The 144,179-nt window shown below is 39.9% G+C and overlaps 2 protein-coding genes and 3 long non-coding RNA genes across 10 annotated transcripts in view; 2 read left to right on the top strand and 3 right to left on the bottom strand.

The window, feature by feature from the left end:
- The window catches only part of LOC140736065 (uncharacterized), an 82,990-nt gene extending 39,658 nt beyond the window's left edge, over window positions 1–43,332 (bottom strand). Inside the window, exons 1-4 of one of the 3 annotated variants that reach the window (XR_012100878.1) lie at window positions 43,000–43,332; window positions 27,769–28,017; window positions 27,474–27,617; window positions 18,093–18,206 (exon numbers count right to left, since the gene is read on the bottom strand). This is a non-coding gene — a long non-coding RNA (uncharacterized lncRNA). The remainder of the gene's footprint in view (window positions 1–18,092; window positions 18,207–27,473; window positions 27,618–27,768; window positions 28,018–42,999) is intronic. The other 2 variants (XR_012100879.1, XR_012100880.1) reach the window with 2 other exon arrangements.
- Window positions 43,333–57,416: 14,084 nt separating this feature from the next.
- Window positions 57,417–59,660, bottom strand: rh50 (Rh50-like protein). The gene has a single exon (XM_073061785.1). The coding sequence runs from the start codon at window positions 59,521–59,523 to the stop codon at window positions 58,093–58,095; it is 1,431 nt and encodes a 476-aa protein (XP_072917886.1). The 5' UTR covers window positions 59,524–59,660; the 3' UTR covers window positions 57,417–58,092.
- Window positions 59,661–59,781: 121 nt separating this feature from the next.
- LOC140736064 (uncharacterized) lies at window positions 59,782–66,796 on the top strand. Its single transcript, XR_012100877.1, has 2 exons — window positions 59,782–60,077; window positions 65,351–66,796. It is a non-coding gene; the product is annotated as an uncharacterized lncRNA (long non-coding RNA).
- Window positions 63,834–78,680, bottom strand: LOC140736066 (uncharacterized). Its single transcript, XR_012100881.1, has 2 exons — window positions 78,544–78,680; window positions 63,834–64,151 (listed from the first exon to the last, which is right to left on the bottom strand). It is a non-coding gene; the product is annotated as an uncharacterized lncRNA (long non-coding RNA).
- arfgap1 (ADP-ribosylation factor GTPase activating protein 1) lies at window positions 78,579–141,138 on the top strand. 4 transcript variants are annotated; one of them, XM_073061786.1, is made up of 14 exons: window positions 78,579–78,712; window positions 115,228–115,292; window positions 117,466–117,575; window positions 118,832–119,000; window positions 120,634–120,734; window positions 128,233–128,313; window positions 128,416–128,527; window positions 133,363–133,419; window positions 133,759–133,791; window positions 134,135–134,164; window positions 135,685–135,741; window positions 138,319–138,378; window positions 139,197–139,270; window positions 139,475–141,138. In XM_073061786.1, exons 2-14 carry the CDS (start codon window positions 115,233–115,235, stop codon window positions 139,764–139,766), a joined length of 1,236 nt encoding a protein of 411 aa, XP_072917887.1. In that variant the 5' UTR covers window positions 78,579–78,712; window positions 115,228–115,232; the 3' UTR covers window positions 139,767–141,138. The 4 variants fall into 4 exon arrangements, with proteins under 4 accessions (XP_072917887.1, XP_072917889.1, XP_072917890.1 ...); XM_073061788.1 differs by lacking the exon at window positions 134,135–134,164; XM_073061789.1 differs by lacking the exon at window positions 138,319–138,378 and having other exon boundaries at window positions 139,203–139,270.
- The last annotated feature ends 3,041 nt before the right edge of the window (window positions 141,139–144,179 follow it).

The following is a 144,179-nucleotide window of genomic DNA, read 5'->3' as shown; positions in this document are numbered from 1 at the left end:
ATATGAATTTTTGTCATAAAACAAATTTCCAAATAACGTCTTGGTATTTCAATATATCAAAAGGTCAAAAAGTAGTCTTCTTTGTTGAACTAGCCCTATTTTCTACTCTATTCAGAAGATCAGAGCCAATGAATCTGAACGATGTAACATGGGCTTTACAGCAGGGAGCCATTGAATACATTTCATTTGATTCCATCAGAAGTGAATGGGGTTTGCAGCTTTTCATTACTGAACGGAGACCAAGGCTGTTTTAATGGATGGGGACACCTTATCGCCAAGGGACCGACTGGGGACTACGCTGTGGTCAGCGAGCATGTTTGTAAAAGGATGATTGTGTCAGTGTTGTGGTTAGTGGGGGTGAGGGGGAGAATTATTTTGGCAGCATAGTGAGACAGTAGTTAGTGCTGGTTCTCCACAACAGGACCTGGGTCTGATCCTGTCTTCAGAAGCGACCTACATGGAGTGTACATGTTTGCATGGGCATTCACTGAATGCTCCCAAAGAGAGGTTTAGCATTGACTAGGGGGAAATGACTTCATCTGTGTTGTAGCAGGTAAATAGTGCTCCAAAAGATGTCTTAGAACACTGCTATATTTCCATAAGGTGAAAAAAAATGTCCAATAGGTGTTTTAAAATTGTTTTCATTCACAAATGCCACCAGAGTTAATTCCTGAGATGCTGATATCAGTTATATAATTGCTAGTGTTTTGATCAATTCACACTTAACCTGGTGCTTGAGTTTTCACCTGTTGCTATCTTTGTTGGCAGTCTGCTAACACCTGGAAACAGAAGTGCAGCACAAAATATTTGTCTGTGATGGGAGGTAATTCCTATCCACAATCATGAATTTATAGTGTTGTGTAAACAGTGACCAGGTTGTTATTTTAACTTCCAAAACTGAATTCATCTAGGTCAGGTGCAAAGTAAAACTACTGGAAATTTCAAAAACAGTTAACATTTGAGGTGGAAAATCAATTCTGGAGAACAGCCTTTCACCTGAACTGTTAACTCTGTTTCTCCCTCCACAGATGCTGCCTGACCTGCTGAGTTTTCCAGTATTTTCCGCTTTTACATAGGTCAACCATAGAGATTGGCTGTAAGCACCAACTTGAAACAACAAAACTCAAAAGGGAGGCTAAAGAATTTAGAGAGGGTTGGTCCTGAACAAGTCTTGCATAGCTGAAGGTATGGCTCTCAACGGTGAAGCCTTATTGGAGAATGTCTCACTTTTTTATTTGTGTAAAAGACCAGAGATTTGTAGGACTAGAACAAAAGGCTTTAGGAGTAAAATGAGTCAAGAGCATGTGGGGATTGGAATACCAAGGATTAGAAAATCATATCAGGAATTTTTTTTAGTGCAGTTGAAATGAACTTGATGCAAAGTTAATTCAGTCTGCTAATTTTTTCTGGCTGTGAGCCTACTGTCATTCATATTCTCAGGTGGGGTCCCATCCAAATAGAGAACAAACTTGTTTCATTACAATTTTACGGACATTGGGAAAAAAAAACCTTAGATCCATTAGCTCTCTCTCGCGTTGCTGCTGGACCACAATCCAATGCAAGGCTTTGCACCAGCATTTTCATCATAGAAACTGTACTGGAGCCAAAATATACATTAAATGATCGTATCAGATCTCAAAAGGAATATAAGCGAGTGAGACAACTTTACTCACTTTGTTGATTCTTCTAGAAAAATCCATGGCCTTTCACAATAATTATCACTTGTATGAGAGCAGGTAACTGACAGCTATAATCCTATTGATTACTATTCCTTTGTAGAAATACTTCATCATGTCAAATTTGAGCTTTAATTGAATTTGCACCTGTCTTTGCTTGTCTTCCTCCTATGATTTTACACCATTATATTTTCCCAATCCAATAAGTTTTAAGTGCTAGATAGCTTCCTTCTCACTCTTCTTTAAAATGGGAATTTTTTAAAACTCTATTTCAAAGTTTAAGTTGAAACCCTGATCTTGTCCTTAAAGGTCCACCACTATGTGAAAAGTTCGAATGTTCTACGAAGTTCTATTCCATTTCTATCTACATGGAATAAGTAATATTCAGCAACTTTTTATGACATTAGTTTGCCATGTCAACATGTACCTCAGTTAACTGGACTCAGACCAGTTGTTGGTCATGCAAGATACTCCTGCTCTCACAGGATGAGTCCATTTCCATCCCCATCAGCTGGGAAATCTGGTGATGGGGCCCATTTACCAGCCATACAATATTGGGAGGCTGCTGACATTGAGTGGCTCTGAGAAAGCAGATGAAGATTCTCCCAAAGATTTTTGCGAGAGGTCTGATTGTTCTGGAAAAGGTCATAGGCTTTGGACAACGTGGCTACTGGGACCAGCAGGGCACTTGGTAACAGGGAGTGAACCTGCAAGGACCAAATGGTGGCAGCTGTTGGGCCACTCACTTCCGGATAAAGCTGAAAATTAGGGAGAGGCTGGATTGGGAAGTTGAGAGGAAAGGTGCAAGGAACCAACGAAGAGAGAGGAAACGGACTGGGAAGGGATCCGAGGGAAATGGTGACTAAGGTAGGCAACTCAGAAAAGAAGGATAAAGGTAGGAATGCAGGTGAGTGGGCAGTTCAAGGGTTGGGTGCTGAGGAAAAGGCCATGGGGTGGGGGGGGGGGTGGTGTGTGTGTGTGTGTGTGTGTGTGTGTGTGTGTGTGTGTGTGTGTGTGTGTGTGTGTGTGTGTGTGTGTGTGTGTGTGTGTGTGTGTGTGTGTGTGTGTGTGTGTGTGTGTATATATATATATATATATATATATATATATATGCTGGAATTGAGTTGGAAATTCTTGTTCTTTGGCTCAAGCCTGCACTCTATCAAAGCCACATAATAGTTGGTGTACACAGCAACACCATATTAAAATAAGTTAGACTCAGGCATCTTCCTTTTCACAAACCTGGAATGCAAGCAAGTCATGCCCAACCCAAGGGGACTGCCTATTGACAAGTACACAAGGGCATTTTCAAATAGGGGCATTTTAACTATTCTGAAGGCTTTCTTACCTAAATGGTTAAAAGAGTAAACTAATCCTTCTCCTTCGTCTGAGTAATTTCCTTTATCACTATGATTAGATGGTTGAAGAATGCTTAGATAAATGTTCAATAGTTAGAAACTAATAACATCAGGAAGTCAACAAGGTTAATGAGAAAGGCCAGTCAGCAATGCAGTACACAATCCCAAAAACAAACTAGGAAAGAAGTTAAAAAAAAGTAGATCGAAATAAAGATTTTAAGAACAATGTGCAACTGATTAGATGGTGAATGAACCAAAACAAGATAAGCATAAATGATGCTTTATTCTTTTTCCCTTCTTTCATACTGCCTTTTCATTTCTCCTCATCTCCTCTCTTTCTCTGTTTCCCCACCTCTCCTCTCCCCCACATTTTATATTTCCTTTAATACCTATCTATTTTCCTTTAGGTAACCATTTTCCCTTTCCTTCCTTTCCTTACCATCTGCCTGAGTTTGACTTTTCCCTACCTTCTAATTGTGCTTGGCCATAAAGTTTTGAATCATTGAGGGCATCTTCAGTTTGACCAAAAAAACCCAAAATGATTGTTAATAAATCAAATGCCCATTCAACACCTCTCTTAATTCTAATTGTCACTTGACTAAAAGTCAAAATTAAGAAGGATGCACAATCCAATGGTGGATTTTGCACCACTATGTCGGATGGTGGTGTAGTGGCATCAACTGGACCTCAGGGCAAGAGGTCCTGTGTTTGAATCCAGCCGGCTCCCTTGCACGCTCTCCATCCATGGTTGTGTGTCGAGCTGGCAACTCGACCTTGTTAAAAAAAACCTAGAGAGGGACGGGCTCCACCAGGTTTCAGATGCCCAAGATGAACAATCACCAAAAAGATCGGTGCAGAAAGCTTGTCATGACGGTGCCCCGATGACTCCACCAGGAGTTAAGGACTCACACTCACTCACACTCTAATAGACTATTAGCAAAGGTTAAAGTTATTCATGCTCTCTTTTAAGAAGTGCCATGGAATATTGTTGAAGAATTTCAGGAACACTATTATTCCTAAGTTCCAAGACATGTCAAACACTTAATAGTTCTTAATGCAATTGAGCTAGTTTGGCGCAACAGTCAGTTAAGAAATCTGGAGAAATCCTCAGAGAACAACAATCCTCAGAGAAAGAGGTGTTTACATCAGGGAGAAAGTGACAAAGCAAAATCAATGAACCTGGAAATTCTGGGTGCTGGATATAGATATAGTCTCATGGAAATGATTATAGTGATGGGTCTCTGTAGATAAGGTTGATGATGGCAGACTGGCCATTCATGGGTTAGTAGAAATTGCAATGGAAAGAAAGTTCAATATGGGATCCAGAGGAGGAATTCCTTAGCTTCATTGCTGGTAATCTGTAGCATTGTACCCTGACTGCATCACAGAAAGGGTACTTCAGAGTCAACAAATGTTTGAATTATGACATTAGGCCCAAGCATCTAAACAACTGGCAGATATTTACTGCCGTGATTGTTTGTACTAATCTCTTCTTCAGTTGGAAGTTGGGTGATTGGTGAAATAACGAAGCAAGTATTCAATTGTCAACCTTCCCGACTCTGCTCACTGGCAAAGCCATTGCCTTGTCAGGTCCCTCACCACACTACCAGGATCTTAATTTTGTAGCTATTGCTTCAATGGACTATTTCCATTTCCTTTGATCTAATCTTTATGTGAGATTACTCAAAGCACCTGAGCTACTGATTGGCGGTGGGCCTTAGCCCTGGAGTGGATCTGGCCTCTAGGTCAGTCTCAGATTTTCTATTGGGAGAAGAATTGCCCTTAAATTTGAAACAGAACATTTACTTAACAAGTACTATGGATTCCGATTAATTGGTCCATCAGTTAATCAGGGCAGCCGCTTATTTGGAAAAACTCTTAAAGAACAAAAGCTAATTGAGAAAATAGCTAGGACTCCCTTTGTTTATTTGGGACACCATGCACTTAGTTGGCAAAGGAGTTTCTAACTAGTGTCAGTTGCGTGCTCTTGTGTGGCTGTTAGACACTAAACCATGGTTAGAGTGAATAAATTGCATCAGTTGTGTGGTAATCTGTTCAAAAATTAGTGATTTTTGTCACTGATAGTCGGCAAGAGACAAGCAATAAAACAATTCAGAACTGTTTTGCTCGCTGTGATTTCAAGCATTCAGCCTTGGAGAGGCCAGAAACTGCTGGGGTTGAAAATGAAATGGTTTCACTCCTTCAGCAAGTTAGGAAATATACAAAGAATTTGAAAGTATCAACAATCATCTTGAATGTAACAATGAAAATAAAGATTTGGAGGATGAAGCCATTAAAACCATTGTATATAGACAGTCCATTATCTACACTAGGTGTCTGCATCGATTTTGTTAATTTACAGTCAATCAAAAGAACACGGCAGAGTACATTGGATGAATTCCAATTTCAATAACTATTATGAACCAATACATGGTTCTATGGTGTCAAAATGGCTGTTGTGACACATCTAGTGAGGTAGTGTAGAGGGTAATGCTTGTCACTCTCACTTTCAGCTTCCACTGCTAGCTAGCAGTCTTGCGGAAAGGAGAGCTGAATGTATAAGTCTCTCCCTGCCAGTACATAGCCTCTCCAAAAACAAGCCTCATGTAATATTTTGTTGTTGGTGACACATGGAAACTGAACTCTTTTCAGACGCGGGCTGAAATACAGGATTGAGGCCTTGCCCCTGCACATGTAGTACGCGGGCCCACCGCGTGGACATGCCCTGGTGCTCGTGAACCAGATCCTCAGCTATGGGTAAGTAGCCCCTCTGCCTTGTGGGCAGCCTCGGGACAGTTGAAGGCTATGGGAGTAAACCCAGATGGCAAATCCTAAGGTTGCTGGACGTCACTGAACATCCTTCCGGCAGTTCCTGCAGCCAAGCTGGTGCCAAACGTATTGCTTCATAAGCTTTCCTTTGGACTACACTGGTGAGGGCGAGGGGGGATCTTGATGACAGGGCATCTCAGGATCTCCATACTTTCCACCCAGGCTTGTGATGATGATGATCATCATCGATTGTCCTTCGGGACAGACAATTGCCAACCACCACATGGTCCTATCGCACTGCAGTAATACCGGTAGAGTTCTAGTTCGTTCTATATTTCATTTAACTACATAATTTGTTACTCGTTTGTCTTTTTTTAATAGCTTTTTAACTGTTTCTATGAAACCAGCTAATTGGAGTAGATGCTTAATTGGACCAAAATATATTGGGTCCCAATATATCTCAATTAACCACTGTATTCATTGTTCTGTAAAAGAAATAAATAAATGTCATATGTCAACTAAATCCTTAAAATGCTTTCATTGGGCAGAGCAGATAATTTCACATCCATAAACTTGTGGATTTGAGGAGAATTTTTATATGTGCAGATCTATATAATAAACAGTTTAAGCAATTATTTAATTTCAGCTGAAACAGTGGGGATGGAACATGTTGTGCTTCCTTTAAGGTTGTCATAGCTGGTGGATGTAGTGGCGAAAAGCTCACACTATCTATTAAACACTCTAATTGGCGTGCAGCTCAAATAGTTTCTGACAATCAAGTCCAACTCCTGGCCTTCACGTGTGGCTTAGCTACTAAGCCTGGCGGAACCATTTCTACTAATAGGAGAGGGGGCAAAGGAGGGGTACTGGTGCCTTAAAACCAGTTGCTTCGGGCAGATGGAGATCATCAGCTGTGGTTGGCAGCTCATCTAGATGGAAAAATCTGATCTCAAGCTTCTGTGACCTTGTGGTCATACCCACTCATGAAGTAGGATTCGAGATTAAACCCCAAGGAAAAATCCAGAGCTGGAGTCCTTAAGGCATATATGTCAAACTCAAGGCCCGCGGGCCAAATCCGGCCCGCGGTGGAATTATCTTTGGCCCGCGAGATAATATCTAATTACTATTAAAGCTGGCCCCAGTAATCGAAGCGCCTATGGCGTATGATATGGCTAATGCTGAGTTTATTCAGGTACCAGGTTTTCAGGGTTTTTAGTGTTTATTCGGCAGTCTTGCTCGGCAGTCTTCTTCATAAGAAACAGAATTTGTAAAGTGAAACACTTTGTAGTTATAGCAGAGACTGAGACACATGAGAGCAGGCTGAAAAAACGGAGGCAACGAAAGCTGCGTTCGCACGCGTCCGACTGATCCGGCCCGCATGAAGCTGCATTTTGCTCAATCCGGCCCATGACCTAAAATGAGTTTGACACCCCTGCCTTAAGGCATTCCTACATTGAGTTCCACACTGACTGGCAACTCCTGCGACAACACAGGTGCCAAACTGTATCAGTCTCTGCTGTTCTTTTGAATTCATGCATGGAGAGGCAAAGCCTGCTACATAGGCAACAGCTTGCTCGCAACATCAAACTGTCCTGGCTTGCGTATCACATAGAGAGCTGGGGTACAATATTAATGGTTGGCCCTGCCTTTTAAGCTCCTCCTTTTTAAAAGTCAGCAACTTGCTGTTAGCTTATAAGTTTCATAAAAATACGCAGCAAATAAAAAGTAGAGGATTTACATGCATAGACAAATGCACACAAAGAATAACAATGGTTTCTAACAATGGAAATCTAAATCAAATAGATCCATGCTTATTTAAAATCTGTCGAAATAAATGTCAAATTAAGTTACGCGAGTCTCTATATTTGAATCTGGTGGCAGACTTGTTCAGGTGTTCCTGTGCTATGATGTTAAGTGTAGCAACAGAACCCTTAGGGATATTTTTCAGTGTTGAAAATAAGGGGAATTCCCAGATAAAGTCTAACAACGCCATTATCTTGAGGAAGTGAAAAAGGTCAAGGATCACCTGTGGGATAGACAGAAGTTTTTACTCCAAGCCAGATGTATGCCTACATTTCTTACATGGAGTATAAGAGTGCAGTCAACCATTCCAATCCATTTTAAGTTTTCTGTCTGTTCATTTTTTTATGATCTGATAAATAAGAACAAAGGAGAGTAACATTTTTTCACATTGTTGTGCAGGGATGCAAATCCTCCAATAGCTTCTGATTTCTTCCCTCAACATCTTCCCTGACCTATGTGTGTACACAGACTACACTAGACTGTTCTCCTGATATCTGGGCTGGTAGAATAAATCAGTTAGATCAACATGTAAGTACATGGGGTGCCACAGTAGTGTAGTGGTTAGCACAACACTATGACAGCTTGGAATGTCGGGGTCTGAAGTTCAATTCTGGCATCCTCTGTAAGCATTTTTGTACATCTTTCCCGTGGGCGTGTGAGTTTCCGCCAGATGCTCTCTTTTTTTCCCACAGTCCAAAGATGTACTAGTTAGAAGGTTAACTGGTCATTGTAAATGGTCCTGAGATTAGTCTAGGGCAGGGGTGGCCAACCTTTTACATTCCATGCGTCAATTTTTTCACTCATGAGTTCAGATGCGCCATACAACTCTTGTACCCCCATTCAATTCTTGTAAAAATATGTTAATATAGACATATTTAGTATTTTTACATGATATATTGATTTAATATAAAAACAAGATAAACATTACTTACCTTAATGAGACTTTTAACAAATATATTTTATCTTCTTTTGATTTCTTCCTTTTTCTTAATCACATATTCTTTCCGTAACTCAGACCCAAGCACTAACTTCAGTTTTCCTTCTATTTCAGTCTGATGTTGTGTTTTATAGTGTCTATTAAGATCATGTCTTCTATTATGTGAGGAAGTGTTTTCACAAACAATGCACAAATGTTTTCCTCACGGACCTGCTATAAATAAGAACTCATTTTCCCACTGTTCATTGAATTCACGCTTACTATCACTTTCTGCTTTTATTTTGCTCATTTTCTTTTGCATTGCGATGGGTAACTGAATGTAAAAACAAGGCTTCATTTTCGAAAAAGTACAAAACTGCAAATGTTCACAAAGGACGAACAAAGCACAACTCCATAGCGCATGAGTGTCAATTGTAAACTGACTGGCAAGAACGTGCGACGCAACGCTGGTGCAGACGCCTGGCATTGAACAGTTATGGAACGACTGCAGAACAAAAGTCCTTCTTTCCTAGTCTGACTCATTGAACATTTTTAAAATTGAAAACAGATTAATGTGAAAGAAGATAACATTTGCCAAAAGATGTGACCGAAATAATAAAATTGCTAAAAATAATTGCTAAGTTTTAGATTCATTCTCAGTAAAACCCATTTCTAGCTCTAAGCTACTTGAATTCCTGTTATAGATTTTTTTTACAGATTGGTTTTTGGTTAATATTTTTTGCATGAGTAGGCTTACTTTTTAATTATTATCACTGGGGTGCAATGCGCCACTTCTAATCATCCAAAGCGCCACAGGTTGACCATCCCTGGACTAGGGTGACATTGGTAGGTTGCTGGGCAATGCAATTCATTAGTCTGGGAAGGCCTGTTCTGTGTTGTATCTCTAAATAAATAAATACACTTGGTGTCCAAGGGTGGTCCAGGAAACAATTCTCTCTCCCAAAACTTTTATTTTTTTTATTTCGGATGATGGACAGTTTGTGAAGCTCCTCTTATTAGAATACTTGAGGGTGGCTTCTGTTGTGTGCAGAGACACAGACAATGTCGAACTGGCAAACTTAGTTATGTGTTCAGCTCACCAGCGATAGTTGAGCAGTATGTTACTGATAAAAATTGGATAAGAGCTCCAGCTGGTCAAAGATATGGTTTGTCTTATGAACAATTCTTCATTTGTGGATAATGGACAGCATCTAGCTCTCCTTATCATTGCTGTGGGTAGTATGCTCCCAGCTCAAAGTGTGCACTGCATTTTGCCTAACACCTTATGGGATGATTTAATATTCACAAAATAGGAGAAACCCAGCCCAAAATCTTGACCAACTCCATATATTAGTTCACTGAATCAACAGAGAGGGTTTAACAGTAATAACAATTGAATAGCACACACAGGAGCTAAGACTGACATACCAGAAAGCTTAGGCAAGGAAATATTGCAAAAGATTCACAAAGGACATATTGGCAAAGAGAAAGGCACAAATATGAGGTCAGTAATTGGCCTGAATACAGGACACTGCTCATGTAGTAATAAAGTGCACACTCCACAAAAAGTTTTAAACCAAATCAACAAGAAGAATCACTAAAAAAACACATAGTGACGGCATCAAAGTCAGTACTGCATTTGTTCACACAGCAGGAGGACTGTAGCACAGTGCTGGCCATTACAAAAGACTCAGAGCTTATATGCTGTACTAAGCATAGTGAAAAAATGGACAAACACGTACTTTATGAATATAAGAGCTTGAAGACGTAACAGTTGTTATGAAATCGCTTCTCCTTCATTGAACCACCATTAAAATGCAGTATAATGGGTCACTGCTTGCAAGGGGTTTAGTTCAAACAGTTTGCCAAGGAATAGGATTTCAATCACACAAAATCAAGTTTGAACTGCTGAGTGGATTCGTGGAGAAGGCAGAACACATTTTATAGAATTTCTTGTGGAAACTAGGGAACAGCAGATATCAGAGCTAGAAATGCTATCACATAGCACAATTATTTTATGCCTACATCTTGGTAATCTCCCCATCCCAATTTCTTCCCTGTCACTCTCCTTCTTGCTCCCTGCCTTCATCCTCCAACCAATCTTCCCATCCCACCTCTCCCTTCACTACATCAATCCTCCAGCAACAGAAACATAGAACATTACATTGCAGGAATAGACATTTTAGCCCATAATGCTGTGCCAAACTAACGCTACCTAATCCCTTCTGCTTGCACGTGGTCCATGTCCCTTCATGCTCTGTATATTCATGTGCCTGTCCAAGAGTCACGTTCAACATGCGTTAAACCACCCTACCACTCATCTTCGCTGGATCCATTTCTCCCAATCAAACCCCTAGCCTCCTCCCCTCGTAATCTTCTTTCATCTCACTTATATACTCCCTATGTCCCCATTCCCCTCACTCCAAAGCTCCGCCGTTGCGTTTCACCATGGTGGAAAACTACTAATGTAAAGCCTGCCATGTTGTTTGTGACTATATGAATGTCTAAGACCAGGAATCTAATTTATATGCACAACCCCCGGGGTTCAGTATATGTTCATCTTATGAAAATCCACATTAAAGAACTTCCAAACCTGGACTCTAAGTTTCTGTGTTAACTCTGTCAACTGTACTTTTACTTGAGTCAGGGTGAATAAGGACCAGCCAATGGCAAATTCAAACCAGAGTTGATGCTTTTTGTGATGGCAGTCAGGGTGTCAGGACAACGAGGGCTTTCATGAAGGTATGGCTAATATCCACTGGAGGTTTTTGGGATGGGCAGTTTGTGAAATATTTTGATGGTAGCCAACAGCTCTATTAACTTTGCTCAAGTGATTACACTTTTACTGGAAGGAAGATCCTTCCAACAATAATGTTTAAACTCATCACATACAATGCATTGGTTGGTTGATGGATTTCTTTCAGTTTTGCCCTTATACTGAATTCTATATGGAGAGGTGGGACACATACTAATTCACTCCCAGACATGGGTGAATTAAATTATTTCCTTTGGGATACAGAACGTCTTGGAGTATAAGCAGAGTTCATGCTTATAATACTCTATATTTTGGAACTGGGGTGTGTGGGGTGTCCAGGGAGGGATAGCATCTCTAGTGATGGGGCTTGTCATGTCCATTCTGGGGCAGCTTACTCACCTTTGGTCCCCACAGGACACTTGGTTCCAAGTAGCTGTTTGCATGCAACACCAGTACACTGTTTCAATGGCCTCATACCACAGTGAGTTAGTCACACGCCTGTCCCAGCATATAAAGTCATCTCCGACAGACTGGGTGGATGAGATCCAACAGCTAGGAAGGTGGTACTCCATCACACTCTGGAGAGCGAGGGGTATGGCAAGGCACAAAAGATGTCACGGCTATCTGCTGTAACCAAGGAAGACCCCTGTTTGTCACACCTGTTTGTACCACTGGACTTGGACTTCTGAAGTCAAGAGAGTGAAACTGCCCCACAAAGGTTTCTTGTCATTGTCAAACATGACAGATAACTGCCATATTGGAACCAAATTTGTCATTGAAACCGAACTTTAGAAACTGGGTGACTAGGACAGTCACCACCCTTTAACATAGAATGAAAACATTGCCATAAACACTCAGCAAGTCAGCCTGAGACAAAAACACTCAATACTTCAAGTGAATGAACATTCACTTGAACTGCTTCAGCATCTACAGTTTACCTTCTGGTTTCAATTGTATAATGTATTTAATACTATAGACCAGGACTGAATTTCTAGGCATTTAAAGATATATTACAGACAGAAAAGAATAACAAAAACCCAAAAAGAACAAATATTTTTATATAAATACATGATATTTCAGGCCCCAGGAGTGCAGGGGCTGCACCCCTTGACTGGAAACCAAATGACATTTTCATCATAAGTTGGACCAAAAAAATCCAGTGAACAGCAATGTGGAGATCAAAAGTGGGTCTCTTTGCTCGTACTCTTGTATAAAGAATGTTTCTACAACACCTTAAGACCTAATAAATACAGTAATAAATGTTACAAAGAAATGGATGTATTTCTTGAAGTTATCCTGTAACATTAAAACACTGCAACATACAGACTGTAACCAATATTGGTTGGAAGGCCTGGAAGCTTCAGTGCATTGGGAATAGGTGGGCATTGCAACAAGCCTTTTTGATCAGTGCCCCTTGCTGCAAGTTTCAGTTGGATAACAAAACCAAAGGCTGAGACTAGGTTCAGAGAGATGGAGATGGCCAAGGCCATGGGCCCAATTGAAGTGCCATTAGAATATTATAGTTGAAGGCCATGGGCAAAAGTACATTTTCAGGAAAACTGGGATAGATATGAGGAAGTGAAGATTTGCTGATGGAGTCAATTGAAGAAGGGATGGAGAAGAAAATGAAAAGCTTTGATCTGTTCAGTCCCCGCAATGACCTGGTGCACAGCTCTGAGAAAGGGAATGGGATGCTCAGTTTTAACCTTCTCCCCGTGCCGATGGTTTCTCAGCGGCTTCCAATTTATTGCATCCCTGCCGCTTATACTCTATCTTCTCTTTCCCCATTTTCCGTTGTATGTGCCACTCCAATAGCGATTTACCACCAGCTTGTGGCTGGCATGGAAACTGGCCTACATCCTGGACATTCTTTTCCAACCATTCTTTCAGTCCATGGGAGCCTCTCCTCTTTCCTAGCTCTTGGTTGTTTTCCTTCCTCATTTGCAATCCTGCTGCAGCCGTGACCTCCCTTTCTGACCCCTGTTTTGTTTCTATGATCAGGGCACAGCCGAGACTGAATTTTGTAATCACAGTCTGCGTGAGCACTTCCATGGTGCAAGCTGAACGTGTGTCCTGGTGATAACTGAAATGTGTAGAATATAGACAAGCACAAAATGACTAATTAGGAGAATGGAATCCCTGATCATAGGGGAACTGGTAATGTTGGAAGAAGCACAGTATTCAAATTGTCTCAGTCAAAATATGAAATTGTGATCTGAGAGCAGGGAAAATAGCAAAGAGCAGAGGGATAGCAATGACCAGGAAAGCTGCAGTGTGTAAGATAAGACAAAGTAAACAGCCGCATTCCTGCACAGTTTTGATACAACGAAGAACTGTTAAACCATTGGAGCTGTGACTCCTGTGTTTAGTCTGAGTGCCATTCAGTGTTAGCTCACTTTCCTGCACCATAGTCCCAGACGTTCTGATCTTTGCTGCTTCCTCTAGACTCATGGAGATATCTGGCTTCCTGTAATTCCAGTTACAGGTCATACAGTAGATTCTAATGAGACCATCAATTCTGTTGCTAAGGGACAAAACTGGAGTTCTCAGCCCAAGCCACTCTTCCTCATTGCTTCTCTCCCCACCTTCAGGAACTTTGATTGAAACCAGTCATTGGCCAGCGGTGCTCACCTTCCTTTCTCTGGGGCTGGCGTCAGTTTTGTCTGGCTGCTCCATTGTGAAGCCCCTTTGGATGTTTGAAGTTCCTTCTGCATTTGCCCCCCTCCCCCTTCACATCCTGTCCCCTAACTGGGCTGAATCATTCACCGCAAGCTATTGGACAGCAGCTCCATTGCTGTGTGTTTGTAATAAACTCACCATTCCCAGATGCTGTAGGAGATATAATTTCAGGCTGATGGGACACATCAGACTGCATCCAGGTCAGTCCTGAGTCAGCTGATAATTCACAAACTACTATGAATTTGTCTCCATGTCTTCCCAATAATTAAATGTGTTACTATCTCATCTTTACAGCTGCTTTCCAATCTTTCCCATGATGCCAATCTATGTGAAAAATGGATCCTAAAACCTTCTGAACTTCAGTAATGTCTAACTATTTGACCAAGTGGTTCGATTGGTTCTATATTGTAGAAGCAACCATTTACCCCAAAATCATCAGCCCAAAGGTTCATCATTAAATCTGTCCTTTCTTTTCTTCCTTCTTCTTGGGCTTTTTTTTATTTAACCTTCCATGCTGTGAAGCTCAATTAGTCCTCATGACAACCATACTCACATTCCAAGCACCCTCTGCTTAGTAAAGTTCCTCCTGAATTTTTATCTTTCATTTCTGTGCTCAGGTACTGCATTTATTCATATTGGTTAGAGGTTCATATTCACAATTGTGCACAAGTCTTTCTACCTGTGTTTATACTAACAATAGAAACAGTGTAATGACGTTCGACAGATTGCCAATGAGCCAAATGCCCTAATTCTACTCCTGTATTATATTGTCTTTTGGTCTTACAGAGATGATAGGTTGGAAGCAAGAGGAGAAAGTATGGAGTAAGAGTATTGGTTCTATACTGTCTTCTGATTCAGAAAAAAAAAACCCCCAGCACAGCAAATAGTCCATACTCCAAACTCAGTGCAGTAGCTTCTGGGAATAATTAATTGACCACAGAATTCAACTGCTCAGAAAGAGAATTGACCTGATCATCTGTATAATGGTATTGTTTGAAGAATCATTATTATCTAGAACTTTCTTCCACTATCATGCCCTGGATCTTTTATTTAAACTTGAAAGGGCAGAAAGGATCTTGAATTCAAAAGAAGGCAATTTTAACAAAACAGCAATATCGTAATATTTGCTCCCAACTGTGCAGCACTTCCTCGGTACATCCTCACCCACTATTTGAGTGCTCCCTCAGATTTAGCTCTACTAACAATACAGCTCTAGCTCAATAAGTTCCTTTGAAACACAATATTTGCTTAATAAGTACAATCTGAGGGCAATCCAGCTCTCTCTGGGTAATGACAGTAATGGCGATTATCCAGGCAGAGCTGAGCCGACCCAGGAGAGGTTCTGGGAGCAGTGTGCTGTTTGAATGTGCCCTTCTGAGTACTTCCAACAGCTCCTTTTATTTCAGATTTCTAGCACCCACTGTGTCCTGCATTTCTCTTTTCCAACATTGATTTCTTTTCTCCCTACTACCCTCATCCATCTCCCTCCATTTATATATCTCCAGAGAGATCATTTACCATTAGCAAGTATCCATAAACATCTCTCAGGTGGTGCAACGTCATTGTGTAATCTGGACAATATTCATCTCCACTCAATCACAGATATTTCTTTTGTTCTCCCCAGAGCTACCCCACTCTACAGCTTAAAAAACTACATTTTCTCCAGTTCTGATAAAAAGTCATCAATCTGAAATGTTAGCCCTGATTCTTCCTCCACAGATGCTGCCTGTTCTAAATATTTCCAATACTTATACGCATAATCCTCATTTTGTAGTCTCCATAATTTAGTTTTGGGATTCATTTTATGCAGCAAGGGCCAATATATCCTTCCAAAATTACATTTCAAAATAGCTCATGAAATTCACAGCACGGGAAACTGTCTGATATGAGTTACTCTTCATTAGGGTCACAGAGTAATACCCAATTGGTCCATGCTCAACCAGTCCATGCCAACCACAGCATGCTCCCTGCTAGTCATAGTTGGCCACATTCAGCCCAGAACTCTCCAGGCCCTTTGCTCCATGTACCTATCCAAATATCTCTCCATTGTTGCAATTGTACCCCCTCTGGCAGCTCATTCCAGGTACTTCCTACCCTCTGTGTAAAGACGTTATCTGTCAGGACTCTTCTAAATCTCTCCCCTGTTATTTTGTACCTGTATCTTCAAGCTTTGGACTCCCCAATCCTGAAGAAAAGACAATGACCATCCTCCTTATCCATACCCCTCATAATTTTGTAAACTTCTATGAGGTCACCCCTCATTCTCCTGTGCTCATGGTGTATTTGTTAAGTTATAATTTACTAGAGAGTAAATGATTGCTTGCTGCCTCTAACTCATACTCCATGGTTTTGTCAATGTAGTACAACACCTTACTCAATTTAGAACATAAGACCATAAGACATAAGAGTGGAATTATGCCATCTGGCCCATCAAGTCTGCTCCACCAGTCAATCATGGCTGATACTTTTTTTCTCTCCTCCTCATCCCCAGTTCCATGCCTTCTCCCCGTAACCTTTGATGCAATGTTTAGTCAAGAACCTATCAATCTTTGTCTTAAATACACTCAATGACCTGGCTTCCACAGCTGCATGTGGCAACAAATTCCACAAATTCACCACCGTATCTCTGTTTTGAGGCTGTGCCCTCTTATCCTAGATTCTCCCACCATGGGAAACATCCTTTCCACATCTGCACTGTCTAGGCCTTTCAACATTCGAAAGGTTTCAAAGAGTTCCCCCCTCATCTTTCTGAATTCCAGCATCTATTGACCCAGAGCCATCTTTTCTAAGATGAGGGGCCCAAAACGCTCTTGTATTCCAGACCTCTTGAAATGAATGCTAACATGGCATTTGCCTTCATCACCACTGACTCAACCTGCAAGTTAACCTTCAGGGTGCACTGCACTAGTGTTCCCAAGTCCCTTTGCATCTTAGATTCCTGGATTTTCTCCCCTTTTAGAAAATAGTCCGCACATTTATTTCTACTACCAGAGTGCATGACCATGTATTTTCCAGCAAGGTATTGTATTTGCCACTTTCTTGCTTCTAATCTGTCTAAGTCCTTCTGCATCCTACCTGTTTCCTCAACACTACCTGCCCCTCCACTAATCTTCGTATCATCTGCAAACTTGGCAACAAACCCATCTATTCCATTGTCTAAATCATTGATATACAGCATTGAAAAGAAGTGGTCCCAATGCCGATCCCTGCAGAATGCCACTAGTCACTGGCAGCCAACCAGAAAAAGATCCTTTTATTCCCACTCACTGCCTCCTACCAATCAGCCAATGCTCTAACCAGGTTAATAACTTTCCTGTAATACCATGGGCTCTTAACTTGGTAAATGGCCTCATGTGTGGCATCTTGCCAAAGGCCTTCTGAAAGTCCAAATATACAACATCCACTGCATCCCCTTTATCTATCCTACTTGTAATCTCTTCAAAGAATTCCAACAGGTTCGTCAGGAAGGATTTTCCCTGAAGGAAACCATGCTGACTTTGTACTATCTAGTCCTGTGTCATGAAGTACTCCATCACTTCATCCTTAACAATTGACTCTAATATCTTCCCAGCCACTGAGATCAGGCTAACTGCTTTTCTGCTGCCTTCCTCCTCTCAATTTGTTGGTTACTGGTCTGCAGTTAACTTTCATGACAGGGTACTGAGCAATCTATTTGGAGATATTCTTAAGAATCCTAAAATGGGTTTCAATTTCAGGCTGGGTATGCCAGTAGAAACTACACACACTCTGTTTGCTATCTCAATTGTGATCTGGTGAAGTCTGGTTAGTGGATGTCAAATAATTTTTAAAACTCAGAATGATATCCAGATGCTTTCCTCTGGGAATCTACTCCCATCCCCATGAGCTAATGCCCACAATAATATGAGAGATTGCAGAGATTGGATCTTCATGAATTAGATGTGGAATTAGCATTTAAAACTTGCACTTGAAATTAAGGACACTGATCTACCATAAGATGCATCCAACCATAACTCCTTCTGCCTTTTATTCTGCTCAACATTTAATTGCCACTCTGTAGTCATACAAGATAGTCCACTTTTCATCTGCTCTTACTATTTTGTTCAGCCAGAAATGCATAAATGTTATATTGTTCCATTGCTACTGAAAACACTTACCACAGATTCAGCCTCTTTCCAATGAGAAGGTTCTGTAGATGTCAGCAGTGCTTAGCATCCAATGACGAATCATAGAAAAATCTTCAAACCAGGTCCTCTTCTTTTTTTAATTCCCTATTGCAAGAAAGTAGATGGAGAATATTTTAACCAGCACATTGTTAGAAAGTACAATTTAGATTTATAATTGAATGATTAAAATTGCAGAATGTTCTCAGATATATCCACAGGCCAAGATGTCAGTTGAATCCCATCCAATTCTTATTTAAATGAATATCACTTCCAGTTTTCTGGATATCAAAAAATTGCCTGGAATAGCTACTGAAAAGATGAAAACTGCAAAAAGATCAAGAGGCTTGCATCAAATCAAGGGAAACAGAAGGTTTATCAGTCAGTGAGTGGGATGAGCCAATGGAATGGAGCCAGAACTCCCATCTGCTTATTTAACATTTTAAAATTAGTGTTAATCTCTTATATGATGTTTGATAAAAGACTGGTTAAGGATATTGAAATCTATGGGATAATAATGACCGACAGCAATGCATTTTAGTTAAGCAGTTTGTTCAGACTATCAATTCAAAACTCTAATTTAGCAGTGACATGATATTAAAACATACATTACTCTTCGGAATGCCTCAAGGCATATTATTCTGTATCCTTGTTTCTAAAGGACAATCAGTTTATGAATGCAAACCATTCATCTACTTGGTACCCCTCACCTAAGGTAGAGTTCAGCATCAGGATAGGGTGGATGGTGTGACACTGTTGGTAATGAAGTAGAGCTGCTAGCCTCAGTCAATTCCTCAGATGGACCAAGAGATGCCCAGAAAAATGCTGGGCAGACTGCACCTACTGAACAAGGGACCTGGTTAATATTGCAGGCTGAGGAAGGACGCTGGGTATTTTCAGAAGTTTCTGTATTTGCTTTATCCAGTATCTGTAGCTTTCTAATTCTTGCAGAGAATGCTCTGGGTTTATCTAAGTGGAAGGCAAATCTGGAGAGAGGAATCTAGAAGGATAATAGAAAAGACAAAGGGGAAACCAAAGCAATGAGAGGTTAATCAAAATATGTCCTTTATTAGAAGTACAGAAAATGAAACCACACATCCATGGCCATAGGATAAGGAAAGGGAGAAATAAAAATATAACATATTAGAAATACTCAACAGGTCAAGTTGAGAGTGGAGAGGGTTTTAGTTAACATTTCAATTTGAAGACCTTTCTTCAGTTAACAAGCTGAAACAGTAAATTTGACTTTCTTTCTCCATAGATGCAGTCCACCTGCTAAATACTTCCAATATCTTCTCTTTATATTTCAAATATCCAGCATCTACTATTTTTTTTTCTTGGTTATGAACTGGAAAATACATGTTGTGCAGACTTCCAGAAACTGTATTGCTACACTTCCATGGGAATGAGCAATCAAGCAAAGCTGAAAATTGGACGATGCTCATAAAAAGATAAGAAGTTTGGACATTACTGTTTAGACATTGCTGTGATATCCAGAAACAACAGGAAAATAGACCACACTTCAGAAAAGTTAATTTCAAGCCAATAAACACAATGAAGCAAATTAAAACTGCAAAAGAATGATAGTACAGCGTATCGTAAACTCGGTAGCTAAGAATGCAGCATGATCAGCTGATTGTCTGATTTAAGCATGGTTGAGAGATGGCACAGTCAGATTAAATTTGAACTGTAGAAGGGTTAAATTGCACCCATCCTCGGAGCCTGAAGAATTTAAACAGCAGTTCTGATGAAACTCCATCATCCTGAATCCTTAACCCTGTTTCTCTTTCAACAGACACAGCATAGCCTAATACATAGTTTCAGCATCTTTGTTTTTATTTTGCAACTTAGTGGAATCCGTGGAAGAGAGAAGACTGAGGAGAAAAGAGCAAAGAATGGCTTCAGATGGACAGAACTTAAATCCTGAGAAAAATAACTTACTATCCCATAACAGTAAAAATTGTAATTTGAGTCTAAACAATATTAATGTTAAAGCACACGTAAAATGAAATACTACTCACATAGAGATGTCTACGGTTCTTCACATGTTGTTTCTTTGGTTTTGTTTAGTAGAGTCATCGGGGATAGAAAATTGTCTATAGTTGCATTCACTATTGAAAACAGTGGATCAAAAGGGGTCTCCTTTCAATATTGAACATATCTACAATTGTATTATTTTGCATGCTAAGTATTCTTCATTGTAGCTCCTGCCTGTTTCACCTGCTTCTGAAATTGTATGACACTGAAGGCATTTTGGAAAGGGTTCAACATGTATACACGACTACATTGTGCTTGAGGTGCTTGCAACCAAGGACAATTTTTACTTTGGGAACCTGGTTCAGCCTGAGACACAAAGGATTTAAAAAGCCATCAAATGAGCAGCTGCTGAGTGAGAATGGAACTGCTTCTATTGTGCCAAGAAGAGATTGGTGACCTGTCTCAGTGACTACCATCCAGTAGGACTTACATCAACTGCAATGAAGTGCTTTGAGAGGTTGCTTATGGCATGAATCAACTCCTGCCACAGAGATAACCTAGATGAGCCTAGATTGCCTGTGGCCACAACAGGTCCACAGCAGATTTGATTTTTCTCTCCGCTCTGGACCATCTAGTCATCAGAAACACATCAGACTGTGATATAGCTTTGTGTTCAACACAATCACCCCATCCAACTCATTATCAAACTTCAAGACCGGGGCCTCCATACCTCCTTCTGCAACTGGGTTCTTGACTTCGTCATCAGCAGACCTTAATCAGTGATGATTGGTAAGCACACCTTCTCCTTGCTGATCATTAATATAAGTGCACCTCAAGACTCCATGCTAAACACCCTGCTCTACTCCCTATAAACACATACTGTATCTGTGTGGCTAAGTAAAGAGAATAACAAGCCTCAGTTGATAAAGAGAATATGGACTGTTGAAAGTATTCTGACTGGTTGCATACACGAGGAAATCTGCAGATGCTGGAAATTCAAACAACACACACAAAATGCTGGTGGAACACAGCAGGCCAGGCAGCATTTATAAGGAGAAGCACTGTCGACGTTTCGGGCCGAGTCCTGTTGACAGGACAGGAATTATTAAGGTTCAAAGTACAAAGATAATTCTATTATCAAACTACATACATGCCACTATATACAACCCTGAGATTGATTGTCTTGTGCAATACTCAATAAATCTATAGAATAATAACCATAATAGAATTAATGAAAGACCTCCCAACTAGGGTGTTCAACATGAGTGCAGAAGACAACAAATTGTGCAAATACAAATAGAAGAATTGCAATAAATATTGAGATGAAGAGTCGTTGAAAGTGAGTCTATTGGCTAAGGAAACATTTCAATGATAGGACAAATACAGCTGAGTGAAGTTATCCCCTTTGGTTCAGAAACCTGATGGTTGACTGGTAATAACTGTTCCCAAACCTGATAGTGTGAGTCCTGAAGTTCCTGTACCTTCTTCCTGATGGCAGCAGTGAGAAGAGAGCATGTCCTGGGTAGTGGGGGTCCCTGATGATGGATGCTGATTTTCTGCGACAGCGTTTCACATAGATGCGCTCTGTGGTTGGGAGGGCTTTACCCATGATAGACTGGGCTGTATCCATTACTTTTTGTAGGATTTTCTGTTCAAGGGCATTGATGTTTCCATACCAAGCTATGATGCAGCCAGTCAATACACTCTCCACCACACATGTATAGAAGTTTGTCAAATTCTTAGGTATCATGCCGAATCACTGCAAACTCCTAGAGAAGAAGAGGCACTGCCATGCTATCTTCATAATTGCACTTATGTGCTGGGCCCAGGACAGGTCCTCCAAAATAAAGGAAGATCACTTCATTGCCATTGTGTTTATCCACACTGTACTTTCCCTCCATGTTTTTTGTCAAATGTTTCCTAAATTTCTGTAACCTGTTTGTAGTTGTTTTATTTTCAGATATTTTATTGCTGATTTATAGTACAGTTCCTCCATACCATCCATCAAAGCCCAGAAAAGCATAGCTGTGCACTGATGTGTTGAATAACTTCAGTGTATTAATAATAATGGTGGACTTTAGGAGATCTAGGCCTCATATGGAGCCAGTGATCATTAATGGAGAATGTGTGGAGCAGGTTAAGACCTACAAGTATCTGGGAGTAGTTAGACGAGAAGCTAGACTGGACTGCCAACACAGATGCCTTGTGCAGGAAGGCACAGAGTCGACTGTACTTCCTTAGAAGGTTGGCGTCATTCAATGTCTGTAGTGAGATGCTGAAGATGTTCTATAGGTCAGTTGTGGAGAGTGCCCTCTTCTTTGTGGTGGCATGTTGGGGAGGAAGCATTAAGAAGAGGGACGCCTCACGTCTTAATAAGCTGGTAAGGAAGGCGGGCTCTGTCGTGGGCAAAGTACTGGAGAGTTTAACATCGGTAGCTGAGCGAAGGGCGCTGAGTAGGCTACGGTCAATTATGGAAAACTCTGAACATCCTCTACATAGCACCATCCAGAGACAGAGAAGCAGTTTCAGCGACAGATTACTATCGATGCAATGCTCCTCAGACAGGATGAAGAGGTCAATACTCCCCAATGCCATTAGGCTTTACAATTCTACTGCCAGGACTTAAGAACTTTTTTAAAAGCTATTATTAATGCTTTTTGAGATAGTGATTTAGATGCATATCATATTTTTTTACTGAGTTAAGTATTGTATGTAATTAGTTTTGCTACAACAAGTGTATGGGACATTGGAAAAAAGTTGAATTTCCCCATGGGGATGAATAAAGTATCTATCTATCTATCTATCCATCTATCTATCTATCTATCTATCTGTCTCTCGGGGTGCAAGGAAGACTACATTCTGCAGGGTGGCAGTGTTTTTTACGAGGCCGAGTTGCGAGCTTGACATCAGTTGGGGGTGGATCGAACTCAGGAACCTCAATGTTGCACAATGTTCACAGTGCGTGAAGGATATTGAAGTGGAAAAAGCTTGCACAGCCTCAGAAGTCAGGATCCAGTGGCACGAAAAATCGTTACGTCTGGCAACTTCCTTGGCTGCATTGGATGGCCGCGTCTTCTTAAGTGCTCTGCCGCGCCCTGTGCACTCCACAATGCGCTGCTGTAACACCTCCTCAGTGGGGTTTCCTCCGCCTGGTCCACCGAAGCAGTCTTCGCATGCTGGGATGAGCAAATTCCTATCTCACCGAGGGTTTCAGACCCGCTGGCTACCCTCGCCTGGTTTAACCGGCCTGTCGAAGCCATTGCCCGGGTTGTGGCCGCTGTCGCATGCAAACAGCCACGAGGAGCCACAGGTGAGAGCTGGGTGTTGGTGGGGACCAATAGATGACGAGCCACTCCAAGGAATGTGCCAGGCCCCCGCCATCTAGAGGTGCTACCCCTCCAATGCACCCCATGCACCCCCTAATATGGTGTTAAAGTGTGCTGTGTCTCAGGTTACAAGCTTTAATCACTAATGTTGCCTGGAAGCTTTACTGCATTTATATGCATTCCATTTTCAATACTTTGGCAATGTTTTTTGTTACCAATTATTGGTATGATGCTTATGCTCTAGAACAGAAGTTGAGACTTAAGGGTGGTTAAATAATATAAAGCTTTATCAAAGCATGTAAATGTTAACTCCATTTTCACATCAATGTGCATATGCTTCAAGTTCCTTGCAGTAGTGACTATTGGTCTTTTGGTTTGGTATGCAGCTGAATCAGTCAGCTAAAATTATGCCTTTAAACTGTAAAAAAGAATCAATCAAAATCGACCAGTGAATTAAAAGAAAAGGACAAATAAGTGAGAGTTGTTTAGAACCAGATTCCTGGGTTTTAGGTTCTGTACATCAGAGCCTATAGAGTTGGAGTGGTGCAGACTGAAAACAAAAGTGCTGAGATCTGTGGCACAATATTCCTTGCCCTTTAACAACTGCTGGGTTTCTGTACTGGGTAACATAATGAGTACTGAAACATACTGCAGAAGTTGTACTTTAACTATGTGCTAGTTTTATGTGCAAACCAACAAAGTGAAGCTGACATTCTAGATTTTTTCTTTCTGTTTTACACATTGTAAACAACTTTTATATGTGTACTAAATCAATGCTGCAGAAATCAAAACTAGAAAATGCTTACAGACTTGGAAAAGCATGATTATACCAGACTGAGAAGCATTTTACTTTCTGTTCTCATTATGTCCTAATGGTAGTTTTTTAAAAAAAATTGGAACTCTGTTTGACCTTTACTGAGAAAATAAATTAAATCCTTTTGAAAAGAAAGGCTTTGTTGACAAGTGGCCATAAGAGTCCCACACAGGATCTTATTAAGTAACTTATAACCACTTCCTAAATAGTAAAAAATAGCTGAAAATCAAATATAGAAATCCATTCCAACATAAACTGTTAAGTAATTAATGAATGGAATGGGTAGCAAATAGTACACCCATGTGGACATAGAACGGCCTGCACACAATCTTAGAGCTTTTGAATTAAATGAGCATTAAGGATCCAGAATATGTCAACTTAGAGGGTGACTTTGAATTGACACATGAAAATAGTCACAGATGGAAAGTAAGTACTCATATCAAAGAATATTTCAATGAAAATAGTTGGAACTGGCATTGTATCACCTCCACTGTTGCTACTATCATGCATTCCCTTCTAGAGCCTTTCAATCCCTCTCCAAGAACTAACCGAAGACTTGCTGCTAATGAGCAGGTGCCCCAATATGGGCATTTTCCTTCTGGCAGGCTCTCTGCAAAGGTGCAATCACAACTCGAAACCTGGCTCAGTTATTCAGGTAAGGAATAAGGGCACAATTTCCACTGAACCTCAGGTAGCAACACCAGCACCAGCTGAACTAACACTGCACTGCGGCTTTTCTACTGAGCTTTAAATTTGAATCAAACAATCACATGGATAGATTTAAAGATGGAAATGTCTTCCAGATGCAATAGAGAGGGTAAATTGCTAGGAACTATAGTTTAAACCCCATTCTGTGGTTTAGAAGACTTGCGAGTGTTTACCAACACCAGACATGAATTCTTCAGTGGTAACAGCCCCATTTCAATAAGCACAAAATTATTACCAAATAAATCACTGGTATTTTGGTATTATAGGATTTATATGGACAGAAATCAAGGATTCTGTATGAATTGAAAGTAAAAGCTACATTTGGCACTGACAATAAATTTTATCAAAGTAAAAGGTTGTAAAAGCACCTTGAAAAAATTTAATTGATAAAAGATTTCCTGTCTGAATTTGCTTAAATCTAGGATTTTTTTTTACCCATCTTTGGTATGTGCACACTGGGGTGTAGAAGAGGCAGCCCTGAACTTTGTTCTCTCTTGTAATGCACTCTAGACACAGGACTATTTAGTTATTTTTTTTATCTTTATTCTGAGATAGGAGAAAATAAACAAAAAAGATTACTAATGACATGCTTTGAGTCGTCACCTATGCATGCAGAAATTTTCCACACTATTACTTTAAGTGTTAGAAATTTCCATTATTAATTCTTGCTTTTTGTTGTGATGAGGAACCATTCTTTTCCATTTCCTCATATTAATATTTTGAAATGTATGTACTATTATCCTGGTTACCAACCAAAGGATTTTTATCCAGTACAAAAGATCCAATAATAATAACGTTCTTTCTTGCCCTCTCTTTATCTCTCTCTCTCTCTCTCTCTCTCTCTCTCTCTCTCCCTCACTTCATGATATATGTTACTTAACTGTAGGATACTTTCTAGTTTGCTCACCTAAAGCCTATTTATTCCATTATTAGTAACTTGCTAAATTCGAACAAAAGAACATTAAGAAAATAAGCAGAGCAGGCAGCCAGCAATAAGCATGTTGTTTATTGGCCTAACACCCAAGGGGGAGCACTGCTCAAAGCTAACCTATATGATGTTAAGCCAGGCTGCACTGCAAGGCAATGACCACAACTGATTCTACACGGGAAGAAGTATTGGAGAAACAGGATTGACAAGAGGGAAGAATGGGCTCCCTGATTATAAGTGATGCAATGCAGATTTTGGAAAAGAGGAGAGATGTCCTCTTTCCACAAGGAACCTAATGGTTCTTTAAAAACACACACTGATATTAATGGGTGGAGCAACAGGAAGGCAGTTTAGCAAGGGGAATGTTACAAGAGGCAGGATCAAACCTCAAGTATTGGAATACATTATCATGAAACAGTCAATATCTTCAAATGCCACATGCATCAACTACATACAAGTACTGCTGAACCCACCATCACTCATGTGTACCCACACCTTATAGCTAATGTAAAAGGTCAGCTATTTTACATTGATTGGATCGTGAACTGAACACTGCACAATATTAGCTGAAGTGCTTCCGTTTCTCTTTCAGGATAAGTTGCAGAATCAGAGCTAATCAGTGGGAGCCACACATAACCTTCCACACTGGAGGTAGTGGCCAGCAAATGTATAGACCCAATCATACTCCAGCATTTGATGGCTGGCATTTCTGATGTAAGAAAAATTGAACGTTATGTACTGTATAGGAGGGTCAGTCTGATCGTTGAGCGGGTTTGATTGAAGAGACCACACTGTGCTATACTGTTATATGTCCTACGTTCTATTTCATCGCAAAGTTACTCTATGTCTGGTTCATGGTGTGGAAGGTCCATCTGCTCCTGTCCAAGTTAGATTGCAAATTAAGATTGTTGTCTCACGGCTATGGATCTATTTGTGCCCCCACCATTTTGTCAAGGTTTTTATTAATGCTAGTTAGTCAGTCAGGCTAAGACAGTGCAGTCAGAAGCCAGGTGCCCTAGCTCTGAACTGCTTGAGGTCATTCAGGATTATCTGTAGCCTTGTCCATTAAACATCAGAAACCTTCCCTGCCATGCTGAAAAAACTACAATTGTACAAATTCTTCTTCTTAGGCACTCCCTTGGTATGAAAATAACTCAATTCAACCATGGTTGTGTGGGTTTTGACTGCCTGTTACATGTTGCCTGGGTCCTTAAAGTATATGGAGCACAGCGTTTAATCATTGCTTGGTGGAAAGTAAACTTGTGCCAGGTCTGAGGGGTTGATGTAGTAAGAGCATTGGGATATCCAAACATGTAGACACCGCTGGTGTCTACTTCCACACCAGATCGGACGGGAGGCTATTCAGTCTGTCATGACTGAGGGTGGAAACCACGGTTCGTGAAGTACTCATCAGGGACATGTTGTTTGCAGACGACGCGGCACTGGCAACACACTCTGAAAAGCAACTGCAACACCTCATGGACAGCTTCTCAAGAGCCTGCCAGGACTTCAGCTTGATCATCAGCCTGAAGAAGATCAACATGTTGGGCCAAGGCATTGAGCACCCCCCTGCCATTACCATCAACAACTACGAGCTGGGGGTAGCCCACGAGTTTACATACCTTGGCTCCACCATCACGGACAATCTCTCCCTAGACCCCGAGATCAATAGATGGATCGGACGAGCAGCCAGAAGACCTGCTGTACGAGGAACTGGCCTCCGGCAAGAGAGCACAAGGGCGGCCCCATCTTCGTTTCAAAGATGTCTGCAAGAGAGACATGAGGTCACTGAACATGAACGTCGAGAGGTGGGAGGTCATTGCAAGCGATCGCTCTCGCTGGAGGCTGGAACTACGCAGAGGTCTAAAAGGAGGAGAAGAGAAGCTGAGGCTTGCTGCTGAAGAAAAGCGCACTCACCAAGAAAACAGCACCAAGACAACACTGGAGGGCAGGGTCTTCAAGTGCAGTTGCTGCAGCCGAGACTGTCACTCCCATGTGGGCCTCTACAGCCACAACAGACGCTGCTCCACCAACACAGACTGAAGCAAGACTTTCCAGGCACAGATCCATGGTCTCGCGAGACTAACAGATGCCACCACCACTTTCCAAACACATCTTCTGACATTTGTTTAACTTCAGGTCATAAAAGGAAGCCAATCTTCTGTTCTTAAAATGTAGATGGAAAGCAGTAATCAGTTTGAAGTTAAAACTAATACTGTCTATAGAATGGCTTTGAAGATGTTCTGTCTCAAGATAAAGTGCTAGGCAATGGGTTGTGTGGTTTGGCTTGTTTCAAATAGACAAGCTGACTTTAAGTTGCTTAGTTTAAGGAAGCCTGAAGAACAGATGGTTAATATAATTTAGACTATCGCTACTGATATGTTTAAAGTTAGAAGGTTTATGTGCCCGAAGTTAACAGTAATTGTGAACTGTGAACATTAAGCTGAGGTCCATGTCTTCAATCTGCTTTAAGACCATTTGTGATTTTAAAAAAAGATATCTGAGGAAATATCACATGCTTGTGAAGGTTCCCACCTGGGAGAAAAAGGGTATATAAATGTAAAGAGCAGTTCCAGCTTATTAAGAATGGGCTAAAGAACATTAAGAAACATGGGGTGAATCCACTGCTCCAGCTTCTGTTTCTGTTTAGATAGCCTGTTTGTCTGCAACTTATTGGTATACTTCTTTAGTTTATTGGAATTGTACCTCTGTTTTGTAAATCCTTTGAATTTAAGAAATACTTGGTGTTTGAGAAATGCTTTCTGCTTTATATTTAGAGATGTTTTATGATTTGGAAATACTTACGAGGGGTGATTGATAAGTTCGTGGTCTAAGCTAGAAGGAGTCAATTTTAGAAAACCTGGCACATTTATTTTTCAACATAGCCCCCTCCTACATGTACACACTTAGTCCAGCGGTCATGGAGCATACGGATCCCTTCTTTGTAGAAGTGATCCACAGCAGGTGTGATTGACAAGTTCATGGCCTAAGGTAGAAGGAAATGAGTTATATGGATCTCGTTACATGCACGTGCAGTTCAACTCTTTGAGTGAAAATGCAGAAAGTTTGAAGTTAATAACTCATCTTCTTCTACATAGGCCACAAACTTATCAATCACCCCTGCTGTGGACCACTTCTGGAGGTCCAAGATGCCGACTTCTACAAAGAAGGGATCCGTATGCTCCATGACCACTGGACTGATTGTGTAAATGTAGGAAAAATAAATGTGCTAGGTTTTCTAAAATCGACTCCTACTTTAGGCCACAAACTTATCAATCACCCCTCGTAAGATAGAAATCCTCTGAGGGTTTTAAATGTGTTTTAAGAATGTGTGAATTTAAAAGTGTATCACTATAGATAAATGAACTATGTTTTAAACTACTTTTACAGTTGGAAGTATTTTCTCCTTGGTCAGGAGAAGGAATACACCACTCAAATAGTGGGTATTGGCAGCTAAACTCACCATAGAGAATAAACAGGGAAGTGAACTGGTCTTTGAAGATTGGGTAGGTACAGTATAATCTCCATTTAGTAAGAGTGGTTATTTATATCTGATTGGGCTTAAAGTCTTTGTTTGAATTTAGAACCTTGGTGGTCAGTATACCCAATACCATCATAGTTGGCGCCTGAACTGGTCACTTTATACCAAAAGTATTATTTTAAAAATAATAATTATTTAGCAATTGTCCAATCTTGACAGATGCTTTGACACCCAAACTACTACTATAAACTGGTTGACATCAGGTTCTTAGCAGTTTGAACAGGCAAATGCTGGTCAACATTATGAATGTGTTAGTAGTTAATACCCCGACTGCTCCTCAGATTGATGAAGGGATTGAACATAGAGTAGGGTGCAGATTAGACAGACCAAACCCTCTGTTCAATCTGCTGGACTCAGCTCATCACAACTTGTACCAGATTCCAACAATGTAGCAATAATTCATGGCTTGAGACAACAAATTAGCCCTTTTTTAGATGGAAACCAAGCATCACATTGGAACCACATGATAGAACCCGGTGACCCATATATTAACCCTGATGCATAGAGAAATTATGTACTCCTTAAAGGCACACATGAGGCAACACCCACAACAGTAAACTGTGGAGATACCAATGAAGTCCAGAGAACAGATGCTTGGGAATATGCACTAGTAGTGCTAAAAATATTGACTATAACCAGTAAAAGAGAATACAGGGACAAACTTCCTAGTACAAACTTCCCATCAAGTTTTTGGACCTTTGACTATTCAGAGTTTGTAGGCAGAATGTTCAGTGCCTCCATCTGATGCTGAAGGAATTCTGAAATGGCTACTTCAGAATGCTGGGCGTTTACAGGCCTTCTGGGCCATTCATACTCCCCAACATATTCTTCTAGTCATATTAATGTTATTTCCCATAGTCTTGGGATCACATCCGCACGAGTGTGGAAATCCATATCAGGTATAAGTATGGATTTATAAACAAGTAAATGGTAGAGATGAACACGGTGGACTTAGTACTGTATTGAGTAAAATAGCCAAGGCTTAGTAACAGTTTAGAAGTTCAGAGAACAGCTGGCAAGGACAGAGTGGAACCTATTTCAATCTATAATGTGTTCTGACACCTCTTTCTTTGAGTGGAAACCTCTGCAGCATGTGCAGAGTTGCTCTTAATCAACATCTGATACATGAATGATTTCAAGATGTTGAAGGGGTCCTATGCATCCCATGTGGTGTTAGCAGGATTACTGCTCATTTCCACAAAAGGGCAATGAGCACAGGATCCTCTCCTTTTCCCTCTAAAGGGAATGTATGGTTCATAACAAAGTCAGCAGAAGAACCTTATTCCTTGGGTTGATTACATTCACAGCATTCTCCTACACCAGCCCCTCAGGAGAGAAGATGTAGTCAATAGGCAAACAAGTTCCCTGGAGATCATCTACCTTAGGAAGAGATATTCACCCACAACCTGGATGGCTAGACACTCAGGATAGACCATGATCTAGAGCTCCACTCCTTTCTTTGTGGAAGAAAGTAATAGACAAAGATACTCCTTGCACGACAGATGGAATATTCTGAGGCCAGATTGATACAATGGAGAACAGCATGAAACTGAGCACATGACACGAGGCCCACCTCATCCTTTACCCTCTAAATATACAAAGAGACAGGGCCCATCCCAAACCTCTCCTCCCTGCACTGTATTCAGGAAAAACAAAATGTAAGGAAAGGAGAGACCAACATTAATGTAATAAAATCTACACAGGAGAATTTCAGCAAAAACTCTAATCAAAATGTTCCACCTGACAAATACGATACAGGCATACCTAGTCTCACCTTTCCATCTAACAAAGCCCAGATATTTGACAAAATTTGACCCTGCCATTTTGAATGAGCAACAGTCATTGCAATAAATGCTGCTAGGATTGACTCGTAAAACTATAAATCTTTCATAGATCTAGCTAATGGTTTCTGGTCACACGCACTTCTTGAAAGTGACAGACCAGAGGTTACGTAAGCAACACACGCAGTGCTGGAGGAGCTCAGCAGGTCAGGCACTACCCCTGGAAATGAATAAACAGTTGACGTTTCAATCTGGGACCCTTCTTCAGGAGAAGGAAAGGGGAAGCCGCCAGAATAAAAAGGTGGAAGGAGGGAAAGGAGCTTAGCTGGAATGTGATAGATGAAGACAGGTGGGTGGGAAAGGTCAAGGGTTGGAGAAGAAGGAATCTGATAGGAGAGGAGAGTGGACCATAGGAGAAAGGGAAGCAGGAGGAGACCAAGGGAGAAGTGATAGCTAGGTGAGAAGAGGTGAAAGGTCAGAGTGGGGAATAGAGGAAGGTGGGCAGGTTTTTTTTACTGGAAGGAGAAATCGCTACTCATGCCATCGGGTTGGATGCTACCCAAATGGAATATGAACTCTGAGTGTGACTTTATCTTGGCACACGGGACCCCATGGCTGATGTAGTTTAAGTTTGCCTATACATTCAGTTTTATTTGTAGGAAGTTTTGCTTAATTCACTGACTTTAGTTTTTAATTCCCTTGGCCTTGGCCCTATGTACCTTGGTTAATATCAACTGTAAGCAATGTTCCTACAAATGGTGCTTCCACTGGAGAAATTATTTGCCACATTTTCTAAAATACCATGATATTAAATTCTCAAACCTTGGTTCACTGGCTGTTAGTGATGTTCTAACGTAGGCTTTGCTCTTGAGGGCCTCTTTTGTTGGTCTTTTTGCCTTTTGATTATTTCTTTTTAATTTGTGAAGTGTTTTAGATATCTTATAAAGTAAAACACATGCTTATGTGGTTCTATAGTAATAATTCCTTTTATGATAGCCTGAAACAACCTAAAGCTATCATCTCTTTGCTTGATTGCTGCTTGGCATCATATTGGAGGCATTAAAAATTTGTGAACCCCAGTCCATCAGATTGTTAGACAACATGTGTGACAATAGAACTAGAAGTTTTCAAAATACATTTACACATTGGGCAGCATTGGTTCTTATGGCTAAGATTTTGAATGCAGTGGATCATGAAAAAGCATTTAACGCCTTTTGTCAACAGTTTTGATCCAAATCCATGTTTTACTGTAGTGGCAAAAGGCAATGCTAAAGAAGTGATTATGTTCCCAAAATCTAAAGCTTTAAACTCTGTTTTGACTTCTGCATTGATTTTGATGCTACAGTAATTGTCTCAGGCTTGAAATCAGGTAAAGTCCTGTTCTGTACTGACAGTAGTGCTGATCTCAAGGAAACTGTTTAGCTGTATCTTCATTTCACTGATTCCAGACAGTGATGTGTCACCCTAAAGATCTTGTAAAAGGTGTTTTCACTCTGGTGTACTTACAATCTTTTGCCCTTTAATTTGTCAGTTTGTTAGAAGATTACTGAACAGATTCAAAGCACAATTTCAATCAGTAATATCAAATCTGCTTTTATGTTCTGCTTTAATAATTACCCTAGCGCAACTGGTTGAGTATTGGTAGAGGCATATCTACATTTCCTGAAAATAGAGTATGTAATTTCTTGATAAAAATGCTAATACAAGGATCAGAGGGAAAAAAACAACTTCTTTCAATTGTAGACCCGATTGATATTTTCACAGGAAAGACATTCCTATTGTTTCATTTCTCTGAGTCAGGAATGGTGTAACATCATCAATTCCAGGAATATAATTTGGTATCCAATGACGCATTGGTTATGCTCAGGGATTGAAGCTACGTTTAGGACTGTGATAGAAGATGCACTTAAGAAGGTTGAATGAAATATATCTCGGATAGCTAAGAGAAATAAAAGGTAGTAAAAGTCGAAGAATTGTTCACAATATTTCAGTCCACACTGGTCAGTCGAGCAGGAATAGATATACCGGTACTTTATTGATCCCAAAGGAAATTACTGTGTCACAGTAACATTACAAGTGCAAAGATATACAAATGTACAAATATTAGAAGAGAAGTAAGAAAGAGTAAAAAATAGGTTATCTCAAATAGTCTAACAGGAGGGAGTCATCACTTCCCTAGCTATAGGTTGACCCATAATGGAGCCTAATAGCTGAGGGTAAGAATGACCTCATATAGTGCTCTTTGGTCTTAGTCTATTACTGAAAGTGCCCCTCTGTTCAGGCAAGATGGCATGCAGAGGGTGAGAAACATTGTCCAGAATTTCCAGGAGGGTCCTTTGTTATATGGTTATAAGTTAATGGAATTGTTTTATTAATATCCGACATGCAGTTCATTTTCCCAATATTTACTACTACATGTTATTTTTGGAGGGTCCAATGCCTTGTACTAATTGTACAAGGCATTGGTAAGGCCGAATTTGGAGTATTGTGTACAGTTCTGCTCACCGAATTATAGGAAAGATATCAACAAAATAGAGAGAGTACAGAAAAGATTTTCTAGAATGTTACCTGGGTTTCAGCACCTAAGTTACAGGGAAAGGTTGAACGAGTTAGGTCTTTATTCTTTGGAACGTAGAAGATTGAGGGGGAACTTGATAGAGGTATTTAAAATAATGAAGGGGATAGATCAAGTTGATGTGGAGAGGCTTTTTCCATTGAGAGTAGGGGAGATTCAAACAAGAGGACATGATTTGAGAGTTAGGGGACAAAAGTTTAAGGGTAACACGAGGGGGAATTTCTTTACTCAGAGAGTGGTAGCTGTGTGGAACGAGCTTCCAGTAGAAGTGGTAGAGGCAGGTTCGGTATTGTAATTTAAAGTAAAATTGGATCGGTATATGGATAGGAAAGGAATGGAAGGTTATGGGCTGAGTGCAGGCCAGTGGGACTAGGTGAGTGTAAGTGTCGGCATGGACTAGAAGGGCCGAGATGGCCTGTTTCCGTGCTGTAATTGTTATATGGTTATACCACAGCCTCCAATGTGTCCAATTTGACTCCTATAACAGAGCTAGCCTTTCTCAGCAGTTTATTGAACCCTGGTTGATGCCATTCTCCCAGCACACCACACATAAAAGATTGTACTGGTGACAACGGACTGGTAGAACATGTTAAGGAGAGGCCTGCATACTCCAAAGGACCTCAGACTCCAGAGGCGTCTCTGGCCCTTCTTGTACATAGCCTCTGTGTTAGTGCTCTACTCAAGTCTATCATCCTGTAACACCCCAGGTACTTGCAGGTCCACACCCTCAATAGTAACAGGGAGCAGTGCAGACTCAGTTTTCCTCAAGTCCATCACCATCTCCCTTGTCTTACTAATGTGAAGACAAAGGAGTTGATTCAGCCTGCACCATTTGACAAAGTCCTCCACCAGGGCTCTGTATTCATCCTCACATCCTCCCTTAATACACCCAACTATTGCTGAGTCATCAGAGAATTTCTACAGATGACTTGACTCAGTGTTGTATCTAATGTCGCAGGTATACAGGGTAAACAGGAAGGGAGCTATACAGCCTCCTGTGGGGCCCCAGTGCTGCTCATAGCCATGTCTGAGACACAACTCTGAAGCCACACAGACTGTGGTCTGCCAGTCAGGTAGTCCATTATCCAGTATACAACGAAAGTTCCAAACTGCATTAAACGGAGTTTTTCCCCCAGTAATGAGGGCTGAATGGAATTGAAGGCACTCGAGAAATCAAAAACCATGATCCTCACAGTGCTGCCCGGCTTATCCAAATGGGAATAGGCTCTGTTCAATATTATCTACTCCAATGTGCTCCTAGTAGGCAAACAGCAGGGGACTGAGGGGTGATCTGTCCAGGGTTCGGAGGTGAGCCAAGACCAGCCTCTCTAGGGTCTTCATGATGGTAGTCATTCAAGACTTTTGGTTGGCCCTTCTTGAGTATTGGAACCACATATGATATTAATCACACGGTCGGGACCATTTCCAGGCTGAGGCTCAGAATGAAAATGCACTGGAGAACTCCACACAGCTGCTCAGCACACTCCTTCAGACCTTGGGGTCACACCATTTGGTCCCAAAGCTTTGACATGTCTGAGTTTCCCCAGAGACCTTCTCACCTGTTTAGTAGTGAAGGTGAGTCCATGATAACTGGGGAGCTGGTGGAAGGTAGAGGCTGGAGGAGGTGAAGATCGGGTTAATTGTAGTTGGTATTGGAGGTGTGGGTGGTAGGTGCAAGGCAAGGAGAGGATGTAGACAGTGGTAGCCTGTGTTTCTCATCCACACGTTGAACTGAAGGTGGCAGGAGGGAGCACTGTGTGCCTTGGTATCCAGTCTGGTGTGTGGAGGGGGTTGTTTTAACTCATTAGCCCATTCATGGCTGCTCTCTGAGGCTCTATAGCTAGGCTAATTGAAGCCAGTGATATTCTACATGCCTCTCCACACCTCCCATGTGCAACTCTGCCCAAGCTTGTTCTCCAGTTCTCTCCTGTAAATACTGAGTGTTTCTAATGTTAGATAACTGTTCAAGAAAGGCAAAGAGGGATGCACAGGAAAATATAAATTAGGCTGCCTAATATTAGTGGTGAAATAGTTTTAAAAACTGTTATTAGAAACAAAATGAACTTCTATTGAGTAAGTTAAGTTGAGGAGAATCAGCAGGAATTTGTTAAGACTATCTTGAATGAATTCATGAGTACAGTAGCAGATCAAATATAGTGTAGCAAATACACTTATGGATCTTCAGGAGGCATGGCACAACGTGCAAACAGAGGTTTATGAAGAAGATCAATGCCCTTGAAACTGCAGACAAAATTATATTTTACATTACAAGTAAAACTGCCTGTAAGTCACACTGTGACAGTGCTCACTCTCATAATAGTACTGATGTCATCCTTGAGTTCAGTCGGACGGTGGAAATTTCTGGTGACTAAAATTGTTCATACATACTGCTATTAGAGGATCACCCACTTTTTAACATTTATATAGGAAATGACTCGGAGTAATTTGATGATTTAATCTATGTTGCGTATCTCAAGACCAAAATGCAAATCCAGTTTTAAGGAATGATTAATGATTGATGAAACAAAGAATGTTCTAGAAGGACTTGATATTCATCAACAATGGCTGGAAGAATCTCAGTCAAATTAAAAGAATATTTCTTTATACATTGCAAGAGTAATAGAACTGACATAATCAGACGAGCAAGATATCTCCTGTCACAAATTTCCTTTACAGATTCATACTAAACCCCTGACAGGCTTAACTCTCTTGCTGAAACAATAGCTAAGAATTTTCTAGCTGTTGCACATTTAACTTCCACACCAGTCAATAATGTTTCTGGGTGGATTGGGACGATTTTAAATTGGGTTACCGTTTTTTTTTTGCAGTTTTCCAATAGACAATTCTATCAGCTGTTGGAGTTATTGTTTTTGTAGTACTCTTTCCATTGAAATGTTGAAATCTGCGAGGATGGAAGTCTGACTTCTGCTTTTTGTATAATGGCTTCACACCTAAGGCTTTGTTGACTCCTATCCCAAACCAGCACCACTATGGGTTATCGTTCATTTATCTGCTTTGCTATTCTTTGCCTCGAATTTGCCTTTTTACCTATTTTTCTGTTTCATCCTTAACCCTGGAATAGTGAAGGGCTGGGACTGGCGTGATTATGTTATTCTTGCTTCTCTCCTTTTCCTAGTCCTGATCTCTAACATTGCCTGAGGTATGCATTTCCCTGGCCTCATCTCGAGGGGAAATTTGGATGTATCAGTCATGAATAACTGGTTTAATAATAGCACAGTAAGATAAGTAGACAAACATTATTTTTCACTTACCTATTTAGATGTTGCATATTTGCTTTTTGTACTTTGTAAATGTGTTGTTCATTGCTAATGATGCCATTATACTATCGTGGTTTACACTTTTGTCTTTTAAAACCATCTATCTCACTATCTTTTGTGTGATATGTTATACAACAGTAAAAGACCATTGGAGAAAGACAGCTACCCTGAGGAATGCTGTACTCCTGGTTACCTTTTTACCTATTCTATTGTGATTTCTTCAGAAATGGAGATGTAATTCTAAGGTCTACAAAGCATCATATTGTCAAAGAACTAATTGAATGTGTTTTACTTACTATTTGGGAATAAGCATATATGGTACTCCTACAATGCAACAATTAGGACCACTAGGCCTATTAATCTTGCTATTAGTGTTATACTTAATGTTACAAGAATAATTTGTATATTTGGTTGATAAAATCCCATGGTTTGACAGAACAAATTGGGTAACCTTTGCTCAGTAAAGGTTTTCTGGGAAAACACAAAAGTTGGGAAGATGTGTCAATTCTTCCCAGTCAGATACAATCCTTAATAAAGCAAAGGGGGATGTCTTGAACAAGTATACTCTGAGTTCAGAATCACCAAAATGGAAAGAACATTATGCAGAATGGTATCAAAATGTTAAGTTACAGCACACCAATGTGTGTTCACTCCTATGAGAGGGACATAACTAATCCTTATGTTTTGACATTTTTTTCTTGGAGATTAGAACTAAAGGTATAGACAGAATTATCAACAGGAGAACAATACTCTTGTAAGGAAGATTTGCTTGAAAATGTTTCAATTTACTGTATGCTACTACTTGTGAAATTATGTAACTGGTGGATATAATGTTCTATAATTAAAATGTGAAATTATTCATCTTTAAGAAAAGGATAACAGCATACAGGATCAGTAACTTGTTTTCAGGAAACCTGAGTAACGTTGTGAACTGCAATGCAAACATCTCTGTGAAAGGCTTGAACTATTTTCAGCTTATTGAGGGTCATTGCCAGCTGACCTGATGAACTGACAGTGACAGAGATGGTGATTTGAGGAAGAAAATGGCAGGAACTGTTTGTTGGTAAGTGTTACATTTGTTCTTAATAAAGACAAACAGCTGGGTAAAAATGATAGTACATCTTTAGTTATTCACAGGACATTCCAGTAATTGCTTCTGCCCGACACGAGCGCAAGTGGCCAGTTCACCAATGTCATTTTTGGTTTCAGGTGACCAGCCCGCATTGCACACTGAGAACTGAAATTCTTTATTAAGTACGCATATAATAACACACTCCCCTCCCTTTTAAAGAAAAAAACAAATACAATACAATGTCCTCGTAAACCTGCAAGAAACAATAATGCTTTCCAACAAAGATATTTACATTAACTTCAATTGTAATGAGCAATTACAGTCCCTCATTCATTCATCAACTCTCAATCAGTCTCTGAGGTGTTTTGATGATCCTTTCTGGTCTGCTGTTTGTCTCCACAGATGTATTGCTTTCACTTGCTGTGTTAATATTGGTGTCTTTCTAAGAATTCTGATAGACAATTTTTTTTTTCAGATCTGCTGGTCTCTTTGGTGTACTAACAGGTGATGTGTCACACCTATGTGTTGGAGCTTGTGGTCGTAGATTCACATAGTTCCTTCTCAGAGGTCTTCCACGCTCCATCTGGATCCGGTAGGAATGTGGAGCCTTGCATGGACCATGTGCCAGAATCATGATCTCAGATTTGCACTTGATCTCCAGGCTTCAGGACTGGTAGGCTTTTTGCTGGCTTGTGATACTGTTTCTGTTTTTCTTTCCCTTTCTCTACAGCCAATTTGATCTTGTGTGTTCGTTTAGGTGTCAACAGGTATTTGTACACTGGGAGTTTAGTGCATATAAATGACCCATCAGCATTTGGGCTGGTGAAAGGCCATTCTGCAGTGGCGCACTTCAGTAAATCATCAGACTTTTGTGGAAGTTTATCTTGCACCTTCTTCATGGGGGCCTTCACTACCTTGACTGAACTATATGCTAGAAGTTGTATACCGAAACTGCCAATCATTTGCAATGGAATTGAATTCACAACGTGAAAATTGTGGGCCATTCTCTGATACTACCTTTCAAACACAGAAGACAATGACCGCTTTGCTGGATGTTGAATGCAGTGTTGCATCTTCTGCATAATTTGAAAAGTAGTCTGTTAGAACAATACAACTCTTCCCATTACATTCAAACAAATCCACTCCAAATTTGAAATACAGCCTGTCTGAAACAGGGTGTGGTGTAAGGAGTTCTGCTTGCTGCTTTCGTCTGTAGGTAAAACATATTTCATCTGAAGCAATGATCTGGTTGATGCCTTGGTTCATCACTTCACGAGTCACTGACACTAGAGTCACAAGCATGTTTCCTTTGAAGACCATGACAGTTCTGCTTTGTATGCTCAATAATCCCAAATACACATTGGGCAGTCATTCTTAGTTGCTGGCCATCCTTCTGCATTGTCTCTTTGAGTACTTTCATTGTTTCATCTGTCACTGATGCTGTCGTAATCTTCTCTGTTCTATTGGGAGATACTGGAATGAAGGCAACAATAATGTTACTATAGGCCTGTATATCAGCATTAATCTCTTGGTCACTCTTTTCTTTCTTGTTGACTGCTTGAGACAAAACATCAGCAGCAAACATATATTTTCCCGGTGTGTAGATAATCTTCACGTCGTACTTCTGCAGTCTTATCAACATGTGTTGTATCCTCATGAGACAGTCATTCGGTGGTTTAGACATAATTGAGACCAGTGGTTTATGGTCTGTCTCCACTTCAAAAGCTTGTCTATAGATTAACTGATGGAACCTTTCATGTGTATACGTGCTGGCAAGAAGCTCTTTCTCTATCTGTGCATAGTTGACTTCCGGACTTGTTAAAGCCCTTGATGCAAAGACCACGGGTTGCCATGTGCCATCATGCTGCTGTAGTAGTACTGCTCCAAGGCCGTACTGGGATGCATCAGCTGAGATCCTAATACACCGTTTCGGATCATAACACTTCAGCATGGGCTCTTCACTGAGCATTCTCTTCAGCCTCTTAAAATACTCTTCTTGCTCGTGAGACCAAATCCACTCATTTTGCTGCTCAAGGAGTGACCTAAGTGGTGACCCAGCAGATAGTCGTGGGATGAACTTGACCAGGTAAACGTTTCACATCTCCTTGTTTTGGAGCCTTGTCATGTTCTCATTGCCTGACATCTTTCTTGGGTCAGGCTTCGCTCCCTCTTCTGATATGACATCTGCTATGAAAGCCAGTGTCTCAGCACCAAGCTCACATTTCTAGTATTCAAATTGATATTCTGTGCCATATCAAGCACCTGTCTCAGTTGTGCATCATGCCTATCCTTGGTAGATCCCCAAACAATGATGTCATCAATCATGGTCTCAACACCAGGTATGCCCTCAAAGATAACCTGGATGGTTTTATGTAGACTTCTAGCATGGGCAGAATCCCATACAGTAACTGAAGAAAGTGATATATTCCCTCTGGTGTGTTAAAAATACGTAGCCTCGAACTTGCCTCATCAAGCTCCCTCTGTCAAAACGCAGATGATGCATTGAATTTGCTAATCCACTTGGCACCTGCAAACCGGGACATAATCTCTTCCATTGTTGGCAATTTAAAATGCTCTGTCTTGGTGGCTTTATTGAGCTGTCTTGGTACTAGACATATCTGCAATGCTCCATTTTTCTTTTGCACATTGACCAATGAGCTCACCCATTTTGCTGGTTCTTCAATATTCTGTATGACTTTTATCTGTTCCACTAATGCTAATTCTTGTTTGAGTTTGTCTCAAAGTGCATACAGAACTTCCCTGCATTCATAGACAATAGGATCCACTGTCTCATCTATATGGATTTTGTGGACGCCAGGTAAGAATCCAAGCCCCTCAAAGGTGTCTGCGTACTCTTCCGGAAGTGAAGTGTGGTCATCTTTGGACTGTGAAGCCACCACCAAAACTCTTTTCACATGCACTCACACCTAATATTGGCTGTGCCCTCTTTTCTGCAATCAGTAGCTGTGCCTTTAGGTGCTGCCCCTTGTTCTTGAAGGTCACTACACAGCCCTCTTTTACTGGAATGCTCTCTCCAGTATAGCCCGTCACTTCTAACTTAACTGGGTAAATGTGATTCTTTACATTGAGCGTTTGTAATCATCCATGGATAACAGATTCACTTGGGCTCTGGTGTCGAGCTTGAACGGAATTATTGTCTCATTCAGTCAATGGAACAATCCATTCCGTTTTACCAGCACCAACAGCCTGTAGAGAATCAACAAAGACTTCCAACGTTTCTTCAGCAACAGTGTGCATTTTTCTTCTTCCCACAATTATTACAGGACTTTCCATAAGCAGGACGTGTCTTTGGGATGTACCTGTCTTGACATTTGCTGCATTTACTGTCTGAGCCTATCTCTTTGCTTTGCTGTTGCTTTGGAAATGGCTTGTACTCTGCCCCTTCCCACTGTTGTTTCTGTCCTGTGCAGCTCCTTAGTTGGCAGTCATGTAGTCTCTGCTGTCCTACATATATCCATAGTCTTTTCCGATGTTAAAACTTTTTCATGGAGCAATCTTTCTCTAAGCCCATTATTTGAAGTTCCACAAACTATTTTGTCACTAATTAGTGAGTCTTTCAAATCTCCAAACTCACAGGACTTACTCTGGGTGTGAAGCTCAACTATGTATTGGTCAAAACCATCACCTTGTTTCTAGTCAAAGGAAAATAACTTGTATCTTTCATAGGTGATGTTTATACTTGGGGCAAAATACTCCTCAAATTTTGTCATCAATGTAAAAGCTGTCTCGTCAATTTGAAAGTTGTTGTAGGCGTCCAAATCATCTTTGCCAATTATGTGTAGAAAGATAGACCTTCAATTTTTCATCCACACATCTGTCTCTACTCGCTGCTAAATGTATATTGAATCAATGTTTGAAGTGTTTCCAGTTATCAGTTAGATTGCCAGTAAACCGCATGGGTGTGGGAGGACCTAGCTTATCCATATGGAAATGTTGGGCTCTCACCTGAATCTCTCTTGTTGAATTCGGTGAACAACGGAGACTTCAGGACACAATGTGCTCTCTGGGTGGCAGCTTCTCTCTGTTTGAACTAGTGTCACTTTCTCAGTCATGCACAGTTCATTTATGCTCCAAGCTTAGACCTTACGATGACTTCTGACACCATTTTTAGTTTGTCTTCGTAAAGACAAACAGCATGGGTAAAAACACTAACGCATGTTTAATTATTCACAGGATATTCCAGTAATGGCTTCTGCCCAACATGAGTGATTGCAACCATCTCACCAATGTTATTTCTGGCTCAGGGTAAAACTCCCACAGTGCACACCGGGAACTGAAGTTCTTTATTATGTACACACATAGTAACGCACGTGCAGTAGTTGCTCTCATTTCTTTTCATGAAACCCTCATTTTTCAAAGGAAACTGACTAAAACGGTTCTCCAAGTGCAGAAGGCTGCATCTCCAAAGAAAACCTGTCATAATACACCAAAGTTATGTAACTTAAAGCCCCATTTACTCAGTATTTCCTGTCTACTGACCTTTGCATGTTCTAGCTAGTTCACATGCAAAGCGATTAAGCAAGACGGAGACATGAGCAGTCGGTGGCACTGACACAGACCCTGCCCAATTCAAAAGCAAAATAAGTTTTTCTCTTCAGGTTTATTTGGTTTCACAGCTTGAGCAGCACCTGTTGATGAATATTCCTGCTTTCATGATTTACAAAGCAGTTTAGGAATTGTAGCTTATTTTCTTATACTGATGTTTGGTGCAGAACTGTTAAACCAAATCTCTGACCTCTAGCTGTGGCTGGGATGCATTTAAAATTCACTGCGATGTTCTCTTTGTAACTTCACTGGTATTTATGTTGCATATTTCATCCACATAAAGATTTTTCTAAAAGGAACTTGCAAGTAAGGAAAATACTCACTCTAATACTTACACTGGAGATATCTTTTGAAATAAACTAACATAGAAGCTGGACTACAGGAAGTTGTCTGTTCACAGCTTATTGGCCACACTTGCTGATGAAATGACTGGAATCAAGTTCCTGCTGTTAGTGACAGAGAGAGAGAAAAAACAAGATGGATAAACCCTCACAAAAGCATTAACATTAATTTGAGAACACATTCTAGTATTGTATATAAAAATTCTGATATAATCTTTGTACATCAGACACTGTGAATAAATCCAAATAGATCAATTGAACAGAGATGCTGCCAGGCAAAGAATTATCAAGAAACAATAGCACAACAAGGAAGCAGGGATTAAAATATTTCTGGTGTTCTCATGGAATCTCAGTGCGGAAAAATATTATTTTAGAGTAATTTATGGGGTTTGAAATCAATTTTTCTTTCCTTTAGACATTAAACGTTAGTTCAAAATGTGATTGCTATTATAGTATAAAATTCATAAATAATCCTAATCCAAAAGAATTGCAAAGATAACTTTAAGGGACATTAAAGACAAAGAAAAATCCAGTGCTGATAATAGGAACATGATGGGCTAGTCCATGAAAGACAGAATAAGGAAGATATTCAGAAAGCTTGGAATGGGCTAGGTGGAAAGGGAAAATCTCACCCCACAGCCCATGGCGTACTATGGATGGCAATATGGTGTTACAGTTAGCACAGTACTTTACAGCATCAGCAATCAGCAATTGGGATTGAATTCTCACCACTGTCTTTAAGGAATTTGTAAATTCTCTCTGTGACGCGATGGGTTTCCTCCAGTTATCCAGTTTCCTTCCCCCATTCCAAAGATATAGAAGTTAGGGTTAGTAAATGGTTGGCATGCTTTGTTGGCGTTAGAGTATGGCAACACTTGCAGGCTGCCCCCAGCCCATCCTTGAACTGTGCTGGTCGTTGACATTTCACTGCATGTTTTGATATACACGTGACAAATAATAAAGTTAATCTTTAGGTAATCATAGTGCAAGACCTTATTAAAAGAAGAAGAAAGCCTTAAGATGCATGTGCCAGTTCAGTCAGAGGCAATCGAGAATCCGGGTTTCTGAGCAAAAAGAAAAACAGTTTAGAAGCAGGATGTTATGCTCCAAAGAAAGCACTCAGGATTGGTCAGCAAGCTCTGAGGAGAAGAAACACTTCAAGAGGAACGAAGGGCAACAAGAAACACTTAGGCCAGGAAGCACTTAGAGCAGGAAGCCCTCAGGAAGAGTTGGTAGACAGCAAAACACTTGGGCAGATCTCACAGTAAGTTTAGCAATTAAACAGGAGCTAGATTAGTTTACAGGTAAATTTGTTATCTTGTAAGTTGCTTTCTTCCCCTTCTGAAAAACATAGTTGTAAAACAATGCATTTCCCAGAAATATTTGAATGAATAATTGTTTATCGTGGATTTTGCGGTAACTTTTCTAGACTGAGCAATCTTGATTGGTTGATTAATTTTAATACCTCTAGGTTGGTGTATTGTATTGTTGGTATATTGGAAAATGTGTTGTTCTTATCCGGTATGTTTCCTAACAGTTCATTTGTGATTATCTGGATTAATAAAAATCAAAATATATTTATACGTTTTCCACTTGTCCAATTATATAATTTGATAAATTTAATTGAAATTGATATTTGAATCAGTCAGGATCAAATATGACACTCTGAAGTGTGACAAATGTGTACCAGATGTATTACAGACAGAATTGAAACAAAGTAACTTTCTTGTTACTTTGATTGAAGAAAGAAAGGAATTTATATGTTGCTTTATAACGCAAGTGTTATAAAACCAGGAAACACTTAGCGGGTTAGAAAGCTTCTGTGGAAAGAGAAACATGATTCATGTTTCATAGAGAAGACCTTTCACTGGAACTTTTTAAGTACAGTAACTTGCTGGAAGTTTAAGCTGAGAGACAAGGAGGGGAAAGGATTAGATTTCTTGAAGCAAGAAATAAAAGATATTGAAAGCATTTAAAGCATTTTTGAAATTGTATATAACTTATTAATATAGTTTTTCTTTTTCTGGGCTAGAGAGTTTGACTAACATTGCAACAAACACATTAAAAGAACTTGCATTTAGATAATGTCTTTTTAAGCTTTAGGATATTGTACATTGTTTTACAGTTAATAAATTACATTTGTCAATGTAGACACCATTGTGATTTACAAATAAGAAAGTCCCATAACCACAATGTGATAATAGTCAGCAAATTAGTTTTATTGATAATAGTGTGGGGAAATCAATTGGCACTGTTATTGAATAAATTACCTATGCTTGGCATTGTAGTTTGAAAACCATTTAGGATTAATTTTTATATCAATTATACACAAGGGAATTGATTGCTATTTTATATCAATCATTCAATAAATACCAAGAAATCAGTAAGTGGCAACTAATTAACAACTTTTGTTTATAGCCCATATTTTATAGATGAAATAGAGAAAGTAAGTTCACTGATATTTGTCTGGCAACCACTTTATTTTGTCTGCTATATCTTATATTAATAAAAATCTCCTAAGTATAAAAACCTTCTTCAACTGTTCTGTGCTCTGTACCTACAGCATAATGTGAGTACTAACAATTTAAATAGAACACAAACCGACCCATAGAAAATAACTGCAGAGAATTTATGAATTGCAAACTTTCAGTGCTTTAGAAGCTGATTTAAATATCAGCAGTAGTCGTCTTGAGAAAAAACTACAATTTTTAACTTCCTTTGTTTCTGTTCTACATTTGTTGTGCTCCTCTATGTTTCTTATGCAACTATAACAACATCTAAAAAACTGTGGATGGGCATGTGAATTATTAGGGTGTAAATGGCTATGGACCAGGAGCTGGTGAGTAGGATTGGTATATGTGATGGAATGGCAGAGCAGACTCAATGGGCTGAATGGCCTAATTCTGCTCCTTTGTCTTATTTGGGTATCTGATGGACATGATGACCCAAAGGGCATGTTTCTGTGCTCTATGACTCTCTGACTCTGTAATAATAAATAGGAACTTATCATTTAAGAGCTTCTGGACCTCATAACTTTCATTCTTGCCTCTTTCTGCAATTCATATTCACTGCACTAACTGAAATAATCGTATTAGAGCAAAATTCAATCAATAATTGTTCACAGAGAAAAAAAACTGTCGAAGTCAGAAGTATGAAACAAAATAACAAATGATGTGAATACACAGGATGGGGAGTATCTGTAGGTTTAATAATGTACTCAATAATTTTAGATTTTCTTCACATTTGTGGGCTACAGTAGCCAATCAATCTTATTGTTACTTACGTCCCTTTTAAACTGATACTTTGTTTGTTTCCCTGTTCTGTATTATTGAACTATCACCTTTCTGATGTTGTTTAGTTTGGGTGAAAATTTGAAGACCTTTCTTCAACTCTCCATTCATCTCTCAGTTATTTACATTAGTTTCTGTTTTTTTATTATTTCAATGACCCAGATTTCATAGAGATTGCTGGGAGTTCCGGTCAGATACTCAAGATTTAAGTCATTTTAACAGCTTGTCCTTGCGTATATACAAACCTGGGCCTCACTGAATGATGGATGGCACTGTAAAAGTCACTAGGTTCTATTGTTGGACCCTAGGTGGGGTACTCTACCTCTCAAAGTCCCCTTCATGAAAGGTGGAAATGGGTAAAGTTGGCTAACAGGGATCTGGAGAAGCTGTATAGGCCAGCCCCTGTACGGTGGATGCAATAGATTGCAGAAGCATTGATGAATTCCAACCATACCATTGACTTCAAAGGATGGTGGAGACAGGAGGTCATCTTTGGGAGGGGGGGGGTGCACTTAGGAGCTACGTGCCCAAGAAAGTAAGTAAGGTGGGGTACTTCACATGGTATAATCTTGAGAGGATCCTCTTGGATCTTGCTCTCAATTAGAGCCCATTAATTTAAAAAGAGGCCTTCTGATTGTAGAGGTGGTAAAGGGGAAGTTTGAGTTATATTTTGAAATGATTTTGTTTAGTTTGATGTTTTTATTTATATAAACATGTTATATGGTTCAACTGATTGCTTTAGAATGTGTAATGGATTTTATGTATTTAGATTATGTACATCAATTTCAATGTGTTTGAAATATTTGCAAACTATTAAGAGAACTCACAACCTGTTCAGTAGGCTAAGCTCTACCCTCCCATCTCAGTCCATCTTTGCTGACCATCTTTTGGGCATTGTTGCCATTCAGACCATTCTGAATGGATTTCAGGAGGGTCATTGAAATAGCCCTTCTGCATCTAGCTTAGACGAGTGCAGGAGTGCAGATCACTTAACCTATTATTTGTTAATGAGATTGAAAGTTCTTAATTCCAGTTGCAATTGCAAAATTCTATCATTACTGGAATATGCATCACATATACAGCAGAAGGAGGTGGAGGTAGCAAGGAAACTGAAGTATTGGCTGTATTATTTGATTTATAGAATGACAATTATATTAGACTGTAGATCTCTATGCATATTTTTATTGAAACATTTATTTTAAATTATTTGCTATTGTACAGGTATCATTTCATAGAATAATAATATGCTTCAGTTAAAAGCCTTGTCATTTGAATATAATAGTTTAAGAAGCAGATATAATTGTGGTGTTTATGAGGGAGTTAATTAAACACAAGGAATAGTAGTGGATGGAGGGATTATGGATTTTGTAAAGGCTGAGAGATCTAGTTTAATTTGGCATTGTGTTGAGTGCAAATATTAGTTGTAAAAGGCCTGTTCCTATTCAACCTTCTATGTCCCATGTTCTGTTATGTTTTCTGACTGGTAGCTAGTTCTAAATTATGTATAACCTTGTGTAATCTGTATGATAATGAGGTTTATGCACAAATTGACATAAGAGAAAAATAGATAAATTTGTGTTTATGTAATAGCTTTCAATTAGAACTCTTAAAATTGCTTCATAATTATCGAAATGTAGTCTCCATTATAATGTAGGGAAATGTACCAGTTGGACTCCTCAGACTTCTATTGATGTTAATAAAGGGATTAATATCAGTAAAAAGCAGTGAAAGACGAATGCAACTCTTCTTTAGATTGTGTCATGGGACATTGAACATTGGGATATTACACTAATGCTACTTCAGAACTACAACATCTCTAGTATTCAATATTTCCTCACTACACAAGTACAAGAAAGAGCTGGATAGCTTAATCCACAGTCCAAAGATGTGCCAATTAGTAGGTTAGTTAGTCATTGTAAATTGTCCTGTGATTGGTCAAAGGTTAAATCGAGAGTTGCTGTGTGCTGCAGCTCAAAGGGACAAAAGGGCCTATTCATAAATAAACAGATTTTTCAGGGCTGCACCCTCTTTCTCTATTACATTATTTCCTTAATAAAATAAAACTAGGAAATATAATTTTACTTTAATGGATAAAGTATTTGGACAAGAGGCCCAGGGGTGTTTAGAAATAAAGTTCTAATTGATATAACAGACATAATCTTCAATGTGTTTATCCACACAATGGAACAACAGCTAAATTAAATTATAATGCAGATGCAAGATCATAATGGACACAGATTTCAGTAAAATGATCCAGTTACAATTATAAGCATAAAAATGAGGATCTGAACCAAAGTTCTCAATGTGGGCAAATAATACAATATGGACCAAATTCGACTCAACAGAGCTAACAGAAGTAACAACACCTCAACAACCATGGGTACATAACTTGTCAAACATGCCACTCCTTTCCTATACTTGGCAATGCATCTCACTACATTGTATAAATATATTTTGATGCTTAGTACAGTCAGAAACAGATCAAATACATAAAATCACAAGGTAGGAAATGCAATTGGATGTCCTTAAGGAATGACATTTCATTATTATTGTGGCAGACAGAACTTTCATTAACAGTGAACTTTTAAAAAGTTATGTTCACTGATAATATTGCTGTTATTCAAGGGCCAGCACTGTGCATCAAAATTCTGTATCTGAGTTTGAGGAAGTGTTATCCCAAATGAATGGAAACATCCTTCTGTTTAGGTAGTATGTACTGTATATCTCATTCTAGAAATTTAGTCCCGTTCTATTTCTTAGAAGTTGTATTTTGTTCTTTGGCTGGTTCTATTATTTCAAAGATCCTAACTCTAAAATATTATGGGTGAAATTTCATAAATATTTACCCTTAAAGAGCTACCTAAATATAAAAGCAACACACAAAATGCTCAAGAAAATCAGCAGGTCAGACAATATCTATGGAGTGGAATAAATAGTCAATGTTTCAGGCTGAGAGCCTTCATCAGGATCACTTTTTACCTGATCAATGGTCTCGGTCTGAGACATCCACTGTTATTCCCCACATAGATGCTGCCTGACCTGTTGATCTCCTCCAGCATTTCATGTGTTGCTCTGGATTTCCAGCAACTGCAGAACCTCATGTATTTATTGTACTGAAGTTACGCTAGGCAAAGGACAAAGGAAATTCAGGAGTGGGAAAGTTGTACTTGTTCTCATATTGCATCCACATTTCTTAAATGTTTGCATCTATTCAATGAAACCTCTGCCAAAATTTTCCATTGTTCAGCATGCAGGACATAAGAATGTGAGTCTGAATGTCACAACTGAGTTTTCGATGCAAGCATATTTAAAGCAATACTTTTGTTTTATTTGGGAATTTTTAGGAAACTTTTTTTTTCAGTGCTAAGACCAACATTGAATTTTGGGGATCTTTGAATACATTTTAACAGCATTAGAATGAAGGGGTTAGTAAATATTTAGAATTACATACTTTCTTGACATACATAGCTAACTGTTGTAAAGGGTGGCTGGGCTGGCAGCAACACTTTCTATTTCATACAAAGGAGTAAAGATTTGGAGTACAGTACTCACTACACCTACCTTGTCTCCAGAATGGTTATACAGATTTCTGCTGATCTTACATTACTTACGTCTCACTTTAAGCTCCTAAAGTTCAAGGGAAACCTTGCTATAAATTATCGATAGCTGATCGTGTAAGTTTTGGTGAAACCTGCTGATTTACAGTTCCGGGGAAACAAATCGGCCAGGACCAAGTGAAATGTGTGTGTGACTGAATTGCTATGTCCATCAAAACAAATTTAGTATTTTGCAATTCATCAGTTTCTTCCTTTCTTTGACATTGCATTTCAGTCTTTAAAAAAAAAACTTTATATGTTTTCTAACAGAACACACTTACTATATCAAACTAGCCAAGATGATTGTCTGTGACTTAATGAGATTTTTGAAAATAACTGCTGTCATCTAACCCCTGGTCATACAAAATACTACTTAACATGTTTGGTTTATACCAAGATTCCTTTCAGAACCTAAAACTTTTGTCAAAGCAGCAAAGTAAGTATCTTTGACTTAAAATAATTTATACGTTATTAAATAATCTGATTATATGTTTCTTGGTGACATCAACATATAGCAGAAAATTGACTAATCAGTATTTATTTAGGTGTTACTGTGATATTCATACTTCAACATCCCCTGACAAACTGCTATCTAAACTGATTTGGAGAAATAAAACTGTAATAATGAGGGAATAACAACAACAAACACCAGTATTTTGTCTGCTAGACAAAAATCAAATGATGATTTAGCTAAATCCAAAACCAGTTTGACCCTTCAACCAAAAGTCTGTATTTGCTGCTTCCCCTCCCACACCCAGCTCCTCCAAAATTTCATCACCTAGATTTTGCAGAACAAGCTGAAAGGGTTCCTCTACTTGCTGCAGAAATCCAGTGACCTATGGACTTTTTAACTATAGCTCATTAGCACATAACTGATAAGGTTTCTCTATTGAATTGCTTTGGATGTAGGTTTTCAAATTTGCAAATACATACTCAAAATTAATATGGATTTATGCAATGGCATTCTGACCATGCAAGCTCTTTCAGAAAGCAATACTTCACCTTATAACTCTGTAACAGCATGGTAGTTCTACTTTAATTAAAAAGCAAAATACCACAGCTGCTGAAAAGGCAAAAAATGAACCAGATAATCCTGAGAAAACTTAGCAGGTCAAGTAGGCTATGAAACAGAGTTAATGTATCCGTGAACTAAACATATTTTGATGGGCAGTCATGTATCTGACTCAGTTTTCCTAACTGTGGATGTTGTCTGATTTACATACAATCATGACAAAATAAGGAACAGAAGTAGGAGTAGCTCTTCCACTTTACTTTCATGAATTGGTGTTGACTCTGGATAATTCTAAAATTATGTTCTAAGTTGCTAGTTATCACTTCTCAAATAATAGATTCCAGAATTTTCCTTAAAACTCATGTGAGGCTATCTAGTTATAGTTATGTTTTTATACTCTCTTCCTTCCTTCTTAAACTGCAAGGATTTACTTGCTACCTTCCAACCTGAGGGAAACATTCTTGAATCTAATCTCTCTGTGAAGCCATTATTGCTTTGCCACTCACTCAAATCAAGGCGCTTACCTCAGTCATTTCCATGCTTCAATCCAATATTCCCTTAAAATCTAAAAATCAATCAACATCTCTCTTGAATATATTGAGGAAGAAATTTTGCAGCCCTCTTTGGAAGACAATTCCAAGAATTCCAAGAAGCTCTAGTGTGACTTTTCTCATTTTGTGTTTCGGATGGCTTATTACAAAACTACGATCCTAATTCTAGACTCCCACCCAACAAAATGTCAAACCTGCATCTACCCTGACAAGCCCTATTAGAAAGTTTTTCCTGATGTAAAGAGAGGAACATACAACAATCTACATCATTTCTCATTGAACCATTAGCTCACTATCCTAGCAGTCAATCAGTAAACTTACAGTGCATTCCTTCTACGTACAAACGTTTGTAAGTATATCCATCCTTATATAGGATAGCCAGATCTTCTTCAATATATCAGAAATGGACTCACCACAACTCCATATAGTTGGAGTGAGATGATCTTTTGTAATCAAATCCACTTCCAATAGGATTTATCTTCCTAATTGCCTGCTTACTTGGATGTTAACTTACAGGATTTCATGAACAAGGACACTCAGCTTCCTCTGAGCATTGCAATGTTGCATATTTGACCATTTCTATTCTTTCCTAACAAGGTGTATGAGCTCGCATTTTTTCACATTATGTTCCATCTGTCATGCTTTTTAATTCACTTGCCCTGTCTTTATCTCCTTGAAGTCTCTTTGAAAGCTACTCACAGCTCATACTGACATTCAGTTTTGTATTGTTCGCAAACTTGGTTACCTCATCCACTGACTCATAGATATAGATAGAAAATCAGCTGAATCCATTCAATATGCTACAAGTTCACACTCTCCTATCTCATAAATGACCAATTTATTCCTGCACTCTATCTTCTGTCCATTAACCAGCCCTCATTGAGAAGCTGTATATTGCTCCCATTACAGTGTGTGCTAGTTTTGGTCAATAACCCCTTTAGTGACAACTCATCAAAGTCTAAATATACCACAAATATACCACAATAGCTGGTCTCCCTCACAAACCTGACAATAACAAATTCAGAAAAATCTAATAGATATATCACAACTGATTCAATTTTCATAAATCTGTATTGACTCTGGATAACATTAGAATTCTGTTCTAAGTTTCTACTCACCACTTCTTAAGTAATAGGTTCCAATATTTTCCTGGCAACTCATTTGAGGCTACCTAGTAAATGGTTATTCTCTCTTCCTCCCTTCTTGAACAGTAAGGCTAACTTGCAACCTGAAGGAACCATTTGGGGATCTGTCAGTGCACTCATTATCTCCCTAATCATCCCAATCAAAACCCTAAGATGCAGTTCATCTTGTTCGGGGACTTGTCACTTTTCAGTGGTATTAGTTAATTGAATACTTTTTTATCCAATAATAATTCCTTTGAAATATCTCCCTCACACTAGACCTTTAGTCCCGTACCATTTCCAGGAGGTTCACTGTGTATCCTTTCATGAAATCAGGAACAAAATATCAGTTTAATTTCTCTGCCATTTCCTTATTCCCAAAATTATAAATTCTTCTGCCTTAGTCTCTAAGAGGACCACATTAAATTTAGCTAATCTTTTCCTTTTAACACCCTTATAGAAATTCTTACCATCTGTTTTTATATTTCTTATTTTCCTCCTTTTCTACTCTAATTTTCTTTTACATGCTAATTCCATGGTGCACCTTTAGTGAATTCTCAAATTTTCCCAATTCCCAGCCTTACTTACTAGGTCCACTTTTGTGGCAATATTTTTCTTTCCCATTGATATCAATAACTTATTTTCATAGCCACTGATGGACTATTTTTCCTGTTACTTTTTTGTCCTAAAGAAATATGGACCACTTATAAACCTTTAATTAATTTTTTTAAAATAACTTGTTTTTTTTCCCTTTCAAATCCTTTGATAATAGTTTATCAGTGTACCATAGCCATATCATACCACGTGTCTTTATAGTTTGCTTTGATTAAACCCAAGACCCAAAGTTTCAAACTCACTTTCTTTTTTTAGGTAAAACACAGCACAGCGTATAAATTAATCTCTTCCCTTATACAATCTGCTGAACTAGAAAGCTATCTCACAAATGTTTACTTATTGAGAATTATTGCACCATTTTGCTTTGTTTAAGACTTCTTATTTGATATACCATTGCAGCTTCTAATGAAATAACTCTCAGGAATTTTCTATTGATGTAATCAATACAACACCAGTTCTTGTAAATCATTCTTTACTCAGAGCAAAGCAGCAGCTGGGTGGATTTACTGAGCTCTAACTGCATAGCCAATGAGAACAGACCTTTTCCTTATTTCTTATGATGCATTCAGTCCCATTTTGTTAGGCAGGCTCACAATGCAATTCTATTCCACTGTTAATTTTCTATATAACCTATTCTTTCCGCATTCCAAACAATTCTGCACCATAATACATTTTTACAGTGACCATTTAACATACCAACCTCAATCTAACCCTTAGTACATAGCAGAAAGCTGGAAACACAATGGAAATACACATGGTCAGAGGAAAAGCTTCACAATGAACATACCAGAAGTCAGGAGTGAACCTAGGTCACTGGGTTGCGAGGCAACAAAAGGGGCAAAAGTCCTGTTGAAATCTGTTTAATGCATCTTGACTCACTTTTAATTATATTGTGTATGGATATTGTGGACTAACTTGATAATGTGTGTTCATATATTTTTCTACTTCTGCATGGTGGAATCTTCAATTTGAAGGTGTGTGTAGGGCAGTTTATTTAGAGGATTATAGGCACTGATTGTGGAAATAATAAATTATTAAAGGTCAAGTACCTTGAACTTTGGCACACTCCTTGCATTCCAGTTATGCAATTAGTAGTTAGTGCTCTAATAAACATTCATATTTTTTTCTGGGACTTGGCCCTTTTACAGATGTGGCAATCAACTTTCAACTTGCCAAACCAAATGGCAGCACTGTAGGATTTTTTAACATGCTATCTAGTTAAGAACATTCCATTGTATCAAGGTTTTGACTTGGAGAGCTTCCCAACTTTAAGCAAGTAAGTTCAAATGTGTTTAATGTTAAGCTCTTTGTTAACACCTTCTATAAAACCACAGTATAGGGATATCATCTGAACTACAAAATTAAAATATTTCAGCTGGCCTCTCTATGGGCAACTAAGGTTTATTAGTAAACACTAGTATTCAGAGTGGAGAACAAATATATGGTATCGTGGAATAATTTCATCAGGGTGATGTTTACATTATCAAGCAATTACAACATGATGTATGCCTGTTTAACACTTTCCTTTTCAGCTACTTATAGCAAGCCAGTGAAAATGAATATTGATATGCTGGGAAAACGGGGCCCCCATCTCAACAGATCAATATCAGCAAACAAATAGTTTAATAATAATCAATGTTACAATCCAAAATGAAAAATATAAAAAAAGAAAAAAAACATTTCCCCATTGTAGAATTATCTTTTTTCATGAATATGCTGATCAAAGATGCCTTGTAATATGATATAGAGTGGAAGTATCTGAGAGAGGAATAGGAAATCACATACACTATGGTTAGAGAAGCTATGTTGATGAATATTTTTTCGTAGCTAGCTCACACAAATTATATTTCCAAAATGGACTACATTGTTAGAGTATTGTGGGAGAAGACGTGATATAGTAAACACCTTTCTGTGTCTTCTAGCTAATGTTTGATGAAGTACTCTGTAATGAGAATAGAATTGGAACTGAGTGAATGTATCAGAAATAGAATTTCCTAGCCATTGCCAATTCAGTTCTGAAGTTATTGCTTAACATCTTATTATTAGGCTGGTGGAACTTATTTTGTTATGATTTGATTATATTCCATTATTTTGTGATTAAGCAACACAATTTGAATCCACACATTGTACCATCAGAGAAGATAGCTGAAATATATTTACTTCTAAAATGCACATAATAAGGTATAATTGTTTTCACAAGGAAAGGAAATGTCAATAACCAAAATTTACTGTAAGCTAGTTAAATAGAGCATGTTAAATCCAAAATAAATTTAACATCCAATCTTATATGTAAAATCTATACAGACTTAGAAAGACTCTGAAGAACATCCAGCTAAGTGATTCAAAAGGCAGACAACAGGTAAAGGACAGTAAAGATAGCAACTCACAAGCAAATCACATAATAACTTAAAAGAAAACTTGAAATGTATAGGGTACAAAGAAAGCTAAGGAATGAAAATTTAGGGAAAGAAAGTCAAACAGATCTACAATAACAACAGAGAAATCAGAACTCTAGTATAGCTTTGTCTGAAAAAGAAGTAAACAGAGATTTGGGTGATTAACATAAAAAGTAGTCAGCTTAAAACTGCAGTAATGGAAGCAAAGACTCTTCACTGAAAATAGTAAGGTTCTTCCTCATAGCTTCCTCAAAGAAAACAGTAAGCTTCTTTTCTCGCATATCAGAAATCTGTCAGCTACAGGGGGAAACTGACAGATCTCTGAAGCTTTATAGATTCGTGAGGCTGAAAAGTTATGATAAAAGGGAAACTAGAAAATCTGGTACTGGATTCACTGGAACACTGAAGAGTAAAGGTGCAGATCTGACTGAGAGGGAAAGTGATGAGTAATTATTTCTGAGTCAATAGTGTATGTTATGGGTTAGAGAAGCTAATGTTAGAAAAATAGTTCATTTAATCAACGTAAAATGTCGGTGCTGGTCAAATGAATGCTGAAGTAGATCGGTCATGGCATTAAAAGAGAACTGAATCATCAAATGAAGAAGAGAAAAAAGCTCATAAAAAGAGAAATCAGTATAAAATTTTGGAGCAAACGCTGCCTTAAGTATAGGCACAGCTACATGGGTAGAGTAGCTTTGTCTGATGCCATAATATTTAGGTCTCCATAGTATATTGGACACCATATGGTTTCATATTTGATTCACCTAGATTATTTGGGAGAAAGACAATAAGCAATCAGTACAATAACTTTAAACAAAATTTTAAATGGATAAGATACAAAGATAGAAACCTTTTTAAAGTTCCTGAACCATGGGGAGAAATGCTAAAGAAGAATGTGCTAATTTAGCATAAATGTTTTCATACAAACCAACAGAATAACAAATCTCTGAAGACATACATTCATTTATATAGCAACTTACATGATTTCAAGACTTCCCAATGTACTTTAAAGCCAGCAAAATGTTCATGATGAGTGGTCAGTATTGTACGGAACTGGGACAGCTGGAATGGGGCCATGAATATGACGAGTGAAAGGGGGAAAACAGCTGACTTTAAATTTTTGCAGTGAAAAAAACTGGTGTTAAATGCAGAATGAAATGAAGAGAGATGGAAGATTAATCATAACCAATAAGGAAGTGATCTGAATTATATTTTAAATATGTTTTGATACAATTGCTGACAACTTACAGAGTTACAGGGTCTGGAAACAGAAGCTACAGGCCTTAAGGGCAAAGAGAGGGCAATGTAAAAGAGAAATAAAGGAAAGTCACCTTGAAGATTCAGTTGGCAAATATGATGCAATTTGATTTGGAAACATCAGGAGACACCAGGTTTGATTTCAGTCTGTGGTATGTTTACTCCTTGATGCTAATATTTTTGTGACTCTTACAGAAGATAAACGATGAGATGGTGTCAGGACTGGAATGGAGAGGTGACAGTGGTGGAAGCAAGAGGCTGGAAAATGCATGGACTGACTGGTTTTACATCAAGTTAATGACAGGACGTGGCATGGATACAAACTTCACTCCCATGGTGAACTGAATACACTGCCAATATTCATTATCTAGGTTTGCACATTAAGCATGGTTATTTGTGGAATATTCTGGAAGATCCTGCAGAACTGCACCGTTTAGGCAAAGGTGCAGGGAGAACAAAGTCAAAATAGATATATTTACATATTTGAGTAAAGGAATACTGAAGCATAATCAGTTACATTTAAAAAATTGTTGGAAACATTGTACCCAGGAAATTACTGAACACTCTGAATCATTGTGTTTGAACAACTTTATTTGAAATTCTTAAAACTATTCATTACCTTATTCATTGCAAATAGAATTCTTTTAATTTTGTCTTGTCTAAAAAGTCGCCATTAAAATCTTATAGTGTGAAGTTAAAGAGCAATCAGTTACTGACTTATAAAAAGGAAAAATGGAAACTCACTCTCACACAAGTACTGGCTGAATGGCTCATCTGGACAGAGTTGGCCTGGCAGGTAGCATTGAGATTGACATTTATGATTAGCGTGTCACAGCGTGTTAAGAAGCAGGTACCACAGACTTGAAAATTTATGTCTCATTCGCCGTATGTTGTAGGTGGGAAAATACAGCAAATCATTTTTAAACAAGTATGAGAAACATTTTCTGATTCACATTCCGAGTAATGTTTTAGTCTAAAGCTCAGATAAGAATATGCAGGAGTTGTGAATGATTTTTGGAGGAGTGAGCACGTCCTGATTTTTCAATCACTTATAATATAAGGCGTTCCGCGATGCCAAACAGTAATTTTGAACTCAATTCAGGTTAAAGGCTTCTCTTTAATAAGTATATCTGGAAAAGCATTGGACAATTAGCTTAAAATAGGCAGACCACAGCATGTGTTTCTATCGCCGCACGTCCAGAAAACAGACGCAAGATCGATGCACGTGCATCCTAAGGAGTTGAGATCAAACCGGAAATTTAAGACGTTGATTGTTGTTCGCATTATTTTTATCACTAAATTCAAATTCTTCTTTCTCTTCCATTTCTGGCATTTCAAAATAAGGGCCGTCGTTGAAGCAATACTCGTCTTTTGGCTGAGCTAGGAAGGGTAGTTTCAGTATGAAGCCGGTGATGGTGCCTCCCAGGACGGCGATGCCTAAGCACACACCTATTGCCGCCATTTGATACTGTGCTTGCTCCCATGCGGTTCGCCCACTTCCAGCCTTCAGCTGCGGGAGCACCCGGACCAGTTCGGCCAGCCTCTCGTCCCCTTGCTTGGGCACTCTTTCGGGGAAGGTATCATATAAGCCGTGGCCGTACATCTCATCGTTTGTTAATAGGATAGTCACAATGCCGCCTATCGCCCCAATGAAGCCGGGAATGCCGTGCAGGTTATTGATGCCACATACGTCTTGGATTTTGAGTCTCTTCGCCAGGAAGGGTGTCAAGTATTTAAATCCCAACGTGCAGAGGACGGACGCGATGCAGCCTAAGGTGAATGCCCCGGCTGGAGTGACCATCATGTCAGCAGCGGAGCCCACCGCCACGCCACCGGCCAAGGCAGCGTTCTGGATGTGAGCGATGTTAATTTTGCCTCGCTTGTCCAGTAGGCTGGATATAGCGAAGGTGGTGAGGGTACACGAGCTGAGCCCTATGTAAGTGTGGAGCACAGCGCGATGCTGGGCGTCCCCAGTCGATGCAAAGACTGAGTTAAAACTTGGCCAGAAGACCCAGAGCAACAGGGTCCCCAGCATGGCCAATTTATCTGAGTTATAGTCTGGCCCTTCGTCCTTGTGCCCGTCCTTTAAACCGGGTCTGTATAACACCGTGGTGACACTTAGACCGAAATAGCAAGCAAACAAGTGGATGGTGATAGAGCCCCCGACGTCCTTGATTTTTAGCAGTTCTATAATAATCCACTCTGTTGCAGTGAATATAGGGACTTCCAGGAGGGCTAGAATGAGGATCTGCACGGGGCTGGTTTTGCCGAGCACGGCTCCGAAGGAGATCATGACAGTGGCACAGACGGTTTCAGCCGTCAGCAGGTTAAATACCCCGATGTGGATCTTGCCCTGGTAGAAGTGATAGAACCAGCCTTGCACTAGCAGAGCCCATTGAACGGAAAACACTGCTATCATGAAATTGAAGGCAATTCCTCCGTAACCGTACTTCTTTAGGAAGCCCATGAGGAGTCCAAAGCCCACAAAAATCATCACCTGAATGTCTTGGAAAACAGGGAAGATTGCATAGAGTTGGTTACGGCTGTGATCAGTCCCATTGCCCTGGGCGGCAGCATCGGAGTGGTCATCATAAGTCACAAACAGTGCGATCAGCACAAGTAAAATCCCTTCCAGGAATATCACTAGGAAGGGCAGTCGGCACCGTACAGTGGACATCTCCCCCCTGAGGTTGTACAGCAAAAGCTCGCGGGCTGTGCAGCGGTTTCAGCTGCTTTACCACCGGTCGCTGTGCACCAGCCTGGTGTTGTCTTCGCGTCCTAGCCGCTGTCTGTAAAGGGCACCTGAAACAGCACTTTTATATCCCGAAGGGAGCACGTGACTTGAACTTTGCTCATTCACTACACCCGCTTATCTTTTCATTAGTTAAAAAGTATAAATAATAAATTATTTGCTTTCTTGGTTAGACCGCCCCCCCCCAAAAAAAAACTTTCTAAAGAGTTACGGCGGACTGGTCAGCGACCAGCCAGATTTTGTGCGAATCTTTAGAACGTTAGTTGACAAAGTACTTTTCGAAGCGGATCTTTAATTATTTCTACCCGAGGCAGACTCTTTCCTGTTTCCAGAGCAGTCGGACTCCCAGCAGCGGTTTGAACTGGATTGTGGAAGATTTGCTTTCATTAGTAGTCTGGAATGTTTGTGAAGTTGCTGTATGGTTTCTTCATGCCAGCTTGCCTCCACCACTCTTCGTGGTCAATTTATCACCCATCGAGGTAAGTCGTAGTCCATGGTACCAGATGACAGCGATTATATAATCTGTTATATATGGAGCATAATGTCTACTAAAGTGGAAGCCAGAACTTACCTACACCACTTGAAGAAAGGTCTTGGCGTGTTCATGCTTGAATTGCTTACTGGTTGCATTGATAATAATCGGTGGAGATTTACGTGCTTATAAGTCATTATAAGCATTTATTGCAGACTTTTTGCACTGCTATAAAATGTTGGGGAGACGGTTGAAGTGTCAATTTCTTGTATGAACCGAACCTCATCGCTTCTTTTAGGATGCTAAGCTGTGGTCGGCAAAACCGGCAGCATTGCATGGAAATAGTCAATTCAAATGTCTGATCTTCAACGAAGCACAGAGCAATGAAAAAACCACTTCCTCTTATAGAACACCTTTCATAAGTTAGACCTTAACACATAGGAGTAGAATTAAGCCATTCCGCCCATTGAATCTGCGCCGCTATTCCATCATAGCTGATTTATTATCCCTCTCAATCCCATTTTGCTGCCTTCTCGCCGTAAACTTTGGCCCCTTTACTGCTTAAGAAATTATTAATCTCTGCTTTAAATACACCCGATGACTTGACCTCCACGGCCGTCTGTAGCAATGAATTCCGCAGATGCAACTCAATCTTGCTAAAGAAATCTCAGATGTTATGAAACAACACTCTGCCGACAATTGGATGAGCGGCTCTTGCCATTCAGCTATCGTTCGGTGGTTATGTGTTGTGACGTATGACTTGGGCGATCACGATCTTTTCATGACTTTTCTTGGTAAATTTTGCCAGGTGGCTTGCCACTGTCTTCTTCTGGGTAGAATCTTTACAAGACGGGTGACCCCAGCCATGATCGGTACTGTACTCTTCAGAGATTGTTATGCCTGGCATCAGTGGTCGCACAAGCAGGATTCGTCATACGCACCTGCTGCTGCTGTGGCTTTACATGACCCTGATTGGGGGGTGGGGTTGCTAACCTTGCCTAAGGGTGACCTGCAGGCTAGCGGAGGAAACTAACTCTTTACACCTCCTTTGATGGAGACGTTTCTCCACACCGCCAGTCCCATTCGACCATAAACGCCGTAATGCACAGCGCAGAGGTGTGAGGATGACTGTTCTTCCGGCAGTACTGCCCACTTCATTCATTGTTGATCAACCGTGAGTACAAAGTCAACTTGCTGAGTATCTTAAATAAAGAGAGTTTACTAGTGGTATTGAACAAACACGTGTTTTCAGTCTGCCTTTTTCTGACGTCAATATAAACATGAATATCTGGCGTGTATTCCTAGCATGGCGACTGGGAATGGTAAGCAAATTATTTGATTTTTAGTTCAAAGAGTTCTTTTTTTTTCAAACTACCGTGCAAGAAGAACGATAATCATTATTAAGTGGCTCTAAAATTTATATTCTCTTAGATAATCGTACATGCAATTAAAAGCTTAAAGCGCCTCCCATTTTCCACTCTTTGCACTGTCCAAAGGTGTTGATTGACTTTTCACTGACCGATTACGGCTATTTATTCACACCCTTTCACTGTGTGATAATTTTAGGTGTTCTTGATCCTTACCCACTTCGTCTTTCTCATTAAATCCATGTCACTCAATAATTCACGGGCAAAGGTGAAGCTTCTGTAATTACACAAATCCATAATTTCTCTAGAAGTCACAATGGTTTCTGTCCAAGTAGATTACTTGACTAATGGTTAAGATTTCGGTCCAGTATTCCCAGCCTGGGGTCAATAGACCCCCTGCTTAACGGTATTGGTCTATGGCATAAAAAAAGGTAGTGAACGCCTGATTTAGGTGAACCAGAAATGTCGTTAAAGGAAAATGACAACATTGATGCACCATCAATAACTCTCAGAGACATGAGTCAAGGTAGGCTTTTATTGGCTGGAAGAAAGCACCGTCAGCAGCAAGCGACCACCACACAACATCCTGGAGACTGAAGGAGGAGCAGTGCCTCCAATCGCCTTTATACAGGGGTCTGTGGGAGGAGCCACAGGAACAGTCAGCGGGGGGGGGGGGGGGGGCGTGTCCAGACAGGTATATGTAGTTCACCACAAACATATAAGTTTTTATTCCAATCAAGACACTTCTTACCATTACATCTATCCCTCTCCCTAATTTGCATCCAGGTGAACTGAGCCTTATTTTTGCATTCTCGATGATTCTTTGAAGATCAGGATATCATATCTGACCACCTTCTGCATGCAGAGGCCCTTCCTCTCCAACCACCTAGCCCACCTAAGTCATCTCTCCCTCCAATGTTGCTAGCCTTGGGCTAGCAGTCACTTTAACAGTCATTAATCTTAATGTTGTTTTTGTAACAAGTTAGACCTCATTTAGGAGTAAATATTTGAAAAAGTTACCTATATAGGAATCTATCATCTAGCCTATTTGCTTTCAGCATGGTTACAAAATAACTTTCCCAATCATTATTTAATGCTATTCACTAACAAATTGAAATATGATTTCTCCTTATCAGCCTTCTGAATTCTATCTTCCTCATATTTTAACATTTAAGAGTTAGAATCCTCAACTGTTGCTTTTTTGCCACCTTAGCCACTTTCACCAGTGAAATTTAGAATTTAGAAGTCCTCTTCAGGGTTCAAATTAGCTTTTCCCTAATCTTCCCTTCTGAATTTCTTTTCCTGGCATTATCATTGGTAGGTCCCAGTTCTGGTTATAATTAGATTATCTGTAGAAAAACAGAGTACTATAGTTAGGAAATGCTATATTGTCAGAAGGTGTAGTCGTCAGAGGAAAGAGGCTTTTGTGTGCATGAACCAGACAGTTAATTTGCTTCTGGAACAGCAGTGATTGTGCTTCAAAAGTAATTACTTGTTATGATTTTCTTGGTGAACATGAGAGTATAGGAAATGCTATGTAAATTTAACTCATCTATTTCCTTGCCTTGGACTTGTCCATTCCCACTTACATCAATGACACTTCAGATACCCTCTGCCATTTCAACAGTTTCCAATTTCCAAGTCCTTAATATAAATTTTGTATCACAGCCACACAATCCCTCTTTACAAATGATCCGATGAAGGACCCCAAAACTAAAATGAGAACAGTTTTTCTTTCCACTGATATCACATGACTTGCTTAGCATTTCCAGCATTTTTTATCATTTTGTTTCAGGGTTCTAGTATCTGCAGATTTTTTGTTGTTAATTATTTTACTGTCGATGGTAAAGTGCATGAACAACAATGACTTTGTTTTTAACAGCTGTATTGAGGCAGAACAGGTAGTTCAAGAATGCAGAAAATAGCTTACTTTTTTTTTCAAAACAATAGAATGTTAGTTGAACATCTCTTTAAAAAGCCAACACCTTTTACATGGCAGCTCTCTCTCACTCCTGCACTTGTATAATATACCTCCTGGTGTTTTTGCATTAAAGTTTGCACTTCTTATTCTACCCAACTTTAAAAAAAAATCCTTGAAATCTCACCAATGTACATGAACCATAGCTTTAACATGTCTCACCGTTGTCTTTTTCCTTCTAGCATTGATAAGTGTCTCGAAATATACATCTACAAGTTCTCCACTCGTATTGTCATAAAGCCTTTGTGTGCCTTGACAATGACAACAGGTTATTTTCATGTGGAATCATCTACAAGATCCAATCCTGTAGATATTTGATGGTTGACCATGCACATTGGATAAAAGCTAAGACTAGCAATTTCTGTATTTTGTTTTCTAAACTGTGGGAAAATATAGGCTAACAGAGCAGTATACAGTGCTTTGACTGAGATTTATTATGTTATTGCAGTCATGGATCCTACATAGGCTTTTATTCTGTACTACACAGTGGAACTCCACACTGGATAAATAGCCCAAGGTAAATACGAGGGGTGATTGATAAGTTCATGGCCTAAGGTAGAAGTAGTCAATTTTAGAAAACCTAGCACGTTTATTTTTCACTCTCCCCTAGTGTTGCCACCATGTCCTTGTGGAGTTCCTTGGGTGATCAGCCCTTGAGACCGAGCTAGTGGATGACTGCACGAAGGCCGATGCTGTCCATTTTCTCAGACAGTGCTTACTTGCAATTTTCAATTATCTGAAACAGAAATACCACAAAAGTTATTAATTTCAAACTTCCTGCATAATCACTCAGAGTTGAACTGCACGTGCATGTAATGAGAGCTGTATAACTCATCTCCCTCTACCTTAGGCCACAAACTTATCAATCATCCCTGCTGAGGACCACTTTCTGAAAGTCCAAGATGCCGACTTCTACAAAGAAGGGATCTGGATGCTCCATGACCTCTGGGCTAAGTGCGTAAATGTAGGAGGGGACTATGTTGAAAAATAAATATGCTAGGTTTTCTAAAGTTGACTCCTTCTACATTAGGCCACAAACTTATCAATCACCCCTTGTATAGTACAATTGAAATTTTATTTTTGTATTAGAAAAATTTCAAAATTATTTTTCTTAACATCAGAGTCCACCCTGCAGTTTGTGCAGAAAGTATAAAAAATCAACTGAATTGGATTTAAGGTTAATTGATAATGAACTGGTGGTATATTTTATGATGCAGTGAATGGAATAACTTAAATTTCTGTAATTCCATACAACTTAAGCATAGCAATAATAATACTGTCTAATGTTTACAAGCTGACTGAGGATCTTTGCATATTCTGAAATATTAATCCAAAAGCTCAAACTGGTGAAATGTTTTTGGTACAATGCATCCTTAGAATCAGTTTCTGTGTTAGAATCAGGTTTATTATCACTGACATACAGTATGTTGCGTGATTTGTTATTCTTCACATGAGATTATGCCTCAGGCTGAATTAGCCTATTCAGAAATTCAGCATGTTACCTGGTCTCCTTACTTATCAATTGAACTCTTAATTTTTATCTCTCTATCACAAAACCTGACTTCTTCCAATGTGTAATATTTGTCTCCATTCTTGGCTCAAATAATTTTTTGCTGAAGCTTTCTTTCATACTTTCAATATACTGCCACTGAAAATCTGAAATGAGAATAGAATACTTGAAAATAGTGAGTTAGACAACATTTGTGGTGGAAGTATCAGAACAGATCAAGGGGTGATTGATAAGTTTGTGGCCTAAGTTTGAAGGGGTCTTGGACCTCCAGAAAGTGGTCCACAGCGGGGTGATTGATAAGTTTGTGGCCTAAGGTAGAAGGAGATGAATTATACAGCTCTCGTTACATGCATGTGCAGTTCAACTCTATGAGTGATTATGCAGAAAGTTTAAAGTTAATAACTTTTGTGGTATTTCTATTTCAGATAATTGAAAATTGCAAGTAAGCACTGTTTGAGAAAATGGACAACATCAGCCTTTGTGCAGTCATCCGCTACCTCAGTCTCAAGGGCTTATCAGCCAAGGAGGTCCACGAGGACATGGTGGCAACACTAGAGGAGGGCGAAAAATAAATTTGCTAGGTTTTCTAAAATTGACTCCTTCTACCTTAGGCCATGAACTTATCAATCACCCCCTCATACATGGAGCAGCAGTTACTTTGGTTCTTCTCAGGACTATTTTCCTCTTTCTCTAAGTGCATTGATAACTCTGTTGTGGTAGTTTCCTGGAAGATGTCCACACTGCTGATTTTCATAATCTCTGAAGATTCCTCACCCAATGAGGAATCAAATTCATTCACATGTCCCTTCTTCCAAATACTGTAAATGCTTACTGCCCCACAATTCACTAAGCTGAAGTGTTGACCTGAGTTTCATGTCATTCAGAACAGAATCAGAATCACTTGAAATTGCTTTAATTTTGCCCCTGTAGAGTCAATGGACAATTTTATACAATTGCATTTATATACAATGGACATAGAGACCATTAGGGGACACTTGATCATGTATGTGCCCAGTTCCATTTATGCTTGCATTTCATGAAGTAACTTGTCAACCAGTCTTTTTTTCATCATTAAACAATGGTGACCTTTGAGACCAAAGACTGCTCTGGTTCAATGGACAAATTCAGATAGTTTAGTTGATTAAACATTGACTGAGTATCAATTGTTAAAAAGGAAAGCTCTAAAGTTAATACAAAAACAGCTTCAAACAGTAGCAAGCTTGAAATATTTTGCTGTAGTCATAAAAAAAATCTGTGAATGATAACAGTGAAGATGATTGCAGCCTTCTGGGGCACAGTGAGGTCACAATTTGATTCCTGGCTCCATATTCATATTCTAGTAGAATGTTTCATTAAGCATTTGGTTATTTGGTTAAATACTAATATGATCCAATGTTAAAAATACAATATGTTTTATACTTTTATGAGAACACAATTGAAGTGTTTTTAGATTGAGGTATATTTTGCTCCTAGAGTGAAGAGCACAGATCAACTTTTGGATACATCGTTTTTGACTGAACAACCCACATCTATGAAAATATAAAGTAGTAAATAATGGAGATTGAGTTTCCTGCTTTGTATTTAATGCTCTGAAAACAGAATAATCATTATAAGGGATGTATCTGTTGTACAATTCTGGTCATGTATTGTAAAGGGGAAACTGTTCCATCAGTCTGATTTGTTTTCACTTGATGCGATTTTGTACCTTGTGTAAATAATGTCTGGCAAGATTCTACATTCAAAGCTAAAACAGTTACAGATGGTGTTTAATTCTAGCAGTTTCAGTTTTTATTTAAATTATGGTATATGCAATTGTGAAGGCAGTTGACATTGTGTACTTTCACTTTTAAATAAAGAGAAGTTATAAACTCGATGTATCATATTTATTTGATTTACATGTACTTATATACATATTTGCCTATATATGAGTAAGTAGCAGTTATATTTATTTGGTTACTAAACATGTACGACATAAGATATAAATAAAATTCAGTTTCATATCTGACTTAAGATGTCCGATGACATCATTAATAACATATGAAGTTTGAGCTATTATCATTGTTATCTAACATCAGTTTTGATGTTAAGTCTGTAGAGACTTGGGGTGGGATCACACTATATAAAATGTGTACGGAAGTATCAAAATATTCATATGAGATGCTGTTGATCATTATTTTGCCAACATTGTCTAACAATTGGAAAAAATATTAATCCTTTGTTTACATGATCAGCAATGAACACTTTTATGCCAATGTCATGGAGTACAGTTTGATTTCATTACTTTCTGCACTAGAATCTCTTTATCAACATTAAAATGATAGCCTTAACAAAGCAGGCTCGTTTAAAATAAAGCTGGTTCAATGTGAATTAGACAATTAAATAATTTACATCATGAGTCTTGTTTGACTATCATATACATCCATCAAGACTATTTGTTAAAGTTTTTAGATGAGAGCTTATCAATCTGAAATGGAAAGTTTAATCTTGTTCTTCAGAGATACTTATCATTCATTGAGTATATCATTATTTCTTTCTTTTTAATATTCCCAGGGTCAGCTATTCTAGGCTGAAGCAAGTAAGCCATAAGCTACAGTGATGGCTTCTATATAAGCATAAGGACTTAGAAACAGCAGCAGCAGGAGAAGACTACTTCACTCTGCAAGTCTGTCCTGCCATTCCTTTAACATCATGGTGGATCTTTTGCATCACTGCCTCTTTCCTCCACTATCTCTATATTTCTTGATCTCCTTAATATCAAGAAATCTATAAATCTCTACTTTGATTGACTCAGCGATAGACTCCCCACAGTTCTACAGAGCAGAAAATTTCAAACTTTTTACTACCTTCTGCATGACGAAATTTCTTCTCGTCTGTCCCGAATGGCCTACCCCTTATTGTGACACAAAAAAACCCCTGTTTTTAGATTTCTCAGCCAGGGGAAGCATCTTCAAAGTATCTAGTTTGTTGAGACTTGTAAGAACACACATAAAGTGTTGGAGAAATGAATAGGCTGCACCAATGGAAAAATGAACAGTCAACATTTCAGGCTGAGAGTCTTCATCGTAGCTGGAATGAAAGAGAGCAGCAGCCCTAGAATGATAGAATAAGGGGAGGTGGAGAGGCAAGAGCTGGCCATTGATTCTTGAATACAGGTGAAAGGGGAAAGCAGGTTGGTGGGAGAGGGGGATAAAAAGTAATGACGTGAGAGGCTGGGAGATGATGGGCAAACAAAGGAAAGGCTGAAAAAGAAGGAATCTGATAGGAGAGGACAGTAGACCATGGACTAAAAGTAAGGAGGTGGGGAACCAGAGAGATGAAGTTGAAGAAGGTGGGCAGGTCATGAAGGTGAGAAAGGGGAAAGAGAAGGGATAAAGTGGCCAATTATATCCATTTTAAAAACATCCCCATGGTTTTGGGTGGTATCTTCCACTCACTGACATCTCTCCTTTTCAAACAAAATCTTTTCAATTCTCTTTATTCCTGGAATGATTATGTCAAGCTAATTTTCCATGGTTGCTGAATCATTGATTTTTAAAAAACTTTTCATCAATTTTTATTTACCTTGTCAAAACTTCTCAGAGCATTACATACTTATATTTGACATCTTAACCTTTTGTAGTCTTTTATCACACGTTGTCACTCACTCTTATATCAAGCCGCAAAATTCTACTTAAATGGAGTTGTTTGCAGTTTGTTTCTTTAAAGATGGGTTTTAAGTGAACTACCAGATTGACCAAAGGAAAAGAGCAAATGAGATTGATTAGTGGATGACACAAAAAATACAATTAACAAGGTGTCAGTTTATCTGTCGAATGGAATGCAGTTAAATCATTTTAACGTTAACAAATGGTTGAACCATATAAAACATCTTGATTAAATTAGTATGGTTAAATCATTTACAATTCTGTTATTTGCTGATTCATTAAAATTGATTTACTAAAATAGATATTACTTTGATTGGAGAATGCCAAAATTAATTGATTCAAAGGGAAAGAATAATTTCCAGATAAGTTTAAAGCTGCAATACAGTAGAAAATGCATTGGACATAACCTCAGTGAGGCTCCATTGATCTCCTGCAAGTTCAATGAATATCCCTAGTAAACTATTCATTTTTAAATCAAGTTCTCCAAATTTTTACTGATCCTTTCTTTTCGAACATCTGTACAACTTGCACATAATTTGGAATACATGTAATGATTTTGTGTACAAAGTAAAGTTAGAAAAATGCTCATTATACTAAGGGACAAATGACACAGGAGCAGGTTTGGCAGTCTTTCAAAACTATGCAACCATTAAGTGAAAACATGACTGTCCTGTATTGTGATTGTATCCACTTACTTTGCTTTCATATCTCCCAATTCTCAAGGTTAGCAAAAATCTGTTAATCTCACAACTAAACTTATCAGTTGTGGATGAGAGTTCCACACTTTCAATGGCCTTTGTCTGAAAGGCCTGACTGTGATTTTAAGGTTATGACATATTGTCCTAAGTTTCTCACTAACAGAGAATGTTCTCACAATATTTCTTTCAAAATCTAAAATCCTTAATCAAAGACCTCCCTGTATCCTGCATATTTCAGTGAAACAAACCTTGTCTTATTAACTAGCACTTGGAGTCTTTATTTTATTGTGGTGAATTTTTCTCTAAATCTTCCAGTGCTATTTATTATCCATTTGTTAACATGTAATGAGTAGGGCACTCCATTGTTTGACTGAGGTAGTGGAAGAAGCTCTTCAAATGCATCCTTCCCCATTTCTTATCAACCTTTAAATACAAAGATCGACATTCTTCAGTGTTCTGATTTTGGATTTTCTCAAATGCATCCTAAAATTTCTGTAGGCATATTGCAAACTTTATAGCATATAACTAAATACTAAGTACTTTCTTCATGGATATTTTTTAATTAACACTGAAATTTTTATACTTCGGCCCTGAAACAATGTAATAACTTGGATTTATCAGGCCTTAAAATTACTTGTTATTTATAGAACATAGAAAACCTACAGCACAATAGAGGCCCTTCGGCCCACAATGCTGTGCCAAACATGTACTTACTTCAGAAATTAACTAGGCTTACCCATAGCCCTCTACGTTTCCAAGCCCCATGTCCCTATCCAGAAGTCTCTTAAAAGACACTATTGTATCTAACTCCACCACTGTGGCCGGCAGCCCGTTCCAAGCATTCACCACTCTCTGCGTAAAAAACTTACCCCTGACATCTCCTCTGTACCTACTTCCAGTCACCTTAAAACTATGCCTTCTCATGTTGAATTTCAGCAATGCTCCAAGTGCTCATTTTGCTTGATTTTTATCATAAATATGTTGCTTACTCTGCTCTGCTTTTTTATTATTAATGTTTGAACTAGGAACATTCCAGAAGAGTACAAGTTTTTATATCAACAATACATTTTTTAATAATATGCATCAATAAACCTTCACCTACCATACATTGGGATTGTCTTTTCAAATACACAGCTCAAAATGTTATTAGAAATTATTTTAATAACATCTTTCCTTACTTTCTTACTATAGCATCCAAATTTAAAATAGGTTTAGTTCAAGAAATCTGATGTTAATTTATAAATTTTGGATGCCAAACTTTGCTTCTCTGCCACATCTCAACCCCTCCTTTGGCTCTGTGGTGTCAGATTGTCCAAGACCTTCCTAACAAACATAGAAACATAGAAAATCTGCAGCACAATTTTCTCAGGCATTCCCTCAGGACTTGGTTTCAACCCGATTCTGAGCAACTCAATGCAAGAGATTCAAGATGATTACAGACCAGGCACCGCTGCAAAGAATTCAGTAAATATACACCCATGCTCTGCACACATAGATGTGTCCTGATTATAACCCAAACAGAAGTACGCAGTTCTTTTTTTAATGCCTCCCCTTGATATTTGAAGTATTTTGAATTTTGGAATATACAATGACATATCTTGGGATCGCCATCATTTCCAACTCTGAATTTATGTGTTACCTGTAAGCTGTCTTTGTCTTACACTTGTTCACCACACGTATAATTACAATAAAAACTATTACATTAATATAACCATTAATATAATGAAATAACCATTAATATAATGAAAGTGTAACAAAAGCAGACGGCAGCATGGGGAGAATACCTGAATCAGCTGTAAGCAACAACAAACAGCGGCAGGCTTTCTGTCTCCTCCTATGATGCTGTGTTTTATATAAAAGGTTACGGTACACATTACTTGTATTTTACTTTTTTAAAAGTTTTTTCTGATCAGAATTGGTTGCCAAGAACAGATTAAAATAAGGCAGGGGCAAGTGGAGCTGTCATTATTGGGGTGATCAGTGTTGGAGTGGTTATTTGAGGCTTCAGCGAGGAAAGGCAAGCTGAAGGCAAAAAAGCTGTAGGTAGATTTTTTTCCAGTTTATTTATTGTTTATTATTATTGTTTCCTTCTTTATATTTGCACAGGTAGAACAGTAGGGATGCCAGTTAATAGTTGAATGCTCCTCTTGTGGGGTATGGGACACCTCCAGTATCCCTGAAGACTTCACCTGCAGGAAGTGCATCCAGCTGCAGCTTCTAACACTCTGCGTTAAGGAGTTGGAGCTCAAACTGGATGAACTTCGGATTATTTGGGAGGCTGAGGCGGTGATGGATAGGACATATAGAGGTAGTTACACCTGCAGGACACTGGAGATTGTGGAACATCAGGATGGGGACAGGGGTTACACAGCCAGTGAAGGGTACTCCTGCGGCCACCCCCCTCAACAGGTATATCATTTTGGATATGACCTAGCAGAAGAGAGTCACAGTGGTCAGGTGTCTGGCACTGAGTCTGGCTCTGCAACTCAGAAGGGAAAGGGGAGAAAATTTGAGCTGTGGTGATAGAGGATTTGTTAGTTAGGGGAACAGAAAGGAAGTTCTATGAATACGAATGATTCCTGGATGGTATTTTGCCTCTTGGATACCAGGGTCTGGGACATCTTGGTTTGAGTCCTCATTATTCTTAAGTGGGAACAGCTAGGGATCATGGTCAATGGCATAGACGGGAAGAGGAACAAGGTTCTTCAACATGAGTTCAGGGTGTTAGGTGCTAAGTTGAAGAACAGGACTCCGGGGTTTTGATCTCAGGATTTCTACCTATGACACCTGTTTGTGAGGCCACAACTAGGAATCATACAGTATAACATGTGGCTAAGGAGTTGGTGTAGGAGGGAGGGCATCAGATTTTTGGACCATTGGGCTCTGTTCCAGGGAAGGTGGGAGCTGTACAGAAGAGATGGTCTGCAGCTGAGCTGGAGGGCTATTAATGCCCAGCTAGGAAGGTTTGCTAGTGCAGCACGGTGGTGGTGGGGGGGGGGGCGGGTGGGAGTGAGGGGAGGATGCTTAACTGGAGTTGCAGGGGAATGGGAACAAGAGTGGAGAGGTTGTGGAGACAGTTATTGTTAAGACCTCAGACAAAGTCAGGGGTCAAAAGATTGAGCATGATGTGACTAATGTTCTGAGCTGCGTATATTGCAAAGAAACAATTATTACAGGAAAGAGATGAACTCAGGACATGGACCAACACATGGAATTATGATATTGTAGCCATTAGTTAGACTTGGTTGCAGGAGGAGCAGGACTTGCAGCTCAGTATTCTGGGGTTCTGTTACTTTAGACGTGATTGTGTGGAAGGGATTAAAAGGGGAGGGGTGGCATTACTAATCAGGGAAAATGTCATGTCAGTGCTCAGACAGGACAGACTGAAGAACTCGTCTAGTGAAGCTTTATAGGTGGAACTGAGGAATAAAAAATGTATGACCATGTTAATGGGGTGATATTATAGACCACCCAACAATCCACAAGATTTAGGGGAATAAATTTGTAGAGAGATTGCAGATTGATACAAGAAACATAAGGATGTTATACTAGGTGATTTTAACTTTCCACACATTGACTCGGACTCCCATACTGTAAAAGGACTAGATGAGATAGCGATTGTCAAATCTGTCCAGGAAAGTTTCGTTAATCAGTACATAGAAGTCCCAATGAGAAAAGGTGTGACACTTGTATGATATTAGAGAATGAGACAAAGTAGGTAACAGAATTTTGTGTAGGGGAGCACTTTGCAACTCGTGACCACAATGCCATTAGTTGCAGAGTTGTTGTGCCAAAAGGTAGGTCTGATCTGCAGGTTGAGATTCTAAATTGGAGAAAGGCCAGTTCTGATGGTATTAGAAAGCATCTCGCAAGTCTGGATTTGGGACAGGCTTTTTTCCTCCAAAGGTGTAGGTGGTAAGTGGGAAGCCTTCAAAAGTGAAATTTTGAGAGTATGAGAGTATAAAGCTTGTATGTGCCTATCAGAATAAAAGGTAAAGATAACAGATTTAGGGAACCTTGGTTTTCAACAGATATTGAGTACAGGAGATGGGGTGTTATGTTGAAGTTGTATAAGACATTTGTGAGGCCTAATTTGGAGTATTGTGTACAGTTATGGTCACCTACCTATAGAAAAGGTGTAAATAAAGTTGAGAGAGTACAGAGAAAATTTACAAGGATGTTGCTGGGACTGAGTGACCTGAGTTATAAGGAAAGATTGAATAAGTTAGGACTTTATTCCTTTGAACATAGAAGCTTAAGGGGAGATTTGATGAAGGTATACGAAATTATGAGGGTGTACTGAGAAGGTAAATACAAGCAGACTTTTTCCATTGAGTTTGGGTGGGTTTACAACTAGAGGCCATGAGTTAAAGGTGAAAGGTGTAATGTTTAAAGGGAACATGAAGGGAAACTTCTTCACTCAGAGGGTCATTAGAGTGTAGAACAAGCTGCCAGCGTAAGTGGTGCATGACAGCTCAATTTCAAAGTTGAAGAGAAGTTTGGATAGGTACATAGATGGTAGGTGTAAGTAGGGCTATGGTCTGGGTGCAGGCTGATGGGAGTAGGCAGTTTAAATGGTTTGGCAACAACTAGATGGGCTAAAAGGCTCATTTCTGTACTTTTCTATGACTAGGACTTTATAAAAAACAATCAGGATTATAGACTTGTTCTGGTATTTTCATCAGCAAAGCTTTAAAAACTGAATGCTGTGCTTTTTCTTAAATTTCTGCAACCTGTCTGCTAAATATTCACAATTACCTTCAGTTTTCAGTTCATCGTGATACATCTTTGCTTGTTTCATGATCAGCATACCACTAAGTGGCATGTGTTCACTCTGACGCTGACAGTACACGAACAAGATCTTCATTTTTCACTGTATCCAGTGTTTTCTATTTTGTATTAACTTCCTCTCATTACATATGTGAGGTCACCTGTCAGAACAGTGTGTGGTGCTCAGAGACCTGCTCATCACCTGGGAACCTTTCCAGTGTCGTATACAATTTTCCATTTGTGTCGTCATTTTCAGTGCTAAAAATATTTTTTAAAAAACAAGAGAAAACCTTCAGTTGCTGGAAATCCAAGCAAGACACACAAAATGCTGGAGGAGCTCAACAGACCAAGCAGTATATATGGAAAAAAGTACAGTTGACACTTAGGGCCGAAACCCTTCAGCAGGACTGGAGAAAAAAAGCTGAGAAGTAGATTTGAAAGGTGGGTGGAGGGGAGAGAGAAACGCCATTCAATAGGTGAAATTTGGAGGGGGAGGGATGAAGCTAAGAGCTAGGAAGTTGATTAGTGAAAGAGACAGAAGGCCTTGGAAGAAACAAAAAAGGGGGCAGGGGAAGGAGAACCAGATGGAGGTGATGGGTGGCAAAGGAGATAACATAAGAGAGGGACAAGGGGATGGGAAATGGTGAAGGGGAGGGGGAGAGTGGATACATTACTGGAAGTTTGAGAAATCGATGTTTATGCCATCAGGTTGGAGGCTACCCAAATGGAATATAAGGTGCTGTTTCTCCAAATTAAGTGCAGCTTTATCCCAATTGTGGAGGAGGTCATAGATGTACATAACGGAATGGGAATGGGAAGTGGAATTAAAATGGGTGGTCACTGGGAGATCCCACTTGTTCTGGTGGACGGAGGGTAGTTGCTCATAGAAGCGGTCTCCCAATCTACATTGGGTCTCACCGATATACAGGAGGCCACACCAGGAGCACCGAACACAGTATATGACTCCAACAGACTCACAGGTGAAGTGTCGCCTCACCTGGAAGAACTGCTTGGGGCCCTGAATGGTACTGGGGGAGGATGTGTAGGGGTGGGTGAAGCACTTGTTCCGCTTGCAAGGGTAAGTGCTAGGAGGGTGATCAGTACAGAGGGACTAATGGACAAGGGATTTGCATAGGGAGCGATACCTGCGGAAAACAGAAAGTGGGGCGAGGGAGGAGGGAAAGATGTGTTTGGTGGTGGGATCTAGTAGGAGGTGGTGGAAGTTTTGGAGAATTTGTGCTGGATGCGGAGGCTGGTGGTGTGGTAGGTGAGGACAAGAGGAACCCTATCCCTGGTAGTATGGCAGGAGGATGGGGTATGAGCAGACATGTGTGAAATGGAAGAGATGCAGTTGAGGGCAGTGTTGATGGTGGAAGAAGGGAAGCCCCTTTCTTTGAAAAAGGAGAACATCTCCTTCAATCTCAAATAAAAAGCCTCATCTTGAGAGCAGATGTGGCAGAGACGGAGGAATTGAGTGGAGGGGATAGCGTTTTTACAAGTAGCAGTGTGGGATGAGGTATAGTCCGTTGGTTTATAATAGACAACAATGGATAAGTTGTCTCTGGAGATCAAGAAAGGGAAGGGAAGTGTTGGAAATGGACCAGGTGAATTTGAGGGCTGGGTGGAAGTTAGAGGCAAACTGGATGAAATTGACAAGTTCAGCAAGGGTGCAGGAAGCAGCACCAATGCAGTCGTCAATGTAGCGTAGGAAAAGTACGGGATGGTCACCAGTGTAGGCTTGGAACATAGACTGTTCCACGTTGCCAATAAACAGGCAGGCATAGCTGGGATCCAAGCGAGTGCCCATGTCTACCCCTTTTGCCTGAAGGAAGTGAGAAGACCCAAAGGAGAAATTATTTAAAGAGTGAAGACAAGTTCCGCTAGGCGGAGGAGAGTGGTGGTGGGGGAGTTGGTGAGGAGGGGGTGGGGTGTAACTGTTTGGTTTTGGTGTCCAGAAAGAAATGGAGAGCTTTGAGGCCTTCCTGGTGGGGAATGGAGGTGTATTAGGACTGGACATCCATAGTAAAAATAAGATGATGGGCACCAGGGAACCTGAAATCCTTGAAAAGATCAAGAGCATGTGAGGTGTCACGGATGTAGGTGGGAAGAGACTGAACCGGGGGATAAAACAAAGTCGAGGTATGCAGATATGGGTTTTCTTGGGCAGGAACAAGCTGAAACAATGGGTCTGACTGGACAAGCAGGTTTGTGGATTTTGGGTAGAAGGTAGAAACAGGAGGTGTGTGTCTTACTTCCAGTTCTCATTTTCCAAGACACTTAATGATCAACTAATGTGAACATTCAGCCAGTTCTTGAAAATAATTGATGACTAAGTGTGATATCTTATCAATAAAAAGCAAATGCTGAACCAATTTAAGTTGGTATGCAAATTCTGGAAATTTACAGCTTGTTGCCTCTCTTAGTACTCGGAATTTACTGATTGATTTGCACATCAATAATAGCATGTGCAATATGGCATATCTTCCAAGCCAGATTTGTCCACTATTCTCCACATAGCCTGCTATTAAAATGGGAATGTATTAATAATATATTTATTTAAAGAAATATGGAAAGTACAGAAGAATGAAAACAGAAAGACCCATTAAGTGGTTAACAGGAAATGGTTAGGTGACTAATTTATTCTTGACTTGGACACTAATGTTGCAGACACTGCACCTTGAATCTACAATCGCAGTCAGCTTTTCCTTTGTTTTTCCTTGTGTTTCACTTCAACATTCCTTGATGATGCCACTTTAAAACTGCCTTAGCCTTACCTCGTTGTCAATTTGTATCTTTCTTCTTCTGATCTGTTACTGTCACCATCTATAATTAATATGAAGAGCTGCTGCTATCACAATTTGACCACTCACAATTCTGCGCTAAAAAAGGCCTGGGTCACTCTGTGCCATTCGTTCCTCTAATTATTGCAACTGAGGTATGGACCTAACCATAGTTGGATCTATCTTTGACCATGATGCAATAGAAATGGTCTTAGACTTGTTGATGAATGGGCCAGAGCTGGACTATATAGTACTGCTGTGTTCTACCAGCATTTTGTGTGTGTTGTAGTACTTTTTTCCTCTGGTTTCTTAATTGCTCTTCAAATACTGCAGTCTTTTCTTGAGAGGGGAGGAAAAGACAAATGAAGAGTCAATGGTGGAATGAAAGGCAAAGAATAAAGAATTAAGAGAAAGTGAACTAGAATAAGGGACAAATTCTTCACATACCCCTTCACGTTACTTTTTTTGCTAACACGCAGAGTAAGAGGCGATTATGATACAATCACAAGTCCATCTTCTGCCACCATGCATCAGCAAAATCTATTACTATTATTTTGTATACCTATCTTTCTTAAATAATTTGGCAATTGGATAACTACTGTCACATATACAGACATCCCACCTCTCCTGGGGGTTCCGGGAGTCTCCCACATATCGATAGCAGCTCCCTGAAGCACGCAAATTATATACAATATCCCGGAAATCGATTTTTTTTGAGAGGGAGCATCCTGATTGGTCTCTCTTCGTGCTAAGTAGACCTATCAGTTTTCTCCGTGGGCGGGTTTTACAGTCAACCTCTCTCTCTCTTTCATTGTCCATCCGTTCAGTTTAGTGTCCTGCTGCGCCATGACAGAGTGTTCCAAAAAAAAGAAAATATAAAACGTACTTCACCCCAGACTATACTAAAGTGTACCCCTGCCTAATAGGGGTCAAAAATAGTGTTGCTCACTGCACTGTTTGCAACAGTGACTTTTCTATTGCCCATGATGTGTTAAATGACTGTAAAAGACATGTTGAGGTGAGTTTAACAGGTGTCATTTGTTTATTAGCATAGCTAACGTTACTTAAACTTGCTGGCTAGCTGCTAAGGAGCTACTCTATTGATGTCCTACCTGAAGAGATCAAACTCCTTGCAGACTTGCTTAAAGTTGTAATAGAATAAAAACGACTCTATAAGTACATATTTTAATGTCACATTTTCTGCATATACCCAACTTGGTTTACGGATTAGACAAAATCACTAAACAAAGTATTACATACATCCTTGGAGGTTGACCGGGGAAGGGGGGGGAGGGGATATGAGGTTGCGGAGTGGGGGGGGGGGGGGGGAGGGAGGTGGGGGTGCTATTTCCCTGAAACTAGTTTTTGCAGGGCGGGATGTCTGCATATACCAAGATAAAGTGAAAAGCTTTTGTTTGGGTGTCATATAGACAGATTATTCCATTCCAAGTAAAATCACACAGTGTATTAAGGATTAAAAAATGATTTCAGGTCCAGTTAATATTCTAAGCTTTCAAGCACAGTGCTATAACAATTTGATAACTCCCTTTAAATGGGTCCTCTCATGGATTCCGAAACGAATGTAGTTATTAAATCACATAGGGCAAGTGAAGCTATTGTTGGAAGAGGGAGACGGTATAGAAGCAGATTTGAGGGATTAGGGAGTAATGACGTGGCTGTTCATCATACACTGCCCCGCCCACCAGCATCATCACCTCACACTTACCCGAGAGCCTCTGTAAGTGCAACGTCGTCAAAGATGGCGGCGGCCAGCAAGTGATGGCGACCGTGTCAAATCTCCTGAATTAAGAAGACGATTTCAATCATAGTTTTGAATCTGAAACAACGGGTTCATTCTAGCACCTGGCGCTGCCGAAAGTGGTGACATTTGAGAGGTGAATGGGCATTTTGTTTTTCGTGTTATGTATCTTGTGGTTGAGTTGGAATAAATGCCGGTAGTGATCGGTTCAACCTGACGCGGTGGTGATGGTAGTAAAGCCCCGCCTCCTCGCTGACATTTGATTGGCGTAAGAAGGGTAGTAGCATTTCTGATTGGTTCACATTGCCTGTCAATCGGGATGACGACAGTTAAGTTTGGTTGTGGTGGTCTGCTTGTTCTGGGCAGTAGCCGCCGGTGGTAATAAAATCCTGGCCCTAACTGAGCTTCACCTTTCAGGAGGAGTTGATCAGTTCTGGGTGGCTGCAGTGACCTTCAGCATATTTCTGAAATTTCAGTTTTACATAAGTTTTTCAGTTTTCTCTTTCAATTTTGAAAGAGAAACCCACTGTGTTTCCTAGTCGGCAGTTTTACCTACTGTCAGAGGTGTTTTACTGTGCTTCATATAATATATTCTGGAGAAGGCAGAATTAATCCTTTACCACCAAAGTGAAACGTACATATGTAATTCATTTTCTGTTATTGTTGAACCTTAAATCAAGAAAGCTGCCCATACGTGTTAATTTCAGGATCTGCGTGTTACCGGCAACACCGTCATTTATCGCCTCGTCCCTTTAAAGGGTTGTCACGACTGCCTTAAAACTAGATTTCCACTCTCTAGCGTTTTAAAGAGTGCGGGACGATCTTTTGAAGGATAAAATCTGGAGGAAGCACGAGAGAATGTGAAAATATTTCCAAGTCAGAATGGTTTGTAGCATTCAAAATGACTTATAGACGGTGGTATTCTCTTGTGGATGTTCGTTTCTGAAGATAATATACCTATAGATTTGGGAGATATTATTGGGATAGATATGATTAGGAAGGATTTTTTCTTTGCCTACCAGTAACTATGTTTTATAGAAATAGTACAGGCTTTAATTATGATGTGTGTTGTTGGAAGTTGGAAATGCTAGGAGTGGAGATGCGATGCCCATCACGAGGACTTCTTTGTCCTTGATGGTGTTGAATTTGAAAGTTGTTGCATCTGTACTCATCTAGACAAGTAGGGAGTATTCTGCCACACTTCTGACTTATTCCATGTTTAAGTCTGAAGAGTAATTGCTGCTTCATAGCACTGATAATGACAGCTCCCATTACTTTGCTGATAATAGAAACTAGATGAACTAAATTTGTCCAGCCTTTTATGGGTAAGATAAACTTGGGCAGTGTTTCCACAGTCTTCCAACTCAGCAGGTGAGCCAGATCCATGTTGTTGCTAAGATGGCTTGACTAGAGGAGCAACTAGTTCTAGAATGGAAGTCTTTAGTAATACAAACTTGGGTGTGCTTTGATCACATCAAACTTGTTATATCCAGTCCTATCAGCTGCTGCATGACATCACTTTAAGTGAATTGAATTGCTTCTTGGGGATAACAGCAGGCAACAGAAATGAATAATCTATGCTACATTTTTGGTTCAGCATGATCTGAATGCTTCAATTTTGTAGTTCACATGGTACAATTTTGGGCTTTGCCATTAAGGACAGTGATGTTTATGGGCAAGCACACTTAAGTGCTTGAGGAACTTTTGTAGGTGTGGCAGCATCTATTGAGGAAAAAGGATAGTTGGCATTTGCGTCAACCCTCATCTGGATGTTCTTGGAATTACCTTTCACTACCTGTTTAACTATTTGTGAAAATTGTGACCAGATGTGGCAGAAAATTTTGATTTGCTTTGCTTTGCTGTAGCACTGCTTAGCTGTATTTTGCCTGATATTCAACACACTCATAGCAGGTGTTGGAGCTTTGCCAGGATAGCATCTTGGGCTTGGCATACCTAGTGCTGCTCATAGCATGCCCTCCTGAATTCTAAACTGACACTTGATGCCAGAGCTTGATTATGATAATAACACAAGGATATGACAAATTGTGGTGGCGTATTTTTTCTGTGGCTGATTGTCCACAGTACATTATGAGTGCCTTGTTCAGAGCTGCCACAGCTGTTAGCCATTTATATGATTTGTGCTATACAATACAATAAAAAGTGTCCTTCCTGTGAGCACGCGTGACTCTCTCTGCCAAGCATAGCAATGCAGATGTGGCCAAATGCATCTAGAACAGATAGATTAATGTGGAGTAAGATCAAATAGCTTCATCCCTTGTATTTTGCTCAACACCTGCAGCAGGCCCAATCTGGTATGTGTCCTTCAGGAATTTGTCATCTTGCCTGCTGCTGGTGCTCTCATTCTGGAGGAACATTGAATCATACAGATTTCCTAGTCTTAAACTTACCTAATGTCATGGGCCTGGAGTTATTTTTAGGGGATTCTCAAGCTGTTTGGATCCCATTGTTGTACTACCTCTAGTGTACTGATCTTGCTGTTGGGGCAGGGATTTGATGGGGTATGGTGTAATTGCACATCAAACAGCATTGCTCAGCACAGTAACAAGCCCTTCTGTTGTTGGCCATAACCCCAATGTAATCCCATTTGCTTGCATGTGCTTCTATTCATTGCTTGTAATGTCTGTCTAAATGTCACATAAACATGCTATCATATTTTCTTTTACCACCTCCTCAGCAACACATTCTAAGCATCTACCATTCTTTAAAAAAGTTGCATCAGATCTCCTTTAAACTTTCATTCTCATCTGAAACCTAAGCCATCTAGTACTTGTCATTTTCATGATTGGCAATCTATCCTATCTATGCCTCTCATAACTACCGTAGATTCCGGACTACAGAGCGCACCTGATTAAAAGCCGCAGGCTCTAATTTTAGAAATAAAATCAATTTTTTAATTGTAAAGGCCGCACCGCTACTTTTAAATATACATACGTATCGGTAACACAAATTACGTTGCATATACTTTTTTACTGAACAGCACGAACAACATTCCAATATCTCCTAGCGACTGATAAAAATATATATACTGCAGCCTACCAGGAAAAGTTATTGATCGACTTTAACTTAAAAGCAGCGTTTTCGCTTGGGTCTAATCGGGTCTGACGCGCTTGCGCAATGCGATCGGGTCTAATCGGGTCTGACGCGCTTGCGCAATGCGATCGGGTCTGACGCGCTTGCGCAATGCGATCGGGTCTAATCGGGTCTGACGCGCTCGGGTCTTGCTTTTCTTCGAGTATTTTCCGTGTTGATGAGGGTGAGTACAAATGACTGATTTACAATAATTTAATTGTGAAAGTGCGCTTGATTTATCGTACAATTTCATTGGACCTCTGTGAACTACTCATCAATTTTATTGGTCTACTGTTACGAGGCAAAATGTTTACGAGGCGGCATGAAAAAAAAACCATGTATTAGCCGCTCTGGATTATAGGCTGCAGAGTTCAAAGCTGTTCAAAATGTGGGAAAAAAGTAGCGGCTTATAATCCGGAATCTACGGTATATACTTCTGTATCCAGAGATACCGGCCACGTGACAGATGACCTGCCACCTGGCTGGTCGGAGGACATACCACATGCCAATCAACATTTGGTCCCTCCCAACTAATCAATGCACACCTAAATTATTGGTCACCTTAATTGGATTACCTCACCCAGCCCCATGCTATAAAAGGTGAGGCTTGGCCCTGGCTCGCTGTCTCTTACAGACCACCTCATTGAAGGTAAGTGCATTGATTTATGTTTGGGAAGGTCTATCGTTTGTCCTGGTAAGGGAGCCGCAGCTATCCAAGGTCAAGAGGGATAGCTGTTGTAGGGCTTTTCCCTTGTTCTTTGTTTGTGTAACCATACCCTGTCCCCACACCGCTTCCTGTGTATTGTAGTTGCTTGTGTTGACCCGACTTCCCCTTGTAAATAAATTCCTTATTATTAAAACTGTGTGTGTCCAGGCCTCTACTGTTGAGACTCAAAGAACCAGTTATTGGGGGACGTCACGTGATGACGTAGGATCGAGATGCTGGAACCCAGCTCTCCCGTAAAAAAAAAATCAGTAAATTAATGTTTAAGTGAAGAAAAGTTAGTCAATACTTTCTAAAAGTTACTTATAAACTACTCCGGATTGTTTCAAGTTATGCCTTATAAACAGAAGATGAAGAAAACTACTACCGTGAAGACAACGCAAGTTAGAACAGAATCAGGGACCACCTCTGCCGGGAAGCCGCGGGCTTGGGTGCCTTGTGCCGCCGGCGATGCAGGGCGGGGGGCTGCGGCGGCGTCGACCGTTTCTAGAGAGAAAGACCAACGAGAACTGCACAAACGTGAAGGAAGGAGCATGCGCAAACGAGAACAACCTGAACTACAAATCCCAGTTACGACTGAAACCGAAAGTGAAAGTGAATCTGAGGGAGAGTCAGATTCTCTGGAAAAATCAGACGAAGATGGAGGTAAAAGTTTTTCTGGAAATATAGAAAAGACTTTGATGCAAATAATGCGTAAATTAGGCGCATTAAAAGTAATCAAAAAAAAGATAAATGTGGAGACTATGTTTGAGAAAATGACAAAAAGACAAGAAAAAATGGAAAAGAGAATTATAGATTTGGAAACTACAATGGAAGACATGGTTGAAAGAATGAATAAAATGGAAGATGATATTACTGCCTGGACATCAGAAAGAAAACAAATGTTGGAAAAAGTTGATAAGCTTGAAAATTTTAGTAGACGAAATAATATTAAAATTGTTGGACTTAAAGAAGATATAGAAGGAGAAGATCCAATAAATTTTTTTCAAAAATGGATTCCTGAAAAATTGGAAATGGAAGGAGAAACTCTAATTGAAATTGAAAGGGCTCATAGAGCCTTAAGGTCAAGACCTCAAGCTGACCAAAGTCCACGATCAATCTTGATAAAATGTTTAAGATACCAAGATAAAGAAAAGATCCTGAAAGCGGCTGCCCAATGTGCCAAAGAACCAGTTATTTTCCATCACAACAACTTCTATTATGTAAAGGTGCAGCCTCTGCTGAAGTGAAAGCAATCCAAGTATGTCCAACTTCTCTTTAGAGCTAATACTCTCTAATCTAAGCAGCATCCTTGTTTATCTCTTCTACACCCTTTACAAAGCCTCCAGATCCTGTCTGTAGTGTGGTGAGCTTCACGATTAACTGTGACTTGACTAAAGTTTTATATGGCTGCAGCATGACTTCCTGACTTTTATACTCAAAGCTTCAAGTGATGGAGGCGGGCAGATCATACACCTTGTTTACCACCCTGTCCACTTTCAGGGAGCTATGGACTTGCACCTCAAAATCTCTCTGTACATCAGTGAATAAAAGTGGCCTACCATTTACTGTATAACTTCCTTTTGCACTTAACCTCCCAAAATGCAACACCTTGCATTAGTACAAATTAAACTCCATTTGCCATTTCTCCACAAAGGTGTATTCTCAGAATTATCCCCTATAGACTGTATCACATTTGATTATTCTGTGGGTTAGCTGTTCCTATATAGATTTAGATTTCCATATGTTTGAGGAGGACTTTGGAAGGTCATCAAAATGGGAGCAACTTTGCCAAAATTAATGGAAACTTGGAATTGTAAAGTCTCTTTCATGTAGCAGTGTCCTCTTAGCTTGCAGTAAGAGGAGAAAGTATTAGTTGTGACCAATGAGGGAAAAAAGAAAGACAATTAAATGCATTTTGAAAATTTTGTTGAAATATCCAATAACATTGGAATTAGGGGTCGAATTCTAGAAATAAGGGAATTTTCAGGTTTGATTTTTCACAAATTTGAAAAGGAGGAGAGGGATGTCCTAAAATGGAAGGAAGATCATTGTGTTGATGGTCAGGCTCCTGCAGTTGTTGCCAAAGGTATTGGATGAATACAGGAGTATAACTACCGGTAAGTATTGTTAATAGTGGATGGGATATGGAAGTTGAAACGTGACTCTGTCTTGAGCAGTGTTTGGTTTGCTAGAGGTGCAAACCAGGGAGCAGGATAGAATTAGGAGTTAAGTATGGAGCTTCAGATAGAAGTAGATAGAACATAGAATAGTACAGCACAGTACAGGCCCTTCGACCCACAATGTTGTGCTGACCCTTAAACCCTGCCTCCCAAATATCCCCCCACCTTAAATTCCTCCATATACCTATCTTGTAGTCTCTTAAATTTCACTAGTGTATCTGCCTCCACCACAGACTCAGGCAGTGCATTCCATGCACCAACCACTCTCTGAGTAAAAAACCTTCCTCTAATATCCCCCTTGAACTTCCCACCCCTTAAAGCCATGTCCTCTTGTATTGAGCAGTGGTTCCCTGGGGAAGAGGCGCTGGCTGTCCACTCTATCTATTCCTCTTAATATCTTGAATGCCTCTATCATGTCTCCTCTCATCCTTCTCTCCAAAGAGTAAAGCCCTAGCTCCCTTAATCTCTGATCATAATGCATACTCTCTAAACCAGGCAGCATCCTGGTAAATCTCCTCTGTACCCTTTCCAATGCTTCCACATCCTTCCTGTAGTGAGGCGACCAGAACTGGACACAGTGCTCCAAGTGTGGCCTAACCAGAGTTTTATAGAGCTGCATCATTACATCACGCCTCTTAAACTCTATCCCTCGACTTATGAAAGCTAACACCCTATAAGCTTTCTTAACTACCCTATCTACCTGTGAGGCAACTTTCAGGGATCTGTGGACATGTACTCCCTCTGCTCCTCCGTACTACCAAGTATCCTGTCATTTACTTTGTATTCTGCCTTGCAGCCCACTCCTGGATCCTATCAATGTCTCTCTGCAATCTTTCACAATCCTCTACACTATCCACAACACCACCAATCTTTGTGTCATCTGCAAACTTGTCAACCCACCCTTCTACCCCCACATTCGGATCGTTAATAAAAATCATGAAAAGTAGGGGTCCCAGAACCGATCCTTGTGGGACACTGCTAGTCACAACCCTCCAATCTGAATGTACTCCCTCCACCACGACCCTCTGCTTTCTGCAGGCAAGCCAATTCTGAATCCATCTGGCTAAACTTCCCTGGATCCCATGCCTTCTGACTTTCTGAATAAGCCTACCTTGTGGAACCTTATCAAATGCCTTACTAAAATCCATGTAGATCACATCCACTGCACTACCCTCATCTATATGCCTGGTCACCTCCTCAAAGAACTCTATCAGGCTTGTTAGGCACGGTCTGCCCTTCACAAAGCCATGCTGACTGTCCCTGATCAGACCATGATTCTCTAAATGCCCATAGATCCTATCTCTAAGAATCTTTTCCAACAGCTTTCCCACCACAGACATAAGGCTCATTGGTCTATAATTACCCGGACTATCCCTACTACCTTTTTTGAACAAAGGGGACAACATTTGCCTCCTTGCAATCCTCTGGTACCATTCCCATGGACAATGAGGATATAAAGATCCTAGCCAGAGGCTCAGCAATCTCTACCCTCACCTTGTGGAGCAGCCTGGGGAATTTTCAGTCAGGCCCCGGGGACTTATCCATCCTAATGTATTTTAACAACTCCAACACAGACAGACAGACATACTTTATTGATCCCGAGGGAAATTGGGTCTTGTTACAGTCGCACCAACCAAGAATAGTGTAGAAATATGGCAATATAAAACCACAAATAATTAAATAATAATAAGTAAGTTATTCCAAGTGGAAATAAGTCCAGGACCAGCCTATTGGCTCAGGGTGTCTGACACTCCGAGAGATGAGTTGTAAAGTTTGATAGCCCACAGGCAGGAATGACTTCCAGTGTTGCATCTCGGTGGATGGGAGACATTATCCAAGATGGCATGCAGCTTGAACAGCATCCTCTTTTCAGACACCACCATCAGAGAGTCCAGTTCCATCCCCACAACATCACTGGCCTTACGAATGAGTTTGTTGATTCTGTTGGTGTCAGCTACCCTCAGCCTGCTGCCCCAGCACACAACAGCAAACATGATAGCACTGGCCACCACAGACTCGTAGTACATCCTCAGCATCATCCTCAAAACCTTCTCTCCCTTAATATCGACATGCTCTAGAACTTCAACCTCACTCATATTGTCCTCACTGTCATCAAGTTTCCTCTCATTGGTGAATACCGAAGAGAAGCATTCATTGAGGAACTCGCTCACTTCCATAGCTTCCAGGCACATCTTCCCACCTTTATCTCTAATCGGTCCTACCTTCACTCCTGTCATCCTTTTGTTCTTCACATAATTGAATGCTTGGGGTTTTCCTTTACCCTACTCACCAATGTCTTCTCATGCCCCCTTCTTGCTCTCCTCAGCCCCTTCTTAAGCTCCTTTTTTGCTACTGTATATTCCTCAATAGCCCCATCTGATCCTTGCTTCATAAACCTCATGTATGCTGCCTTCTACCTGACTAGATTTTCCACCTCACTTGCCACCCATGGTTCCTTCACCCTACCATTCCTTATCTTCCTCACTGGGACAAATTTATCCCTAACATCCTGCAAGAAATCCCTAAACATCGACCACATGTCCATACTACATTTCCCTGCAAAAACATCATCTCAATTCACACCTGCAAGTTCTAACCTTATAGCCTCATAAATTTGCCCTTCCCCAATTAATAATTTTCCTGTCCTCTGATTCTGTCCTTTTCCATGATAATGCTAAAGGCTAGGGAGCAGTGGTCACTGTCCCCCAGATGCTCACCCACTGAGAGATCTGTGACCTGACCCGGTTCGTTACCTAATACTAGATCCAGTATGGCATTCCCCTTAGTCGGCCTGTCAATATACTGTGACAGGAATCCATCCTGGACACACTTAACAAACTCTGCCCCATCTAAACCAATGGAACTAATCAGGTGCCAATCAAGATTAGGGAAGTTAAAGTCACCCATGGTAGCAACCCTGTTATTTTTGCGTCTTTCCAAAATCTGCCTCCCAATCTGCTCCTCGGTATCTCTGCTGCTACCAGGGGGCCTATAGAATATTCCCAATAGAGTAACAGCTCCCTTCCTGTTCCTGACTTCTACCCATACTGACTCAAAAGGGGATCCTGCTGCATTACCCTCCCTTTCTGTAGCTGTAATAGTATCCCTGACCAGTAATACCACCCCTCCTCCCCTCCCCCCCCCCCCTCTATCCCTTTTAAAAACACTGAAATTCAGGAATATTGAGAATCCATTCCTGCCCTGGTGCCAACCAAGTCTCTGTAATGGCCACTGTATCATAATTACATGTATGTATCCAAGTTCCTAGTTCATCACCTTTGTTCCTGATGCTTCTTGCATTGAAGTACACACACTTTAGCCCTTCTACCTTACTACCTTTACACCCTTTATTCTGCTTCTCTTTCCTCAAAGGCCTCTTTATAAGTTAGATCTGGCTTTACTCCATGCACTATACTTGCAGTTCTCGCATGACCTTTATCCTTCTCCACCTCACTATCTGCTCTAACATTCTGGTTCCCCTCCCCCTGTAAGTCTAGTTTAAACCTCCCGGAGCAGCACTAGCCCGCAAGGATGTTAGTTCCCCTCCAGTTTAGGTGCAACCCGTCCCGTCGGAACAGGTCCCACATTCCCTGGAACAAGGCCCAATAAGTACTTGGTTAATTTCAGTCATGCCATTGTAGAATTTGATAAATTTGATGTTTTAGATAAGATTGGTATAGTGGTGATTATGCATTGAAGAGTAGTGTTGCAAGATGCATGACTGAGTGTTTTTGGAATTTATCCTCAGGTAGTGTTACGTAGATTAGGTGTGGAGGTACAGGGCCAAAACAAAACTGATTAGTCAAATGTTTCAATATAAAATCCTCTTTTTTAAAATTTTGAAACATTTGATGTTTTTCCCCAGAATCAGAATCAGATTTATTATTACTGAGTTGTATGAGGTGAAATTTGTTGTTTGTGGCAGCAGCATGGTGCCGAAACATAAAAACTTGCTATAAAGTGCAAAAAATAAATAGTGTAAAAGAAAATGAATAGTGAGGGCCATTCAGAAATCTGGTGTGGGAGGGGAATAAATTGTTCTTGAATTGTTGATAACACCTTAAGACATAAGAGTAGAATTAGGTCATTTCACCCAATGAGTCTGCTTTGCCATTCCATCATGGCTGATTTATTACCCCTTAACCATATTCTCTTGCCTTCTGCCTGTAACCCTTGATACCCTTAGTAATCAAGAAACTATCAACCTCTGTATTAAATATACCCAGTGCTTTAGCTCTCAAAGCTGCCTGTGGACAATAAATTTCACAAATTCACCACCCTCTGGCTAAAGATGTTCCTCCTCATTTCTGTTTTAAAGAGACATACTTCTATTCTGAAGCAATGCCTCAACTCCCACATCCTCCCCCCCCCCCCCCACTATAGGAAAAATCCTTGCTATCTAGGCCTTTCAATATTTAATAGGTTTCAATGAGATATCCTCCTCCCCCCCCCCCCCCCCCCCCCACAGCTCCTTATATGTTAACTCTTTCTTTTCTGGGATTGTTCTTGTGAACTTCATTTGGACACTCACCAATGCCAGCATATCCTTTCTTAGGTAAGTGGCCCAAAATTGCTCAGTACTCCTAGTGCAGTCTAATGAATGCCTGAGTATGGGTCTTTAGCATCCTGTACTCAATGGTAGTTCTGCATGTTGAATGTCCTAAGTGATAGATCACCAGCACTTGTTGCAACCACTTCTTGAAAAAGTCCTTCATGGCTGGGGAGAGTGTGCCCTATGATGGAGCTGGCTGAGTTGAAAACCCCTCTGCAGCCTTTTTTAAAAATAAGAGCAGAATTAGGCCATTTTGTCCATCAAGTCTGTCCGCCATTCAATCATGGCTGGTCTATTTGTTTGCTGCCCTCTTCAGCTCCAATCTCCAGCTTTCTCCCTGTAACCTTTGATGCCGTGTCCAATCAAGAACCTATCGAGCTCTGCCTTAAATACATCCAGTGACCTGGCCTCCACAGCTGCTTGTGGTAATAAATTCCACAAATTCACCACCCTCTGGCTGAAGAAATTTCTCCACATCTCTGTTTTAAATGGATGTTTTTCCATCCTGAGGCTATGCCCTCATGTTCTAGACTCCCCCACCATGGAAAACATCCTTTCCACATCTATCCTGTCTAGGCCTTTCAACATTCAAAAGGTTTAACTGAGATCGTCCCTCATCCTTCTAAATTCCAGCGAGTACAGATCCAGGGTTATCAAATGTCCCTCTTACCCTTTCATTCCTTGAATCATCCTCTGAATGCTCTCCATTGCCAGCACATCTTTTTCTTAGATGAGGAGCCCAAAACTATTCACAATGCTCAAGGTGAGGCCTGACCAGTACCTTATAAAGCCTCATCATCACATCCTTGCTGTTGTATTCTAGACCTCTTGAAATGAATGCTAACATTACATTTGCCTTCCTACCTGTAAACTAACCTTTGGGTTGTTCTGCACAAGGATTCCCTAATCCCTTTGCATCTCAGATTTTTTGGATTTTGTCCCCATTTAGAAAATAGCATATTTATTTTTTCTAATAGTGCATGACCAAGCATTTTCCAACATTGTATTTCATTTCCCACCCTCTTGCCCCTTCTGCTAATCTGTCTAGGCCCTTCTGCAGCTTAACTATTTCCTCAACGCTACCTGTCCCTCCACCAATCTTCATATCATCTGCAAACTTGGCAACAAAGCCATCTATTCCATCTAAATCATTGATCTACAGCATAAAGACGCGCTCCTGACACTGACCTCTGCGGAACACCACTTGTCACTGGCAGCCAACCAGAAAAGGATATTTTTATTCCCACTTGCTGCCTCCTATCAGTCAGCCAATGCTCTAACCATGCCAGTAACTTTCCCATAATACCATGGGCTCTTAACATGGTGTGCAGCCTCGTGGGGCACCTTGTCAAAGGCCTTCTGAAAGTTCAAATGCATAACATCCACTGCATCCCCTTTATTTATCCTGCTTGTAATCTCTTCAAAGAATTCCAGCAGGTTTGTCAGGCAAGATTTTCCCTTAAGGAAACCCTGCTGACGTTGTCCTTCTTGTCCTGTGTCACCAAGTACTCGATAACTTCATCTTTGACAATTAGCTCCAACATCTTCGCAACCACTGAGGTCAGGCTAACTGGTCTGTAATTTCTTTTCTGCTGCCTTCCTCCTTTCTTAAAGAGTGGAGTTGGAATTTTCCAGTCCTCTGGCACCATGCCAGAGTCCAATGGTTTTGAAATATTATTACAAATGCCTCCACAATCTACTGCTACCTCTTTCAGAACCCTAGGGTGCAGTTCATCTGGTTTGGTGAGTTGTGTAACCTTGAGTCTTTCAGCACCTTCTCCCTTGCAATAGTAACTGCACTCACTTATCTTCCCTCACACCCTTCAACATCTGGCACACTGCTGGTATCTTCTACAGTGGAGATTATTGCAAAATACTCAGTGAGTTCATCTGCCATCTCCTTGGCCCGCCATTATTATTTCTCCATCCTCATTTTCTAGCAGTCTTATATCCACTCTCATCTCTCTTTATTTTTTACATACTTGAAAAAGCTTTTGCTATCCATTTTGATATTGTTTGTAAGCTTGCTTTCATGTTTCAACTTTTCCCTCCTAATGACTCCCAGTCCTCTATCTTCCCACTAATTTTTGCTTTTACATTAGCTTTGACTTCCCTTGTCAGCCACAATTGTACTATTTTGCCATTTAAGGGTTTCTTCATTTTTGGAATACATCTATCAGAATCACAATCAGGTTTATTATTATTGGCATGTGACGTGGCATTTGTTAACTTAGTAGCCGCCGTTCAGTGCAATACATAATATAGAAGAGAAAAAATAAATAAAATAAGAAATAATAAATAAGTAAATTACAGTATGCTTATATTGAATAGATTAAAAATGTGCAAAAAACAGAAATGTTGTGTATTAAAAATATGAGATAATGTCCAAGGGTTTAGTGTCTATTTAGGAATCAGATGGCAGAGGGGAAGAAGCCGTTCCTGAATCGCTGAGTGTGTGCCTTCAGGCTTCTGTACCTCCTACCTGATGGTAACAGTGAGAAAAGGTCAGCCTTGGGTGATGGAGGTCATTAATAATGGTTGCTGCCTTTCTGAGACGCAGCTCCTTTGAAGATATCCAGGTACTTTGTAGGATATACCCAAGATGGAGCTGACTACATTTACAACCCCCTGTAGCTTCTTTCGGTCCTGTGCAGTAGCCCACCCATACCAGACAGTGATGCAGCCTGTCAGAATGCTCCCCACGGTACATGTATACAAGTTTTTGAGTGTATTTGTTGACATACCAAATCTCTTCAAACTCCTAATGAAGTATAGCTGCTGTCTTGCCTTCTTTATAACTACATCGATATTTTGGGATGAGGTTAGATCCTCAGAGATCTTGACACCCAGGAACTTGAAACTGCAGCTTTGTAATTTTTCCTAGAAAACACATGATATTGCTGCTCTGCTGTCATCCCTGATAGCATCTCCTTCCAATTTACTTCGAGCAACTCCTCTCTCATATCACTGTAATTTCCTTTACTCCACTGAAATACTGGCTACGTCAGACTTTACTTTCTCCCCAACAAATTTCAAGTTGAACTAACAATATCGTGATTACTGCTTCCTAAGGGTTCATTAACATTATAATTATCTCTGGTTCATTACATATCACCCAATCCAGTATAGCTGATCCCTTAGTAGGCTCAATGACAAATTGCTCTAGAAAGCCATCTCATTGACATTCAACAAACTCGCTCTCTTGAGATCCATTTCCAACCTGACTGTCGTGCATGTTGAAATGTCCCATGACTATCATAACATTGCTTTTTTGACATGCCTTTTCTATTTCCTTTTGTAATCTGTGGTCCACATCCCAGCTATTGTTGGGAGGCCTGTACATCACTGCCAACAGGGTCCTTTTACCTTTGTAGTTTCTTAACTCAATCCTCAATGATCCAGTGTCTTCTGATCCTATGTTAAATCTTTTTGCTGCTTTGATGCTACTCTTTACCAGCAGTGTCATGCAACCCCCTCTGTCTACCTTCTTATCCCTCCGATATAATGTGTAACCTTGAACATTCAGCTCCCAACTACAACCATCCTTCAGCCACGATTTAGTGGTGGCCACAATATTTTACCTGACAACCTGTAATATTGCAACAAGATCATCCACCTTATTTCTTGTACTTCGTCCATTGTGATACAACACTTTGAGTACTCTGTTTGCTACACTTTTTGATTCTGCATCCCCAATGCACTGATATTCACCCTGCTGGCTGCAATTTTGTCCTATCATTTGCCTGCCCTTCCTGACAATCTGACTGCTTACAATCTTTCCTTTTTTTTAAACCATCCATCCTATCCTGAGTCCCTTCACTCTGGTTCCCACCCCCTGCCAAATTAGCTTAACCATCCCCAACAGCTCCAACAAACCTGCCTGTGAGAATATTGGCCCTCATCAGGTTCAGGTTCAACCCATCACGTTTGAATAGGTCATACTCCCCCCCCCAAAAGAGATCCCAATGATCCAAGAGCCTGAAGCTCTGCCCCCTGTGTCAGCTTCTCAGCCACTCTTTAATTTGCTAAATCATCCTGTTTCTACCCTCACTGGTGCATGGCACAGGCAGCAGTCCAGAAATTACTACCCTGGAGGTCCTGTTTCTCAGCTTTCCACCTAGCTCTCTAAATTCTGTTTTGCTTTTCCTTCCTATGCCATTGGTACCAATAGGCTGCTCTCCCTCTGTCTCCAGAATCCTGTGGATGCGATCTGAGATGTCCCTGGCACCAGGGAGGCAGCATACCATTTGGGTGTCCCATTCATGCCCACAGAATCTCCTGTCTGTTCTCCTGACTATTGAGCACCCTATCACTACCACTCCCCTTTTCTCCCTCTTTCCTTTCTTCACTGTGGACCTATGCTCAGTGCAAGTAGCCTAGTTTCCATAGCATTCCCCTGGGAGGTCATCCCCCACAACTGTGTCCAAAGTGGTATACTTGTTATTGAGAGGAGTGGCCACAGAGTGCTCTGTGCTAGCTGCCTATTCACATTTCCATTTCTCCTGACAATCACACAGCTACTCACTTCCTGCAATTTTGGGGTGACTTCTTCCCTGTAACTCTGATCGATTATCTCTTCACTCTCCTGTACAAGCCATAGGTCATCCAGCTGCTGCTCCAGATCCCCAACACTGTCTTCAAGGAGCTGCAGCTGGATGCACTTCACATAGATGTAGTACTCTGGGAGGCTCTGGGTCTCCCAGGACTTCAACATCCTACACGCAACAGACATTTACTATACTAGGTACAGTAAGAGAAAGGAAAATCAATGGAAGCTTACCCAGAACCAATGCCTCTTCTGAGTTGAAGCCTTCTTTGAGCCAAAGCCCGACACTCCCATTCTCAACACTGGCTGACTCCCAAAAATGGCCACTCTGCTTGACCCTTCTGTACTTTTAAATAAGCATTGTTGCCCTGCGAGCAATCTCATCACTGTTGCCTTCTCCTGCTGCTGATTGTGCTGCCAGGTGATGTCCTGTGCATTGGTACTTCCATATCAGTCTGATGCAACCAGTTGGAAAGCTTTCTGTTGAACATCTATAGCAGGGGTTCCCAGCCTTTTTTTGTGCCACAGAACCCTACCATTAACTGAGATGTCCATTGACCCTAGGTTGGGAACTCCTGAAATATGTAAGAATCTTTAATGACATATTGAATCTCCTGAAACTTCCAATGAAGTAGAACCACAGATGTGCTGCCTTCATGATTCCATCACCGTGTTGGGCCCACGATAAATCCACTGAGATGTAGACACTCAGGAGCTTAAAGCTGCTCACTTTTTCAACTGCTGATCCCTCAATGGCTATTGGTTTGTGTTCCCCTGATTTTTCCCTTCCTGAAGTTCACAATCAAATCCTTGTTCTTGTTGACACCACTCAACCAGATATTAGAAGGTAGTTTAAAGGGCAGCAGGAGACCTTCTCAATTTGCAGATGACAAATTGATTATAATGTTTCTGCCGTTTTCCAATACTTGTCAGATGAGCATTCTTTCTCAGTTTCTTTTTTTTAATGTTTTAGGCAATCATTCTGCTTTTTCTTTCTGATGTTCATATTGAAAACAGCTCATTATTTTCAGATGGATTCTGTTCACCCCCTGTAGCATGGTTTTTAAAAAAGAATAATTTGATTTAGTAGCATCAACTTTTGAGGATTGAACGAAGACTGCCAAATCTTGTATATATCAGAATTGAAGATCGCCAATCTGAATTCCTAGGGATTGTGTTCCTAAATGATCGAGGCTTGACTCTAACTGGAAGTGCTCGCTGTGGGGAGTTAGCACATTTTCCCTGTGAGCTTGTGCATTTCCTCTGGATATTCTGGTTTCTTTACTTATTCCAAATCATGTTGACAGGTAATTAGTGTAGGTAAATGCAACAAAATCAAATGAGGAGGTTAATGGAGTGTGTGAGAGAGATTAAATTGTAGGCCTACAAGGGAAATGATCAGAGGGATTGAGATCGCTCAACAGGGAGCTGAGATGGCTTCATTAGGTTGAATAGCCATCTTCTATTGTAATTGGTATTATGAAATAAATATGAAACAATATGAAGATTTAAAAGAAAATGACATTAAATTTGTTGATTGGGCAGTTAAAATGAATAAAGAGATTTCATGTTTGCCCTCCTTTAAGTCAGCAGTCAACTCTTTAGTTTCATTGATGCTAAGTCAGGGGTTGTTGTGGCACCATTCAACTAGGTATCCTACCTCTCTTCTGAATGCTGACTCATCACCTCATGATTCATCCGACAGCGGTGTTGTCGGCGAAATTTGTATATGGCATTAGAGCTGTGCTTAGCCACACAATTTTGTGTGTGTGTATGGGGAGGAGAACAGGTAGTTAAACATGCAGTCTTGAGGTGCACCTCCTGAAAGTCTTGAGGCTTGATGAATTTGAATGGGATTGTGTTAACAGTTATGGCTGTATTGTACATGGTGGTCCAGAGCTGAGTGGAAACCCAGAAGATTTGCATTTATTGAGCTGTTGCACAGTATGGTAATTGAAGCAAATTGTGTTAATTTCTGAGGTAGAGGATGAGCGCCATAACCAACTTCTCAAAGCACTTTATTATACTTAATCTAAGTGCTACCAAGTGAAGGTTATTGAGCAGGCCACCATGCTCTTGGTCACTGGTACAATAGAGACTTTTTGGAAATGACAAAGATTTCAACATCACAGTTTTGTTTCTGATATCCTGCAGATCCTAAATTCATGAAACTCAATATCTGAAAACTACAGAGAAAGTTAACTCATAGCAACCAGTGAACAACAGGCTTCAATATGTGATAGTTCTATTCAGTTGAAATTGTCAACGCTGTTGCATTATCAAATTCATTGCTCTACATTTTTCAGTTGAATTTACGATTTAAACATTCCTGGTGCGTTATAAAGTTTAGTGTTCAGTGTAGATTGTTTGCAGCCATCAGTTAGAGTGTAGTAACTGATTGTTATCTTTATTTGTTAAACATGGGTAAATGTTTGAAATTCAACTGGCTTTAATATATTGGAACATTAATAAGCTGAATAGGTTGTAAAATCTTAGAGATATGAAATTGAATCAAAAATATGGTTTTCACTTTTTTGTTTGATTTTTGAAGGATTAACAGAGTGCTCCGAGCTCAAATACTAAAAGTGCAAATGGATAAGTCTCAAATGTCAAGTTGTAGTAGGACACATTTTCTAGTCCTTCACCTCATTTTTATGGCACAAGTTGATGAAAATGGGCATCACTGACATATAGAACAGTGAGAATTGCATCTCTTTAACATTAGTATGAACGATGTAGCATTCACAGTATTTGCATTCACAGTGGGGAAAATATTTTAAAAAGTGACGAATCAGAGATTTGGGTGAAGAGGTTAAAAGAGAGTGCCGTGGAAATTAAAGGGTCAAAAAAGCTGAGATGTTTTTTAGTACTTATGGGCTTTAAAAGTGGCTTCAGGAGCTGTTGATTAGTTTTAGTCTTCAAAGTTTATGTGTCTAGAACTTTGATTGGAATCAGCGAAGTATTCTCGATGTTTAATGTCACTTCGAGTACACAACTGTAAAGAAGAATGAAATAATCTGACTGTGGATCTGATGCAGCACAAAGGAAAACACAATAAGATACAGAACAAAATAATAATACACTATCAGAGCCAGGAGGCTGCAAATGAACGGCTAAGGATTTCCGCAGCGAAGGCAGTTTTACTACTCGGGGTAAAAGAGGCAAGACTGACGTCAGCGGAGTGGTAGGGCTTAGGTGGTAATGGGATGAGGCAAGGTAGGTTTACCTGTGTTAATTGTGGAAAGGAGGGAGTATGTGTGTGAGGCCGGTGTTCTGTGCTCAGTGTCAGATGTGGGAGGTCCTGGAGTCTCCCAGCCTCCCGGATGGCCATATCTGCATCCCGTGTGTCGAGCTGCAGCTCCTAAGGGACCGCGTTAGGGAACTGGAGATGCAGCCTGATGACCCGCGGCTGGTCAAGGAGAGTGAGGAGGTGATAGAAAGGAGTTATAGCCAGATGGTCACACTGGAGCCACAGGAGACAGATAAGTGTGTCACAGTTAGGGGGGATGGGGGAAGGGGAATAGTCAGGTACCAGAGAGTACCCCTGTGACTGTACCCCTTGGCAATAAGTACTTCTATTTGAGTACTGTTGGGGGAGGGGACAGCTTACCTGGGGGAAGCAACAGTGGCCGCGCCTCAGGCACAGAGTCTGACCCTGTGACTAAGCACAGAAGGGAAGAGGAAGGCAGTAGTGATAGGGGACTCTATAGTTAGAGGGTCAGACAGGCGATTCTGTGGACGCAGGAAAGAAACTCGGATGGTAATTTTCCTCCTAAGTGCCAGGGTCCAGGATGTTTCAGATCACGTCCAAGATACCCTGCGGTGAGAGGGTCGTGGTACAAATCGGTACTGGTGACATAGGTAGGAAAAGGGAAGAGGTCCTGAAAAAAGACTACAGGGAGTTAGGAAGGAAGTTGAGAAGCAGAACCACAAAGGGATTGTTGCCTGTGCCACCTGACATTGAGAATTGGAATAGAATGAAGTGGAGGATAAATGCGTGCCTGAGGGATTGGAGCAGGGGGCAGGGATTCAGATCTCTGGATCATTGGGACCTCTTTTGGGGCAGGTATGACCTGTACAAAAAGGACACGTTGCATTTGAATCACAGGGGGACCAATATCCTGGTGGGGCGGTTTGTTAAGGCTACTGCGGAGAGTTTAAGCTAGAATTGTTGGGGGGTGGGAACCGAACTGAAGAGACTGGGGAAGAGGAGGTTAACTCACAAATAGAGAAAGCTTGTGGACAGTGCGAGAGGGAGGATAAGTAGGTGATAGAGAAATTAATTAATGGTAAGACTCTTGGCAGTGTGGAGGTTCAGAGGGATCTTGGTGTCCGAGTCCAAAGTAATTTCTAAGGTAGGGACTGTGTAGTTACTTTGAGGACATGTTCGGCACAACTTTGTGGGCTGAAGGGCCTGTATTGTGCTGTAGGTTTTCTGTGTTTCTACTGTCAATATAAATGCATAAGCTTTATATACATAGATTGTAGATGCTTGGCACAGAGGTGCCTGTACATAAGGTGACTCTGATAGGAACTGATGTAGTGGTTGTGGGTGGGTTAGTGGGTAACCCTTTTTGAATCTGATGGTCCTGGTGTGATTTCTACATAGCCTGATGTGTGTGGGACAAACAGTCCATGAGCAAGGCGGGTAGGATCCTTCATGATGTTACTGGCCTTTATATAGCAGCTTTCTGTATGCACGTCCTTGATGGCAGGTAGTCTGATGCTGGTGCTGCGTTGGACAGTTTTGACTACATGCGGTAGAGCCTTTCTGTCCATTGCAGTGCAGCTTCCGTCTATTGCAATAATACAGCATGTCGGAATGCTCTCCACTGTGCACCTGCAGAAGGACTGAGTTTAGATGTGCATAGTCCAGCTCTGTTCAGCCTCCTCACTGTAAAGTTGGTGAGCTTTCTTGATTGTGTAGCATGTGTTCTGGGACCATGAGAGGTAGTGTGAGATGTGTACTCCCAGGAGTTTGAAACAGCTTTCAGTTACCACTGCTGTGTTGTCTCTTCATCGTTGGTGATGAGCCTCACTACTGTTGTGTCATTGGTGAACTTGACAATGTGATTATTTGGGTGTTTGGCTATGCAGTTATGTATGAGAGTGTACAGTAACAATGGGCTCAACACACAGCTGTGTTGAGGATAATAGAGAGGGATGAGCAGTTGTGCATTCCGACTCTGAGGTCTTTTGGTTAGGACTTCTAATGCCCAGTTGCACAGTGGTGTATTTAGATCAAGGAGCAGGGGTTTGTTCACGAAGGTCAGTGGAACAATAGAATGCTGAACTGAAATCCAGAAACAGCAATCTGACATAAGTGACTTTGTTTTCTAGGTGTGTCAGGGCCAGGTGTTTGACAGATGCTTTGGCATCTTGTCACAGAGCAGTTCTGTCAGTAAGTATATTGGTGCGTGTTCTGTCTGGCAGGAATTGAGTTCAGAATCAGGTTTAATATCACTGATATATGTCATGAAATGTGTTAACTTTGTAGCAACTTTACAATGCAATATATGATAATAGAGAGAAAAACATGAATTACAGTAAGTATATATATTAAATACCGTAGATTTCGCACTACAGAGCGCACCTGATTAAAAGCCGCTGGCTCTAATTTTAGAAAGAAAATCAATTTTGTACTTGTACAAGCCGCACCGGATTTTAGGCCGCGCCGGATTTTCGGCCGCAGGTGTCCCACGTTGTAATATGAGATATTTACACAGAAAGATATTACACGTGAGGATTTTTTAACTTTTAATTAAATCCATATGGTAACATAAACAAATACATATTGCAAATACTTTTTTTCGAACCGTGCCTGTAACGCGGCTACTTTTAAATATACGTTGCGTATACTTTTTTACTGAACAACATTCCAATATCTCCTAACGACTGGTAAAAAATATATATACTGCAGCCTACCAGGAAAAGTTATTGATCGCCTTTAACTTAAAAGCAGCGTTCGCTCAGATCTAATGCCGCTCGCGTAATGCGCTCGCCTCCCTCCTTCCCGTTTATCGCAAACCGGTATTTTTCCCACAAGATGCGGCGAAACCGGGTGTGACGTAATAGCATCTCGCGATGTAGTACAGAAAACAAATATAGTTAAAACACTTCTAACTTTAACTAGAATAACAAATGAATTACTAAGCGAAAATATTATAAACTAAATAACTGCCATAAAGGCAGCACAATGCTTTTCTTCAAGTGTTTTCCATGTTGATGAGGGTGAGTACAAATGACTGATTTACAATAATTTAATTGTGAAAGTGCGCTTGATTTATCGTACAATTTCATTGGACCTCTGTGAACTACTCATCAATTTTATTGGTCTACTGTTACGAGGCAAAATGTTTTTGGCGGCATGAAAAAAAATCATGCATTAGCCGCACCGTAGTAAAGGCCGCAGTGTTCAAAGCTGTTCAAAATGTGGGAAAAAAGTAGCGGCTTATAATCCGACATCTACGGTAGTTAATTAAAAAAGTAGAGCAAAAATAGAAATTTATAAGAAGTAGTGAGGTGGTGTTCATGGGTTCAGTGTCCATTCAGAAATTGGATGGTAGAGGGGAAGAAGATGTTCCTGAATTGCTGAGTGTGTGCCTTCAGGCTTCTGTACCTGATTGTAGCATTGAGAAGAGGGCATGTCCTGGGTGTTGGGGGCCCTTAATGATGGACACAGCCTTTTTGAGGCATTACTCCTTGAAGATGTCCTGGATACTACAGAGACTAGTGTCCATGATGGTGCTGACTAAGTTTGCAGCTCTCCGCAGCTTACTTCGATCCTGTGCAGTAGTGCTCTCCCCCCCCCCCCCCCCCCCCCCCCGCCCCACCACATCATCCACAGCCACTCATAGAAGAGCATGATTATGATTCTTCTCCTGGTGGTTGATCTGGTCACTTGTGGGACTTGAGATGACTGAAGAGGTCAGTCCATGATCCACAAGTCCTGTTGCGATAGTGGTCATTGAAGTGGTGGTGGAAATAGCTGGCTGATCACAGTTTGGTCATCTCACTGGATGCGATAATCCAGTTAGGAGTTGGGATGCAGTGTATTTTTAAGGCACCATTTCTGACCTTTCCTCGTGTGGTGAGCAGAGTGGGTCTGAATAAGGCTGCTCAGTCATGGGTGCAGCTGCTGAAAAGTTCTATCTGCCTCAGTCCAAGAGCAAGATGACTGTATTTAACACCACTGCCTGTTTGCTAGATTATGGCTGGGAGTTCCTAGACTTCACTGTCCTGCTTCTGTCACCGCTTTCTGATCACCATAGGGCTTTGTTTATGTTGGATTACCAAACCAGGAGAAATGCCTGTGCAAGAAGTCTTTTAATGTGGGAAGATTGATGCCCAAGCAGCCATCATGCAGTCCATGACAGAGAAACAGCCAGAATCCAGTGGCATGGAGACAAAGATGGTTGGGGGTCCTGTCAAGATTCCGGAGACTCTAATTTAACAACGTCTTTTGCCCACCTTGCTGTTAGGGTCTTGACTGGACCGAACTTCATCTGGATCCTCCCGCTTGACCTTTCCACCATGGGTGACTCTACCAGGAGCTAAGCTCCAGACAGCATCATTCTCAGTATCACACAAGCCTCTCCACTACGACAAGGTGGTGGTATCCTCCCCGCATACCAGACGGTGCTATCCAAGGTATATCTGTAGAAATTTGTGAGTGTCTTGGATAAATCTTCTCAAACTCCTAATGAAGTGTAGCTGCATCGATATGTTGGGTCCAGGTTAGATCCTCAGAGATAATGACACCCAGGAACTTGAAATTGCTCACTCTTTCTACTTCTGCTCCCTCTGAGGATGGGTGTATGTTCCTTTGTCTTACCCTTTCTCAAATCCACAATCAGTTCTTTAGTCTTACTGACATTGAGTGCCAGGTTGTTGCTGCTACACCACTCAACTAGCTCTTATATCTCACTCCTGTATGCCCTCTTGTCAACATCTGAAATTCTGCCAGTAATGGTTGTATTGTCAGTAAATTTATAGATGGTATTTGAGATGTGCTAGCCAGACAATCGTGGATTCAGGACTGCAAGTCTGATTGTGTTAAATGCTGATCTATAGTCAAAAGCAGCATCCTGGTGTAGGTATTGTATTGTCTGGGTGATCCAAGGCTGTGTGAAGAGTCAATGAGATCGTGTCCGCTGTAGGTATATTATGGCGGTAGGCAAATTGCATTGGGTTCAGGTTCTTGCTGAGACAGGAGTTAATTCTAGCCATAACTAACCTCTCAAGCACTTCATCACCATAGATAGTGGTACTGGGCAGCTTGCCCTGCTCTTCTTGGGTGTTGGTATAATTGTTGCCCTTTTGAAGCAAGTGGGAACTTCAAACTGTAGCAATATGAGATTGAAAATATCTTTGAACAGCCGCCAGTTGGTTGGCACAAGTTTTCAGAGCCTTACCAGGTACTCCATCAGGGCCTGTCACCTTGCGACGGTTCACCCTCTTGAAAGACATCCTGACGTCAGCCTCTGAGACAGAGATCACAGGATCACCAGGGGTGCTGCAGCTATAGTTTTGTTTTCCCTTTCAAAGCAAGCATTAAAGGTGTTGAGCACACCTGGAAGTGAAGCATCACTGCCATTCATGGTGTTAGATTTCGCTTTGTAGTTAGTAGTGGCCTGCAAAAACTGCCAGAGTTGTGTATCTGAAGTCTCCTCCAGCCTCGCTTGGAATTGTTCCTTACCATTTGAAATAGTCATCCGCTAGTTGTACCTAGTTTTCTGGTAAAACCTGGGTCACCAAACTTGAATGCCACAGATTTAGCCCTCAGCAGACTATGAACCTCCTGGTTCATCCACGGCTTTTGATTTGGGTATGTTCAGTAAGTTCTTGAAGGTACACACTCATCTACACAGGTTTTAATGAAGTCAGTTACAGCTGTGGAGTACTCATTCAGACTCTTAAGATGAATCTTTGAATACAGTCTTGTCCACTGATTCAAAGCAGTTCTGCAAATGCTCCTGTGCATCTCTTGTCCATACATTTTTGTTCCTCACTACTGGTGCTGCAGTCTTCAGTCTCTGCCTATACTCAGGGAATAGAAGTTGAACCAGGTGATCAGACTTCCCGAAGTGTGGATGTGGGATAGCACGGTAAGTGCCTTGATGGTGGTATAACAGTGGTCCAGTGTATTGGTTCCTCTGATGCTACTAGTGATTTGTTGGTAATAATTATTTAGAGACTTTTCAAGTTGGCCTGGTTAAGGTCCCCCAAATTGATGGGGAAGGCATCAGACGCATGTGCTCTTTCATGCCTGTTGATTCCATTGCTCAGTTGACATTGACCTGAGGTGGGTTATATACCTCTAGCCAGATGATCATTGAAGTCTCCCAGGGCAGGTAAACTGGATGACACTTGATCACGAGATGATCAAGGTCTGATGAACAGGACTGGGACAGCACCACCATGCTTATACACCATGAGGAGTTGATAATGAAATATACTTCAACTACTCTGCCTTTGAAAGACTCAGCAGTCCAAACTTGGCATTGAATTGTGAAACCATCCAGCTGTATCATTGCATCTGGAATGGCGGGAAGTTAACCAAGATTTCGTGAAACAGAATGCAGCTGGTCCTAATGAAAGCTAATCTTCCTTAAACAAACTTTTAAACCAGCTCAGCATCCCTTCTGCTGTCTTAGGGGAACAGTACCAGTGTCCAGAGTCCATTTGAGTTCTGTCGATTTTAAGTACCGTAGATTCCGGATTATAAGCCGCTACTTTTTTCCCACATTTTGAACAGCTTTGAACTCTGCGGCCTATAATCCAGAGCGGCTAATACATGGTTTTTTTTCATGCCGCCTCGTAAACATTTTGCCTCGTAACAGTAGACCAATAAAATTGATGAGTAGTTCACAGAGGTCCAATGAAATTGTACGATAAATCAAGCGCACTTTCACAATTAAATTATTGTAAATCAGTCATTTGTACTCACCCTCATCAACATGGAAAATACTTGAAGAAAAGCAAGACCCGAGCGCGTCAGACCCGATTAGACCCGATCGCATTGCGCAAGCGCGTCAGACCCGATTAGACCCGATCGCATTGCGCAAGCGCGTCAGACCCGATTAGACCCGATCACAATGCGCAAGCGCGTCAGACCCGATTAGACCCGATCGCATTGCGCAAGCGCGTCAGACCCGATTAGACCCGATCGCATTGCGCAAGCGCGTCAGACCCGATTAGACCCGATCGCAATGCGCAAGCGCGTCAGACCCGATTAGACCCGATCGCATTGCGCAAGCGCGTCAGACCCGATTAGACCCGATCGCAATGCGCAAGCGCGTCAGACCCGATTAGACCCGATCGCATTGCGCAAGCGCGTCAGACCCGATTAGACCCGATCGCAATGCGCAAGCGCGTCAGACCCGATTAGACCCGATCGCATTGCGCAAGTGCGTCAGACCCGATTAGACCCGAGCGAAAACGCTGCTTTTAAGTTAAAGTCGATCAATAACTTTTCCTGGTAGGCTGCAGTATATATATTTTTACCAGTCGCTAGGAGATATTGGAATGTTGTTCGTGCTGTTCAGTAAAAAAGTATATGCAACGTAATTTGTGTTACCGATACGTATGTATATTTAAAAGTAGTGGTGCGGCCTAAAATCCGGTGCGGCCTTTAATCCGGTGCGGCCTTTACAATTAAAAAAATTGATTTTATTTCTAAAATTAGAGCCTGCGGCTTTTAATCAGGTGCGCTCTGTAGTCCGGAATCTACGGTAGATTTTTAAAATCAGATTAAAACAATGTTGCTAACTGTACAGACCTTGGATGTAGTTGTGGTTTTCAGCAGTAGCAGACTGAAACAGGAGTACTTGAAGGCTACTTGCACGAGTCATGTTTTTGATGGCTCCCCAGAAATGTGCCATGTTTGACATGTGCCATTTCCAGCTGTTCAAAGCACTTAATAATTGGCACCAGTGTCACTGACTAGTAGACATTTAGTTCTGAAGGTGTAGAGCTCTTTGGTACAGGGATGGTGGTGGCTGATTTGAAGCTTTTGGAGAGAGCAGCATGGATGTGAAGTGTTAAAAATGTCAGTGAGCTGGTATGCACTCTCTGAGTACTCAGCCTGGGATGTTGTCCGGCCCGACTGCCTTATGGGCATTGACTCTCTGCAGAGTCCTTCTTGCATCTACTGTTATACAATGGCTGCTCACTTGGGAAGGGTGTAACTTTTGTGGCTGGCATTGTGTTGCATGCCTCAAATCATACATTAAGTTGATTTAGAGATTTAGTGAGGACCACAGACAGACGTACTTTATTGATCCTGAGGGAAATTGGGTTTTGTTACAGTCGCACCAACCAAGAATAGTGTAGAAATATAGCAATATAAAACCATAAATAATTAAATAATAATAAGTAAATAATGCCAAATGGAAATTAGTCCAGGACCAGCCTATTGGCTCAGGGTGTCTGACACTCCAAGGGAGGAGTTGTAAAGTTTGATGGCCACAGGCAGGAATGGCTTCCTATGACGCTCATTGTTGCATCTCGGTGGGATGAGTCTCTGGCTGAATGTACTCCTGTGCCTAACCAGTACATTATTAAGTGGATGGGAGACATTGTCCAAGATGGCATGCAACTTGGACAGCATCCTCTTTTCAGACATCACTGTCAGAGAGTCCAGTTCCACCCCCACAACATCATTGGCCTTACGAATGAGTTTGTTGATTCTGTTGGTGTCTGCTACCCTCAGCCTGCTGCCCCAGCACACAACAGCAAGCATGATAGCACTGGCCACCACAGACTCGTAGAACATCCTCAGCATCGTCCGGCAGATGTTAAAGGACCTCAGTCTCCTCAGGAAATAGAGATGGCTCTGATTCTTCTTGTAGATAGCCTCAGTGTTCTTTGATCAGTCCAGTTTATTGTCAATTCGTATCCCCAGGTATTTGTAATCCTCCACCATGTCCACACTGACCCTATGGATGGAAACAGGGCTCACCGGTGCCTTAGCCCTCCTCAGCTCCACCACCAACTCCTTAGTCTTTTCCACATTAAGCTGCAGGTGATTCTGCTCACACCAAGTGACAAAGTTTCCCACTGTAGCCCTGTACTCCGCCTCATCTTCCTTGCTGATGCATCCAACTATGGCAGAGTCATCAGAAAACTTCTGAAGATGGCAAGACTCTGTGCAGTAGTTGAAGTCCGAGGTGTAGATGGTGAAGAGAAAGGGAGACGGGACAGTCCCCTGTGGAGCCCCAGTGCTGCTGACCACCCTGTCTGACACAGTGTTGCAAGCGCACGTACTGTGGCCTGCCAGTCAGGTAATCAATAATCCATGACACCAGGGAAGCATCCACCTGCATCACTGTCAGCTTCTCACCCAGCAGAGCAGGGCGGATGGTGTTGAACGCACTGGAGAAGTCAAAAAACATGACCCTCACAGTGCTCGGAGATGTCACTGGTACAGTTGGCACTGTTTCTCCTTGCCTAGTCAGTAATGCCTTTGAAAGCCAGCCACATATGCTGGGGATCATTACTGTACAAGTGTCTCCAGACCCGAAAACAGTGTTCTAGGTTTTTAGTAGGGAGCGCACCTCTGTGTTCAGGCAGGGCTTTTGTTTAGGCTGTGAGATAACTGTTCTTGAGGTATCGATGTCATCTACACACTTATAGATATAGCTTGTGGCAGATGAGGCATATTCCTTGAGGTCTGTGCCTTCAATGTTTATGTATCCTGAATCATAGGGATTGTCTCATTAGGCTCTCTTAGAGTGATGGCGCTCTCGACTGATTTCTCCATGAACATGGAGATGTGGTCAGAGAGGCCAAGATGAGAGCATGGGATGGCTTTGTAAGTACTGAGTCTATATGTATAAATGTGGTCTAGTCTGATCACATGTTCACTGTTGAAGAAATGATGGAAAGAGAATTTATAGGACAGATGGGCTAGCATAAGTATTAGTGACAATGCTGGAAGCTTTTGTCAGGATGAAATAGTATCATGAGAAACTTTTATGGGGAGGAATTGGTGTTTGACAGTGCTAATAAAGTAATACTTTTGTAACTAGATTGGCAGTTAAGAGGAAAACTGATTGGATTTTTATCAAGTCAAGTCAACTTTTATTGTCATTTCGACCATAACTGCTGGTACAGTGCATAGTAAAAATGAAACAATGTTTTTCAGGACCATGGTTTACATGACAGTACAAAAAACTAGACTGAACTATGTAATAAAAAAAAACACAGAGAAAGCTATACTACAGACCTACACTGGACTGCATAAAGTGCACAAAAACAGTGCAGACATTACAATAAATAATAAACAGGACAGTAGGGCAAGGTGTCAGTCCAGGCTTCGGGTATTGAGGAGTCTGATAGCTTGGGGAAAGAAACTGTTATATAGTCTGGTCGTAAGAGCCTGAATGCTTCGGAGCCTTTTCCCAGATGGCAGGAGGGAGAAGAGATTGTATGAGGGGTGCATGGGGTCCTTCATAATGCTGTTTCCTTTGTGGATGCAGCGTGTAGTGTAAATGTCCGTGATGGCGGGAAGAGAGACCCCGATGATCTTCTCAGCTGATCTCACTATCTGCTGCAGGGTCTTGCGATCTGAGATGGTGCAATTTCTGAACCAGGCAGTGATGCAGTTGCTCAGGACGCTCTCAATACAGCCCCTGTAGAATGTGATGAGAATGGGGGGGTGGGAAATGGACTTTCCTCAGCCTTTGCAAAAAGTAGAGACGCTGCTGGGCTTTCTTTGCTATGGAGCTGGTGTTGAGGGACCAGGTGAGATTCTCCGTCAGGTGAACACCAAGAAATTTGGTGCTCTTTACGATGTCTACCGAGGAGCCATCGATGTTCAGTAGGGAGTGGTCGCTCTGTGCCCTCCTGAAGTCAACAACCATCTCTTTTGTTTTGTTCACATTAAGAGACAGGTTGTTGGCTCTGCACCAGTCCGTTAGCCACTGCACCTCCTCTCTGTAAGCTGACTCGTCGTTCTTGCTGGTGAGACCCACCACGGTGGTGTCATTAGCGAACTTGATGATATGTTTCGAGCTGTGTGTTGCAGCACAGTTGTGGGTCAGCAGAGTGAACAGCAGTGGACTGAGAACACAACCCTGGGGAGCCCCCGTGCTCAGTGTGATGGTGTTGGAGATGCTGCTCCCGATCCGGACTGACTGAGGTCTCCCAGTCAGGAAGTCTAGGATCCAGTTGTAGAGGGAGGTGTTCAGGCCCAGTAGGCTTAGCTTTCCAATCAGTTTCTGAGGGATGATTGTGTTGAATGCTGAACTAAAGTCTATGAACGGCATCCGAATGTATGTGTCTTTTTTGTCCAGGTGGGTTCGGGCCAGGTGGAGTGTGGTGGCAATGGTATCATCTGTTGAGCAGTTGGGAAGGTATGCAAACTGCAGGGGGTCCAGTGAGGGGGGCAGCAGGGTCTTGATGCGCCTCATGATGAGCCTCTCAAAACACTTCATGATGATGGATGTAAGCGCAATGGGACAGTAGTCATTTAGGCAGGACACTGAAGACTTCTTCGGCACGGGGACAATGGTGGCAGCCTTGAAGCACGTTGGAATGGTAGCGCTGCTCAGGGAGATGTTGAAGATGTCAGTGAGAACATCTGCTAGCTGGTCTGCACATCCTCTGAGCACTCTACCAGGGATGTTGTCTGGTCCAGCAGCCTTCCATGGGTTGACCCTGCACAGGGTTCTTCTCACGTCAGCCACAGAGAGACACAGCACCTGGTCATTGGCAGGAGGGGTGGACTTCCTCGCCGCCACGTCATTTTCTGCCTCAAACCGGGCATAGAAGTTATTCAGCGCATTTGGGAGGGAGGCATCACCTGCATAGTCAGGTGATGTTGTCTTGTAATTGGTGATGTCCTGGATGCCCTTCCACATGCGCCGCGTGTCGCCACTGTCCTGGAAGTAACTGTGGATTAGCTGGGTATGTGCACGCTTTGCCCCTCTGATGGCTCGGGACAGTTTGGCCCTTGCTGTTGTTAAAGTTGCCTTGTCGCCTGCTCTGAAGGTGGAGTCGCGGGACCTCAGCAGCGCACACACCTCTGCTGTCATCCATGGCTTCTGGTTGGCACGTATAGTGATGGTCTTGGGCAGAGTAACATCATCAATGCACTTGCTGATGTAGCTGGTCACTGATGCTGTGTACTCCTCTAAGTTGGTAGTGTTGCCATCGGTTGCAGCCTCCCTGAACATGTGCCAGTCAGTGTTCTCAAAGCAGTCTTGAAGAGCAGAGATGGCTCCTGCTGGCCAGGTTTTCACCTGCTTCTGAACTAGTCTGTAGCGCCTGATGAGCAGTCTGTATGCTGGGATTAGCATAACAGAGATGTGGTCTGAGTATCCGAGGTGAGGGCAGGCCTCTGCCCGGTACACGTCGGGAATGTTTGTGTAAACCAGGTCCAATGCGTTCTCCCCCCTCGTTGCAAAGTCCACATACTGATGGAATTTGGGGAGCTTTGACTTAAGGTTTGCGTGGTTAAAATCACCGGCGACAATAAACAGACCATCAGGATGTGCGTTTTGCAGTTCGCTAATAGCCCCGTACAGTTCACAGAGTGCCTCCTTAGCATTAGCGCTGGGAGGAATGTAGACACCGAATATAAGGACAGAGGTGAATTCCCGTGGCAAATAAAATGGTTTGCATCGAACTGCCACAAACTCCACTAACGATGAGCAGTGTCTGGAAAGCAGCACAGAGTTCTTACACCATTCCGTGTCGATATAAACACAGACACCGCCACCGCGAGTCTTACCGGAGACGGCTGCATCTTTGTCCGAACGAAACAAAGCTAGCCCGTCTAGCTGGATGGCAGCGTCCGAAATTTGTAAGTCATTTGATAAGATGTCAATAAGATGTTATGCAAAGGTTGCTGTACATGACATTTGTAGATTGAAAATTGGTTGAAAAGCAGTATAGGGAATATGAATAGTTGCCCACTTTTTACGGTTTATCATTTGTGGGTAGCTGAATGCTGCAAAGATCAGTTTTTGGGTTTTGTGAGATCTGCATCATTGTCTTTGAAGGGGTCTGATTGTAACATAACCAAGTTTGCTGTTGATCTTGATGATCTAAAACCAAGTTGGGAACAGGGTGGTCAATGAGGAAAATACGTTCAGACTGAAAAAAACAAATGGTCAGGTTGAGTGAATGGGTAAAAAATTGGCTAATGAATATATTCTTTACAAGGGCATATTTTTTACAGGGTGATTGAGTGTTGAAGGTCATGGGGAAGAAATGTGTTGTTTATCATGTCCACCTATGCTTTTCAACTTTCCCCCTGCATCACTCTACCTTTGACACAGAATAGCTGTGATTAGTTGTAGTGACTCATTCGGACCCTTCCTAATTTGTGTGTGTAAGTGTACATTTGCACATTTCCGAAGGAAAGTGTGTTCAGGGTTTTATTTCATCTGAAATAAAAGATTACAATATTTTTGCATAAGATCACCACTGTCCTTTTGAGATTTGCATAAAATGCTCAAAAAATCTGACATAATCACAAGTCACCTCACTGCAACCACAGATAAGGAGAATGAATGTAAATCTCGTAGTACTTTGTAGGAACTGTTTTCATATTTTATTTTTTTACATGTCCAGACCCATATAATTGTAAAGAATGCAAAATGTCTTCATCAAAATTTATTGAAATTGCCAATTGGGTTGACTTCCAAAAATTGAATACAATGCACAACTTCAGGCTTTCAAAATGATCAATGCAAAAGCTGAGCCTTGAGCTGGTGACTGGAACAAGGGAAAACCTTAAGAGTTTCATCAATAAAAATTATGTAGATCTTGCCAATCTGTTGCCTGGGTACTCTGAAGTCCTCTATCCTTAACATTGCCTCTAGTAGTTTAGGACCAGGGCCATTTACCCGATTTTTGTTGCAATAGGTGTTTGTAGTTAGCAGGACCTGGATTATAAAACAGTCTTGGATAGAATCTTAGATAAGACTTGGACACAGAACACTGTCTTTTTCATCCAGACTTGTTGATTTTACAAAGCTGGATGGGAAAGTGAAGAGAATGCAAACTGTATGCAAAGGGCAAGTTGGCAAGTAGGTGGGAAATGGAGTATAGTATTGGGAATGAGAAGTTATTTATTTTGCAAGGTAGTATAGATAATCTTTTTTGAAATAGCGAGAGTCTAGTAACTATGGAGAAATCTCTGTAATTTCATGAAATACAGAGTATTAACAAACAGATGCAGAAATTAATTAGGAAGATTAATGGTACCAACTTTTATTGAAAAATATTGACATGCCATTATGGTGTACAGAACTAAGGTGGTCTAGCAGCAATTGCACTGGTGTTGGTAAGACCACCTTCAAATTATTATGCAACTTTGGTCTTGTACTATAATAGCAGTATGCTTGAAGATTGAATAACATTGAATCACCACATTGATTTTAGTGATGAGAGTTGTCTACAAAGATTCAGGAAGGGTTTACCTGCATATACCATGGCTTGAACGAAGGAATGTTTCTTTGAAATGAAAATTTTGGGAAGGGTGGATGCTGAAGGGCTTTTCCTTCAAATAGCAAAATATAATCATGAGTTGTCTCTGTCTTGGGGGTCAGCCAGTAACTACTGAGGAGAGATTTCTTGGGTGGTTGTCCATCTGCACTTGAGGCTTGGTTGTTCAATTGTTGATTATATTGAAGATTAATTAATTTTGGGCCAATGAGAGAATTAAAAGTATATGAGAATTGTCTTGGGAAATGGCTTGAATCAGTCACTACTGATTCAATGGAATGATGAACGACTGATTAATGATTTCCTTTTCTCCAACTGAAAACATTATAAATAGAAGATTGGTGTTACAGGTCACCAGAACGCAGGGTTCAGACACTTGTCAATGTCTTTTTCCTTTCTTTTAATGCAATACTTCATGTTTATGTGGACATTTTCCATGTTTTTTTTATCCGAGATAGTTAGTCTTCATTTTCCAGTTTAAAACTTTATCATAGGTAGAGAAATTGCAGATGTAATTTAACCCAGCCAAATGTGAAGTATTGCATTTTGGTAGGTCAAATTTAATGAGACAGTACACTGTCAAATGCCTTGCCCTTAGATCAGATGGATCTTGGGTCCAAGTTCATAGCTTTCTGCAAGTTGATGGGGTAGTTACAAAGGCAAGCATCAATATGTCTTTATTAGTTGAGGCATTGACTTCAAAAGTCAGGATACTGCAGCTTTATAAAACTCTTTAATTAGGCTGTATTTGGAGTATTGTATAGAGTTCTGGTTGCCCCCACCCCCAGACCAAAATGAAGGATATTGAGGCTTTGGAGAGGGTGCCAAAGCCGTTTGCTAGGATGTTACCAAGATTAGAGGGCATTTGCTATAATGGAAAGACTCTAAAACCATATGACATAGGAGCAGAATTAGGCCATTCGGCCCATCAGGTCTGCTTCACCATTCCATCATGGCTGATTTATTGTACCTGTCAACCCCGTTCTCCTGCCTTCTCCCCATAACCTTTGAGACCCGATAAACCAAGCACCTGTCTGTAACAATGAATTCCACAGATTCACCACCCTCTGGCTAAGAACATTTTTCCTCATCTTTGTTATAAATGGATGTCCCTCTATTTAGAGTAGGAGTTCCCATACTTTATAATGCCATGTAGCCTTACCATTAACCAAGGTGCCTATGGACCCCAGGCTGGGAACACCGGATTCAGAGGCTGTGCCCTTTGATCCTAGACTCCTACCCTATAGGAAACATCCTTTCCACATCCAATCTGTCTAGGCCTTTTAATGTTCAGAAGGTTTCAATGAGATACCCCCTCATTGTTCTGAACTCCAGTGAGAACAGGCCCAGAGCTATCAAACGCTTCTCATACGTTAACCCTTTAATTCCAGGGATCATTCTCGTGAACCTCTTCTGGACCCTTTCTAATGACAGCCCATATTTTTTTACATAAGGGACCCAAAACTGTTCACAATACTCCAAGTGCAGTCTGACCAATGCCTTATAAAGTCTCAGCATTACATCCTTGCTTTTGTATTCTAGTCCCCTTGAAATGGATGCTAACATTATATTTATCTTCATTACCATCAAATCAACTTGCAATTTAACCTTTAGGGAATCTTGCATAAGGACTTCTAAGTTCCCTTGCACCTCTGATTTTTGAATTTTCTTCCCATTTAGAAAATAGTCCATGCTTTTACTTCATCTGTCAAAGAGCATGACCATACACTTCCCTAAACTATATTCCATCTGCCACTTCTTTGCCCATTCTCCCAATCTGTCTAAGTCCTTCTGCAGACACTCTGCTTTCTCAATACTACTTGCCCCTCCACCTATCTTTGTATTGTCTGTATATTTGACCACAAAGCTATCAATTCCTTCATCTAAATCATTGACATATAATGCAAAAAATGTGGTTCCAACACTGACCCCTGTGGTACACCATTAGTCACCAGCAGCCAACCAGAAAAGGCCCCCTTTGTTCCCACACCTTGCCTCTTGCCAATCAACCAATGTTCTATCCATGCTAGTATCTTTCCTGTAATAACCATGGCTCTTGTCTTGTTAGGCAGCCTCAGGTGTGGCACCTTGTTGAAGGCCTTCTGAAAATATAAATAAACAACATCCGCTGTCTCTCCTTGTCTATCCTGTCTGTTATTTCTTCAAGAAATTCTAACAGATTTATTAGGCAACATTTTCCTTGAATGAAACCATGCTGATTTTGACCAATTTTGTCATGTGCCTTCAAGTACCTCGAACCTCATTCTTAGTAACAGTATCATCTTTTCCACCACTGAAGTCAGGCTAACTGGCCTATAATTTCCTTTCTTCTGCCTCCAGTCCTTAAAGTGGAGTGACATTTGCAGTTTTCCAGTACAGATAAGATAAACAAACTGGAGTGGCTATGGGGAGATCTGATAGAGGTTTATAAAATTATGAAAAGCATAGAGTGGACAGACAGTACCTTTTTCCCAAGGTCAAAATGTCTAATAGTAGAGGGTATGCATTTAATGTGAGATAGGGTAAGTTCAAAAGAGATGTGAGGGGAAGGTTTTTCATATAGGGAGTGGCTGGTTCCTAGAATGCTGTGTTTGAGATGTAGAGGCAGATACATTAGAGATTTTAAAGAGATATTTAGGCTATGTCCACACTACACAGGATAAATCTGTAACCGAAGCCTTTTCTCTTTGTTTTTACCCTCTGTCCACACTAAAACTGCATTTTCATCCCCTGAAACCGGAGAATTTCAGAAACGCTCTCCAGGGTGTGTGATTTTGAAAATGCTGCTTGGCCGAAGCAGTGTGGACGGGGTAACCGGAAATTTAAAAACGCTGTCATGATGTGTGGAACAGATGGTGATGGCAGCGCGCCATTTCATTGTTTTCTTAAACACAACCTAACAATTTCAGAACAGACGGCAACGAGACTGAAGCCAGAAGAGTTAGAAATGTATTCATAAGTACTTTGACCCATAACTTACTGGATAAATAAGTATACTCACTTTGCCCTGTTTTTTGTCCTTGCTCATATGAAGGTGGTTTACCTATTTATGCAAGTACTTCTCTGACAATAGACGTGTAATAGCCTAATGTAACATTGTATGGAAATACAAGAAATACTGATGCAGACATGTTTTATACATTTAACAAGGTGCTTTATTAATGCAACAGAGTTTGTCAGTTTTTCGATGTTCATCGTCAGCCGGGTCATACTGTCTGTGAACTCACGGTCGGTTGCCTCCATGTGCTCCAGTATTTGTGTTTTTTTTTACTTTTAAGTCCTCCTGCATGAGAGCCAACAGCTGTCTGTCATTTAAGTTTTTCTGGTCTGTAACTGAACAAACGCACAGCAAGTCTTTCACGGCAAGATTCGACACCAAACATGTTGCTTGTTTTCGGTAGATGTGTCCTGTGCATGCACAGTAGGAGGAAATTCGCCGGAATATCCGTTTTAGTGTGGACAGAGATATTTTTAAAAACACATAGTGTGGACGCCTATCGTTTTTATGCAAAACCGGCATTTTCAAAATTATCCGGTCTAGTGTGGACGTAGACTTAGATAGGCACATGAATATGAGGGAAATGGAAGGATATGGACATTGTGTAGGCAGAAGAGATTAGATTAGTTGGTCTTTTGATTACTAATTTGATTGGTATGGCACAACATTGTGGGACGAATGGCCTGTTCCAATGCTGAACTATTCTATATTCTTTGTTACTGATGTCATGTTATCAGTTTGGTCATTAAATCTATGCATACTGCTGTGAGTGCTTGTGTTGGTTTTCACTCCTAATTTCATTTCCATTATTAAAATTAATTACTTTGGGTTCAGTTCTGATGTAAAGTGCATATTACTTTGCTTAGTATATCAAAATCTGCTTATTTGCATAAGTTAACAAACTTCCTATATTTATTCAGTATTAAGTTTTCAATATTCACGGTATTTTTATTTCACATGGTTGTAAATTCTTTCCACCTAATATATATACTTTTTTTGATTGCATTGAAGGAAAGTGGTAAACTGTGCATTACATCTTTCACGTTTTACCTTTTCTAAAGTGACTTTTGCTACAGGGATGGAATTACAATTATCCAACAATGCTCTCTTATTTGCTTCCAGATACTATGGCAAGTCCAAGGACAAGGCGAGTTCTTAAAGAAGTGAGGACTCAAGATGAAAACAATGTATGTAATAAGAATATATTTCTTGATGCATGATTACTGCTAAATGCAGTGGAATTCACTGAAATACGAAGATTCTAAGTTTATGGAGGCTTGGTAATAGACATATTTGTATCCTTAATCTATTTCTTCAATTATATCATCAGTTAATTTTACTAAAAGGCAGTTTTGAGGCCATTTAATTTATTAAGGTGTCCTCCAACAATAATGTTGACTACCTGTCCTTACTCTGTCACATTTCTGTGCACAACGTTTTCAGATACATCAAGACCTAAGATTACTGAAAATGAAATTGTAAACCATATAATTTGAATAACCACAAAGGTATTACTTCTCTGGAACTTTATAATTTGGCATGTTTTGTATTGAAGTATTATTTTTAACAACTTTGATTCTATTGGATAAAGTTGACTTGTTGGGTTGGAAATTTCTTTTGAATATCATTCAAATTTTTCACTTTGGGGGAGGAGGAAAGATAGAATTGACAACATGAAAGCTTTCTTAAGTTACTGAAAAAACAATCTATTCATATATTTATTGCACCTTGCCCTGGGTATCCGTTTGTTAATATCAGCAAGTTGTTTGTATTAAGAGTCATAGAATCTTATAGCATAAAATGATTCTTTGAGTCAATAACATTCATGCCTACCTTTTTGCCTGTCTCCACTAATTTCATTTGCTTGCATTACATTTGTATTCTTCTATGCTTCACCTATTCAGGAGTCTTTCCAAATGCCTCTTAAATGTAGTGATTGTATCTGATTCCACCACCTCCTTTAGTGTCCCACATTTTAATAAGTCTGTGGAGAAAGAACTTCTCTTAGATCCTTTTAAAACTCTTTCCTCTCATCTTAAACTTGTGCCCTCTTATTTTTGATACCCTTACGATGTGAAAAGAATACTGACTATTTGCCCCATCCATGCCTTGAACTTAATTATTTCTACCTCAGGCAATCAACTGTTACTGGCAAGCGATAAACACTGAGGCACACAAAGAAATGCAAAGGACTAAATGATGCTAAACCTTAAAAGACCCAGGTCCATTCTTATATTGTCCTGATGGCTGTATAATGCAATAATGGAGTTGATGACTAATCATGAGAATGAATATCTATCAATTGGTTGCAAGCATGTTAAGACAAATCCACGAAGGTGGCAAGCTTTCAGAATTGTAGAATTAAAGTAGCCCACTCCTTTTGAGCGCACACAGCCCGGAATCTTAATGATGAGTATGAAAAGAAGATGGATTGGTTGCTCTGAATTTGGAGCAGACATTGGATTCATCAGGAATTTATCTGTGCACTATTCTATTTTGTTAACTGGAATAAAATATCGCCCAAAATTGTGATAAGTAAAGCATTTCTGCATAATTCTAACTAACTTCATATCTGTCCGGTAATACAAGTTGAATAATGTTTCAGAGCATTGGAATATACCAATTTAAAAAAAAACTGTATAAGACTGAATGCTTAGAAACTTTGAAGAAGCATTTTTTTTGTTTTAATAGCTTAATTTCATTTTATTTTGACACTGCTTTATATTTAGAGTTTGGCTTGCCATTTGTTTATTCTCAGTATGTAGATTGAAGTGTGTGTATTGCATGGCAGATAAGAGATTTATTTGACATGTAGGATCAGTAGTCCTGACGAAGGGTCTCGGCCTGAAACGTCGAGAGTGCTTCTCCCTATAGATGCTGCCTGGGCCTGCTGCGTTTCACCAGCATTTTGTGTGTGTTACCTTAAATTGTAACTGCTTCTGGTAACTGATGGTGGTATTTTTTAAAATTATAGAGCATGAATTTTCCAGCAGGCACTGTAAAAATTCACAATGTTAGAAATTGCTGAATTCATTTAGAATTTTAAAGTATCAGTATAAGTAGGCAGAGTTGGATTGTTTCCCACCTTTGCCTACTCTAATACACGATGCTATGCCAATTAACTTTGGAATTATGGGGCCATCAAATAAGGCTGGTCTTTTTTATATACTTTTTTAAAAATTCTGGTTTCTGGTGATTGTACATGTGAAATTTCATTGTTATTATTACAGGAAATCAAATTTATGTACAGTTTTGTTTTAAAAACTTACAATTAGCTTGAGTTAAACGTGTCTTAAGAAAATGGCAGTCTCTGAGGAAGAGCAGAATTATTATTCATGTTGTCTTAATTTTCTGTTCTAGGTTTGCTTTGAATGTGGAGCTTTCAATCCACAATGGGTCAGTGTGACTTATGGGATATGGATTTGCCTTGAGTGCTCAGGAAAGCATAGAGGTCTTGGAGTCCATCTCAGGTACATTGGCACAAAATAAAAACCAACTGCAAAATAGAAATGAGAGTAAAACAAATAAGGATAAAACAGGCAGTAAAGTAAAAATGCTGGAGCATATGTAGCCTCTTGTCACTAAATAGAAATTAGATGTTGGCTTAAATGTGAGAAATACTGTAGATGTTGGAAATCTAGAGCAACACAGAAATGTTGGACGAACTCAGCAGGTCAAGTAGCACAAATGTTTTTGGCTGAGGCCCTTCATCAGGACTGGAAAGGAAATAGGGGAGAAGTCAGAGTGAGAAGGTGGAGTGAGAGGGAGAAGCAAAAACTGGTAGGTGATAGGTATAACCAGGTGAGAGGGAAGGTTGGAAGTGTGGGGGAGAGGGAAGTGAGAAGCTGGGAGGTGAAGGGTGGAAGAAGAAGGAATCTGATAGGAGAGGAGAGTGGACCATAGGAGAAAGGGGAGGAGAAGGGGCACTAGAGGGAGGTGATGAGCAGTTGAGAAGATGGAGGGTAAGAGGGGAGCCAGAATGTGGAATGCAAAAAGAGAGAAGGGGGTCTGGGAGAAATAATAGGAAGAGAGAGAAATGTTCATGTTGTCAGGTTGGACACTACCCAGATGGAATATGAAGTTTTGCTCCTCCAACTTGAGAGTGTCCTCATCACGGCAGTACAGTGATATGTTGGACTGGGAATGGGAAATCAAATTGAAATAGGTGGTCATTGCGAAATCTTGCGTGTTGTGGTGCATGGAAGTCTGTGAAATGAAGGAGATGTGGGTGAGGGCAGCAACACTGGTAGAGGAAGGGAAATCCTGTCCTTTGATGAAGGAGGACAGCTCTGATATTCGCTTGAGTTGATTGTTCATTTAAGTTCCCAACCAACATTGCAGCCCCAAACTTGTTGGAAAAATGAAGCCCAGTTCTTGTACAACTTACAATCTCAGTTTTTTTCTCGACGTAGTGGTAGATATCATTTTGCATTAATTGTTCTTTGCGAGGCTTAACATATTTGGAAAGGTTCCTGTCAGATTAAGATTCCTATATCAAAACCCACTTTGATAAGATTCTTTAAAAATGAATGATCAGTATCTCTGTTAAGTATTTTTGCAGGGCACTAGAGCACCATAGTTAATACAGTATTAAGAATATGTTAGTACTTATAAATATTTGGTTTAGTAAAGGAGGTTTTTCCACTTGCAGTAAACAGATTTTCTTAACCAATAAACTGTTGACCTACAATGCAGTGAAAATTAACTATTTTCTTCTATCTTGTAGCTTTGTACGGTCTGTCACTATGGATAAATGGAAGGATTTAGAGTTGGAAAAAATGAAGGTTGGAGGTAATGCAAAATTCCGCCAATTTCTGGAATCACAAGATTATGATCCATGTTGGTCGCTACAAGAGAAATACAATAGTCGTGCTGCAGCTTTATTCAGAGACAAGGTACCAAGGTCATTGAATTAATGTGGATTAAATGCAATTTAGTTGGACCCTAACTATGAAGTGTTCTTAATCAAGTAAATTTCATTGGGTTAACTACAACCCACAGACATTAAATGTACAACCTTAAGGAAAATGGTGACTTTATTAGCATATCATTGCTTTGACATATATAACATCCTATTGAATTGTAATTGAATCCTCATCCTCATGCTAGTTTCCACTTGTTGCAAAATATTTAATATGGGGTGTTTCTGAAGTGTCAAAGTCTGTAAAAGAGTAAGTTTGTTATTGCTCTTCTCTTGAGATACATTTGATATCTCAAATTGGATGCCTAGTTGCTATACAACAGGTGATTATAATATCTTTAGTGGGTAATTATGATGTTTCTCATGTCCTTATATTTGTACTAAAATATGTTTAAAAGCATAAATTGTCCTTCATTATATTTGTTCATTGTTAATGATGATTGTCAGTAACAAATTTTTGTATATTGTTGTCCATTGGTTTATTGCGTAGATGCATGTGAATGAATTGTTTGCTTGCTGTGTGGTACTTTCGAAAAATTAAAACTTGTTCAGCTTAAGGTCTTAAATGTGGGCTTAGTTTAGTCTGTAAATCTGAGTATTTGTCTCTAAATTCCATTCTTAGGCTCAGCAAACTCCTGTTCCTTGAATGGTGGTGATTGTTTCAGATGAATGTTCAGGTTCCCTTGACTCTGTTTGAAATGGTATAATTATCAATGTTTGTCAGATATTATTTGAGATATGTTTAAGTGCTGTGGAAGTGGTTTTTATTCTTGAAAAGCTGCAGGATTAATCAGTCCAGAATTGTCTCGAGCCATCTATTGCTCTAATTAGGACCAATGTAATTTCTTTTCATATAAACTAAACAAAGAATTTTTTTATTTATTTGCTTTAACTGAAGTAAGCAATATTTAATATGTTCAATCAGAGAGTTCGTACATTTAAGGGTGATTAATGTTAAGCAAAAATTGGACCTTTCTCTGCTGCTCTCTGTTTTCTGTTTTCGTGATTCTATATGTATCTTAATGGTACGTATATCTTACCGGGAAGATTCATGCTTACTTTTAGCAATAGCTTATCTATTTCAGGATGGCTCCTATAGTGAGTTTTCCTTTAGGATTCTTTAGAGGCATATTAACAGCCAAGATGTGTCATTAATATTGTGCATCTTTTATCGATGATAGTTTTAGAGTTAGAAACTAATCAACAATTTGAGCCCAGATGAGCAACCCCTCCCTGTTAATAGTTACTATCAAACAGTGGATCATTTGGAAATCATCATCCCAAACACTGTAAATACGATAGGAAAACTGTCTGGGAGAAATTTTAAAAGGCAATTTTTCTGCATTGTCCTGTATATTTTCTGATACCTCATGCAAATAGTGAAGCTTGGGGGTTTAGCATATATTTTCATCTTGTTTCTTGGCAACCATCTTAACAGAATAGTTTCTGCATCATTAACAATGTACACATTCATATTAATGTGTTTCTTTAAAAAATCTGAGTTTTGTTTGTTCTGAAATTACAAGTTTAAATAAAATGACAAGCTGACCCATCTGGCAGTCTGACAGACAACAGAATATTCACTTATTTTTCTTGTTGACTTTCAGGTTGCTACCCTGGCTGAAGGTAGAGAATGGTCTATTGAAACGTCAGAAGCTCGGAATTGGACTCCGCCACAACCAAAAGCGTCTGTTTCTTCAGTGCATCGGTATTTAGTCCTCACTCTTTTATTAATGTGTCACAGTTGTATATAATGTTTAGTAAAAGCTTGATAAGATTAAGCAGGCTTCAATAAAATGGTTAACCTTTTGTGTTCATCAAGTTATGTACCATGAAGACAAGCTACTTACTAAGAGTGGAGATATTTTGATACAAAAAAATTTAAAAAATCATAAAAGGCAATGCCATAGTAAAAAGAAATTAAAATAATAATTTGTGTGTAAAGTTCTTCAAGCACTCTCCGTGGACCTAGATCTTTGATCTTGGTAGTAGACCAAGCCAGTTTTTTTGTGCAATATTTAGCTGCTGAACCCTGATAGTTCTGGATTTTTTGTTGTTGCTTTTATTGGGGTCTTTAGCTTATGGGCTTAGCTCACCAGTAACCTCAAAACTATGGCAAGTTCCTGAATTGCATCCAGTGGTCTGAAATCATTGCCCCAGGAGTTCAATTTCCACCAGAAGATCTGGGGAATTAAACAAAGGATTCTTGAAATGGAAACTGTTCACACCCTTGAAGGCAAGCTCCAGAAGAAACCTAAAGAACAGGAAAAACAGGTGACCACCATGACAACTGCCACAGTGGCAACGTGGATAGTGTTTCTGTCTTAAAGCTCTAGTGACCCAGGTTTGATCCTAACCTCCAGTGCTGTCTGTGTGGAATTTGCACTTTCTCCTTGTGACCATATGTGTTTTCCCCTGGGTTCTACTCTTCTCCTATGTCCCAAAGTTGTGCTAGTTGGTAAGTTAACAATAACTGTAAAATTATCCCTTGTGTAGTTGGGTGGTTGGAGAATTAGGTGAAATTGATCAGTAGGTGAAAGGAGAGGCTACATAAAAGTAAGTGGGGGAGTGGCTTTGCTGCTGCTCTGAGATCTGGCATAGTTGTGATAGGCTGAACGGCCTTCTGTGTTGTAATGGAATTTATAATTTCCCAAGAACTGACAAAGCAGTTGATGGCCTGAGTACCAAAGATTGTACCCTGCTGAGATCCAAGGGCAAAACTACCTTCACTGCTGTCCCAAAAATGATTTTTTAAAGAAAATTGTTCTTTGGATTATGGGCTATTTACAGCTGGCACCTCAGCATGGCAAGATTGTCTTCTTCAATCTGCCAAATGTAGTTGAGAGATTTGTGAACCAATACCGGCATCTTCTCCTTGGCTGGCATATTTACCATTGAGACATTATAGTAAGTCAGCTCTATTCCATAGTCTATGACAGGGGTGGGCAAACTTTTTGACTTGTGGGCCACAAAGGGTTCTAAAATTTGACAGGGGGGCCGGACCAGGAGCAGATGGACGGAGTGTTTTGGTAATACACCTCATAAGAGAAAATAAAATATCATGGGATATGTAGAAAACATGTGCTTTAATTTCACTTGAAAATGAACAAATGCATTACAACAAAATATCTGTCTTTGAAGTCCCATGGTATTTAGCTATTTATTGAAATGACTTTTAAAACACTGAAAATTAAATGAATAAAATACAGCTTTTTTAAATAGTAACAGTTATTATTTTAAAGCACTGAAAATTCTGTTATCCTTCAAGATATTATCATCATCACTCTCCTCCTGACTGTCTTTATTTCAAAAATGGTAGGAGATGCAGGTCTACTTGTCCTGCTCCTTCTTATTCAATTGTCCCCTGTGCCAAAACTCAACAACGACCAGTGTCACTGACAGAACAGTGACAGCGCGCCAGTATGCGGAGCGCGTTATTTGATCTGGAGCGCATTTTTTATTTTGAGAACGTACGTGCACCTGCGCACTACTCATGTCCATCACTTAACAGAAATGACATGTAACATGTAAGGCTTATTGAAAAAAATATTTTCAAATGCATTTTTTACATAACACAACGAAGAAACTTATTTTTAATTTCAGTGGGAACAGTGTTGTTGGTCTCCCTTTTTAGCCAGCGCATCAAAGTCTGGATTTAGTTTTGTTGTGGCGAAAACGCCAGAATTGTGGGGGAAAAAACGTTAACAAGGTTTATTAATATAATTTCATCAAGTTCTGCGGGCCGGATTAAAAAGCTTAACGGGCCGCATATGGCCCCTGGGCCGTAGTTTGCCCATGCCTGGTCTATGATAATTGTATGTCTTATCAGACCACCCACACCCCCTCCCCTACAAGCAGATACACTATTACATTAATAGCATTAAAACAATAATTCAATGATGCATTGAAAATCTCCATTGAAGATTCACAGACTTGGTAATCCCTGGCCCATGATCACTCAAATTGGAGGAGCACCATTTGGGGTGGCATTGGGCATCTCAAGCGCATGCACCAGAAACATTCAAATCCAGAGCAAATGATGGAATGCGTGCAAATTGCCTCCCAAATTGCACATTTACTCAATCAGGCACTTCCTGTAGTTTTCATATTGGCTTCTTGATCAGTTACCTATTACTCACAAAATCAGAATGGAAGAACTGCCAAATAAGAAGAATGATTTTATGATTGCATTCTTGTCACCATCTAGTAACTGAAATCACCCCTTCTACCTCTCCATTTTTTTTCCTCTTCATCTTTAAAATGCTACTTGACACTCTATACAATCATTTTTGTCATCTCCCTGCTATCTTGTTACGTGGATCGGTATCAAATTTTGTTTGATAATGTTCCCGTGAGGCACCTTGGGACATCTTGGTTGATCAGTGCTCTTTTCATTGTTAATATGGCCCAGGCAAGCCTGACAATAAATGGCTAAGTTGGTTATGCACCATAAAATTTCATCAGTTTCCATGGACTTAAGGGAGTAAAGGTGATAGACTGAGAACTGAATTGTTGACAGAGGCAATTGGCAGTAAAGAAGAAATGTATTTAAAAGTGTAAAACAAAAATGCAGAAGATTGTGCAGATATTGGAATGTTAATTGGAAATTTTATTTGGCTGTTGAGCTTAGGATTTTGATACAAACAGATAAAAGGCTAATGCTTTGACTTCAGTACAGTTGGTAATGCAAGACTGGAAATGGAGAGAGTAATTGTAAGTAATTCATCTATTGAATGGAAGAAATGCAGCCTTTTCACTTTGTACGAAGTTAATGATGAAAATATGGGATGATCATTGAACATGTGTAAAAGGTTGAATAATGAAGGAATGGGGAATTAGTGAGGGGAAACTTAAGATTCTGAATAGTAAAATTTAGAAAGATATTTCCAGATGAGGAAGAATATATGTAAGAACAGAGCAGGGACATGATTTGAGAGTTAGGGGGCAAAAGTTTAAGGGAAACACGAGGGGGTATTTCTTTACTCAGAGAGTGATAGCTGTGTGGAATGAGCTTCCTGTAGAAGTAGTAGAGGCCAGTTCAGTTGTGTCATTTAAGGTAAAATTGGATAGGTATATGGACAGGAAAGGAGTGGAGGGTTATGGGCTGAGTGCGGGTAGGTGGGACTAGGTGAGATTAAGAGTTCGGCACGGACTAGGAGGGCCGGAATGGCCTGTTTCCATGCTGTGATTGTTATATGGTTATATGGTAACAGAGCAGATATTTTAATGACTGATGTTTAGTGGTATTTCTTTGTGCAGAATGATTAACAGGTGATTCATCTGATGGGATGGGAGAGATTGAAATTAGATTTAGTTTAAGAGGCAGTTAAACTAAATTAGGAATTTACAGTCATTGATTATTTTGGAATCATGAGTCTAATTAAACTCAGTGACCTCTTGCCTTTACTTATCTTTATGATATGAAGATGGAACAGCTCAAGGTTATTGGATATATTTTAGAACTGATAAGTTGGATGTTTTTTAGCAAAGAATAATGTGATCTTTCTCACGAGGAAAGTAGTCTGTAATTTATTACCACTAGCGCAATAGTCCATCAAACATTAATATGAAAAAGAAATATTTGGAATAGTGAAAAAAACAATAGGACATTTGTAGCATAACCAGAACGAACATGAAAGCAAAAAAATCTATGGATACTAAATACACCTCCATTTACCTCTACAACTCAGTAGTTAATTTTTGTGGTTTAAGATAGCTGAACTTGGAGATCTTGTGAGACTTTTAATACAGCTTTGGACTTTCAGGATGACAGTGGTATTAATTATCTTTGTCAAAAGGTTGCAGCTACAAATTTCACCTCTACAGAACTTGTGTTTCTTTAACTTAATCAAAAAAGTTGAGAATAATTATGAATATTAGATTCGGTGAATGCTAATTGCAAACTGTGCTCTGAATTTGGGTTGAAAATTCTATTTATTTTAGCAAGCATTCAGTTTTCTGGAAGTTGCATGTAATAGTTGATTGCTGTTCTGTCTTTTAATTGAATCTGATCAGGTGTTCTCTTGAAGATAAACTTTGAGCTTCCTAGCTCAGATAAGGCTGATCAGATGAGATTATTGGAAGCTGTATTTCCAGTGATCAGCTCCTTGGAGCCCCTCTTGTTCAGTAGCAAAAGGGAGAGTGAATAGCTTTATTTTTAGAAGAAGCAGTGTTTTTATTGCTCAGATTTGATGTGTTGGTATTTTATGTAAATTGTGTACATGCACGTGCCGCAGTAGAATAGCAGTTAGTGCAATGATATGACAGGTCAGGGCATTCCGGAGTTCAGAGTTAATTTGTCTGTAAGGAGACTGGATGTCTTCTCTGTGGGATACATTTGTTTTCTCTGGTTGCATTGGTTATCTCCCTCAGTCCAAAGACATACCGGAGAGATTAATTGATCATTGGAAATTTTCCAGTGATTAGGTTAGGGTTTGTCAAGAGTTGCTGAGGTGGTATGGCTTGAAGGGCTGGAAGACCCATTCCGCATTATATTGCTTAATAAATAAAATCTCAGAATAGGTGACATAGGATTGGAAGATGTAGAATCCTTGTGGGTAGTGTTGAGAAACTGTAAGGCTAAAAATACACTGATGGGAGTTATATACAGGCTTCTGAACAGTAGCCAGATATGGAATATAAATTACATGAGGAGAAAGAAAGAGTATATTTTTAAAAAAGGCAAAGTTACAGTAGCTATGGGAGATTTCAATATGCATTTAGGTTGTGGGAAAATCAGGTTGGTGCTGGATCCCAAGAGAGGGAATTTGTAGAATGCCTACAAAATGGTTTTTTAGAGCAGTTTGTGGTTGATCCCATTGGAGGAAAGGAGTTTCGGAATTGGATGTTGTGTAATGAACCAGATTTGATTACGGAGCTTAAGGTAAAGGAACCCTTGGGAGGAAGTGATCATAACATAACAGAATTCACCCTGTTGTTTCAGAGGGAGATGATTAAAATCAGATGTATTAATATTACAGTGCAGTAAAGGGAATTAAAGGTATGAGAGAGGAGCTGGCCGAAGTTGATTGGAAGTGGACATTAGAAGGGATATCGGCAAGGCAGCAATGGCTGGAGTTTTTGAGGAAAATTCAGAAGGCACCGGATAGATACATTCCAAAGATGAAGTATTCTAAAGGGAGGATGAGGCAATTATGGCTGACAAAGTCAAAGACCGCACTAATGCAGAAGACCGGACATAAATTACATCAAAAAATTAGTGGGAAGTTAGAGGATTGGGAATCTTTAAAGAGCTAACAGAAGGCAACTTAAAAAAACAATAAATAAAGAGATGAATTATGAAGGTCAGCTAGCCAATAATATAAAAGAGGATAACAGAAGTTTTTTTTCCAGATAAAAAGAAAAAGTGAAGCGAGAGTGGATATCTTGTCCACTGATAAGTGATGCTGGACAGCAGTAATGGGGTCAAAGAAATGGCGGACTAATTTAATACATATTTTGGATCAGTCTTCTCTATTACTAAGGTGAAGGTGCTTTGGAAGCTGAAAAGTCTGAAGGCAGATAAGTCACCTAGACCAGATGGACTATACCCCAGGGTTCTGAATGAGGTAGCTAAAAGAGATTGCAGAGATATTAGTAGTGATCTTTCAAGAATCACTAGATTCTGACATGGTTCCAGAGAATTGGAAAATTGCAAATGTCATTCCACTCTTTAAGAAAGGAAAGGGGCAGAAGAAAGGAAATTATAGGCCAGTTAGCCTGACTTCAGTGGTTGGACGATGTTGGAATCTATTATTAAGGATGAAGTTTTGGAGTACTTGAAGGCACATGATAAAATAGGCCAAATGGTTTCCTTGAGGGAAAATCTTGCCTGAAAATATTTTGGAATTCTTAAGGAATTAACAGGCAGGGCAGACAATCAGCGGATGTTGTGAATCTGGATTTTCAGAAAGCCTTTGACAAGATGCTGCACATGATGCTGCTAAACATGGATAGAAGATTGGCTGACTGGCAGGAGGCCACAAGTGGGAATAAAGGGGGCCCTTTCGGGCTGGCTCTTGGTAACTAGTGGTGTTCTGCAGGGGTCAATATTGGGACTACTTCTTTTCACTATAAATGTCAATGATTTAGATTACAGAATTGGTTTCTTTGCAGCAGAGTTTGCAGATGATACAAAGATGGGTGGAGGGCAGATGGTGTTGAGGAAGGGAGTCTGCAGAAGGACATGTACAGATTGGGAGAATATGCAAAGAAGTGGCAGATGGAATATAGTGTAGGGAAGTGTATGATCATGCACTTTGGAAGGTCTAAAGGTGTGAATTATTATGGAAATGGGAAGAAAATTAAAAAATCAGAGGGGTAAGATGACTTGGGAGTCCTTGTGCATGATTCCCTGAAGGCTAACTTGCAGGTTGAGTCAGTGGTAAGGAAGGCAAATTGAGTATTAGCATTCATTTCAAGAGGACTAGAATATAAGAATGTGTAAGTAATGCTGAGATTTTATAAGGCTTTGGTCAGACCACTTGGAGTAACATGAGCAGTTTTGGGATGCTGCTCTAAGAAAAGATATGCTGGCATTGGAGAGAGTCCAGCGGAGGTTCATGAGAATGATTACAGAAATGAAAAAGTTAAGGTATGCGGAGCATTTGATGGCTCTGGGCGTGCATGTGCTGGAGTTTAGAAGAATGAGGGGAGATTTCATAGAAACCTATCGAATATTGAAAGGACTGGATAGAGTGGATATGGAGAGGATATTTCCTATAGTGGGTGAGTCTGGGACCCGAGGGCACAGTCCCAGAATAGAGGGACGTCAATTTCGAAAAGAGATGAGGATTTTCTTTTGCCGGATGATAGTAAATTTGTGGAATTCGTTGCCATGAATGGCTGTGGAGCCCAGGTCGTCTGTTGTGTATATTTAAAGTGGAGGTTGATAGTTTCTTGATTAGTGAGGGCATCAAAGGATACAGGTTGAGAGGGATAATAGATCAGCCATGATGGAATGGCAAAGCAGACTTGATTGGCCTAATTCCACTCCATATGTCTAATGATTTTATAAGAAATCGGCAGGTAAATTATGACCATTATGAAGTATTATAGTTTAAGTATCTTTGATAATGTAACTTAAGGAAGCCAGCCTCAATTGAAAGAATAATTTGAGAAATTTTTACTGCAGGCATAGATTTTTATCTCTGCTATTACTGAAAGTACATATGAATATTTCCTTTTTTTTTTGTTCTTAACCGTAGTTCTGGAGCTAAGCAAACCTCGACATTATCATCTGATAAAATGTTTGAGGAATGGCTGAATGATGATAATTCTTACCAAAGGTAAAATGATGCACCTTACTTGTATCACAAAATACAGTATATTTGCTTTTGCTCTTGTTTTCAATTTAGAATTTGTGGCTCATTTTCTTTCATTATTTAAAGTGGTGCAGGATATGGAAGTCAGGATAATCGCTATGTTGGATTTGGAAACACTGTACCCCCTTCGAAAAAGGAGGATGATTTTCTCAACAGTGCCATGACTTCTCTTTATTCGGTATGAAATATCATTTGTTCCAGTTACAACTTCTGATACATAGTAGGAGGTTTGTGTGCTGCTAGTTAATATTAATTTAAATTGTACAGCAGCACTCAGTGACATAGTTTCCTCTAAATTTTATCTTTCAATTCAATAAAGATTTTAAATTAACCTATCTAATCTAAATTATGTACTCATAACGTAGATGAGTTAAGTATGTTTATTGAAGAAAATTAATCTTTTATTGGTTTTAACAACTTGTCTTTAGATTAAAGATTTTTATGCTAGAAATTGATTTTGAGGATGTGTTGCAATTTTTTTTTACCAAAACAGAATGTGAAAATATTACACTGGGAGTGTTTAGTGCTCAAAAATTTAATGTTTTTTTAATGAAACTACCTTTCACAAATTGTCAACAACACTAGAAATTGTATTATATAGTAGCTTGTAAAAGTATTCAGCCCCCACAACTACTTTCACATTTTATTACTCATTTTCATGGTTTAAAATATATTGAAGTAGGATTTTTCGAACTAAACTACAAAACATTGTGCGTTATGTCAAATCAAAAGAAAAATTCCAAAATCCATCAACAATTGACTAGAAATTAAAAACCAAAACTGTGAGGCTGAGAATTCACCCCCTTTGTAATTACTATGTTAACTTTCTTCAGGTCCAATATACTGTTACCTTACTAACTCGCCCAGTTTGTTGATGTAGAAAATTGGATGATCATCTGTTTTCAATGGATACATAAGAATAAATACCCCCTCTCTCTGTAAGGTCAAATAGTGTGGTAAATTTTAACAGACCTAACCCAAAATGAACAAATAAAACACATTCAGGACAAATCAGGGTAATGATAAGAGAGAAGCACAATCTGGGAATGGGTACGTCCATCTCAAAAGCAGTGAACATACCTCAAGAGCTTCGTGCAGTCCATTGTGAAAAAGTGGAAAAAATAGGAGACCACAACTACATTGCCTAGGCATGGCTGCCCCTCTGAACTTAGTCACAGGAGAAGAATGGCACTTGTAGAAGAGGCTACTATGACACCAACAGTCACTCTGAGTGAGCTACAAAAGTCAGTGGTTGCAACTGGAGATGAAGTTCATGGTTCCACAACCTCTAAAGCCTTGCACCTAAAGAGTACTTATGCAAGAGTGGTACGGAAGAACCCCTGGCTTTTTAAAAAAAAAAGCGTGCATATCTTTGCCCAGAAGACTTTGCAAAGTGTCAATAAGAAGATGCTGTAAAGATGTTGAAGAAAGTCTTGTGGTTGGATGAGACAAAGTGGAACTTTTTGTCTTCAACGCTAAGCAGTACCTGTGACACAGTTTGTGCATCAGGCAGGTAACACAATCCCTAATGTAAAGTATGGTGGAGATAGCATCATGTTATTGGGGTGCATTTCAGCAGCAAGGACTGGAAATTGGTCAGGATTGATGGGAAGATGAATGCTGCCTAAATACAAGAGATCGTGGACAAAAACCTGTTAGCCTCTGCCAGACAGCTTAAACTTGGGAGGAAATTAACCTTTCGGCAGGACAACGACCCAAAGCACACTGTAGAGCAGCCATGTAGTGACTTCAGATGCAGAAAATTAATGTCCTTCAATGGCCCGTTCAGAGTCCTGACCTTATCCCAATCTAACATCCCGAGCCCGGTGCTAAAACATACGTTCTTAAGTGTTTTGTATGCATAGAAAGGTAAAATATATACTAAGACAAACGTTTGACTAACTGACGCTTAATAATACTGGATGTACCTGTTCCAACTTACTTAGTAAGAGAACTTCCGATTTTTTTCTTTTCCAATCTACGATAACCCACGCACATCCTCCAGTATACTTTAAATCATCTCGAGATTATTTATACCTAATACAATGTAAATACTATATAAAATAGTTGTTATACTGCATTGTTTAGGGAATAATGACAAGAAAAAAGTCTGTACATGCTCGAACAGCAAGTGCTGGAAGAGCACTTCTGCGTTTTCACTATTCACGGATAAGGAGGGCCGACTGTACTCAGTTATGTGAACAGAGGGTTGGGGGCTGAATACTTTTACAAGGCACTGTATATTAGTTTTAGGAATGGGAACATGTGTAGAGGCAAATGGCCAGTCTTATTCATTGCATACAGTGCTGCTAGCAAGTTTGTAAACCTGTAGAATTGTTTCTATTTCTGTGTAAGTATGACCTAAAACGCGATCAGATCTTCATGCAAGTCCTAGAACTAGGTAAAGAGAACCCAATTAATTAAATAACGTTAAAAAGCATTATACTTGTTCATTTATTTATTGAGAAAATGATCCAATATTATGTGTATTTGTTAGAAAAAGTATGAGAAACTCTGAAGTAATGCCTTCTACAAAAGCTATTTGGAGTCAGGTGTTCCAATCAATGAGATGAGATTGGAGGTGTGGGTTGTAGAGGTGTCCTGCCCTATAAAAATGACACACAAAGTTAGGTTATTAACAGAGCCTGCTCTTAAGAGAAATCTGTTTATGTGCACAATGCCTCCATCAAAACGACTTTCAGAGAACCTTAGAAGAAGAATTGTAGAGATGCATGAAGTGGAAAAGGCTACAAAAGCATTTCTAAAGACCTGAGTGTTCATCACTCCACAGTAAGAGAGGTTGTCTACAAGTGGAGCAAATTCAATACTGTTGCTATTCTCCCTAGGAGTGGGCGTCCTGCAAAAATCACACCAAGAGCACAAGGTGCAGTACTGAAGGAGGTGGAAAAGAACCCAAGGGTAACATCAAAAGCCTTCCAGAAATCTCTGGAACTTGAAGTCTCTGTTCATATTCCCACTAAAAGAAAAACACTGAACAAAAACGGTATTTGTGGAAGGACACCAAGGAACCACTGCTCTCCAAAAAGAATATATTGCTGCACATCTTAAGTTTGCTAAAAAAAAAAAACCACCTGGATGTTCTACAATGTTCTGTGGACAGATGAGACAAAAATTGAACTTTCTGGCAGAAATGCACATTGCTATGTTTGGAGGCAAAAGGGCACTGCACACCAACACCAACTTCATCCCAGCTGTGAAGCATGGTGGAATGAGATTCATGGTTTGGGGCTGCTTTGCTGGCTCAGGGTCTGGGCAACTTGCAATCGTTGAGGGAACAATAAATTCAAAATTGTAGCAAGTTATTTTACAGGAGAATGTCAGGATAGCAGTCCGTCACTGAAGCTTAATAGAAGTTGGATAACACAACAAGACAATGATCTGAAACATAAGATTAAATCAACAACAAAATGGTTTAAAAAGAAGAAAATTTGTATTTTGGAATAGTCGAGTCAAAGTCCTGACCTTAATCCTATAGAAATGTTATGGAAGGACCTGAAGCAAGTAGTTCACGCAAGGAAGCCCACCAACATCCCAGAGCTGAAGCAGTTTTGTAAGGAATGGCCTAAAATTCCTTCAAGCTGATGTGCAAGACTGATCAACAGTTACCAGAAACATTTGGTTGAGTTATTGCTATACAAGGGAGTCTCACCAGTTACTGAAAGCAAAGGTTCACATACTTTTTTGTGTTATTTATTTAATTGGGTTCTCTATCCAGTTTTAGGGCATGTGTGAAGATCTGTTCACATTTTCGGTCATAATTACGCAGAAATAGAGAAAATTCTACAGTGTTCACAAACTTTCTAGCACCACTGTAGTTGAAATCATTACATTTTTTCAGCCTAAGATGACTTCATAATATCCTTGTAAAATATAATTTTTAGTACTATGTGTCTGAAGAAGATGGAAAAAGCTTACAATTGTTTTGTGACTTTCATTTTCTAATATTTAATAATGCATTAATTAGCAATGATTTCACTGAATTAGATTTATCAGCAAATACAGCAGCCGATTTATGTTATAGAAGTGAGGTGGTGAAAGATGGTCTATTTTTTAAAGAGGTATTCAGCAACGATCACTGGGAAACTACCTCAACTATTTTTGTATCACCATCTTCTCAAGTTAAAAGGTGGACTTCAAGTCAGTTTTTAATCCAAAAGATAGCATCACTTCCACTAAGTTTTTGTGTGAGCTTGAATTTTGATTCTCTAGTCTTGGAAGCAGGGTTAATGTGCAACCATTCTTTTGGTGAATGCACTCCCCCGAGTTAAAGCTGAAGTTGGGAGATAAGTGCAATATGACGAAGGATCCCAAAATAATGTTTAGGTTGCTTCTTATAAACTTAAGTTTTTAAATCTTTTTTTGCCCACCCTTTTTTAGATACATGTAAAACTCCAAATACTAACTTTAATGTCTAATTGCATGTGTAAAAGTATATAATATTTTAACCTTCATTGGGGTTTGACTGGTCATATCATCTTTATATTGTCCATCTGAGTAAAGAAAACCCCATTTTCTAGCTACAGACATTACTTAGAAAATAATTTAAATTTTAGTTTAAGTTAAAAAGAGGTGGCATGATCGTACAGTGGGGCAGCATGTTGGCGTAGTGATTGGAGTGATGCTTTATAGCAGCCAGTTGTACGGTTGGGGTTCAATTGCTGCCACTGTCTGTCAGGAGTTTGTGTGTTCTTCCTCCTACAATGTGTGTTTCCCCTGGGTGCTCCAGTTTCCTCATGTATTCCAAAGATGTACAGTTAAGATCAGAGTAGTGGGCATGCTACGTTGATGCCGGTAGCATGGTGACACTTGCAGGTTGTCCAGCACAATCGTTGCCGATTTGATTTGGTGCAAACGATGTACTTTACTGTATGTTTTGATGTACAACATGTGACAAAGCTAATCTTTGTTTGGAGCCTGAGGGAAAAGTATTGGAATGCAGGCTTCATTTGATAATTTCTGAAACATAAATTATTATTGCTCACTGATTTACAGGGTTGGAGCAGTTTCACTGTTGGGGCCACCAAGTTTGCATCAGCTGCAAAGGAAGGAGTAAGTAGTTTTTGATTTAATCCGTTTTTTCCCCTCTAATACATATAACTAGGCCTCCGAATGAACACATTCGCAAAATTAGTTAATTTATTTGGTCTTCTGAAGGTGCTTGAAGTACCTAGTTTAAAAATTCATAGATAGATGTGTATTGTGGCAGGCAAACATCTAAAAAGCATAAATAATTATTCTACTAAATTAAGTAGCTTCCCTTCCCTACTTTCCCTATTGTGACATGTTTGCTTTCTTTTAAATAAAGATAATGCTGAAGCAAAAATAAATTAGAAGAATTAGAATGAAAATATGTTGATTGAAGTAATCCATTTTATCTTGTTTAAACAGGCAGTAAAACTTGGAAATCAGGCATCACAAAAGGTACCATTCTTTTATTCCATAACTATTTTGTATACTATATTGGGTATTGCTTGGTGTAACTGAGATGATTTAACATTCTATGGGTAATAAATAAGTATTGAAATTTGTTTTTACCTCAACTTGAGCAGCATTTAAAATTTAATTCAGGTAAAGACATTGAATGTATTTGGGGAGTGTGGTGGGGGAGAAAAAAATTTGAACTTAACTTTGCTGTCCAATTGTGCATGGTTTTACATCTCAAAATACATTTGCTATTGCTAATCTCTTAGTGGAAGCTGGGATAAAAATAGTGAATTTCTAAAAGGTACTTGTTCTGTTCTTATTGCTTTCTTGCTGGATAAAGGTCTGGGGCTACAAGCAGCAACCAGAGCCGGTAAACTTCCTATGTTCTGTGTGTCTTAAGCTTTAGCAGTGTTCATAAGCCATGTGCCTTCAATATTTTCTCTTACATTGGTCAACTTCACTTGATATTCCAACAGTCATTTTCCAGGCACTTACTTTAATCCAATTGTCAGTCTGTACAATTAGTACATGTTTCTTGTATAATCCGGTTGAAACTTCGTACTATAGCTGATAAGTAGTTCACCTGCTTTGAGATCTAGTGAGTTTAAGATGTTTGGAACTGGTATTGCCAGTGTAATGATGTCTGACGTGATTCATCACTTCTCTCTGTTTCTTCTCTGAATTTCAATTTTATTTTTAGTCCAGTTCGTGTTAAAGCTGTTAGAAATATTGAAACAATGTTAAACTAATCTCAAAACATGATTTATTTTCCTTTACACTTGATGACCTGAAGACTGAATGCCACATGGGTAGAATTCTGGCTACTAGTCCTGTTAACTAACTATATCTTGTGTCAGTCTAGATACTGGACCTTAAATGGACTGTTGAACATTTGAAATTGACTTGAACTTGCCAGTCATCAGATATTTTCCTATAATAGCCATATATCCAAATGCATCTGGTTAACAAGCTTATTGAAATTTTAATTCTGCTTAGTTTTGTATAAAATTAAATGCAATAGTTACATAACAAAATGCAGTATAGTAGCTTTATATCAACACACAAAACCTTTCCTGTTTTTATGGAAGAATGTTCCTAGCTTTATTATAGCTTTATTACAGTTTTAGAAGAAAGGCTTCAAAGGTCATGGTGCTTAAGTAATTGCAAAAGTTAATGGCTTACAAATGTGATTACATACTCGTACAGAAATTCTTTACAATGGTGGAAGTTTAGCAAACTAGTCAATAATTTTTGTTAAATGAGTCTGGAGATTATCCAGTAAATTTTATGCCAATGATTGGGGGTAAAATTCAACTTGAGCTTAAAAACTAGACCATCTTATTGTGGCTTCTGACTACTTTAGTTTATACAAAATGTGACTGATATGTTATCTTTTTTGTTACAGTGAGATTGAATTTATCTCCCTAACCTGCCCCCTCTATATTTAAGAAATTAATATATGGAAAAAAATAAAGCTTCAGAAGTTACTTGGAGAAAAAAAATGGCATGAACCTCCAAGCTCTATTTGAACTGTTGTAATGCAACTTTGACCATTTATTGAAAGGTGTTTTAGAACACCTTTCTCAATTTGGGAGGGGGGGTGGCTGTTTTTGCTGGTTGTCAGTATATACCATGTGCAAAGCTCATCCTCCTTGTATTGAGTCAAGGTCGAAGTGCAGCAGGATAGATGCCTGGCTAAAGTCTTTCATGCATGCCAAGAGCCTGCTGCATTGGATTTGTATTTATGTGCTGTCTGCATGTAATATAAAATGTGGTAGAAATTCATGATGAGACTGAAGCAATTATATTCTTGAGCAATTTGCTTCCTGTTGCTGTACATATATCTATGAGAGATTTTTGAATACTGATGAATTCTTTTCTTTTAAATAGGCAGCAGAGCTCGGTCAGACAGTTAATGAGAATATGATCAAACCTGCTCAGGAGAAGGTAATATGTTACCCCTAAGGAGAGTAAACTATTGACCCATCCACAATTTATTTGGAAAGTTGTCTGAAATTCTGATTTAAGCACAATTTTCCAAATCTGTATGCATGCTAATGTATCATTAACAAAGAATAATCTATTAGACCAGATATTTTTGTGGGCAATCTGTTGACATTCACCATTGGTTATGTCACATGCACAGTTCATCTGAAATGATTTCTATACTAACTTGCTTGAAGTGCATGCTAATATCTTGCAGCACAAGATAGCTGGGACTTGAGCAAATGGGCTTACCGTTAATTATTTCTCAAACCTATGTGATTTAACAGTTATCACTATTAAAAGCTCTGAAGCAGTTCATAACTCATCTTAAATGTACCATTAAGAAATAATAGGAATGATACACAGTCAGTCCTTGATCCTGTTATTCATCCAATCCTTGGATAAAAGAATATCCAGAGACTGATAGGGTTAAGAGTTGCAAAAACTTGGAATGCTTGAGTTTTTTTTTAAACAGCCCAGTCCGAAATGGCTATCCACCTGTCATAAACTTCTGCAGCTGGTAGAATCAGCTTTAATTTGGTTTTCATAATGTTTATTAAGTGAGATTGAAATTCATTTCTCTAAACTCTTTCTTGATCTCTCATCCACCCAGGGACCAATCTGATTTGTCATTCCACTGCCCTTAGGGCATATACTTCCTGTGCCTAATAAAGTGGCCACTGAGTATGTTTGAGGTCTTCTGCTGCTGTAGCCTAACCACTTCAAGGCTCAATGTGTTGTGCATTCAGAGACACTCTTTTGCTGTTGTAACACATGCTTGTTTGAGTTGCTGTCACCTTCTTGTTAGCTTGAACCAGTAAGGCCATTTTCCTCTGACCTCATTAACAAAGTGTTTTTGCCCACAGAACTGCCTCTCACTGGATGTTTTTTGTTTCTTGTACTATTCTTTGTAAACTCTTGTGAGACTGTTGTGCGTGAAAATCCCAGGAGAATAGCAGTTTGTGAGGTACTCAAACTACCCTGCCAGGCACCCAAAGTCACTCCATTGTCAAAGTCACACAGATCACATTTCTTCCCCATTCTGATATTTGGTCTGAGCAGCAAATGGACCTCTTGACCATGTCTGCATGGTTTTATGCACTGAGTTGCCTCTACATGATTGACTGATTAGATATGGTCACTGAGGGTATTTTCCTTGAGTCTGGAGGGTAAAGTTGCTTTCTACTCACTGATGTGTTCCCACTGTTCAACTGCAGTGATGTGCTTCCTGTTGTAATATAACCTCCTTGTTATAAAGCACAATATGTCCTTCATCTTCCTAATTATTTGATCTTCTTGGAAGTTAACAAACTGCATTTTATGGATAAGTACACTAATCCTGCTATAAACCCATATTAATTATGCTTCTTTTTGAAAGCAAGGTGAATATTCCCGGATACTTTTTCCCCCTCTCTTTTCCTACCTGCATAATCAATTTATATCCATTTGTGGACTTTCTGTGTTACTCTCTGATTTGCTTTCTCAACAGACATTGATATGGCAGCAAGCATGGACAGACAACATTGGCTTTTGAGTGATCATACTGGGCCTTGATGCATCCCAGTAATGATGGCCAACTTGAAATTAAACCATTCATTTATTGTAACCCACAGTACGTCTTGGATGTATTGGATATATTTTCTGTTTCACTACCTTTGATTTTTATTTAATGATTTTACAAGATCATGTCTTTAATAGATTCTTGAGTATATTCTAACATTCTTGCACCCCCCCATTGAATAATATGTTGCCCTGACCACCTTAATATGCAAAAACAATAATTCATAATGCTTTTTTTTAAGAATGAATATTAACCAGGATGCTAGAAAGATAACTGAGGTATTGTTCATATAGCAGAAACAGGGCCTCTATCTAAAGCTGATACATGGCATTGCAAGACTATTTTAGGTCTACGTTAAAGCTTCGCATTTGTGGTAGGAAGAGTTCAAAGTAAACTATTATTGAAGTACATATGTGCCACCTTTAACGTGAATATGCAGAGAATACCAGGTAAACTCAGATTTAGCCAATATCTGAATGCACTGAGGAAATCACAGATCAGCACACCATAGTGCATGGCAATGAATTTCCTAAATCAAAAGTAGATCTGGGTCCCAACCAAAAGAAAGTGTTGAAGTTAATATTTCTCACCCCCTCACTTGTTTGTCATGTCCATTGCAGTGTGTGTCTGACATGCTAGGGGATCGAGCACAGTAAATGTTCCCTATCAAAGGACAGGTGCAATTTAGAAGTTTAAAACAATGGCACTTTGAATTCTGTCGGTTGCTGATTTGACTTCACTTGGTGTCTTAAACAATTGTTTGGCATTCCCTGCACAATATAAAATCTTGCCTTATGGCAATTTAACTTTTAACGGGGGAAGGACTGGAAATATCTTTCCCAAAAACTATTTTTATCTTAAGATTTCTCTTTCATTCTGTCTGCTTGCAAAAGGGCTATATCATATTTGGTTTAGCGAGATGATAAATACAGCTGTGTTCAGGTTCATAAGTAACTGAAAGCAAATTTTTTATACAGGTGAAAGAAGGAAAATTTTTAGATGATGTTTCCGTTGGCATGTCACAGATTGCTAATAAGGTATGAAGAAAGTTGTAACTGAGCATGAATCAAAGCCAGCTTTCATATTTTGTGCACCTGCTGCTAGAAACTCAGTATTGAATATACATTATGCATTTTTTTGGATATGGTTTAATGTCTCACTAACAGTATTAAGCTAATGTGTGAAATGGGTAAGTTCAGAAACACTATTGGTTGTAGTTGATTTGTTAGTTTACATAACATTCATCTTGGGTGCACAGTTGCCAAATATGAAGTCTGGCTTCTGACAACAAGCTGTTTCAGTTTGTGCTAATGTTTCCTTTCCCCTTTTTTGCTATCATTGGTAATTGCTGTGGTAAGTGCCTCCAGTGAATATTGTGTCAATTAAAATTAAACAATTCCTTTTGTCTGCCACCTTTCTCGTAATTAAAGATTCTCTTATTATTTGTGATTTTACCAATAATAAATGATATTTGATATTTACCAATTTTCAGCCTTCTAATTTTTACTTCCTTATTTGCACTGGACCCCTGCTCTGGTAACTTTGAGTACAAATACGAAGTATTTGTTAATTTCTGTCTTTTCCTTTCCTTTGACAATATTAATATAAGAAATACTTATTAGAATAGCTTCATAGTCTTTCCCAGCTGATGATTTAGAGAAGTGGTTACCATGTTTAGAATGCAGAGGATGAAGGCTAAACATGATTTATTATGAAGTATATTCGTTAAAGTTGCCAACATTATTTTCTTAGTATAATTCATAGAAAGCTAAATGTTAATATTTTGTATTTGTTAGGTATTTGTACATAATTTATTCTATTGTGATGTGTTTATTCATCTTCTCAATACTCATAGGTACAGGGAGTGAGCGTGAAAGGATGGCAAGATGTCAGTTCTTACTTTACCAACAAAGAATCTGTTACTCAAAGGTAATGCATAAACATCCCAAATTTCACAGTACACAGTGTTTTAATGTGACATGTAAGATTAAGCATTTTAATTAAAAATGCCATCTTAATGTGCATTTATAGTGTGACTGTGAATATAGATTACTATTTTACTGCTTTTCATCTTTCAAATGGCTGATGCATTACTGTTCATTTATCAGATGGCTTGATATGTTTATATTACAGCCACTCAGTTGGTGAAAGCTACCAGAATAGTGGATTTGAAGATGGCTTCTGGGATAATTTTGGTGTCAATGGCAATTCTCAAGTGAAAAGTCCCCCAAGTACAAATGTTTGGGGATCTGGTGAAAAAAAGGATGATACCTGGGGCACAGTGGATGCCACAATAAAGCAAGGTGATGACTGGGACAACTGGGACAATAACTGGGCTGCAAGTGGAGAAAACAAGAATAAAAAGTCACCGAAAAAAGAAAGCAAAGGAACTGTAGATGATGGTTGGGACAATCAGAACTGGTAGCTTAGGGCAAAGTGCCTCATGTTAATAAGAGCTACAGTTCACTTTGCTTAACTTTACTTTGTTGCTGTCATAAGTCACTTGGTTTTCCTGTCATAAAGAATCAATGTTTTGGAAATGTATCCTTAGAGGCTGGTTATATGAATCTCTCAAACAAAAGAAACCTGCACAATGAACAGTCAGTATTGTAACCAGAAAAAAAGACCCCTTGGTATGTAGTTTTGGTTCAAGTGTTATATTTTTACACTGAGTGCATTTGACAATACATTTTTCTATTTAAGGGAATGTTTTTCCATTAATTCACAAACTTATTTTTATGTACATAAATGATTTTTAGAAATCCACAGGGTATCATGGCAAAAAAAAAATCAAATTTAATTAGTGCAGTGATTAAGATTTCAGCTCAGGTTTTCTTTAAATGCAACAAACATAGCATTTGCTGCATGTGCTATACTGTGCCTGTCTGCGTTGTTAATATGTGAGGTTGTGCTGAGCAAGTAGTGCTTGCAAGTTCATATTTGGTGTTCTCTATGATAACTTTAGGTTTGGTACTTGCCCAATTGAAATGACATTTAACATTTTTCTCTCCAATGATGACTTTTCTTTACCTATGTTCCAACTCCATTTTACCTGTCTTACCAAGCAATCAGTAATGTTGAAATGGCGAGTATCAGCAAATGAATGTATGTTACATTTATTCTGCATTTCTAGTCTACTAGACTTGTACAGCCATTAAGAGATTAACGCTTTTACGGAAATAGTAGATAAAGGAATGTTTGAAATTATTGAACGTTCATTTGCTAATGCTGAAAGTAGTAGTTTCTCCCTTTGTATCTATTTTTAAAATGTTTTATTTGGATTATTTTATTAGCTATTGTTGTCAATTTAGGGTAAATGTCTCTATTCTTGCCTTTTAAATGTATGACACAGCATATATTAATACACCTTTTGTTTGTACAATGTTCAGAGCTCAACTCCATTCTCTGATCTTTGGCATATACTCTTCAGAAGTATGTTGATCTACAACTGTGGTAGCATTATGTCTGGTCTGCTGCTGCCTTCAGAACTTAGCCCCAAACATTCCAGTTGCTAGTTATGTGAATGCCAATCGTGTATGAACCATTGGTCTTTAAGTATTGGGGGAGGGGGGTGAGACACAGTGCAATATCGAGCATGCTCAACAGGTTAACCTTTCTGTAACTTGGGGATAATACAGCCTTTATGATCTAAAATCTAACAAAGTTTGCTGATACAGATATCTAGAAATATACATAGCAACTTACAAGTTGCTAATAACTTTGCACCCATTTTTGTGTGTGATTGCCTTTGATGTATGACAATAAATCAGATTAAAAATGAAAGTTTTTCCCCTTAATTATCAGTTTCCAGTTTATTTGTAAATTTCCATTTAGTTTGGTACACTTCATATTTTATCTGGAGGCTTATTTGGCACAGATATTTTGAACATTGTAGTAAAGTTAATTCAAAAAGTCAGCTTGGTGGAATAAAATGAGTTTCAAAATTATTTGTAGCTTTTCATTCATGGTTGAAATAATTTTATTAATTTTCATCCAAATTTTGGTTGCCTCACCAGAGCTTGCTTATTTATTTATATCGCCATGTTAACAAGTTATTGACGTGAATAAGATTTTAACCTTATGTAGGAATTCTTATGCATAAGGTAATTTTTTGGTATTTGCTTAAGAGACCTTTCTCACTTTTGAAGTGTGATATCATTTAAGTTGGAGAATGTGCTGCCAGTCTTCCCATAAACCACTCGGGTCAAAATGCTCTTTTTCCAAAAGAAAATATTTTTGAGGAGCTTGAGCTCCAATATTTTCATATAGCTGTAATTATTTTGTAGTCCAAAGTGCTGAGAATTTTTAGGTTGACATTGTCACCTTGTAATATTGGAATTATTGACTTATTGCCTCAATTTGAATATAATTTTAATGTATTTGAATATGCCATATGCCCACTTTGGGATAATGAAAGCAATCACCACTCAGCTCTCAAAATCTGAATCTGAAACCCTTTACTAACCTTTCATGATTTTGAGAATTCATGGCTAGGTAATCTTTGTTTTGTGGCAGTAGTTGTTATCCAATGCTTAAAAGACTCCACAAATACTAGAATTCAGTGTTATAAGACCATAAGATATAGAAGCTGAATTAAGCCATTTGGCCCATCAAGACTGCTCCACCATTTCATCATGGCTGATCCAATTTTCCTCTCAGCCCCAATCTCCTACCTTCTCCCAATGACTCTTCATGCCCTGACCAACCAAGATCAACCTCTGCCTTAAATATACATAAAGACTTGGCCTCCACAACTACTTGTGGCAAAAAATCCCACAGATTCACCACTGTTTGACTAAAGAAATTGCCCCGCATTCTGTTCTAAAAGGACACCCCTCTATTCTGAGACTGTGTCCTCTGGTCTTAGACTCTCCCACCATAGGAAACATTCTCTTCATTTCCACTCTGTCAAGGCCTTCCACAATTCGATAGGTTTCAATGAGGTCGCTCCTTATTCTTCTGAATTCTAGTGAATAATGGCCCAGAGCATCAAACACTCTTCATATGACAAGCCCTTCAATTCTGGAATCACTTTTGTGAACCTCGTTTGAACCCTCTCCAGTTTCAGCACATCCATTTTAAGATGATGACTCAGAACTCTTCACAACACTCCAAGTGAGGCCTCACTAGTGCTTTATGAAGGGAATCCTGCACAGCAAATCCCAAGTGTTTACTGATGTTTTTTGTCTCTCCCTCTCCCAGAGTAGAGTGCCCTCTTGCTTCAAATTATTCACCATTGTACCAAAAAAGACCAAGGTAACATGCCTGAGTGACTGGCGTCCTGTTGCATTCACCTCAATAATGAGCAAATGCTTTGAGAGGCTGGTCAAAGATCACAACTGCAGCTTGCTACCACCCAAACTGGACCTCCTACAATTCGCCTACCGACACAATTGATCAACAGATGAAGCAATAGCCACTGCCCTACTTATCATCCTTACACATCTGGAGAAGAAGGATACTTATGTGAGAATGCTGTTCTTGGACTACAGTTCAGCATTCAACACCATAGTTCCATCCAGGCTCGACAAGAAACTCAGAGACCTCGGCCTTGACCCTGTTTGTGCTGCTGGATCCTCGAATTCCTGTCAGATTGCCAGCAGGTTGTAAGAGTGCTCCAACCTTCTGACTCTCAAAACAGGAGCCCCTCAGGGCTGCGTACTGAGTCCCCTCCTTTACTCCCTGTATACCCATGACTGTATTGCCACCCACAGCTCCAATCTGCTAATTTGCCTTATCTCAAACAATAACGAGGTGGCCCACAGGGAAGAAGTCATCTCTCTGACACGGTGGTGTCAAGAAAACAACCTCTCCCTCAATGTGTCAAAAACAAAGGAGCTGGTTGTGAATTACAGGAGGAATGGAGACGGGCTAGCCCCTATTGACATCAATGGATCTGGGGTTGAAAGGATAAACAGCTTTTAAGTTCCTCAGCATCTGTATCACCAAGGACCTCAGGTGGTCTGTACACACCAGCTGTGTAGTGGAAAAAGGCACAACAGCACCTCTTTTACCTCAGATGGTTGAGGAGGTTTGGTATAGGCCCTCAGATCCTAAGAACTTTCTACAGGGGCACAATTGAGAGCATCCCGACTGGCTGCATCACAGCCTAGTATAGGAACTGTACCTCCCTTAAATGCAGGACTCTGCAGAGTGGTGTGGACAGCCCAGCACATTTGTAGTTGTGAACTTCCCATGATTCAGGACATTTGCAAGGACTGTTGTGTAAAAAGGGCCCGTAGGATCATTGGGGACCCGAGCCACCCCAACCACAATCTATTCCAGCTGCTAACATCCGGGAAATGGTACTGCAGCATAAAAGCCAGGACCAACAGGCTCTGGGACAGCTTCTATCGGGCCATCAGACTGATGAACTTGCTCTGGCTTGACTTATATTATATTGATTGTTCGATTTATTATAAATTACTATGATTGCACATTGCATATTTAGATGGAGACGTAACGTAAAGATTTTTACTACTCGTGTATGTGAAGGATGTAAGGAATAAAATCAATTCAATTCAAGTCCCCTTTGTGCCTCAGATTTTTTTATTTTCTCTTAATTTAGAAAATAGTCACTTCCTGATCTTGTATTCCATCTGCCCTTTCTTTGCCGATTCTGTCTAAATCCTTTTGTAGCCTCTCTACTTCCTCATCACAACATGCCCCATCCACCTATCTTCATGTAGTCTGCAAACATTGCAACAAAGCCATTAATTCCATCATCAAAATCGTTGATATAAAACATAAAAAGAATCTGTCCCAACACCGACCCCTGTGTCACTGGCAGCCAACTAGAAAAGGCTCCCTTTAATCCCACTTTGTATCCTCCCTATCA

The sequence above is a fragment of the Hemitrygon akajei genome, chromosome 11 (genome assembly GCF_048418815.1).
Source record: "Hemitrygon akajei chromosome 11, sHemAka1.3, whole genome shotgun sequence".
NCBI lineage: Eukaryota > Metazoa > Chordata > Chondrichthyes > Myliobatiformes > Dasyatidae > Hemitrygon > Hemitrygon akajei.
This window is presented reverse-complemented; position numbering and strand designations above follow the sequence as displayed.

Coding starts and splice junctions, on each gene's coding strand:
- arfgap1 (XM_073061786.1), top strand. CDS start 115,233: ATGGCAAGTCCAAGGACAAGGCGAGTTCTTAAAGAAGTGAGGACTCAA. Junction 117,576..118,831: donor GGTCTTGGAGTCCATCTCAG/GTACATTGGCAC, acceptor TCTATCTTGTAG/CTTTGTACGGTCTGTCACTA. Junction 135,742..138,318: donor TCAAACCTGCTCAGGAGAAG/GTAATATGTTAC, acceptor TTTTTTATACAG/GTGAAAGAAGGAAAATTTTT.
- rh50 (XM_073061785.1), bottom strand. CDS start 59,523: ATGTCCACTGTACGGTGCCGACTGCCCTTCCTAGTGATATTCCTGGAA.